At 30.0% G+C, this 121,896-nt stretch overlaps 1 protein-coding gene, 2 long non-coding RNA genes and 1 pseudogene across 5 annotated transcripts in view; 1 reads left to right on the forward strand and 3 right to left on the reverse strand.

Annotated features, from left to right (window-relative positions):
* Positions 1 to 913, forward strand: part of LOC121120804 (uncharacterized) — a 4,850-nt gene extending 3,937 nt beyond the window's left edge. Inside the window, exon 3 of the long non-coding RNA XR_005865219.2 lies at positions 1 to 913. This exon is cut by the window's left edge and continues 2,348 nt beyond it. This is a non-coding gene — a long non-coding RNA (uncharacterized lncRNA).
* A 36,650-nt stretch (positions 914 to 37,563) lies between these two features.
* Positions 37,564 to 118,797, reverse strand: LOC121132310 (uncharacterized). 3 transcript variants are annotated; one of them, XM_040727697.2, is made up of 4 exons: positions 118,652 to 118,797; positions 87,372 to 87,813; positions 43,233 to 43,484; positions 37,564 to 38,721 (listed from the first exon to the last, which is right to left on the reverse strand). In XM_040727697.2, exons 2-4 carry the CDS (start codon positions 87,406 to 87,408, stop codon positions 38,522 to 38,524), a joined length of 489 nt encoding a protein of 162 aa, XP_040583631.1. In that variant the 5' UTR covers positions 87,409 to 87,813; positions 118,652 to 118,797; the 3' UTR covers positions 37,564 to 38,521. The 3 variants fall into 3 exon arrangements, with proteins under 3 accessions (XP_040583631.1, XP_040583639.1, XP_040583622.1); XM_040727705.1 differs by lacking the exon at positions 118,652 to 118,797 and adding an exon at positions 91,494 to 91,695; XM_040727688.2 differs by lacking the exons at positions 87,372 to 87,813; positions 118,652 to 118,797 and adding an exon at positions 43,589 to 43,873.
* On the reverse strand, positions 56,072 to 58,574 carry LOC139904814 (uncharacterized). The gene is made up of 2 exons (XR_011779038.1): positions 56,567 to 58,574; positions 56,072 to 56,499 (listed from the first exon to the last, which is right to left on the reverse strand). It is a non-coding gene; the product is annotated as an uncharacterized lncRNA (long non-coding RNA).
* LOC121123391 (uncharacterized) lies at positions 103,594 to 104,802 on the reverse strand (annotated as a pseudogene).
* Positions 118,798 to 121,896: the final 3,099 nt, after the last annotated feature.

The following is a 121,896-nucleotide window of genomic DNA, read 5'->3' on the forward strand; positions in this document are numbered from 1 at the left end:
TAGAATTTTCGATTTGATATATAGTACCGACTACTGGGGAAGAAAAACAGATTTTTAACAAACACGCAACCACTCATTTACTATGACATCAATATTAAAAGCGTGGTGGAAGTTAAACATCAGTTGTACACGAGTTATGGTATAACCTTGTATTTCTATTAACCTTTATTTTTTTTTATTTTGTAGTATTAGACAAATAAATAAAAAAACTCCACCAAAAATCATAATCAATATATTGTTCCATTGTTTTGCTCTGAGTTTATTTATGTAGAGAGTGTTGTAGAATTAGAGTTTCCTTCACTTCAACTTCATAAAATTAAAATTTCGTATCCCAAGTCAAAAATATTGCAACAGGAGGATATAAACTCCAACTTATATTGCAAATAAAATATGAAAATGATTTAAAGACAATTTTGAGCAAATAAAATATATCTTTTGTCTCAGTTTTTACCTGAGTGAATCGAGTGGAAGGACACTGGAGTTTCCAAATAGACTCTCTGATGTCACCCACGCAGCCAAAAATTATTTGTGCGTACTTACTACAAGCCAGTGACGAGGCATTCCCTCATATTTGTTCAGAACAAAGGTAAGCACATTGAATGAAAATATTGGTCCATTGTAGGACCACATTTAAACTACTAAAAAAGTATCATTACATATTCTAATACAAATCCTAATTTCTTCTTTTGATTTAACTACTTAAAAAACATACAAACTTGCAAATTTTTGTATATATATGTCTAATAATTTAACTGGGATACGACAACGAAAAAGCAGATAGACGAAAAACTTGTATTTAATAACTTTTTTCTAAAAGTGAATATAAAAATCTCATACAAATTTACCAAATATGTTTTATAGCCATTTTGTTGAATGAAATTTGTAATTTGAAATAAAGAGCTGTAAACCAAAACACAAATTTGTCTAAAAAAAAATATTTTTTTTTTAAATATACGTTAGGTATACGTGAATATATATGTTAGGTTACGTGTATATGTTTTACAATTCATAGATCCAAATTTAAAAATGGTATCTATAGAACAAAATAAACATTTTGAGATCCTACATTCCTAAAATTTATAAGATAAGCTCTACGTATATGCTTTACTATCGGTATTAAAGTATGTTTGTATACTTTTTGAAATAAAGATATTATACAAAAATGTGGTTAAGTGCAATTCAAATGCACTTACAGTGGCCTCCACTGGTCCACGGACGTCTGAATGGTGCTGCAAGTATTGGTTCCAAAACTACGCTATGTATTATAGTACCCATGAAATGCGTCAGTAGCCCGGTTCCAACTAACACTAGTTTTTCGTCAAGCTTTAAAACAAAATAGCAAAACACGCATGTTAGCTTGAATAGATCCCTAGTCGTATTGATATTTTTCCCCATCACAAGATGGCGCTTTTTATGATACTAGAAATGATGCAATCATGTCATTTTTTATTATTGCCTCTTCTGCCCTATGCAACTTTTTCTTCCCATTTCAGAATTTACTTGATTGGTTCAGTTAAAAACAGTGATGTGCCACGAGCAAAATTCGTAAATTGGTACGCGAGTTTTACCTTGTAAATAAAAAAAGACACACAAAACTTGCCCATTATAGCATGCAAATTTTCCGAGGCTTACTTCTTTTCTTTGCAAAATTAAGAATTTGTGGTTTCACACACGCATAAGTGTGTTGACGTTTCTGCAATGTGTACTAATCATACCAATTATTTTTAAAAAATCATCTTTGTTTGATATTTTTAAGACTAGCGGGGCATGTCTTGGAATTACTTCCCCGTCTATTTTTACATATATTATCATTAATATACATTCATATTAATAAGCATCAGTGCCACTAAAGAAATATTTGTTACAAGTTATAACCAGACGATAGTAAAATATTGATTAATTGACTTACAGTTATAACAACGATTCGTATAATTTAAAATAATTTTTAGATTAGTCAGCACCTTATATTAAAAGTTCAGGTATACTAGAATGATTGTTATTATAAGATCCTTCTATATATACAATATATTCTCCTCTAGAGAACTACACAAATTTTTAAATGACAAGTTTCAATCATTCATTAAAAAAATTGATTTTTTAACTGACGAGTTTTTTAGGGCCCAAAGAGTGAGTATCAAGTGCTCAGGATAGTAACGAGTATTCAGGCGAGTAACAAGCAAAACTCGTAGTTACTTGAGTACTTTTTTTTTAAAACTCGAGAATACTCATGTTGTAAGATTCAGCTCGCTGCACATCACTAGTTGAGAAGGTGAATCCATGTAGACTACGTCGTAAGCAATGGTGTAATATTTGACACTTGAAGAGTTAAAAAAATAAAGTTTTGATATGACCATGGCCTTATACAAGTATTGATTACGTGGGCTTCGTTTGGTCACTTGTTTTAAACTTTTAGTTTTACGTATTGTAACAATTTTGTTTTTTCCATCTTTCTTCGTACAAATTCTTAGCTATTTACGTTTATTGCAAGTTACATTGTTGTTAGATTCAACGAAAACTGAGTTTCTGAAAGGAAGGGAAGTATTTACCTATGCTGGTACATAGTATACAATTATTATGTTTTTAGAACTTTTATTGTGATTCTCCATTAATCAACTTCTTCATTTTCCCTTATATTATTGCGTTTCTTATTTTTCTCTACATACATCTTCAGCCTTCATTTCTTTGAGTTATGATCATTATTATTTTTATAAATATAAGTCTTTGAAATAAGTATATACAATATGTATTCATATTTGTAGTTACTTAGGTAATAATACCTACTAGGGATTCTCCTCCGGGATCAGTTGTTGTTTTTTTTTCTCGATCTTCTTTTAATTTGTCAGATGGTGTATTGCTTTGATTAAGTTTAAGTTAGCATTTTAGTATCAAATACTCCATCTAACTTATGAATTGTATTTGAAGTCCGCGTAAAGAATATATACAGTGTCATTATCAAAATAATGTAATAATATGAAAAAATATCTTATTTACGCAGTTGGGGATCATTAGATAATTAAAGGGGGGGGGGGGAGGGGTACACCTAAGCAGTTACAAGTCGCGAAAGAAAAGTAAAGTGCTGCTGAGACTTTACTTCATAACCGATTAAATTAAATTTTTCTCTAAAATCAACATTATAGCATAAATTTGACATTAAATCAATAAAATCGTCCACTGGAGACCAAATGTTCACAACGTCTCCAAAAAGTCCCACCACCTTTTTGACCGTCCCACGATGAAAAGTTTGGAACGCCCTTCTTATCCCATGGTGCTGTAGGGAGGGAACTTCATTGGAAACTTGTTCAACATTTCCCCAGACAATAGACTAAAGTGTTCGATTCCGGCAAGTTAAGAGGCCAAAAACTCGGCGGGACGTCTCGCTGCCAGATCCAAGGTCAGGCTTTTTATCATGCTGCAGATCCAGGGAAATACTTTTGTGCACATACCATTGATGTAGACGTTGGTGTTGATCAATTTTACCTCATTCACAAAAATCTTGATTTTTGTACTAAAAACGAAGTGTAAACATTTTTCCACCGCACCCGGTATAAGTAATAATGATACTAATGAAGAAAATGAGAATTGATAATATGTGATAGGTGGAATTAAATTAAAATTCGTTAACTTTACTTAAAATACAAAAGAAAATGCTAAAACTCGAGATTATTTTTTTTTATATAAAAAATTTGGAATTTTTTCCCTCTAGATCCCACTTAAAGACAATTTCTCTGGAAATGAGACGCCCTAATAGATATGTACTTAAAATATGTAGTGGCAATATATAAAAATCAACTTCCATGAAGGCAAAAACGAGTAGACTGTTTACATGTAACATATACTGCATATAAAATTATGAATATAGGAGTAAATTACTTATTCAATATTAGTATAGAATATTAAATTTACCCTTCAAAGGAAGGTCATATTTTTTTAATGCATTTGAGTTTTATTGAAGTGATTTCATTAATTCTATATTTTGTAATAAATATTTATACTATATGTGGAACAATACAAGGAATACTCGATATATGGAACTAGATACCTACATCCCTTGGACGACTACCTTGTCGAAAAGGAAGAAAATTAATATTTATAAAATATATGGCTCGTAGAATGAATTGGATTGGAGGTTTTCCAGATTTCCATGAAATAATAATGACGTTGATATAAATTGGAGTAAAAAGTGATAACATATTTCCTTGAGACATACGACGGCACAGGTAATCTAAAAATACTCAATTATAACTGAAAAATTTCCCACTTACATTAAAATTAGTCATATCTTGACAAAGTATTGTCTAAGTCTGGCTGAAAAACTGCAGATACGTTCATATAATATTCTTAGCTGATAAACAGAACACTTTAATGTATAAATTTTGATACTTTTCCCTCTTATCTAAGGTATTTTCTTGCTGGAAATGGGTTGAATATATTATTTTATTGTGTTTATTTAAGTTTTTTAAAAGCCTTTTTCAAGTATAAATGGTTTATTCTGTTTAAACTTGACGCCATTTTTTTCATACTGTTGTTTTTTAATTCTTTATTAGAAATAACTTTACGAATTCAAAAAAATATACATAAAAAAATCACAAAAATAGTACAAATCATTGATACTTTTTAGGGATTTATTGGTACCGAAATTTTGACTTCAAGTACGGTTTCATCATATATATCATATTAAGGATACGTTGAATTGGTCTCAATAGCAGTCGATTAAAAATAATCTTTGCCGAAGAACGTCGTCATTTTAATTTTTTGTGAATAGCTGAAATACAAGAACACAACAATTGCTGAATTCAAGGTAAAGATGCAAAGATGAAAAGGCTACTCTGGCTGTTCTTGGCTTTGTACCCATCCACAAACCAATCGTCACAGCATCGTATGAATTTGCTACCTCATCGTAAAGTACTGCAAAACACACACCATTGGTGGAACACTTGTAAAACCAGCTGTTGTGTTGAAGATTTAATATCATAATTGGAAAATTATTTGAACATAAATTATCACAAATTTATCTTTTAAATGACACTATCAGCAGCAGAATAGACAATATGAGCAATGATATTTGGCTCAAGTAGTTGTTGATCTGATTTCAAGCCCTCCAAAATTACGATTCCAACTCGAAGACACATTTCCAATCAAAGCCAGCTTGTTGTATTTGTGTGTTATATGACAGAAGACATGATAAGGGAGTTCTTTTTGCAAGCCTCTTACAACAAACAAGGCAGTCGATGTGAAAAAGCTCGTGGATGACTTATTCAGAGACAACAATCTTTCATAAAATATGGTTTCTTTAGTTTTTTAGGACGAAGGTCCAGCCATGCTGGCACGACTGTTTTTTTTTAACGTTGATCAAATCTAATGTAAAAAACAACATTGTTACGTACTTTGTTCTGCACAGTTGTGTTTGGAACGAAAATCTTGCCTCCAAAACTGGCACTAGTATTAAAAACTGTTATTGGATGCATGAACTACGTGGGGCATATTGCCATGTATCACCGCATCTTCTAAGAGCTGTGTAAGGAAAGGGGCTCGGAATTCGAGGTTCTTCTGTACCATTCTAACGTTTGGTTGTTATCCAGAGGAAAGGTACTGAATCGTTTTTTTGTCATGCGTGTGGAATTAGACCTGTTTTTGCGAGAGTACAGAAGTTGTCTAGCAGATTACTTCGAAAATTCGGAGTTCATTCTTACTTTGGCGTACATAACAGATATTTTCGATGCTCTCAATCATCTCAATTAACAGATGCAGTGCGGTGGAATCAATATCATCGAAGCAGAAGAAAACCTTGGGGCATAAAAAAACAAACATTTATGGATATGATGAATGATAATTTTGCAAAATTTTACTTGCTACACGACTGTGCTAGTAAAATCAAAGCTGTGGCTGGAATTGGAGACATTTCTGTAACTGAAGAGGTGCATAATGCAATTGCCATGCATTTCGAAGAGCTTGCAAAGTCTCTCAAGAAATATTTCCCCAACACAGAGTCATATCCAGTATGGTTGAGACAGCCTTTCACGTAAATAATTAATATATAAATGAAATCATTGAACTTCAGCTGAGCCATCTTCATCAGCAACTAATTAGGACAACAACTCTGTCAACGTTTTGGTGTCAGCAAATCGTAGCAAATAAAGCCCAGGGAAAGCAACTTATCTTTGTAATAAATCCTTTTCAACGATGATCGACATAAAAACGAAAAAAACAACAACAACAGACTGTTACAAAAACGATATGAGAGGGGTACTTGCCAAGGTTTAGCACGCATTTCGGATCTTGAGTTTAAAAGGCAACAGCAAAAGGCACATTGATCTGTAAAAAATTTACATTCAGTTATATTTTTGTGTGAAATTCATATTTTGTTGGTTTTGTTCTATGAACACAGTGGTTTTTGGTAGCAACTGATGCATGGCTCATTTTATCCACTAATACAATTTATACCAATGTTCTCAATAAATCTTTTTTTTTATTTTTCCAATCATGAAGGGGTTCGATGAATGCACAGATGAAGCTTGCAGGGAACAATACCTCCAATAAGTTTAAAAGGCACTGCTCTAGACAAGGTACAATTTAGACTCCCCAAAATGTAATTCATCGCAGCTTCAGCAGGGGTGGGCTGGAGGGCTGTAGCCGGCCTCCCCCCCCCCAAATTAAAGAAATTTTGGCTTTTTACTACACAATTTAATATTTATATTGTTTTTTTCAAAAAATTAAATTTTTCTAACTGTTTTCCTACAAAAATTTACTTTATGTGAAAACTGTGGAATTTCGAAATTTTGAACCCACAAATTTAATATTTGAAATTAAATTTTTTAAACTTTAATTTTTAAAATATAATTTTTTGTGAATACCTGTAGATTTTTGAATTTCTTGTAAATAGCAATGGACTTTTGAACTTTTTCTCCAAAAATTTAATGTTTGAAATTTTCTTCCAAAAAACTTAATTTTTATCTGTGCAGCTGTGGGTTTTGAAATTTTTTCCAGAAAGTTTTATATTTTAAATTTAGTTTTTGAATTTTTTTCCCCAAAAACCAAATTTTTGGTCAACTACTGTGCATAGTTGAAATTTTTCTCCCAAAAATTTAATATTTGAATTTTTTTTTATTTTTAAATATAATTCTTTGTGAATAGCTGTAGATTTTTGAATTTGTTGTAAATAGTAATAAATAGATTTTTGAAATTTTGTTCCAAAAAATTAATTTATGTTTGTGCAGCTGTGAGTTTTTTCAATTTTTATTTCTAAAATTTTATCATTTGTAATTGAGCTTTTAAATTTAAAATAAAAAAATAATTTTTGGATTTAAACAAGAAATTCAAAATATAATTTTGCGGACGCCCGGGTTATGAGCCTTGTTTGTCGTTCTATGTCCAAACACGAATAATTAATTATGTACCTACTCTTTCAAAAATAAAAAAAAGTTACCTAAATTAAAAGTTGGTGTTTTAAATCAAACACCGTGTAGCCTCTTATAAATATACTATAAATGTGTGTATTATACATACCCATAGTTGGTATATTCATGAGGGGGTGAATGATGCAATATTTGATCGTTTTTCTTTATTTAAAAAAAGAAGAAAATAAATGAACATAGCGTAGATATTCTATGACTATCCAAACTTCATTAACAAAATTATTTTCATCATACATATTATCTATAAATAGATGAAAAGGCATATTTAAATACTATGTATACATATACCATTTACCATCTACATAAAAAAACTAATTCCTCATTTTTACGTAGACTCAGTTTATTACAGTAGAGGCATTTATAAAAATGGTTATAATTAGTACTGAGACTCGGTTCGACATCATTTTTGAATGGATTTGGTCTTAACAATATAATGACCGTCATTTTTTTATACTTAAATTACCAAGGCTTCAAAAATGACACAAAGCTAACAAAATTCGATATTTTTTTTTAAAAATAAGAAGTGATATAATTTCTGAGATATTAATTTAGAAAAACCACCATTCATAATCTTAATTAATGTCTTGATCCAATTCCACGTAAGGAATTTGAGTGGAAATTGACTTTTTTTTTTATTAAAGATAAATTTCGGTCTACGATTTTCATACTTTCATCACTTAACCCCAAGACTTTGAAGTTAGGAGACCAAAACCATCAAGCATTGGCTTAAGACAGCATCAGTAATAATCAACAGCCTAAAAGTCCAATTAAACTAAATTATAACTAGAACGGGCACTCAGTAGAGCTCAAGTCTACGCCTAGAGTCATTTTTGATAAATGAAATATCATTTCTTCTTCTCTTCGTAAAAGTCAAAAAATTTCGATGTGGAACATCTTCAACTTAAATAAAATTTAATATCTATTCCATTCACACTTTAATATGTGTTATATTTGAAAATGTACCGTGTGACACTGAGAGATGATTTCATCTCTGTATCTCAATTGGTTAAAAAATATTCGATTATTCGTTTTTGACTTTTTGTTTGACCTTTATCATGACCTTGTATTTTTGCTATATGAAACTAATTTGAGCATTGTATCTCAATAAGTTTTTGCTAACTTCACCTTCGACCTTGACCTCTCAAAATTTTATACCCCTACTGTGACCCTATATAAACTTTGTACTCAGTTATATCTAAATTAATTAGTACTTTTGACTTAATCAAGGTTATTATCAGACATCGTTAGCGGAGGTAATACTCCATGACTTATGACAAAGTGTACCGGACGTCAACACTGTTGTCACTACAGAGTGGCAATGATTCGTACTCTGTAATGATATTTTTTTTTTGTTTTTATAAAGGGTTCGTTATTTTAAAGTTAAAAGCTTATATATATATATATAGAATTCATGAAGTAATTATTAAAAAAGAATCAAAATATATAATTATAAAACTAGCCATGATCCTACTTGAACCAAAATGAAGAAGATTAACTCGTAAATCCTTTATTTTCTTCATTTATCTAATTCCCTTTTTTAATTCGTATTTAATATACACTCTCCCTTTTTCCGTTCGTACAATAATGAGTTTTTTTGGATTTTTAATTTTTTTTGGTGCATTTTCTAATTGACGACCCATACTTTCAAAAAAAAAAAAAATTAAGAGAACGGGGAATCAATTTTATTTATGAAAAAAAATTAACTTATTAGCGAAAAACCAAACTTGCCCTCCAGAGCCCAGAAATCTGGTCTGATCAGAATGAAACATAGCTCTACGAACGTTATTCAGGATTATAAATAAGTTTTATTTTAAGTTTAGACCGTTCTAGGATTTTTAGAACGAGCACAACACTAATGATACATCTGTATCATGTATACATGTACAACTGCATTCAGCTTATTGAAATTACAGCATAATGCGTTAAATAATTAATTAATTATCACTTTCTAATTATCTAGATTATTATTTGGATAATAAAGTATTTTTTATAAGATAGAAAGATCTGTAAAATTTAGTTCTATTAGATTTCTAGGATGTTCTTTATTACTGATGCAATTTCAAACAAATATTTGATGTTTTTGATTTCAAACCTTTCTAAGTCCTGGTCTCGAATCTCTGAAAATCATGGTCAAGGTCATGTTCAAATCAGCTAGATTCATTTTTCTCCTTTTTATCTGGATAAAACAAGGTTGTTTTTTTCTAATGGCCTAGATACCCATAAGTCTTGGGGTTAGGTAGTATTGGCCACAGCCATTTCTGCGTAGAAAAGAAATAATGTAATATTGTATTAGTGTACACATATAAAATAACTAATTTGGGGTTCTGGACAACCTCATACTTTTGGGGAGCCAAGACCAAACTTGTAGGACGATAAAAATGAGATTTAATGACCATGAGAATATGAGTCTTGTTGCAAGACAAGTTGAAACCCCCTGGTCTCACCCATCAATATAGTCTATCCCGGTAATATTGCAAGTATTGATCTTAAATTGATGAAATATACTTTTTAAGTACCTATTTCAATGTCAATCAAGTCCATACCTGTAGAATATTAGGTGAGTATCTTTTTATAAATAGTCTTCATTAGTGTTGAGTTTCGGCATGGAAATCCTAGACCGGTCAGAGACTATTATATTTATTATTAGACAGAATCAGTTTGGTCCAACAAAAAGATCGGTCTGGACTGGTCTCATAGAAAATTTGATCTAGGTTGGTCCAAAGGAATAAATCGATCCCAACTGATTTGACAGATAAATTGAATATAACATGACATCATACGTATCTTCAAGTACAATGAAGTCATACGATGTGTAAGTAGAGATAGTTCAAATCAATTTGATCCTGTCGCCTCTGGTGTAATACGGAATTTAGAATTTGAACATCTCTTGAGATGGATGAGGAAGTTGGAATTATATTTCTTACATTCCAACTATCTTTCTTTGGTACTAAGTCTTGAAGAATATAAAAGTCCACTTCTTCCGGTCTTGATGAATTAAGAATGATCGTAGGCCATAGTAATTACATATACATATTATGTGCTTTTGAGATTTCTTTGACAACATCAATGACAGTTGATCTTGAAAAAAAGAAATTTTGTCTCTCATAGAAAAAAATTGGTCCATAAACTGGAACCAAATTTTCTTCATAAAAATAATAAGACGGCTAATATATATAAATAAAAGTAGGACGAGGAATTAACAAGTAAGTGTAGTTCTGTCCCTGTGGAAACGTAGCATCAGTTTAATTTAACTTATTACTTCGTTTATTTATCAAAAAAAAAAAAAACTATCCTTTAGCACTGGGCCCCCCCCTAAAAAAAAATAAAGGAGGAATTTTTGATTCATACTAGAAAATTTAATATAAGTTTAAAATTATATTTAATTTTTTTCCAAAAATGTAATTTTCTGTAAATAACTATGGATTTTTTGAAATTTTTCTTAAACAAATTTTGTATTTAAATTTAATTTTAGAATTTTTTTCCAAACAAATTGCAGTTGTTACTCAACAACTTTGGACTTTTGAAATAAAAAAAAAAAAAATTAAAAAATTGAAGTTTTTACTGAAAAATTAGAGATTTTTGAAATTTTTTTCCAAAAAATTTAATATTATGTATATTTTGAGAATAGCTATGGAACTTTGAAATTTTTTCTTCGAAAAATTGAATATTTGAAATTTAATTTTCGATATTTTTCCAAAATATTTTATTTTTTTTATAAAGCAATGGATTTTTCCAAAAAATTTAATATTTGTAATTATTTGAGAATAGCTGTGGATTGTTGAAATTATTTGTCCAAAAAATTAAATTTTTCAATGTTTTTTCAATTGTAATTTTTCAATTAAAAATTTTTATGATTTTTTTCATCAAAAAAATTTAAAAACCAAACCCCCACCCCAAAAAAAAGATATATATTTATAATTCTGCGGATGCACCTAGTATTTTTGTATTAGCGAGGCAACGCCTTGTGAGACCTACAAACTGTAACTTCTACTTTAACATAAATCCCAACTCGTACATAACATATATATACAATACATACAAAAAGCTCATGTTATTTAAATGGAAACATAAATTTTACAAAAAAAAGCACAGTAAATTCATTAGCTATATACATACTACACACAAGCCATCCATGAATTTATATCTACTTAGCTTAGTTATTTATATCAAAGGACAAAGTAAATAAAATGGAAACCCCAGATGAATTTTAACCTCCAGATCTCTCATTTATGTAAGTAAGTACATTACTTTTCTTAGCTAACAAAATGGTTTTTCCCCCTAATATTCGTTTCACCTCACTCCATTTTATATTTATTGAATCTCAAGGATGAACTTTTTTTACTCTTCTTATCTCGACGGGAGGTGTCTTTCCAAAATATGTTCTATAAAAGTTATAAAGAAGATCATCAACGTGCTACACTTATTTCTGTATATCTAATATCTATACGTTAGACTGCCCCGTTTTTGCCTGAATATTTTTTTCACACCAGTACAAAAAAATTTCTACCAGAGACAATCAAAAACCTAACTTTGACAATATTTGAGGTCTTTAAAGCTACTTTAAGTATGGTGCAAGCTATTTGAATTAGAAGATTGGACTTTTGAGGTTTTATGGCTCAAAACTCAATAAGTGACACGGTACAAAAGGCTTTAAAAGGCCCTTTTGTACCATCTCAAATATTACAGTCAAAAAATGTACTTTAAGGATATATTTCTAATCAATTTGTTGTCACCTGTTGATTTTCTTGCTTATTTTCCAATTACCAGTGTTCTAAACGTTGGTCAGTGGAATTGAAATAAGTTATTTTGAAACAGTGAACAATTACCAAGAGATTATGATTAAATAATACTTTCAAAGTCGTGAACAATTGGCTAACTATCAACTTTTTTTTTTGGCCACATTTTTCTGTTTCTTATTGAAGAAGTGTTTCATGATGAATAAAAATACCTTGTTTTTTATCATTTAAAAGATCTAAGGTGTGCTGATTGATTAGAAACTTCTATGTTTGTGTCAAAGATGCAGTGTATAAAATAATAACCCAAAAACGATACAGTCTAGTTTACACACACATATAGGTTGAATATAAAAACGGGTTGAACTCAATTTTTTGATTTGAAGTAATGATAATTTTTATCTAACTCTACATAATCTGCAGAGTAATTAATAATAGTCTGACTCCTCATGCCTTTAAAAGTAAGGTCATGATGATATTACTTTTTTTTACAAGACGTTTCTATTTCATATAAAATGTATTGCCGATATATGTATATATAAAAACAATGTAACAATGAGCAAAGGATGAGAAAGAGTGTCAATTGTACGTAGATTTTCATAAGCAAAGCGTTATTTTTATTTATCAATAGTGTATAGACCTTGACACAAGATTAAATTTAGGGGAGAGGGTTATTTGCCGGCTCTTTATTTGATTATACATAGTAATAAGGTATTACAAAGAGTAAATTTTTCATATATTGGTAAATTTTTTCTAAAAATTTGTAGAACAAAGCATAAAAAAGGTATTCCTCTCCTTTTTCGAAATTAAGTTCAAATTTAAAAAAGTAAAGATAAGGGACCTTCCCTTATATCTTAGCCTTAGGGGTCATAGAATAAACATAAATGTACACACAGTAAAACTCGCCCTACTTTTGAGACCATTAAGTCGAAATTTCTATTAGCGGGGGGAGCTTTTTGACAAATCTTTAACAATTTTGACAGAATGTTTTTTTCTATAAATGCCAAAAGTGACAAAAAGTATAATTTCTCAAAAAACTTTACTTTGTGAAAAGACAATATAATTTTAAAATTTTTTAGAGTTATAATGTTTTTTAGAAAAGACAAAAAAAAAAAGATTGTTTCAAAAATTGGGGGAAAAAATACATTTTTTAAGAATGACACAATTTTGCATACAATAAATTTTGACTACAACAGTATATTATTAACAAAAATAAATACTTTTCTTAAATTTTTCAACAAGTTTTTAGTCCAGATGTTTTTTGCAGGACCCCTTCCCCCCATCCTCGTAGTCAAAAGCCTGCCAAAGTCAATTAGTAGTTGCTACTTTCTTAATTCTTCCAAAATGTACGTTAGTTCTTCAGTTGAAGTAGAAAAATATCTCATAGATTACATCAGTTAATTTGAGTTTCAATAACCTTCATTTTGATAGAGAAAGAAAAGTAGAAAAATCGACAGTTGAAAAAAAATAATAAAGTGTTGATTAGTATGTTTGGTGGCTAATTTTATGAAGGAAAAAAAAACAACTCAAATATTAACGTGGTCACCCTGATAATCATAGCTGTCATGATGTTTCTTTAAATTAGCTGCAAGTGGCTATGAGATAACAAATAAACAGGGATCTCTATCCTTATCGAGCAATTATATAGACAGGAATTACAACGATTTCGATCATCAATTCTACTCTAAGTCCAACAAGTACTTACACTTATAAATGTACAACAAATCCTTATTGCTACTTTCGGTCTTTCACACACCACAGATAACTTTTTACTTATAATTTATATGTTCTCTCTTCAATAATATATGAGTAGTAACTGCAGTTTCAGAAAATAAAAAGCATGTAATAACTACAAATAGCCAGACCGGCTATTTTGTATCTTCCAATATAGTATAATTGTTTTCTATGTTAATGACGTCATTTATTACTGTTTTTGTATCCTTAGGACCAACACGTTGGACCAAATTGGACTCAGGTTATAAATTCAAACTACAAACAAGTCCCAATATTAGCCAAGAGGAGCTAATTCGAATTCAAATATTTAATCAACGCGTAGAACTCTGATAAGGGGCCAAAAAATTATCTGGGTGTTTGGGTAATTCTTTGTTAAATCGTCCCTTATGACACCCAACCCTCCCAGAGTTGGATTATTTTGGGAAAACAACCTCAAATTCATTAGTGGATTAAGTGTGCCACAAATTTCAGGAGATAATTCTGAGTCGTTCATGAGATACTCGTCTCGGGGTATAATTTTTAAACATGGTTTTAATGTTTTATTAGTGGACGCGACTTTTTTTTTGGTCGATTTGAAATGGAATGACCCGTTATTTACTTATATTACAAAGGAATTTTTTTTCGTACTATGTATAGTCATTTTTAGTGTATCTTAAAAATGAGTTAAGGACTCATTTATAACGACTAGCGTGTGTAACTAGAGCTCGACCAGGTATATATACTGCAAGTATATAAGGCTTATCACAGGATATAAATTACTTTTTTTTGTAGGCTATTATTTTATTCTTTCATTTTTGAGGAAATAACATCCAAGTATTGAGAAGCTACGTGTTAGTGTACTTATAAAAAACGGGAGATCAACACTCAGGATTTTTTAGGGGTTATCTTTTAGTTTATTAAAGCAACATTTGTCTGTTAGTCAATGCTTAATTACTCCGGGCATATCGAGCACTACTACAGTTATTAAGATTTGACTAAGATTTCGGGGAGTTGATTAAATCAGCTGATTTTAGGGAATTGATCATTATTCCCTAATCAGGTGAAGTTGTCTACTATTATCGATATTTTCTTGTAAACAAAATTGAATTTTTCTGATAAATAAACGAAGTCAACAATTTTTTTTTTTGATCAATGACACGCTTGTCATTGAAATCAATCCAAGTCTTTTTCCCCTGTTTTTTTTTTTTTTACCCTGGAGTAATATATCCTTATTCTTATATAAACTTTCAGTTCTTAGTGCATAATTTGTATTTTGATAGATTTTTGTGTTGGTAGTTATTTTGAAATAAACCCATTGAACGATAAATGATGAGATTTTTTTGAAATAATTTATGTACTAAATAATAGTTCAGATTAAAATTTGTAAGAAAAAATGTGAGGAAGATCGGTTGTAGCTTCAATTTGAATATTGCCATTTTAGAAATGTTGACACAGTATTCAAACATTATTTTAATCTTATTTAATAGCTAAAAATAAAATAAAAACTCATAGGGGGAAAAAATATTCCGTTGTTATTTCTGATATATAGAGTTTCATGGTCGAACGATTTTCTTATATTTTGTAAGCTAAAGAAACTCAATTTAGATAATTGTATTTAAAAAGTTTATAAAAAAAGGACAATACTATAAATTTAAAAAGACTGAAGGAAAAACTTTAAATCAGTTTGGTAAGTAAGCTAGTAATTTTTGATTGTAAATCATTACCCAATAATATGAAACCTAATCAAACTATATCTGTTATGTATTTAATATGTCCTTTCTGGTTTTTATCTTCTTATATAAGTACTGTGTTTTACGTGTTATAAATAGTATCGTCTTATGTAAATATATCAGAGTATAATTAGAATACACATGAACATATGAACTGTGTACATTATTCCTCCACGTGAATTCTTCTCCTCATTTCTCTCGGTCATCCTGGATCTCTCCACCTTATAAATAAGTTTGTGTCTCTCCCTCGTCAAGACGCAACAATATCAAACTGTAGCTCAATTTAAAATAACTTAAAAAACTGTCATTTAAACTTAAAGAAAATAAATAATATTCAAATCAGAAGATTATGAAAAAATAGTTTGTACATGAACCATTAAAAAAAAGAAAAAAAATACACATTTTTATTCTTGAATAGGGCTCGACTGATATTGATTTTTTAGAAGATAATTGATGAGTATTTACTTTTAAATTAACTCTTGAAATCTGAAATCCAATAAAAAAAATAACACAAATTGTAAGCATGGTCAATGAGCATGCCTTGGATGTTATATAAGTTTTTAATCTCTGGACATTAAATGATCAAATAATATTGTATTTTTTTAAATCAAAAAAGATTAGTTAAATAATATATGTAGTACTTCAAAATTAAATTAATCATGAACAAAAGCAAGAAAAGGAAAAAATCCCAATGTACACTGGCAAAAAAAAAGTTTGGAAAAAATACTTTTTCGTCATTTTCATCCATCAATATTTTTTACTCTCACCCGATGACAATTATTATATAAAAAAAAAATAGATCTAGAAAATATTTTTTAATTATTTGTCTGTAAAAATGCAGCTGTTTTGCCCAACCTTAATTTCATATGTAATGTTTCTCATTGGCCAGTATGAGAGATTGGTAGTTATTTCCTTTAGAAGGGTTATCATTCTATCCTGAAGACGCGAGCCATTCCTTCTGGATAGAAATTAATTGTAGGGAAGTTTGTTTTTCAATTAGACAATGACCCAAAACATACATCCAAGCTTTGCAACAACTTCTTGTGAAAGAAAGAAGCCTCTCACATTTGATCAATTATGCAATGGCCAGATCAATCTCGTGATTTGATCCCAATAGAGCTATTGTGGAACACATAGACAGAAAAGTTCGGGGAAAGTGCCCTACAAGTAAGTGAAACATTTTGAAGAATGCTTCTCATCTGCCTATCTTGAAAAATTAACATCAAGAATGCCAAAAGTATGTAAAGCAGTTATAGTGGCAAAGGAAGGATTTCTTGATGAAGCTAAAATTTAACCGGAAATATTTTGATTTTTTACAAATAAATGCTTTTACCCATGTTGAACCTCAATTTTTCTTCATTTTAATAGCCTAATTTATATGCTACCTGATGAAAAAGTCATAGGGTATTAAAAAAATAAGTGAAATTTCCTTTTATTCCAAACTATTTCTTGCCCATGTAAATACTTTATATAGGGTTTGTATTCAAATGGATGGGATGAGTTAAGATACCCAATTTGTTTAGCTATAGTTAAGAGCCTACATATATTTGATTTAAGAGACTTATATTTGCTCCGATAGATATGATCATTCAAATAAAAACAGTCAATTTCTCATTATTTTATTGTGACAATCATTTTTGGCTACTTTAAATGGAATTAATAGTGCTGACAAATGATTACAAAGAATAATTTCTTGATATAAATTGTCGTTTATTGGTTGAAGAATACAAATATAATTTTGATTCAATTTTGAGAAAAATCAGTCTAGGTTGCTTTTGTGTTGACTTACTACATATGTGATTTTAGATTAGAGCAGGGAGTGAACACTTTGACAGAAGTTTTGATCATTTTTTCCAATTTTGAAAAAAGGGTATCTGGTAATAAAATAGTTTGTGTCAAATTTTAGCTGGAAGGTTTATATTTAAGAGGATCAATTCAATTGCAAACGTTTTAAAATACTTTGATTATGAGAGACTGTGAATAAAAAAGAAAAGAAAATTGGCTATTCTGGTAGTTTGGGGGGGTTAAAGAATAAATGACAAGGCACATAATTGAAAACTAGACATTTTGAATTTTAACAAGTTTAATTTTCGAACTGTTGGTGTATGTTTCGCGCAAAGTAACGCAGAAATCTCGATTTTCTTGTCTTTTGTAATGCCATTTTTCGATTAATTATGCTAATTATTTAGCATAAATATTCACAGTTTGTCAGCTGATTGTAGAAACTATCAATTCTTCTCATGTGTTTTTCTTTTTCGACTCTTTTATAAGTGTCTAGATTTCAACTACGCAATCGCTATTTAAATACTTTTGATATCGACTTTCACAAAATTAAAAAATCCATTACTTTGTCTTTTATAAGAATGATTTAATCTTTTCATTTATTTTGATTATTATCAACCTATCTACAACTAGTAGATTATTATATTAGTCGAGTCCTTCACTTGACAGCATTTTAGACTTGCAAATTGTAAGTACTTACGGTATGTAAAAAAGGTCAAGAAAAATGACATGTATCCCTAACAATTAATTTTTTTTTTTTTGAACAAGAGTAACTAAGCTGCCGTCACGTTTAATTTCAGCTATCAGAGAGGGAGGAAAGAAATGCACAAAATTCCACTTTATATACAGTATGGACATAGAATGTAGAAAGGAATGATTCGGATATCGATAATCAATTTTACTCTAAGTCCAACAAGGACTTACGCTAATAATTCTCCATCAAATTCTCAGTTATACTTTCCCAATTTCAGGCCCACGATCATGTAGTTACTTTATACATTCTCTTTTTCAGAATTAATGAATATTGAGACCATTTTTGAAAAGTTGATAAAACAATTCTCAGATTGTCAACAACAAAAAATATCACTCCCAATAAAACGCTTGTAATTTACAACTCTGAATATATTTGTCATGTTCCTTATTCCTCAATTTTAAAATTCCAAATATTATATGATTTTTCATACTATATATTAGTCTCACATTTTATTGACTACTCTTAGAATCAGACTTTATCATACAAACGAAAGAAAAATATTTGATACGGGTAACAATTTTCTTTTCCAGAAAAGAGAATTCAACTTTTAATTATTTACGTGACTCGAATGATAAATCGTTCAAAGTAAATACTCCTCAGAGAGTAAAACTTTAAAAATAAAATAATAGGTTTGGAAATAAATAATTTCGTATTCTTCGCTATATTTGAATGATTTATAAGAAATGTTGCAATCATCCGATTTAAGCCAAGTATACACTGTTCGGTTTGATAACTTGTTACCAATGGTAATCCAACTTCATAATGCTCTTCTTGTAGAAGCCCTAGTGCCTATTGAAAAAAAAATACTCCGACAACCAATTTTCACAGGCCTCTATTGAAAGCAAATTTGAACTCCCAAACGAGTTGGTAATTGACAACATCAGGTAATGGTCACTTGATACCAGCTCCGGACTGTAGAGTGGATGCATAAAAACTTCCCATCCTACCTGTCAAGCGCAATAATGTCTAAAAAGTGTTTGTAGTATATACTCATACCTTTCCAACACTTTATTATAAGATCCGATGTAACCAATAATGAAGAAGATATACTTTTTTTTTTAAAGGGCGGGAAAATACGAAAGTACTTTTTCCACAAGTTAATATTATAATGATAGATTTACTAAAATTATATTGTGTTCAGGGATTAAAAGTATCGGGAGTAAGACGTATTTATATGGTACTATACTAAATTAGAATCAGACTTAATTATACAATCGAAAGAAAAACATCTCAAACGGGTAAGAATTTAACGATAGCTGGTCAATATAACCCTACTACGTCATAAAATCATTTACCTACCGATAACGTAAATGGCGACAGTTCCTCAACATTTTATGAGTTTGTTTTACATTTAATTTATGAATAGTAATTTAAGACAAATATATTGATTACATTATATATTTACATGTAAATATACTTGAATTCCAATGCATATTCTACTAATGTAGAAACATTCGAATACTAAGAGAGTGAAACAAATAAGTGAATAGTTTATTAATCTTGTATTACAAACGAACTTCAATCAGTTGGGAGACTGACGAAATTTACTTACTACTAGTGTTTGATCGGTCTAAAATAACTAAAAAAGACTAACGTCCTATCAAACCAGTTTTGATTAATTTTGTCAGTCCAAGGACGGATCTTTGTCAGTCTTTTTGATAACTACAACAGCTGAAATGACATGGTTAATAACTACGTCATTTTAGGTGTTGAAGTTTTATGATAACCTCTTTCAAAAGAAAAAATATTGTAGGTTTATAAAACGTATACCGGGTCGTCGGAAAAAATATACCCATAACTTTGTGGCCTTATATCTTGGGTTCTACAATAAGTAAATAGGTTTGGGGAATTTCCATAGAAAAATATGAGAATTCTGAATATTTCTTTTTTATCTCTATTACGTCAGTACGAGTCGTCTTCACGATGGAGTCCCGACGAGAAAATATCCCCGCTCTCCTCGACGCAACCATCTCCACCAAGGAGATCCCCGAACTGCTCAAGTGCGACTGCAAGACCGTCTATAACGTAAAAAGCGTATGGAAATTTTGCACGACCCGGTATAATTCAGGTGTACATTTATTAATAATATACAAAACTTGAGTAGAACACGAAACAATATCATTATTTCTACTGATTCTGAAGATATGATAATTTTGTTATAGACAATTAACTAAGCATAAATTATTTTAATCCCTGGAGTGCTCAATATTATTATTATTCAATTAGATCTAGTTGAGTAATATATTAAAAATACTTTATTGTGTCTTTAATTTGTTCAATCTTAAATAAGTTATATTATATACCCACCTAAACAGATAAAATATAATATATGTTGCCAAACATATAATTAATCCAAATAAGATGCATTCCATAAAATGATATTTCTACCTATTAGTCTATTTATAATAACAGTTATTTTAGTATGCTTGATCTTAAATAAGTATAGCTGTGTCGACAAGTGAACAAAACTTACTCTTGTGGAGGTGAAAAATATATATATATATTGCAAATCCTAATCAAACTTCGAAATGGCTTTAATTCCCGCAGAAAATGTCATTTATTTAATCTATGACCCATTTAGTCATAGTACATATTTGTGATGTCACGTATGGCATGGTCTGAACTCGTACAAAAAATGTCCTTCAAATGTTTAAAAAAGTAAAAAACTTGAAGGGCGCAATATTGTTTAAATGGGATTTACAGAATGGAGGCACACTGCACAAGTAACAAAAAAGAGGAGTTCAGCTGAGAAACTCTCTCTAAGCAAAATTTAAAATTTACAAACCAAAAATGAGATAAAAATAACAAATTACTTAATTGGAGAAGATTTATAGCCGCCCATGCGACCACCTAACTCGCCTGTATCTTTCTTCTCGTCCCTGTTATTACATAAGTAGAGTTGTCATTTTTGTAAGAAAAAAAAGGAGCTTGAGAAGAAGGCGGCTGGAAAAGAGTCCTTCTGAATAAAGACCCTGGTTAATATATGATGTTTTTTTAGGATTTTGCGCAGAAAAAATGAATTACTTTGACAAAAAAGAAAACATTTAAAATAGGACTGGTGCGGGGAAAATATAAATATTTATGTTTAAATTGATATTTATAAATTTCATTATGGATTTTAAAATTTTTTTTAACCAAAAATAGACGAAAATTCTAATTTCAGAGGGAGAATTTAAGATCACAATTAAAAAAAAGGAAGACGTAGCATATGCAACAACTGGTTTTCCTTTTCTAATTTCTAAACTTAGTTTTTTCCATACAAAAATTCCAACTCTATACGTAGGTACATTTTTTTTTTTGAAAAAAATAGAGTAAAAAAAGAATTGAACCGTTATTCCTAATCGAAAAATTGGATCAGAATAGCATCAGAATCGTTAAAACTTAGATTAGGATTGGTCAAGAACTGTTTGAGCAAAGAGCGGCATAGAACCTGGAACCGAATTCAAGGATTTGTCACATCACTAGTACATAACTGTATGTATATATATGAAGGAAGCATTACAAAACATTTATGGGATAATAATTTCTCCTATCCCTCATAATCCCTTCATCTGCATTTTTAATTGAAGCTATTAAAATCACTTATCCTTTAATAAAAACCAATTTGTGCTTAAAGTAATAACTTTTTATTCATTAGATTACCTAATATATATTCATATATTAAATGGAGCATCAAGGAATATTAAGTAGTATGATAAATACATACAAATTAAGTACAAACAATTGAAATAGTTCTTACTCATTGTAAAATATTACTCTAGATTGATTCATTGATATTACATACCTATTTCTCCGATGTTCACCTATATTTTAATGCTCCGTCCCATCAAAATTGGAAGAAAGGGTATTCTACTAAATAATGTACTCTGAGTGATGCCTAAACGGCATTTGTGGCATGTTAAAAAAACAGACAATCAATATGGTAACCCTTACCAAATGAAGAATGACTCTTATGACGTTTTATTGGATCAGCTACAGCAGCTGTAACACGGGGGAAAGAGAATAAGGAGATACACAAGGGCTCGGCAAGAATGAGTCTGATGTGAATCCTAAATTATACTCTGAGTCCAACATGGACCACCAATTACCTATAACTCCACAACAAATCTTCCAGGTTACTACACGTCTTTTGTGACCATAGTCAAATGTTCAATCCGGCTATGTATACAATTGTATGTGCTGCAAAGGAAGTTCACTTCCTAGGAATTAAGTAATAATTACAGCTGCTTATACAAAGAAAATTAACTCCTCAGTCAACTAACTACAAAAAAAAAAAAAAAAAAAAAAGGGCTAGCTAGATAACCCACCCGATTTGCATCGCTAGATGTCACCATAGTGGTGTAAACATTTATGGATCTCAATCAAAGCTATCTAAGAAGTGGGTAAACGAACACCACGTTATCACCATTTCTCCAAATATAGTTGGGTACGTTATAACTTTTTTGTCCGCTAGGCGTCGAGTATACTTAATATAACTGACTATGCAATCTCAATAAATTAATCAATTTAAAAGAATTAATAAGGTGGATTCTGCAAAGGTGAAAAAAAAGGGATATCTTACCTGTGAAAGAGATATTAGTCTACTCAAGTTGTCAAAAACGTTTTGCCATTTTGTTTTATATCGTTGACCTGGACTATACTCGAAGTATAAATTAATAAATGCTTCAGACTACGATCGTTACAAAAGAAAAGGAAATAATGGATCAAAGTTTACGGAGGCTAAGCTAAGTTTAGGAATACCAAAGTACCTTTGGGTAAGTGGATATATATTCACACCCTTCTGAATTTATAAATATGTAGAATCAGCTGATTTAAATAAGAAAGAGTGAACTGAAGATAACAGATAAAGATAAAATATACTGTAATTATGTTCATCCCAAAGAAAAGAGTGGTATTTTTTAAGCCTGAATTAAGAATAGTGGCAAACTATTTTCAAGTATGAAATATACTAAAAGTTATACATAGCCAATTTAATTGGTAGAGAAAAATACTTTATTAAATGATATTAGTGAAATGGTTGCCTTATAGAGGGCACTTTGAAATATGGGATTTCATTTAAGGACTTATAACATTGACGCAATCGATGTTATGTCCCATATTAAGAACTGACTCTTTCCTATATATATATTATTGTTTTTTAAAAGAATACAATGCATTTATGATGAATTAATGTGATTTTGCCAAATAACCCCCTTCCCTCCCAATAAATTTACCATCAAATCAATATACTTACTCAAATAAATCTTATATGCCCATAAACTTACGGAAATTATTCAAGGTCTCTAGAATTCTATGACTTCAGTCATAATACCATTTACTGGTTGACATCCCATGATAAGATGGGTTGTTATTTATTCCTTTTACGCATAAAAACATTTAATTTACATTGGGGCAACTTTCATATAAAAGACCGAATATAGCGAATTTATTGCTGAATACTGCTAGACATATAGGTATTTGCCTCTCTGCCCTCACGTCTCCTACACCTATCATATAAAGCTGGTTGACCATGGAATTCCAGTGACCTTGAATAATCATAATGAGTGATTATTCCAATTGTCCATAATTCTATGGATGGACTGACTCGTTCAAAGTAAAAATAACCTACAATAGGGGTATTATCATTGCTTACTTATATTAGTTTCTACACCAAACGACAGAAAGTGGCGCCGCCTTACGACAAAATAAAACAACTACCTGGTGGATATTATTATTCAATAAAAAATCTAGATGTATTTTGACAACTAGCTGTTTTATGAACTCTCACTAAGGAAAGGAAATTTTTGAAAAAAAAGAAAATATATGGTAGCTAGTCTTAGTTAATTTTTTTGTTTGTTAAGTAACTGTAAATTATTAATGTGGTACTTTTTAATTATTCCATACCTTGAATTGATAATGTTATCAAAATAAATATCAATGACAGAGTATGAAATGACAGGAATTTTAAACAAAGTCCTTTGATTGATAAAAGTGAAATACAAATCCAATGTAATATCTTTTTCATAGTACGTAGAGTCAGCTGTTTTAAATCGTGCAAGAGTCAACTATTGAAAATGAATTAAAACAACGAATGGAAAATGCAATACCTCTTTGATAATTTAAAAAAGCGGGCCGTGCTTACTGACATAGAGGATGTTGTATAAATTGTTTAAGAAATATCAAGTTGCGGACTCTCACACCAAATTGGGATAATACATACTTTTTAGTTTACTCATACCCTATTAAAATTAAATTCGCAATTCAAATGGACTGATTTATGCTACAATACAAGAACATATTATAATTTAATTAATTTACTCTGAAAACGAATCTCTTTGAGTCACCCACTACTTTATTATTTTTAAAGCAAATTAATTTTCTATTGCATACATATATATATAAATACATATTTAGTAAATGGTATTAAATTATAATAATGAGCCTTTTAAGTGACATAAATGATTAAATTCTGATAATGATTAATAATTTTAAATCAAATTTTTAAAGTATTAAATTATTGTTTAATAATAATATTTCTGAATGATGAATGCAGGAAAAATATTCATCCTAAATCATTTTTTTTAAATAAAACTTAGTTTCTTTTAAAAATGAAACTTCAAACATATATACAAGTAAATATTTTTGTTACAATAAATACATAATTTTTGCACTTTTTTTTAGTGTTAGACCAGTGACATTCAAATTTTAGTGTTGTGAATGGACCTCATACACGTTTCTTTGCAATTTCATAGAATTATGTTAATATTTGGTTTAAACACAAAGCAATTGGTATTTGTTAAAAAGTTATAAAATAAAAAGTTATTAAAAAAAACCAAATGATATTTTTTTTTTAAATTATTAATCATAATCTATTGAGTAATTTCTGTCCCTGGCTTGCATCCGGCACAGAGGCACACAATAACGCCTACACAGTTTTTGTATTGAGAGAATATCTTAAAGGTTTTGTATTTTTTCTTATACACTTTTGTCATTTAAATCTAACGAGCATACTTTCATAATCATAGAGCTAAGGGTTGCCAAGATATTGAGGTCTAACCTTGTTACGGATTCAATAACCCCAGCCTGTATATTATATAATATTCAATAATATATAATTATATTATGATATATATATTATCAACTATAATATAATATTATAGTTGATGTATGTATGCATGTCCATCAGATAAAAATAACCAAAAAGGGTGTTTTATTTCAAAACAAAGACAGATACAGATATATACAGATATAAGATATAAAATAAAAGTTTTTCAAAATTCTGTGTTACGTACCTAAAGCTATATTCCATACTGGTCTGATCAAATTTCAGGGATCTGGAGAGCAAGTTTGTTTTCTATTTATCAGTTTTTTTTATTATGCAAAATCGATTCCCCGTGTCTTAAGGTTTTTTTCAAGGTATGGTTTGTAGATTCGAAAATACACCGAAATAATTAAAAATCCAAAAAGCGAACGGAAATAATTGAGAACTTAACCATTGAATAAGAGTTAAAAAAACTGAATTAGGAAGAGGATTAGCGAGTTTGTCTTGGTATGTATTAATAAAATAATTCCAAATAAAATCTATTATACGAGTACATTCTAGTATTTTATAACATGATATATAAATACGATATTTTATTAGCACAAATGCTGTTTTAAATGTGGAAAGTTTTCCATTCTATAGCAGTAATTCATGTTCTTCCCAAAATCATATAATAGGCGGCTGGTGTTGGAAAGAGTCTTAAAACAGTAATATTATAAGTCTCGCTCCTGCCTTCTCCTTGCACTCACCAAAATGCCCATCCTTACAAAAATTTCTACCGGAATATTTTACCCCCCATTGCCTCTGCAGCTACCATTAGGGACTCTTTGCTGAGCCTGTAAATTGCATTGCAAAGTAAATAGGATTCATATCAAGAGAAGAGGAAGACCAAAAGTGTATTTGGGACAAATGTGTCACTTGGGCGGAATTGTTGAAAGTTCTGGCTTAGGTAAGGAACTCTTGATCTAATCATTTTAAAGTTATCGGGACTCCAACTTTGGACCAGACTGTACACCTATCAAATTATAAATATATATAAAAATAATCTATTATTAAAAGTTTTGAGAGAACTCCTATAAATGAAGAAAGGGAATAGACAATGATGAACGATACTTACTCAGAGTACGGCTCACATCAATAATGATGAATCAAGGAGGGATGCTCTAATAAGAATGGACATATCTTGTTTTTTTTTCTTTTTGGAAAAAAGGTATAAATCAACCTCACACAAAAAAGTAGTTATAAAAAAAAGTCCATGTAAAAGTTTCCATTCATCATCCAAACGTCAAAATGGATTTCAAAACCAAAAAAAGAGGTTTATGTATATGTATATATCTACCCATTAACGCTCAATTAACCTTAAGGATTTTGTATTCTCATCCCTTCCTCCCTCATCTCTCTTTTTATGAGGCTTATTAAATCCTCCCTTGCTCAATAACAATGTCTACATAGATACAATCAAATCACATCAATCTTCATCCATATTTTTCTGACTAGCTATTAATCGAATTCTGTGGCTAAGGAAATTAGATCGTATGTATATTACCACTGATTAGATATTCGAATGTCTGTTTATTATTTATAGGTTATTTAAATTGAAAACATTTTTTTAAATATATCCAACATATTTTTTCATATTAAAAATGAACTTTTAAACCATGGTTTTGAAAACAGAAACACTGGTGTTTATATATTCTGGTTACTAACAAGGGCTAAACCTTTTAACCCATGTTGTCCGTTAACATATGCAAAAGCGATTACTTTTTCTCAAAATTGGGTCCGGATTTGATTGGTCTTCTTGGATAATTTTTATTAACAAATTATTCTACTTAATCCTTGAGAGACTCCGTAAATTTCACTTTCATAAAGTAAGAAATATTCATTGTCATAATAAAAGTGTTTGAGAGTTATAAAAAATAACGTTTTTCGTTTTTTTTTAAACTTACCTTTTAGGTAAATGTGGTTTTGTATTTACTTCCCCAACGAGATTGCCCATTCCATTCCTCATTTATGGAAGGTGGAGTGTGTTTAGGAGATCTCGCTATTCAGACGAAACTAAATTAAGTTTATGATTTTTAATTTTTTTTTTCTTCAAATTATTACCAATATTGGTCAAAAGTTTCATTCCTGAGCATAAGCTTAACTTATTATATTTAAATACAATAATCAAATAGTTTAAGTCGAGTTTTTATTGCAAAAAAAATCATAGGTCCCACAAACCAAATTTTACATTTTCTGTTAAATATTGTGTTATTTTCATCTTAATGCATCAATACCTAAACAATAATATTTCATTTTTTTCTAATCAATTAATTACAACAGAGTGATTGTGTTATAATTATCATCCTCACAAAATAAATCCATTGTAAGATAAAAAAAATTTTTTTTATGTATTGAGGAATCTCTGAAATCAACTACCTCGAGCTCATATTTTACAGAAATTATTTTTATAGATATACATTTCGAAAAAGTACAATAAAAAAATGTACAATTTACATTAAATTATTTGATATAAATCTGTTAGAATTTTTAATTTTTAAAGTTTATAACTTAAATGCAAAGTTTTAATGAGAATTAGTTATGTAAGAAAAATATATATATTGTAGAGTAACATGATAATAAATGTTTTGAAAGTATGTATATATTTATTGGTAGATGAATAAATCAATAATTATGTCTAATGACTCACATAAAATGGGAAGAATTATATTCTTTCTAGTGAAGACCGTCTTATCCGAGATGATGAGAAAAAATAAATCATGTTTTTGTATTTTATAAATATAAAAAAAAAAATTAATATAATTGTGTTGGGTTTGTTCATGAGGATTTTTACCTTTGGGATTTAAATCATATTAAAGAAAGTTCAATAGAAATCCCTTAATTTATGTAAATATGGGTAAACATAACCATCAAACGTCCAAAAAAAGGTTCTTCATGGACTAGTTTTGATTTGAATATCTGTAAAATGTCGACAAAAATATAATTTGATTCTGTTCCTTTAAAATTATCGATTTGAAACCACTTACAGGATTTTTATTTAATTCAGTATTATAGATGAATTATATATTTGACAACAATATTTCTCTAACTTGCCTAATATGCTGTCAATAAATAAATATTATATTTTGGTACTGCGTGTAACATACATTTTTTTTAGATGTAATTTTTACAAAATCTCGTTTTTTGATACAAAGTGTATATCCTTATTATCAAATATACTTTTGTCGTTCATTTATGCCAAATAAGACAACCTTTTTTACCAATTTATAATTTTGGACTGCAAAAACGGTCAATTAAACTCTTAAAAATAGGACCTTTTATTTATTATTTCTTAATTTTTGTTTTTTTGATAACCTGTTCAGAAGAAACTATGAATTAATAATTGCATCAACTAATTATTTTCGTTTCATTAGTAGGTAAAATCAAAAGCAATTTAAATTTTGCTTGGGTTGTCCACAAACTTGATATCAAGCGTTGGTTACTTCTTTAATTACAGGTTCACAATTTTGTGAGTGACATGGTATTTTGAAAAGTCGAAGCGGTGAAGAAAAATACTATGAAGCTCTAAGCAAGAAGATATCCCATTCAGTATATCAAAAATATGAGATAACATTGATTTGAGGGATATTAGTGTACACCCGTGTTATTCACTTAACCTCAATTGGGATGCAACTTCATTTACTTATATCCAGGATTGCAACAACGCGGCTGATATTAAAAAGGTCTAACTAAGCCTCTTCCTTGAAGTGGAAATAAACCCATAGCAAAATACCTTTCCCGTGATGGTGTTTACGAACCCAATGTTGTTAATTTTACCTCCTGAGGGTAAAAAAAGATCATAGGTGTCTTACTTGACCGACTGATGGCTCTCTATATTATCACTAACTCTTTTTTTGCTTACAGTAGATCCTACAGGGCGAATCATATCCTTTTTTTTTTTTTTTTTTTTGCCCATAACTCGACCATTTTGTAAGTTGAGTTTGGTCTAGGTATGTAGAAAAAACTTTATCCTCACTGAAACAATATTGTCAGGAGTTTCAACAAATAATTTTTTGCTTCTTTTGACGTATCTTTTCATTCGTATATGATGGATCATCAAAAAATGTTCCAATCAGACTTTAAATTGAAGGTAAAAAAAGTTGAGAACCTATAGGTGCATTCGTCATCCATGGCATTGTTACTTGGAATGTCAATGGTCATGAATTCGATCCGGTTTGTGAACCGCGTAAAACCACATTTTAAGTGAGGACTCAGATTTTTAAATTTATATAGAGTCATGCTGACGTTGACACAGTTTTATTAGTTGGTCATTTGGTTATTGTTGCACTAAACCAGCTGTTTTTCGCCAAACAAACAAACAGATCTTGATTATCCTATTTGTTATGTTTTTTTCTGAAGATATATTTATATATAAGGTTCCAACCACGAACCATATTTTAAAAGATGACCCTTATAGAACCTATCAAAACATTTTGACCTTCGAACTGCCAAGCAAAGATAAGGTCAGTTCACGAATAGGTATAATTTGTATTGTCAACCTTACAACAATCATTCCAATTATGTTTTTTAAACCTAATCTTGCGACCTTTTATTTTTTTTTGTGTGTTGATTCACCCTCCCTCCTTAAATAATATTTACAAATAAAGATCTTGATAAATTGAAGACGAAGGTGAATGGATGCTCAAAGAACAGGCACGTTGATATAAAGCCCATTGCTAACGTTTTGTTGTCAAAATTGTTCAAAAAACAACGTGTTCTGCAAAAAGATAAAGATATGCTGTGTTCATTTGGATTGTTTTTGTCAATTTTTCATTTAGATTTATATTTAAGAAGATGGTATTTTTAAAAGTATTTTCTAAAAGATCATTCCAAACATATGGCTTAAATGCTTACAGTTTAGTCAGTGCCCTTCCCCCAGAAAATCCTAGTAACGGGCATGTGTCCATGACGACATACCTAATTAAAATCCAAAACCTTTTAATATTAAGCTTTTGTGCTTCCGAATAACCCCAAGATATTAGATTGGCATACAATTGCTTCATTATTTTCTCTTATTTTTTATTCCCTGATAGTGTAGCATGATCGCAGGGAACTGAAAGTCAGAAGCTGCCAAGACAGAATGACACGCTTCATGTTTTCTTTTTCATTTAATGAATATTACTGTTGGCATCTCATGTATATTCTTTGTTTTTTTGGGGGGCGGTACGTTGTTTTCAAGTTGATTAGGAAAGGTTCATTTTGTAACATTTGACTCAAGGGTACAAAATGAAAATAAATATTATTTTCATCCGAAATTATTTGAGAATACATTTGATAAAAAAAAGTTTTAATTATTACTCATGTTATCCACAAACTCATATGTGATTAATTAATTAAAGTTAATGAATAACGAATGAATGGATTTGTTTAATCAATAAGAAAAATATTTATTCGTAGTTTCAAATATATTATGAGTTGTAGTTCTTACTTATTTAAAAAATATCTTTCTGATCCCGAAATTTCCCACCGGAAATGCATGAACTACACTAAAATGGACGCACGGTAGAGTCCAATCCTCCGCCTAAAATCTTTTTAACTAAATATTAACATTCCTTTAGGTTTTGTATCTCAATTTATTCAAAAGTTATACGGGTTGACCTTTTTTGTGACCTTGACCGTTGATTTTGACCTCTCACTTTATATAACATATAAAATATTCGTACATAATTTTTCCTAAGTTGGTCAGTAACTATTCCCGTAATTTTGATTATAATCAGACAAACTGTAGCGAAAAGATAATCAAAGACAAATTGCCTCCTTGCTGAGTCAAAACAACTCCCAGTCTTAGTTCATTGACGGATATTTGAGGATGTAAATTTTAGGGATTATTTTTGACAGAAGAGAAATTCCTACACATAGTTGTACACTGGGTCTTTCAATAGCTAGTCTATCTTTTAACATTTGTTTCACAAAGAAGTATACTCATAGCAAACAAGCAGTCCCTAACTATTGTTTTAAGAAGTTGAAATACATAAAGACCATTTACAAGCAGTTTTTTGACCTTTTTTCGTCGCAAAATTTCAAAGGTCTGCTACTAATGTCTTTGAGAAGGTTGTGTCCGGTTCAGGTTCACCGGCTCTATTGGTCCCGGTCTCGATTCTTTCATTTCAACGGTTTTGATATTGGTCTCGGTTCAGCTTTATCGGTCTCGGTTCCAGTCTTCGTTCTTGTTTTTTTTTTTGTTTGTTTGTTTGGTAATAGGCACTTAGAACAAGGGGAGTCGGTACAAAATTTGGGCCCAGGAAATTATATTAGATACAAACAGGGTTACAATCTACCTCATACGCAGAGTGCGTAGGCCCCAATTTCCAGCAAGGACCCAGAAAACTAAGTTTGCTTAAAAAATTGGTTTTCTAAGTGGGGCCGTGAGGAAAGGCTAGGGGAAGGTTCTAGGAAAATGGAGAATTGATTATTGCTTTCAGTCTACACATACTACATAGTTAACATGTTTCGTAAAGAGGGGCCCAACTAAAAATCTATTAGTATAGGGGTCCTAATAAAGTTTGGGAAACCATTTCTTAAAAAATATCATCGTTATTATTATTATAGGGATATGAAAAACTTAGAAGCGGACCGGAACCATAATCTACCCCACTCCTTCCCTCTTTTATTTAACAACGTCGGGTGCATAAAACCAATTTTTCAGATCCTTAAGAAGCCCTTAGGTATTTGGAACTCACATACAACTGTATCACCCTGGAGACAAAAAAAAATTTATTGGAAAACGCTGCAATTGCAGACAAAAAAAAACAACCTCTGAAATTGACTTATTGATTAAAGCTAATTTATTTTTTATAATATATATTGTATTTTTTTTTACATAATCTATTTAGGTACAAAACTACAAGAACCGAGAACGATAACTTTGTCGCTTCCTGTTCTAGCAGTTCAAGAACTGGAACCACTTAAACTGCTAGATTGATAAGGGCACAACCTTGGTTTTTGAAATTATAAAACAAAAGATAATTACTTTTACTTCATAATAAACTTGGAACGGAGGAAGGCTTCAATAAAGTGTCCATAACCAGTGGGAGAATGGCAAGGCTTATACAAGAGAGAGCATATGTAAATTCAAAGTCTAGTTCGTGTTTTAGGTAAAAAATTTAGGTATAGAAGCGTACACCGTCATTTCATGTCAACCCAACTAAAAGACGTCACCCGAAATCATAAAAATGTGATTATTTTTGGCTAATAATATTTCCTCCATTTGAAAAGGACGTATACCAAAATTATATCGTCGATATTATTTAGTAAATATTTCATTAGTTGATCAATATAGACTATATTTAATAAAAAAAATATGGTCATTTTTATTTAATTGATGTATTTATCATCCCTTCCAATCCTTGGTGACAGAATGTTAAATTAAACAAAAAAAATAAAAGAAAAAAAATCGAATATTGTAAATTTTGAAATTTATATTATTGATTTTATGTTTTTAAAAGGAATATATACTTTAAACAATATTAACGGAAAATATTACTCAAATTTTATTCTTAAATAATTCAATACATTAAATTATAAAGTTTCAGAAGCTATAAAGATTTTTCTTATCAGGAGACTTCCAAAAAATCACTTTTTCTAAGATGGGGTCAAACTTCAGTAATATGAAATTACCGGGTGGTCCATTGAAATCTAAACACATACTAATTCAATAATTAATGAAGGTTGAGTGATTGAAATTAATTCATATTTCGTTATTTTAAAGAAGAAACAATAATTTAGAAAACAAAATAAACCTGAGATATCTACATCTGCAGCGGGTGCCAGGCCTTCTGTTGCCTCCTGGAAGCCATCGTTGCCGCTAAGAGCGGCTACATCAATGATTAAGAGAGGGCAGAACACATCTATTTATAGTGTTCATTTTGTAGAAATTCCATTGTTAATTAATAAATTATATCTTGGGCATGTTTAAAATGAAGAGTGTTCTGATTTTAATGGACCACTTGGTAATATATGTCTATGTCAACAATATGCTAAAAAAATTGTTTTCAAATTTTAGGTGTGTTACAAAATGCCTATTTACGGTGGGAACAAAAACTTACAGGAGGCGTGTGCGAAGTCTATATGGGTTTAGAGGACTCCCATAGAAGTGCTGGATTTTTAGTACTTCAATGGAGGAAATCAATTTGACGTCTTTTATATTTATTGTAGATAAATTCTTAATTTTTACCCAGTTTCATTTTTCTCAATATGGTGCTTGGCTTAATCGCACCATTTGCTGGAAAATACAATACTTCAAGATAGCTTCAAAACCATCAATTTAGTATAATGGATCAAATAAAATGTGTAATGGACGTTAATATACTTATTAATCTTGTATGTGGTTAAGTGTTTAAGTAATCAATCGATGGGACGTGTATAATTTTAACCCGACAACAGCACATTACATCGTTATTACTTCGTAACAAGTGCGTAGTCTTATTTTTTTATTGCAATAAAATTACCATCTTTTGCACAATTATCTGTAATTCCTGAAAATTCCATTAAATTCTCCTGATGTTTAGGAAGGTTGTGTTGTTTTATTGAAATATCATTTTAGAACACAGATTTTGGTGTAGGTTAAAACATAAACAGAAGGAAAAAAAGGTGTGAAATTAGATGATAAATAGGACATAACATCCTTAATATTAAAGTTAGAGACATGGTTTTGGTATCAGAATACCTTTCTTACCATTATCTGTTAGGTAAAACAGTTTTAAAAGGAAAATATTAAATTTGAATTTTTAGTAACATACCTACAATCTCCTTTCTCTGCTTATTATATACAACATACGAAGACAAGTATCTTATATACACATCCTTGTTTCTTCGGATTAAGATCTTGCTTTTTCCTCAATATAAAATAAAACACAGAATTTTTTTATATTATATAATTGACATTGTTTCCTTTTTTAAAATGTACTTTAAAATGGTAAGCTTAAACATAATTAACTTTATTGTCAAAATGTAGGTATGAATCTTTGAATTAAAATAAGTTATAAAAAAGCTTGAAAGGGTATGCACGAAAAAGTCTTATACATCCATGTGTGGTCAAAAGACTTATTTTCTATGATTGAAATATTCTAGATTATTCATTAAATAAATATTAATCCTGCCAATGTGAAATTGATAGCTGAGCCATGTAATAGTAATATTTAAAAAGTTCCTCCAAAGACAAGCATCCGAAAACCAATATATAATTGATTATTAACTATACAACAAATCCACATCGATTAGTACGTTGTTGTACACAAGAACAATTTCTTGAATATTTTCATATTTTCAGCTCATCGGACAATAAAATATAGGTACTTTACAAGGCCTACTTTATAAACAGTGAAAAATTCAAAAGACTTTAGACTACAACTCTAGTTTAGAGTGAGTCTTTGATAGTTTGATCAAGTCGAAGCGCAAATCTTCAAAATATAGACTCGGGTTCAAGCCTAATCGAAGTCCCGAGTCCCCACCTCTTCTTCGAACCTTCTTTGCTCACGAACAACTTAAAAGATATTCAACTCAACATTGTAAATTATTTTAGGGCCTAAGAACACGTTTATTTTACTTTCCATACGAACGTTTACACTTATCTTCTCTTTATCAAAAAAGTACGGTTACAAACATTTGTAGCCCTTATCTTAATTTTTGTCTTAAGAAATTATAATCTTTACATATTATCATAAAAATTCTATTAAAAGGACCACCACATGAGTATGTAGGTACTTTTTTGGGTAGAAAACAAATAAATCCATGTACCTAAATAATATATTGTATTATTTTTTAAAAGAATAATTTGAATGTATTGTAAAATAGCTTTGAAACAATGTAGAAACAAAAAAAAAAAAAAAAATTCTATAAAAAGCCATGTCAAAAATAATAATAACAAACGAAAAATATCTAATGAATAGAATAATATAATACACAATAGATCCTTTTTACATTGCTGAAGTTACATCATAAAAAGAAATCCATTATGCTTATGGTAGTATTCTCTAATATATTAAGGAGTCCTTGATATGTCACTTATTTAATCAATTTTACCTCATTAAAACAATCAGTTCAAGAAATGAATAAGCTAAATTTATTTAACAAGAGTTTGATATATAAATGCATAATATATAGTCATGATTGGAATGATTAAAATAGATCATCATCATGCTTTTAGTATTTTCTGAAAGTTATTTTTTGACAACATTTATGTATAGATAAGATACCTATAAAATATTAACAAATGCTTGCATATTCAAGGTATAAACTATAAAGATATAGTATTTTATTTAAAAAAATGTTTATTGAACGCAACACTTATACCATTTGTATCACAAAACCTATATCGAAGCAGTAATTCATAATCTAACGCAGTGGTTTCCAATTTTTTTTGGGAGTTTGTCCCTTAAAATATATGGCTAGACAATATGCGAACCCTATTCCTTTCATTGAGAGATGATTATAAAATTTGGATTGAATTTTTAAAAATAGATGACTGAAAGGCTATATCAAAACCTCTAAAGTTCAACCCAGAGGCAAATAATGTAAGTTATTTGACTATATTGATCAAAAATAAAGATTTTAATTCGACTTATACAATATATATGTACATACATGTATATATAAGAAAAAAATAAGACGGAAGAAATAATCGAATATACTGTAAACATAAAATCAGCGATAAATGTACTCATGGAATTATTTCTATACATTAAATTCTCTTTTTTGCGGTAAATGAAGTCAAAATTGAGACTTACAAACAAATAACATTACAGACTGTGGATGTGCAAATAGTTTATAAAAGAATCAAGGTCTTAATCTAACGGATGTTCGCTCTCTATTGGGCATAGCATGCCCATTCTATGTTTAAGTTTGGACACAGCAAATCTTCGTGTAGCTGCGATCTGTATTTATATTTGGCAACCCCTCTGTTGTGTATCACAATCCCCACAGGAGTCGCGACACCCACTTTGGGAACCACTGATCTAAGGTAATGTTTATAGATGACAAAAATATGATAACGGAAGAAGGAGAAGTTTTTTGTATTTGCTACTGAAAGATGTGATTTTTATTTTCCAAAGCTGTTATCGTTATTTTTTTATTCTTAAAGAGATAACATAAGTGTATAGATTAATCACTAGAGCGTGAATGACAAAAAGTAACACTGAGGATTTGTTGGGAGTTATAAGTATAATTGTTCTTCTGGGACTCGGAGTGTAAATGAGGATCGTTATAGCTATGACAAAAAACATATGTTCTTCTTAGTTTTTAAGGATTAATTCATTATTAACATTGTAGCACTGAGATCCATATTCACTCATGGCCATTAAGTGAGAATCCCTTTTAAAACTTTATGATTATCCAAGCAAATGATTGTTTGACTTTTCACAACGGCAAATTCCCCACTTGGCGAGTTATCTCACGCCAAATTTTCCAACGACGAAATTTACTGACGCTTCAATCTAATAATAGCATTTGATATTAGGAAAAGTGTCATTTTAAGTAGTGAATGTCAGATTCAATATTTTTTTTAAAATTGAGGTTGTGAGAGTCCTTCATTAGTTCCGAAGATTAAAATTAATGATGCACAACATTGTGATCACTTTTCCGCATAGGGGCATCTCATTAGCCATTGATTGCAGTCCCCCTCAGATTTTCTGTAATCCCAATTCGTTCCTTACAGGTTGTGATACATTGACGAAGAAATACTTTTTATGGATACATAATATAATTTTTTATCCTTGAAATAATTAACGGAACATACAAATTAGCCTATATCACTATAATTTCTTCAAACCTATATTAATCGAATAACTTTTGAACGATTGTTTTTCTGTTTTGAATAAGACCTTTGAGGCTATATTTACATAGATGGCCCGTCAACACAAAAACAATAGCTAGAATGATTATTCTCTAAATATAGTGTTGATTACAATTGTATTCTTATACGAATAATCGTCAATTTCTATCAACAAATTATTCTGAATAACTCTTAACCACCGCAAATTGCACTTCAATTAGCCAAATTGGATAATTGTAATAGAAGAATAAAAAGCGACAGATTTTATTTGCAAGATCATATTGGGGACAATATAGGTCTCACTAATCAAATAAAAATTTTAAACTATACTTACAATTCTTGGATATCTTAACACATTCAACAAATTTGAACACAAAGTCTATAATTGACACAAATATGTCTGAAATATCGGACTGTATGTAGATATAAATTAGAAAAAATATCTTGGACTCCTTTTCTATAGATTAGTTCAAGACACACAACTTATCTCATCTTCTTTAGTGGCATACACTCCCGAAAAATATTTCGTGAGTGTAAAATATCTTTAAAACCTTCCTATTTATAACTTTCATGTTCCTTAGGACTTGAAATATCGTCAACTTAAAAATATAGTTTTTGTGTGGTAGTATATATTTCCAAGAATTATAAAAATTATTTACACTAACAATTTCTGTAGATTTCTTCTTGTAAAGATAAAAATATAATACAGAATTTGTGAGTTACGATAAATACATAATTTATATTTATTGAAATAAGTCAACATGAACACAATATAAAAACAAATATAATTAATTAATCATATGTAGTTGTATATAAAAAAATGAATTGAAATTGATTTTTTTATTTGGCTTAGAAGGAATTAAATGCAAGGGGTTGAATGAAGGTAGAAGCATGAAACACGTCATTCCAAAAAGTTATATGTAAATATATATAATAATTGTTGATTTTTTTTTTTTTTTTTTTTTTTAGATAAGCAGTATAATTGCTATCATATTTTGTAAGCTTGCTGGACAAAACAATATAAGTCATCAACGAAACAAATGAATAATTATTTCAAATATTCGAGATTATCTTCACATTATTATAACAAAAAATATATAATAAGATCTCCAAAAAAACATTATAAAATACGACCCTGCTGATAGAGGTAGTCACTGCTCTGAGTAATTACTTTAAGGAATCAGATCGGCTCTTTTCATTTCAATTATAATAATTATTGGCAGATTAAGTGATTATAACAACAACTCGATGGAGGAGTCAACACAGAGATTTTGATGTGAATTCCAGGAATAGATAACCTCTTATTCATTAAATTATAATAAACGGCTTTTGATATAGGATTATAGGCGTTGGAAACGGGAGATAGGTCTTGGCAAATTACTTTTTTGATTTTTTTTAAAGACAGTTATAAAAAAAAGTATTAATATTTTCGTAAAAAAGTCATTGTAATAATTATAATAGAACATTCTTTTCTAAAAAAAAAATATACAAGTCACAAACATTGATTGCTTCCTATCACCTATGTATAGAATGTGAAGTGTATGTATGTGTGAAAGTGATGTATCATATATTAGTCGATAATGTCTCCAAGACCAGTATTTGAAAAGCATTTACATTCCCATTTGTTAATCCCTTCGCATCGTCCATGAGGTTTTTTCTCCTTATACTGACAGTAAACGGAGCAAACTTCATTACTAATGCAGTTAATATGATCGAATTCCAATGTCTCGGACGTACAAATGCATTCGTTTAAAACACTATTGCAGTTTCCTAGAAATGATAAATAAATAAATTAGTGATTAAAATAATTGTACAATATAGAAAAACGTAATTAAAAGTTACTGTGTATTGTCATTTTCTTTTTAAAAGAAGCGTGGGTTACTTAACTAATTATCACGTTTTATCTGCAGTAGGTTTCTTTTTAATTAATTAGTTCTCTTCTAAATAGAAAAATACTCTTTTGATGTAAATAATATAATTAAAAACGTTATATAACAATACTTTTGGTGAAAGGAGGCTTTTTAATGTTCATTAAAACCTCATATGTGGTCTGTCAATACAAAAAAAAGCTAGAATAATTTTTGGATTGAGTATTTATTCTTCAACAAATTATCGTTAAGTTCCACCGTTAAATTATTCTGTTTAACCCTTTGAATACACTTTTAATCCAACTAAAAGTAACAAAAATACATTGTCACAATAGAAAAAATGATAGGTTTTGTTTGAAGGACCATATAGGAACTAAGTGAAGTCTCAAGAATGAAATGAAGGTTTTAAACTATAGTAAACATTCTTGGGGTATCATAACTAGTCGCATAAATTATTATGCAAAGGCATAACGGATCAAAATATGACTATGCAATATTGGGCTGTCAGTATGTATATTTTTATGATGTTCAGAAATATATTTAGCTTTTTCCTTGATTTTTTGTTCTAGAATATTTTATGTTAAGTGACTACATATACATATGTTATACAATGAAGTCAAGTCATAAAAAAGATCCGAATTTATTTCTCAAATTGAGAAAAAAAAAAAATCTTTAGATTACATGTTCAAGTCTAGTAGTATTCGACGAACTGATCACGAATGTATGTATAAGTAGTTTTTTCGTATCAAATCTTATTTTTGGGGAATGTTAATTTGAAATTATGGAGTATTTTTATCCTTTATATAGATTTCATTTAACTTTTAAAAATAATAAAACAATAATCAATATAAAAATTGATTTATTTTTTTCAAAATTTTATACAGATGTAAAATTCTTACTGATATTTGTTATGCGATCATTCAATCATAAGAAAATACAATTTATAGGGTTAAAAAAACCATACCGGGTGTAAAAAAAGTACTGAGATATCCCTCTAAGTAGTCATTAAAATACTCATAATTGATCAGGATGATGTTGTGTATAGAAAATTTTACTTTATAATATTTATTACTATAACAATGCATATTAATTATGAATCTGGCCACCATCATTCTCAATGACATCCTCCAACCGCCCCCGGAATCCCTTGCACACATTGGCAACGTAGTCTTTTTTCATGATCCTCCACTGCTCGTTAACGGAGGTCTTCAAGGTATAAATATTCGGGTGATGGACTTTGCAGGCCTTCTTCTCAATTTACCACCAAATTGAGTAATCCAGTGGATTCAGATCTGGGCTCTGAGGGAGCCAAAGGTTCTTGAACCAGAAGTTCAAGTTGCTACCAATCCACTCGTGTACAATATTAGCAGTATAGGATGGAGTTCCGTCCTGCTGAAATACGTACATGGCCTTGTTTGACTTCTTCATGATCTTGGTGATCTATGGGCCCACATTTTCCTTCAACACCATGAAGTAGTTAGCCCCAGGTAACTGGTATCCGACAGGGAACCAAATTAGAGACAATTTTTCTCCAGTTGATGCCACAACCCCTAACATCATCACAGAGGTCAGATGTTTGTTTAGTTGACTTTCCTGATGCTGTTGTCAGCCTTGCCAAAGAATACCACCCGATCATTTTGTTTGTTGTAGACAGGGTAAACAGTAAAGGTTTTTTCATCAAATAAAAAAGTAAGACGGTTGCTGTTGTTCTTCAGATAATTCAAGAGTTGTTGGCATGGCTAAAGACAGAGTTATTTTTGACGTTGGGATATGAGTGGCCTCTCTATTCAACTAAACGATATGCGTCCAGCCTTTCAGATGCCCTTTCCCACAGTAGACCGATATTCCTTTTTGTTCTTGGCGTATTCTGACATCTTCATCGTTGGGTTGACCTTAAAGGCATCCATGACGTTTTCAGGCTTCACTTTGGTGGGTCTTCCACTCTTGGGTTTGCCCTGTAGGATGTACCCATCACACAACGATTCTGACCCGACAGACTGTGGCCTTGATGACGTTTAAGGCCTTCATGATGTCCGAGGTGGTCTCCCAACACGGATTAAATGGGCTATGATGGCTCTTCTTGCCTCCATAGAGACATATACATAATTTTTGTTTACAACATGTACATCAATCAAAGGCTTGGAATCTAACTTATTCCAAAATTATCTCCACTTTAAGATTCAATCAACAACACTTGTTCAAAATTGTATTTTTAGAAGGTCTCGTTACGTTTTCTATACCTGGTATTTTAAGGGTTTTATTCCAAAAAGAATAAAGTCTCTGTTTTTTATTTATTTTTTTTGCCCAAAGCAACCTATTTGAAGAATAAATCATAAAATTTTAATTTACACAAGAGTATTCGGCTCTAACAGGTATAGTTTAGACCCCCTATTGATTTGAAATTATTTTTCTTGAGGAAAGAATCAATAAGAGCCATACCATAAAAGTCTGAAGCAGAACTTTTTGATGAAATCTTTACACCAAGACAATTAATATCTCTATTTGAAGGAATTTAATGAGACGGCTGGAAAGATCGAAGTGACAGATGATATTGTCTTCATATCATTAAAATCATCAAACCAAGTTTTAACAATACATTAATTTGTATTAATAAACACATTACAACTTCAAAATGTAAATATATCTTTTTCTTAATCAATCCTCAACGCTTAACAATAACAAAGTTGGTTGCAATTTCCCCCAAACTGTTTATCTTTAAATAATTGAACCCGGTTTTACCTTACAAATACAAAAATCAACCTTTATCATCTGTCAATGTGTCGCCTTCTTTTCCTTTAATTAATGCTCTAAACGTTGATTAGTTACACTCTAATTAGTATTTGTTAAATTGTGATCAATAATCGATGTTCTAATAACAAGTCATTACCTTCATTTTATCACTCAGCCTTCCCACGGGAAAACAAACCAAAAACACTTCAAAATCAGTTAGTAACAGTTATTCAATTCCTTTAACTATGGAACTATAATTCAATAATTGTTTGGAATAGTTCACAGCTTACAAACAAATAGATCATTCAATCAATCAACGTTTAGCAACGGGGCAAAAACTTTTGTCTTAATTAAAATAGGACTGTGTTAAATGAAAAAAGGTCCATAGTTTGGGGAATTTTTTTTAACTATGCCCTTTTAGAAAGAAGAGTTGCGAGATACAAAAACTATTCTTATGTGTTTCTAAGTGCGTATTTAAATATTGAAAATTCCCCAGAATTGCATTTATAAGGCTTTTAGGCGGGTAAAAATACAGTTGGATGTGCTGTAGTTTTCCCATCCACTTTTTGCACCCTCCTCTTGCCTCTAGGTACCTGTTTTGTTATTTATAATAAGAGGCATAGTATCGTATCGTACAACTATTTCTGAGTAGACTGTACAGTACATACGATATATCTATTGTTTATGTAGAAGACGATTCAAGAATTCAACTACAAGAAGAGTGAACTACTATGCGCTATTTAGATACAAATAAGCTAACTGCTATAAATAAATGTTGATGTAACATGATTTTAAAAAAAAGTTACACAAAATGATTGACAGTCTTACATATATTCAGCGGATACAGTTATTTTATCCTAGTTTTTTTGTTTTTTTAGATAGACGTCATTTGTTAAATCTACAGAAATCTTATTATCTTTTATGGCCCAATTGTGAATACGCATATAAACAAAAAAATAAGTTCTTTGTTTTATTCTTGTGTGATATAATCGAATTTAAATTACATTTGTTGCTTTTAGTTTAAGTATATATATACTAGTGTTGTTACGTACTCCGGTACTCTAGGATTGCCGGAGTACTGACTCATTTACAACAATACAATACTACATTGATATTGGAACGGCAGGCAGCAAGAATGGGGAATGAGCTTGGTGTATTTATTAGTAGTTTTGTTTAAATAGACTAGGATAATGGCGCCAACTTGCGTTTATTTGTAGTGCATTTACCTTTTTTTTTATTACGAAAACTTAATAAATCTGCGCCATCTTGCGGATATTGATATTTCCTCATTATTGATATATATTGAAAATATTGATATATTGACAACAGAGATAGGGATTTATGAATAAACTTGGTTTGCCTCATTGTTCAAGAGAAATATGATAAGTGTTCTTAGGTACCCCGGTACATTAGTAATACTGGGGTGCTGACACATTTAAAACGGTACTCTACTTAATTGATATTATAACTGAAGCATGGGGCAACACTTTTTTATAAAAATAATTGACCCACCGATAACGTAATCTCCCCTAAACTGCACTTAACAACTTTAATATTAGTAATTTGTAGTAAAAAAGTATGGAAAAGTACCAAAATATGGATATATATTTTGGTACCTGAACTAGTACCAAAATATTGATATCGTGACAACACGTAACAATTCATGCCTTTTCTTCTTCTTACCCGATTGTTTTCCTTTAGCCTGACAAAATCCAGCACAAGTATAGCCAGCAATATCTGGATCTACATCTCCACCACATAAGTACTTATCTAAATCCTCATCTGAACAAATGCAGTCACTTCCACCATCGGGTCCTGGTGAGCAAAAGCCACTCGAGTGACCTCCAATTCGACATGTCCATTTGCATATGGACTCGGATATTCCACATCGTACTACGTCACTTCTTCGAACTCTTGATAGAGAGTCCGAGAGGACTGCGAATTGAACAAAGAAAAGAAAATATTAGTATATTTTAGTCAGGATTCTAAGAGTTATTATTGAAAGAAATGAAAAGTTTCTAAGCCTATTGTCCTCCTACCTTGAACAATTTGTAGGGATAAAAATGAAATAAGAATTGCACTTTTCATCTTTTCTAGTTAAGACGTTTCTATCTATTTTATAAAGTTTTTTAAATGGTGAAAGTATTTAATAAAAATGAGGATGTTCACTCTATATTGATTTGGCGGACACTATTCACGTTAATAAACAAACGCAGAAAAGTGGATTTCTCAAAACAAGATTTACATTGTACATATACAATAGAGTAGTAGTGTTGTATCCTCTCTTTGCCTTGTCGTGTATGTAAATACTGAATACATACAGTGTCCGTTAGATCCATAATTAGAAATCTTTCGTTTTCTTAATACCTGTATTACTATATTTGATTCACGAAAATTCATGGGTATTCCCTTCTTTCCGCTCAAAAAATCCTCATAACTCAAACATGAGTCAAAAAAATTATATCTACTATAAGAAATTGTAGGATTTCCCGAAAAAGAATAAACATTCATCATAAGGATATTATTATCCCACAAACATAATAATTGATCATGTATTTTTCAGTGGTCGATCTCTCAATTTCACTGTGGTTTAAACGTTGATTGGTTGACCCCAGGCTTAAATATTGAGAGGAACATCAGTGCTTTACATCTTTTTGGCTCAGTTTTGAGCGTCTGAACGTGAAAGATGTTTAACCATTAAGGGTCAAAATCTGCAAACGCCGTTAATTTCTTCGTTCTTATTTTATTGTTCACCCAAGACTTTTTTTTAACCCCGTGACTAACACTAAAACCAAGTGGTACATCGAGGAACTTATGATAAACTTAGTCTAAATTTAATTGCCTACGAGATTACTTTTTGTCCGCTAGGGGAGCTATTATATAACTATCTACGCAGTATCCATGGATATACAACGGTAACTATGACAAAAAAGTTTGCATACATCTCATAGAAAGATGATGAAGCGACGTCATCTTTGGTACCTTAAATTGGATATAAAACTTTTATCTGAGCCAAGTAGATTTGGCCAAAAAATGATTACGTGGGCTAAAAAAAAATGAGTGAATGAAGAGAAATATATAAGTAAAACATTTTCAAAAATGACAGGAAGAACGAATGAACGGAAAAAGATTGAATAAATATAAGTCTATTTGAACTCGAATTAGTCTCTGATAAGCTGAGAAAAATTATCTACTATTAATTAAATGAAGGATAATCCGCCAGAGTTAGGAAATCTTTACTCACTACCAAGTGGAACATTTCCCCCTTTTTTTATTAGAAGGAAGTTTCTTATAATTTCGATGAAGTGAGTTTATTCAGTCATGAAAAAAAAAAATCCCAGATAACGTAAAGAAAGCCTTTCAATAGAAAAATGTTTCATTGGTGTGTGTAATGTGTATGTGAATCCAATTACGTTTCATATTTGTTATATACCATATCTACGTCTATGTATTTAGAGAATAAGTGACGTAAATCTGTTCCCATTTTATAAAACCTTGAAGACAAAAAAGAAATGAATTCCCTCTTGGAAGATATATTTATTGAACAATAACTTTATTTCTTTCAAAAATATATATCTGAATCATTTTGATTTCCATGTTTGAACCTCTTGGCTATGTATATAATTTTTATTATCACTTTTGTTGTTTTTGATATTTGCTTTCTTTCAATTTAAGTAGTCGTAAATTACCAATATTTATTGTTGACTTCCTCCAGGAATCTTCTATGACGTAGGAATATATACATGTTGTATATATATATAACAATTTGTAGAAAGTTGTATTAGTTGAATCTTGAGTAAACAATCAATTAGAAATTTACTTTATACACATTGCTATAGAGCAATTGTCCTCAAACTGTAGTAAGCGTACCCCTGTTGATACATCAGCTCCCTCTAGTGGTACGTGAAGGACATAGGAGGAGTTAGAAATTGGTATGCATGTACACTCTACACACAATTTATTTCTAAGAAATTTTGCATAAACCTCAACAATTCTATCTATTAAATCAAAAGGTTCTGTTATTTAATACGTTTATTGTTTGAGGGATAGAAAATGCCACGTCAGTAATTTTTTTAGTATCCAAAATCTAAATCGTCATTGCATTTTCATTCCTAGAAACAAGACACATTTTAAATCACAAATATCATCATAGTCAACATGGTAACCCTGATAATTTGAGGAATGTTTTGTGGGAGTGTAGCTTAGCTGTCATGACGTTCCATTTGATCTTCTACATGCAGCTGTTACGAGGGGAGAAGGAAATCAACAAGGCATAGTTAAGAATAGCTACGATTTTGACCCTCAGTTCTATATGGATTATAACAAGGACTTACAAATACAACTCCTCAGGATTACTCTTCGTCTTTTATGAGCACCCATATTTATATCATAGGAAGTTAACTCTTTAGGAATTAAATAATAATGATAGCAACTAAGGATAAAAAAATCACTCTTCAGGCTTGCAACACAAAAAATACGGGGAACCTACAAAGTGCAACCGAATAGCATCACTGCATCACACATCTGTAACAATGATGCGAGATGAACAAAGCAAAGTTAACAATTTAAAACCAATCATAATTCAATTTGATATTTTTTATACTTGTTTTCTCCTTTCTTGAATTTTTGTTCGACTGAAATATGTAATTAGGTCCTATAAATAAGTTCCATTGGGATCAGTCACATGCAAAAATTTGGTTTGCATCCATCTGACGGGGAAAAAACCCGTTTTGATTGATCTCATTCAAAATTGTGTCTATACCGATTTAATTAATAAAAGACGTTATGTGTACTTCCAAATTTTTAACGTTAGTACAATGACGTCTTACCAAGTTAAAAGTATACAATATGTTTTTAATTCCTATAACTGTGTAGGAGACCAAATTGGCTCACAGAGTGAGACCGAAAAAATCAAAAACGATTAGATTTCGGTCCTCAATCTAAAATTAGTATACCCACCTAAATATCTATCCAACTCCATTTAGAATTAATCACTTAAGATTGTACCAAAAAAACTCGGGCATGGTCTTTGTTTTATATACTAATATCCTTGACTTTTTGCATACCGACAATTGCATATAAAGAGTTGTTAGGGACGAATAGTGTTTTAAGACATGTTTTTGAGGGCAAACTACTTTATCTTCATTTCCACTCATTTAAATGTCAAGCAAAGGTGGTTAGTAGTAATGGACAGTCATAGAGTTACCCATAAAGGATCTCGTTTTCGTAATTAATTAATTATATTAAAGCTATTTATTTTGATTTTCGAAAATTTAAATAAGACATCATTAATGTACAAGAGGAACGTTAAAATGTTATCTTCATGGAATCTCCTATTTAAAAAAAAAAGAAAAAGAAATAAATTGATGGTTTTTTCGATCATAATATTAGGGAGATCAAATTTGGATTTACAAAAAAGAGATCAATGTCGATTTAAAAAAAAGGAAAGGAGGGTTTTGGTTAGGATGGTATCGGTTCTTAATACGGGACTTAAAATCGCTCCGATCCCATGTCACGTCATTTACTTATTACACTATGGAACAAAATGAAAGTTTTGGAGCGCCCACAGGCAGAACCCCATATTTATTATAGTGATTTAAGCCGTATAACACAAATATGACCATTAAAACTTTCAACGGACATCTATTAAGATATTTACAAATTACATGTTGGTTAGGTTGCGTGAATATAGCTTACAATAATATTCCGAAGAAAACAATTAATTCGTTTATTATGATTTTTACTAGAATAATTAATAATAATTTAGATAATGAGATTAAAACAAGTTTATAGATGCTTCATATTCAAAATAATTGATTAATTGAACTCATTAGCGATTAATTTGTTTCTGGAATCTTATTCTAATCTATATCCACGCAGCCTAACTTGTTTACTATATATTTTAATTTCTAAATAAATATTAAAAACTAAATTGACCAAAAATCAGTCAAAATCAACTTTTTTAGAATCATTTTTTTAAATGGTCATATTCGTGTTCTATGGCTTAAATAGCAATAATAAATGTGGTTTTCAGCCTGTGGCCAAAATGCTGTTGCATGGTGTTCTCAGTTCTTGTTCCAACATGTTCCAAACTTCAAAGCGCTCTCTACAAGACATTATTTTCATTAAACTTAGTGCAAAGTGTCTTCGTTTACCAATTGAACTAGTTAATTAAAACTTTAAGTGCATTTAAAAGAGGTGAATATTGGTAATTAGGGTTAATTTAAGCATAATAAAAGTTATAGAAGATAGATTTATGATGACATCTATGAGAGGTGATTTATCAAAAGTGTTTTATGGGACGGCTCTTGTGTCCAATTTGGGCGCATCCTTAGAATTTAGGACGGCACAACACAATTTTGTGATCGATACATCCCTAGTTGGTACTGATTTGTGAAAATTTTAAAATGCATTTTATAATATGCGCTCTCTGTTACTTTCCTGGGGTCTTTGGAAGTCCCAGTTTAAAAAATCACTCAATGAAAGACATGTAATAATTGTATATGAAAATAACTCATTGCATACAAATGCTGTGGTTTTTTTAAAAGTATATTTGATAAAATTACTCTGAATGTTTAAAATATGTATGGACTCCTTATGACAAGAATTGCACAATGATTTACAAAAATAACTAATTAAATGTTATTGCATTTTATTCTGTGGAGAGGATATTAATCAATTGTTGAATTTACTTTGAGATTGTCGACTCATTTTTATATTAAATAATATTATTTTCTTCTTTCGCAATAAAATCTCATATTTTTAAACTTTTTTAAATATTAATAGAGCAACAATTTCATTCTTTAGTGGGTAATTAGGATTAATCCTATTAAAGTAAATGCATTAAACTAATTATGGGCTATTTACATACTTTGTAGCATGGGAAAAAAATGCGTAAATAATAAGCATGAATTTACAAAAAGAAATATTTTCTTTGATTAACGCTTGAACGAAGAAGATACTAAGAGAAACACACTAATGTAGTCGGCAATGTGTAGGGCTTATTAGGGATGTAGCAGTTCTAAATAAAGTACTCCTTGTCCCAAATTTTAAGGAAGTGTCTAAATCGGACGCCAAAGGCATCCCAGAGAACAATCCTTCTCCTAAATGACACCGTCATTTAGATATAAGAGCTTATGATGTCATCATTAATCAATATAGACGACAAAGATGCAATTTTTATACAAATAAGAATACTTAGATTAGTCAAGGTTAATAAAAATACAAGGTTCATCGACCTATTTTAGTAAATTAAGGGCATGTATTCAAATTTATTGGGTGTATAATATGATCTTTCAAATCTATAGAATTTATCTATTTCCAATTATATTTATTGAAACGATGAATTTTTGTTACTTTTAAATTGACGATAATTTGTCAAAGAAATCAAAGTATTTACTCCATACACAATTTTGAGAAAGACCATGTTAACTTGTTTTTCTGCTGATAGGCTGTATATTTAATTTCAAAAGAGAAAAAATAAAAATATTATATTTTTAGTACTGTATAGTCCGAATGTAGAATCGGAGTCCAGTAAGAAAAATAAGATCTTTGGATTCGTTACAAATCCATGAATTTAACTTTGTTGTGGGATTTGGCAAGGTTGAAATATGCCTCTCCAAAGTTTTTTAAACATTACATTCTGTTTTAAATTATCAAATTAAAAAAAAAAAAAATTGTTCATAGAGATCTTGATATTTTCCCAGGTTGTAGAGTATGTAAAAACTTTGAAAGACACTGATATAAACTTAAAAGTTTAACATAGAATATGTTCAAAGGCATAAAATTTCAATATGAATGTTCAAGAAGATTATTTGGGATGAACATGCCATTTGATTGATAGACTTCCCAAAAAGATTGTCGAAATAGTTTTCTTAATCATTGGCCCAAAGTTGGAGGAAAGTCCTTACACTTCAAGTCCAAATCAAGTCTCAAGTCTTTGCTCACAAGTCTAACTACTTAAAAAAATTCCATCCACTCCAGTTCAAGTCCTCAGAAAATAAAATATACTTTAAGGAGTATTTTATTTCTACTTTTTAGTCAGTCGAGTAGGGAGTTTATCAATCGACTTCAATTCATGTTTCGAGTCTTTGATTGTGAGATCCATTCAAGTTATAAGTCTTAAAAATACCAACTGGAGTCCAAGTCAATTTGCAAGTCTGGAGTAAAAATCCTCATCTCTGATCAAAACTCAATTTAAAAAGGAACACAATTTATAATGTCGTTTTGTGTTTCATTTGATCCATAAAGGATCTTTGTTCATAGATATATAAAAAAACCAGTTGCCGTTGATCTGTATTTTGTGTTTGAGTTCCAAAGGATTTTGTATGGGGTTTTTTTTTCCTTCAGAATGGATAAACAAATAAATTTATGTATCTATATAACCCTTGTATCTACTATGTATATATGTTTGGTATATAAAAGCTTTAAATGTGTTCGTAAATGGAGCGTGATAAGGATTATTATTCTTATATATAAGGAAAAAAAGAAAAGCTCTTTGTATTATCACATTGCTCAAATACTCAAATAATGAAAGGGCCTTTCTTCCTCTTGACATATTAGGAGCTTAATTTTTTATACATATATACGTTACGTATTGAACGCATTACAAGGTTTTTATACAGGCAATGTGCATTGAGTTTGATGAGGAGCTTAAAATGTACTTATAAGTCGAAGCAAATATATGTACATTAAACCCCCGGAAACTTTAAAACAAAGTGTCGAAACGCAACTGTTACCTTGAGTAGACTCGTAGTCGTACTGTTATTATTTGCCCACGTAAGATGTCGCTTTTATTATTCCACGGATGGCGTGACTTTATTATTCTCGGTCATTTTCCCTAATCACGTTTTCGACTTCTTCTTCTCTTCACCGAATTCTCGTAGTTCAATTAAAAGGCTGAATTCATCGATGCTACGTAGTTACTTATAGTTTTTTGTTAGATGTACAAGCATAGACATTAAAGCGCCCCCTATCCAATCACAGCCTTACATGATCTCAAATTTTAAACAGTAAGAAGAATTCCAATTTTTATCGAAAAATTTAAATTACACCTTTCACTTATTTTCTTGTAATATAGGCTTTTATTTTTTCAAGTTTCATAATCTTTTCAGTCATATTTACCAAGTAACAAATAACTGATTAATTATTTCCCAACCATTAAGTTCATAGACAAATGCTGTCTTCTTAATACAAAAATACCGTTTGGCCCGTTTTCCTCTTTTACTTTTTCTGCAATGCCTTTTTTGGGACCTATATTTTTAGTCTTTAACATTATATACAACTTTAAAAAGCGAAAATACAGTTAAAACCGGGAACACAATCTAGTTTGAAAATACGCTAAACAACGTTGCAACTATCTGCATGTGACCAAAGCACGAACTGCATGAAAAATGAGTCAGGACAGATTCAAAAAGTTTGCTTGGATTCAGAAGCCAAGTTTTGACGCTATTATACGTCAAATAATGCATATGTTGTGTTGAGAACTCAGCTGGTCGAGTTCTCGGATTTTGACTGTATATATTTATATATATTATATGAATAGGTACAATGAATTTACTCATTTTTAACGCTTATGGCGTTGATTTATATTCATCTAAAGACTCTTCCTTCCTGTTTTGAATTTATGCCCAACAAAATTACAACATTTTTAGTCGGATACAAGATATTATATATAAATATCATTGAAATCTATTCATTTTTTCGAGTATAACACATTGAGTTTGGATCAGGCATATTAAGATTTTTTGTTCACTAAAAAAGGATGAACCTCGACTGACTTAGTGTTCGACATATGGGGAACCACATGGTTCAAATGTCACGTTTTTTTAAAGAAAAAATTATATAATTTTTTTGTACCATGCTTCTTATGACATTAAATTGGTACAAAAGTAAACTAAATAAGCTTAACTTCAAGTTTATTTGCCAAAAATATCAATAAATATTATTCTTCAAGAAATTAAAATTTTGTTAATGTGTCTTACTTTTTAAATAGTTGTCCTTATTTCTATAAATGATGTACATATATAACAGACATTGATGGGTATCAAAGTAATATATACAAAATTTAATACCTCTAGGCAGAGCCGGTGCTGGAATTTTTCGTTCTTTCCTATTCTTAATATGAGAGTTTTTGTAATAATAAAAATATGGGCATCTTCGTTTATCCCAAAAATATCCGAGTGACATCCCCTGTTTTTAGACTCTAATACTCCATATACTCCCTGCCTTTTTATTGTCGTATGTATATTCTTATATAGATTTCATGATCCCTTTAACTCAAAACATTACTTTAAAATATGAAAAAATTGCTATTAATCATTTAATTATGAATCAACAGGACCTGTAAGAGCAAGTCGCACACATATTTGACTAATAAACATCCCAGCTAATTATTTGAACTGTTCGAATAGTGTTAAAAACTAGAAGGACATTATTTTGAGAACTTTAGTCAACAAATGTGTGCCTTTAGATTGAGATGTTGGGTGTTTGATTGCTTTTACTTCAAGAAATATAAAGACAACCTTTAAAAACCAAAATTTATGAATTTTTTGCTGATAAAGAAGAATATTTTATTTATCATCAATGAGCCTTGATAGTTTAATGAATATACAAAAATATATTGTCAAGCAACAAATCTTATATAACTTTAAAAATATTACTTTTTTTGAAGGTTTTCTTTTTTTATTATGAAGTTGTATGTCTTCACAAAACGACAAAATACTTTTGTCGTTGTGATCATAAATGAAGAATGTTTTAGACCTTCAAAAAAATAAGGATCCATTTTTGTACTTCAGAGATATTTTCTACAACTCAGAAAAAGATAAAGAAATAGTTGATGTATTTTTGGTATCCGAAAATATCTACCTACTAACTGTATTCCGAGATTGTTGTTTTTGCAAAAGTGACGTAATTGACCATTTTCTACATCTGAGATATTTTCATTAACAGTTTTTTTAATGTATGAGTATATTGAATCAGTTTTGACGTGTTTTTTTCATGATACGCAACATTAGCCAATGAATAATGTACTTTACATAAAAAGTCAAAATACAAATGATTTCTGTAGAAAAGTCCTCCAGAACAACAAATACCATTACACTGATTTTGGACCAACTTTTCTATCTTCTGTGTGGTGCCCTGTAGCTATTGTAAAATTGACACAAATTTCACGTACGTCAATTTTGCATTGTAGTTTTTTGAGACTATGACAGTTACATCACTTTTCACTGATAGAATAAGTCTGAACACTTAGCAGTCATAATATTGTATCTTATTAAATCATTTATGCTATAAAGTAAGAAAATATGGGTTCGTCAATTACGTCACTTTTGAACTAAGCCCACGATTTGATGTTTTTCTCTGTTACTTTTAAGTCGAAAAATAACAAACAATTATGAAAATTTGGTGAAAAAATATTTTTCAAAAAATCACTCAGTTGGCCATAAAACCAGACACTGTATGTTAAAAAAGGTCCTTTTCATGTTTTAGAACCCATATTCCCCATTCGAAGGCAAAAAAATAATTTTTTTTTCTAGCGTAATACATTTTTGACGAATTATACGATTTAAAAAAAAAATTAAATAAGTCTTTTGAAGTATTCAAAATTGTTCCATTCTTTCATTCCTACTCAAAGGTAGCGTTCATACTTTTCTTTTAATAGGATCATGCATGATTCAAGGCACATATAAAGCACGTACATGGATTTACATATAATTTAAATATTTGTACATACAATCGGGTTTTCTTTACTCAGGAAGATTTTATTCTGTGAATACAAATTACATTTTTTTCTTCTTTTTTTTTATACTCCTTTCTCTTATGACCCTTTCATGAAAATGTAATTTCAACAATGTCATTGCGTATTCAAACTTTTCTTTTTGTGGAAAAAAAAAAAAATTATCCATACTTTCACCTAAAAAGTTTTCTATTTTTTTACTTTTTGTATGAAAAGTTTTGCAAACGATTTCTAAAGTTTTATTGTATACTCTCATAATATGTAGCAACCTAGAACAGTTTTTTTTTTTTCAATTTCTGTCTTTAAATCTATTTTTTTAATAAAATGGGATTTTATTAATCACAAATAAACGTTATAGTTTAAAATTAACCCTCTAGATCAGGGTTTCGCAACCTATGGTACGCGTGCCACTGGTGGTACGTGGAAGAATATTTACTGGTACATACAAATTAGAACATATTCTCGTAGTTTGTGTGTTTTTTTACCATTATTGTTGATAATGGCACACTCATTGATTAGAAATGTTAAAGTCGGCACTCCATGTCTCAAAGGTTGCCTATCCCTGCTCTGAATCAAAGCCCAACCCTTCAATATTAGCAGCTTATGTTTTTTACAGACTATGTAAAAATATACTAATGTCTACTACTACAAAACATGAGTACATAAAATATGAAAATGATAGAATTAAAACAGACAAACAAACAACAAAAGTGTCTTCCATGTTTTTGTCCTCATCATCAAGTATCTTCTTACTAAACGTTAAAGGATTGAGTAGAACGTACAAGGCCATTATGGGAAAAGTCGAACAATGTCACAACAATGTATTTCTGTTCTCTATCCCGCTAAGAGGGATCCTTACGGAAAAGCCTACGGATCTTGCAACAGATGCAATAAAAAATTTCCTCAGAGTGTAATCTAAAAGAAGTCTAGCTATTTATGCTTTAGTGCTAACTAGAGCCAATCAAACAGCCCTTGTTTCTGCCCCTTTGGACATTCCAAAAAGTATGTAGGAAAATGAGAACTGGCCAAGGTAGTCACTCAAATTAAAAAGATCAATATTCAAATCAATATGCAAATGCATGAATGACTAAGTTAAAATTCTTTCCGCAGTCCTTACAGAGAGAGTATCTTCAAATCATTCTAATTAACACTTTGAAAGCGCCGTAAATTGAAATTAAAGTAGCCAAAGCTGATATTCACAATAAAAGAATAATAAATTAATGGATTTTTTTGTCTAAAAAGGGACATACCGAGGCCAATATAAGTATCTTAAATTAAATAAAGGCTTTAAACTATAGCTAAAATTCCTGGGTGTCTTAACTCATTCCACATATTTGAATACAAAGCCTATAACTGAGTTAAAAATGTCTAGGAAATATTGGACTGTACAAATATGAAGTAAAAAAGTAAATCGTGATTTTCATTTACTACTTTTTTTGTAAAGGATTGGTATTTATGTTGACTCATCATATATATACTAATAGGTATAAATAGTGTTGTGTCAGTCATTATTTAGGACTCCTGTCCTGTCCAGTTCAGTACTGCATAGCAGTCCTAACAGGTTATAAAATTATGTTCTTGATGACGTCACTCAACTTTATTTATATTTTTGTTTTATCAGTTCTTGTACTGACAGTCTGAAGGACCGGCCCCAGTTCTGAGACTGGACTGGACTGAATAAATAAGGACTAACACAACACACGGTACACATATGTACAATAATACCATTGAAATATAATTTTGAGATCTAGTCTAGAATAAATAATAGTAAAATAGATGATTTAAATGACAAAGTATGTGAAGTCCTCATTTCGATCCTCTATTAAATATTATAATAAAGTATGTGGTCCCTCAACACAAAAGTAACATAGAATGATTTAATTCAGAATTGAATCGGAATTATATTTGGACTCTTGGACAAGTTATCGTCAATTTCTATAAGAAAATTAGTTTGCACCGCAAATTGAAAATTGCATTGTCACAGTGAAATAATCAGGTATTAATTAATTTTATTTGAAAAAAACATATCGGGACAAATTACGTAATATAAATCAAATAAAGATTTTGAACTTTAGTTATACATATGTAATTATTCAGTATCTTAAGTTATCCAAGACATTTGAATATAAAGTATATTATTAATGAAAATATATCGATGAAATATTGGGCTATATCGTGGGGTTACTTTTATTGTTTTTCAGAAAATCTACTCCAAAAAGAAACTACAAGAGGGGCTAAAATCAGTTGTTAGTTAGCCAACAACATATATATGTAATTATTATTCAATAATTAAGGGGCATTGCTCATATCTTAACGAGAGGAAAATTCTAATTCAACCAATTAACAAACAGAATTACTGTTTACGAGAAAATTTCGAAAAGTATTGACCGCTTAAAATAAAATACCGTGTACATTTTTGTGCTCCTGAGATGAAAAAATGTTGGACATTTCTCATTTTCTTTGTTTTGTTCAAGCTTGTATATTTAACTCACCACAATTAGTAACATCTGCAGCAAACGAATTAAAAAAAGTTAATACGTGTACAAGGAATGTTCCAAATGACGCCAAATCGACATTTAACTAGACTTAATAAAATATCTAAAGTATTATGAATCCAAGTCTAAACTAAATCATAAAAGTGATATGAATGCCAAAATAAGTTGCGTGATATGTTAGTAGTCAAATATTCCGCACTTTATTATTTTATGATTCCACATGATATTATAAAAATATTTCATAACATGCTTTATGATTATGATATTTTAAGACAAATACTTCCTACTCATTTTTGTCAGTTGAATATTTATTACTGTTTGCCATACATACATAAAATTATAATTGTACAAATATAAAGCAACAAACACGACCACACAACAGGGTATTTGTGCTAATACTCTAGATTCTAAAACCTAGTTTATATTAAAATTTTGTTCAATAATATTTTTTATTTTTTTACGTTTAATAAATTTTAAAATACTTCGTTTCCTCATTCATGTGTTGATATCTCTCGTACGATAGGGCGGGGCATCTATTGATGAGATTGGCTGCACTTTGCAATTCTTCCATAAAAAATCTTTGAACAGTGTTCATTGTTCCTTTTTTAGTATAATCATACTAACTTGCTTAGGTGGGTTAGATAAGGGGCATGTCCAGTGTAGTCTTGTAAATGAGTCTCAATTTTTCTCTTCCGACCTTGATACACTTTTACTTCGGCTAATTAAGTATAGTAGGTTTCATACTTCTATCTTTTTATATCGATCACAGCAATGTCATGAATTACCTTCTTTATGTAGCTTAGAGGCATCCCAATAGCTAACTGGTTTTGGCTCTCAGTATCCCTCTTCACTAGATGTTCTTCAAATTCATTTCCTGTAATGTCAGAATGTATTTTGCACCATTCTAGATGTACATTTTGTTTCCTCATTCCTTTGATGATGGTTTCCTTAGATTTTAATGCTTCTTTACTAGTAGTAAGTGGATTAAAGATTGCAACAATTGCTGATTGATAATTTGATCTCCTACTCATAAACATCATTCAAACATAACTGCCAAATTATGTAATTTTGATTGGTCTATAGCTCAAACTTGAATATTGAATAGAAAATGAGTGCTGTTCATGCTTTTCATTCATTTTTGAGCGGGTTACCGTTCAAATTGAATAATTATCGGGGAAAATCTTTGAACAGTGTTCACTGTTCCTTTTTTAGTATAATCATACTAAGATATCTTATACACAAGGAACAAAAATAAACCGAAGGTGCAAAATGACAACCACATGATCCAATTTTGACCAAATTTAATTGGCTGAAAGAATACTTCTTTGTTCACTAGGGGCTCTAAGTGTAACATGAGCAAAGAAGGGATCTGTGTAAAGAAAAAAAACAACCAAGTTTATCGAAAAAAAAGGAAAAATCGTTGATGTGTGTTTTTTTGTTCAATATTTAAAAAGTCGCGGGTGTGTGAACATCTCCCTCTAAAAGAAGAATTATCGCCTATCTTTGGTGTCAATTGATTTAAAAATGAATTTATACAATTTTTATCCTTGAATTTAAATATACTTATAATAGTTTCACTACACTTTTTATAGCAGTAATTCAGTTTCTCCCCCGAAAATCATATAAGAGGCAGCTGATGTTATCAATGGTCTTAATTCAGTAGTAGTATATGCCTTGCTTCTCGTGCTCTTACAAAAATCCCATCCCTAATCGTGAGTTACTCTATAACTAGGGTTGCATATTTCCTTATTTATTCGGTCCAGTCTTGTCTTAGAACAAGTCCTATAAGTTCTTAAGGCCGGTCCTGAAGAATGTCAATCCTTGAGACTGTCAGAACTAGAACTAATTTAAAAAAAAGTATTTACGTAGCCAACTAAATATGGATAAAAATTAATTAATTGGGCTTCGTTTAGCTTAAACAAATTCAAGGAATAATCAGGAAAGATGATAAAGGGATGAAAACTATCACAAATATAGAACGAAATAAGTGTGAGTCTGTATATATATATATCAAAAGTATTATTTAAGTGTACCTTATAGGATAATTGTCTTCTTCAAATGATGATTTGAGAAGGGGATGCTACAATGCAAAATGATGAAGATCCCCGTCAAGAATTTTATTACGTGTACTTACATAACATTATAGAACTCTTTATATCGGAAGCTTATTTTTTTATAGCGTACTATACTACTGGAAACGATTCAATGAGAAATGTCTAGATACTGGGTGCGGAGAATAAATATTTACACTTCGTTTTTACTACATAAATCAAGGTTTTTGTGAATGCGGTAAAATTGTTCTGGTAAAATACTAAAAAAACAACAACTAGATGTTCCTATGTGTCTTAGAAGCTGAGAAAATGCCATCTGAACGTGACCAACGAATTTCAGTCCGCGCACTTTTGGACGCTGCAAGAAACCTACGGAGATTGCATTGTTACCATGGGTCCAAGCCAACTACCCAGACATGAACGTGGTGTTTCAGTAGGATTGTGCCCCTACACACGTCCAAAAAGGAAAAAGAAAATGTGCCCCCCTCCCTACTCACGAGATGCCAAACCATTGGACTTCACTTTTCGGGTACATGTTGAGTCCAAGGCCTAAACTCAAGTAAACCGTCAACCAGCACTGGAATACCATGTCGGAGGACTACATCCATAATGGGTGCAAGGCCTTACGTGGCCGTTTGGAAGCCATCATTGCTGCCAAGGGGGGCTACATCGAGGATTCAGGTAGCCAAGACATCATATTAGTTATTTTTATTTGATTGACATACCATATTACAACTGGTTCCTGAAATACACCTCAATAAAGTTCTAGATGGAAAGTGTAAATATTTTGTTGGTGCACTCGGTAAACGAATATATTGTATGTGTATAATAAATAAGTATTGATCGGGGAAAAAATCGACGAAGGAAGTCGTGGCATTAAAAAAGATATTTCACTTTTTATTGGTTATTGAGAAAGTTCATGTAATTTTTTATATGTATTTGCTAGATTATATAACACATATTATAGATGATTTTAAAGAGCATTAGGATATTGCTTTTCCCTCACTTTTTTAAATGAGGTAAGCTTAGTATTCTACTTGATTTCAGGGATATCTTAAAAAATGCACAAATAATCCCTAAGCTACAAATAGAAAAAGTGCCCTAATCACGATTTTGTTATGAGGGGGTCTGGCTGGAGTGACTATATAGACTCGCCATTCATAGAGGGATAGTTACTGCTATAGTAAAAACCTCTGGCCCCCAGTGAGCACATCCCTATACAAGATTAGATCCTTTCACACATTTACTATTATGTCTGAAAACATTTTCGTTCATATATTTTAGACAAAACCGTAGACCACGGGATTCATTTTTTTCTGAATTAAATTTCTCCACGATTTTTTGATATCAAGATATGTATCTTTTGAAGTGTCATGGTATCATTTTCTCTCGCGATGTATGCAATACGAGTATTTTTATACGACGAAAGTTCACCAAGAATTTGTATTCATGTCCTTTTGAAAACAAAGCATAAGTTTAATTTAGCTTATCACTTTATTTATTTATCCAAAAAGAATACATGGCGTATTAAGTGAGACGAGGGAATAGGGAACTGACAACAAAAGCCATAGTGTAATTTTGTTTAAGTGTTTAAGAGATTGCCGGGGGGGGGAGGGGGGGGGAGAAAGAAAGGGACATAGAGGACACAACAAATTGTTGACAGAAACTGAGTTGGTTTTATCTTGAGTTATCAATTACTTTCGCATATAGTTAAAGGACTTAAGGACAATTAAGATCAATTACCAATGTACAATAATAATGGTCATATTATTTTGACGATTTTTTAGGAGAAATACGTTAGAATATGACTCCTCCTTCCCCAGTATATATTGTACGTTCTTATTTTGCAAAAACCTTGACTGAGCAATAACAATCAAAATGATCATCAATTATTCTACATCCTTCCTTCCCCAGTCAAACACACATATGTATTTATGTAGGAGAGAAAGAAAGCTTTACTATTATTGTTATCCACATCACCAAAATGACTCGACTCTCTTCGTAAGGGAGTATTTTCCTTTATGATGCCGACGATAATAATTATTGATTCATACACAAACAACGTGTGTTTACAATTTTTTACTACATAGATATGTACATAGGTTAGGGGTGTTTCTTTTTCAACTTTTTTTCAAATTTCGATTACGAATAGTGCGGAAAAGATATTTCTAAAAAAAGTATTTATTTCCTTAAATGTAAAAGAACAGGACGACCAAGAATCAAAATTCACAAAAGCACTGGTTTTATTTGGGCTTTCAAAACGAAAGGGATACGTGGTAAAGACGATGGCGTTGTTGAATTGCAAAGCTCTTACTGACAGCAAAATTACCAATTATGAGCCTTGAGCTGATGACGAGATAAGAGCTGCTATCGTCTCAGTATGCTGCCTTCTCTTTGATGGTTCCGAACACCTCTGGATCTGGATGGAATTATGTAGGGGATGTTATTACGTAGTGCCTCTCGATGTCTGCAAAATATTTAGACTCTTTAAAGTGGATTGTAAGATCTTAGAAAGCTTTTAAAAAGAAATAGTCTTACTGTGGAACCTGTTTGTACTTTTCATGGTGGATTGCTTCTTATAATATTCTTATTTTCTTCTTTTTTGTAATATGATTGTGTTCTAATTTCTTTATGTTGCAGGATTATTTTTAATTAGTTGTTTTTGAAGAAGGAGAATTATAAACTATAATTGTTATCTTTTTACGTGATCCTTCTTCCTTCATTTATTTCTTACGTAATTTGTGCATATAAAATAAGGTCCTGGATAATAAAGGTGTTAAAGGTAAACAATCATTTGTGAATATATTTTCAAATTTCTGTAGATGGGGGATATGCAGCAATATCTTAATATTAGGTATAGTTTTATAATAAAAAAACAATCATTATATCGAAGAAATCAATTATATATTAAAAATAAGTGAATATTATTTTTTCTTAACATGAAACGCTCATGTGAAAAAGATCAACATATGTACAACTACATCTTAATTTGTTATTTATATTGATATAAAGTTTATTTTGCTAACAGAACTGAAGATGATGCATTGAATAAGCCTCGGTTTCCTTGAGATTTTTACTTTTCTCTCCAGAAAGAGATATATATTATAATAAAAATATCAGGAAATCAAATTTCCATAAAATATTTCCCACTTTCATATTGCTTGCAATGAATGGTTTGTAATATACACCAATAATAGTTCTACAACTAACAATTAATAGGAACGACTTTGAAATTTCTACTCACTTGCTAACAGTCACAATAACAAAAAAATAGCATTTGCATGTTTAAAGTAAACCCGAATTAATCAATATGAAAAAATAAATAAAAAATAACGGGGAACTCATAAATAGGGAATGTTAGTTTTGAAGAATATCATTGATACTTTATTATTTTTCCAATCAATACTAAAACAATCGTATTATTATATTGTTACATTTTAACGATTGTTTTCAGTAGAGGAACTTATAATTATCTAGTGTGGAAAACATTTAATAATGTATTTATTCGTGTTGAGATCCTGGACTCTTGCAAGAGTAATATTATAATATGGTGACAAGCAATTTGGCTGTTTAGGGAAGGATCCCCGACTCAATAAGTTTAGGAATTTCATTGGCATTCAGATATTTTAACACAAGTCTACAAAAGTTAAGAGGTTTGTTATATAATATGTAAAACACATAATCACTTAACAGCTCCGAATAACTATTTGTATCGAATAGCATAATAGAATATGCTTTGCAGACTAAAATATCGAGAAAAGAGACGCACATTTTGTTTACCGGTATATTAACTAGATCAGAAGTCACCTTGATATGAAGAGGTACCTGCACAACTTCCATTAAAGGAGATGAGATCCACCGAGTGAAACACTTGTTCATTGGATCTCACCTTAAGAGTCGAGATCTCTTGACTAGACCATTACATTGAAGAGAGCTATATCATCCACACCCTTGATAAATTCTCAATTCACGTTGTTATATTTATGTTGTTGGTTGAATTTTTGAGTGAATACAACATATGTGACGTCACTCAGCTCAGCCAATCAGAATGCAGACGCTAAGTGACAACCCCATATATATACCTTGGTATAAATGAAAACCTAAAAAAATATTGCTATATGGATCCAAGAAAATAACTTAATCACAATTTCATGGACCATCTTTAAATTACAAATCTCGGTCAAATTTTCAAAAAAATCCATTAGAATGTATTTATTTAGTCTAGAAAGATTAAAACTTTTATAGTGTAACAGCGCAAACCTCCCCCTAAAATCATTTTCATCATGTATCTTAATTTGATTAAATTCTATGCTCTATGGATATACGTTTTTAACATTTTGTAGGACGTTGACCATTAAAATTTAATTGCCTTTTAATTTTGATATATGTTATCTTCTTACAAAGTTGTACTGAAAATCATCAGCCTGTAACTTTTTTTCTTAATCCTGGTTTCTAACATACATATAAATAAGCTTGACCTTTGACCCTCACCTCTCAAAATTTTTACTGATCCCATATACAATATTCTTAGAAAGTCTTACTAGAATAGGTCTGCAACTTTTTCCTTAATCCTAATTTCAAACAAACAAACAAATGGCCAATGAAACTAGCTAAGTTTAAACTATTTTCTTGAGCTCAATTAGTGTATGTTCGAAAATCAGTTGTTTCTAGGAATATTTTAAAGAAATACGTTGACCTCTCAAAATATAATGACCCTTAATTATTATCATGTATAATCTTCCTACAAAGTTTATCAAAATCGGTCTGTAACTTTTTTTGTGAACCTGTTTACATACATATAAACAATCACATTTACCTCTCAAAATTTAATGACCTTATACTGTTAACATATATGATTTTCCTTAAAAGTTTATCAAAATCCGACCATGACTTTTTCCTTAATCATTCTTACAAACAAACGACATTATCTCTCAAAATTTTGTGGCTCCTTACTGTTATTATAAATAACCTTCCTACAAAGTATTACCAAAACCAGACGTAAAATTTTGAGTAATCCTGCTTACAAATGGACAAGCAAATGACCTTAACCTATAAACTCTCAAATTTTAATGGTATCGTACAGCTAATATATATAATCTTCCTGCAAAGTTTTACCAAAGTCTGTCAATAAATTTTTCGTAATCCTGCTTACAAACAAATAAACCTAGGTAAAACATTACATCTATTCAACTTGGTTGTCAGGGGGTAATAAATCACTTTTCGTTATTTTTCATTGAACATTTTTGATAAACCTTTCTCAACCCTAATAAAAGATATTAATGAAGTTATTTAGTAAAGCCATCGGACCGATCAAAAGGAGAAAATAATTTATGGGAATTTTGATGATCCAGGTAGGGTGTGCATCTTCTTTTTTTTTTTTTTTTTTTGCATATTTATATAGGATGGAAACTGAAGTACTGTTGCCTACATAACCAAAACTATAATAGCACCACTAACTTCAAGAATATTCTTACATTAAGTCGAAGCAAATTTCCCATCGTAATAAGAATCCCTAAGTGGTAAAATTAGAAAAACTCAAGCGTAGCTCACTTCCACATTCTTATATGTATATGTACATTAATTATTATTTTTTTAGTTCGATAAAAAGCTGAAAAACAAACCTCCCTATTCTAGTTATTTGGAAATTGTTTTCCTTTCCATGTAAGTCGTATTCAAGTAATCATAAAGTAGGAATAAAGAAGTTAAGGAATGCAAAAAATATAAATTATTAATATTATCCACGAAAATGTGATGAAAAAAGTAGTGGGAGCTCATGCGAAAATTACCTCAATTATATTATATAGAAAGACATATTCGGGTACTCATATAAAATGACTGAATGTATATTCAATTTTGAGGGCCATTATTTTTTTTAGATACTATTAAAAAGGTAGAAAATGTATAGTTATTATGCACGTACTTTAATTATTTTTCTAGGAATTTCGTCATTAAAGTTTAATCACATAATTTTTACCCATGAAACCTTGTTATTTATAGCCTTGGTATACGTATTTCTAACAAATAATTTATTTAAACGATAATTATACTATATAGGTCACTCATTACACTTGACAAAAAATTGAAATTTGAATAGGCAAAACGTTAGACATTGAGTAATTTCTATTGTGCTAATCTATTATTTTTGATATGTGCTTAGAAATGTGCCGGTTTTATAGGGGAGTCATGTAAGCACTGGAAATAATAGGGCCTGCAGATTTATCTTTGCCATCGACCACACTTAAGGTAAAATAGGGTCTAGTTATGATAGTGTAAATGGTAACTTTTAGTTTTAAGCTCAAATCAATACATATTTCTATTTGTGTATAAATTATTAAATATAAATGTTCTAGCGGGAGTATCCGACATCACTCGGGGATATTAGACGTCTCCCAAAAGACAGATGAGGTCACACGAGGTTGGAAATTGGCGCAGGTTGCAACAATATAATCGGTAGAAATGTTGGTATATTGCTTCTTGATACTGGCCTTGAGCTCCTGTGATATCTTCCCCCCTTGCTCTCTAAGACACTCCACACACTGAAGTCGAGGGGATTGAGACGAGGACTGGAAGGTCTTGTTCCAGAAATCTTCAAAGTGCTCCTAGCAGAAGTTCTGTGTCTTCAAGGCTGTATGGCTGGGGCCACCGTCTTGGGTCCATCTGACTCTTTACCCATTCTCCTTGTCCGCCCTGACGTTCTGGACTGTCCTCACGGTCACGCGGACAATGTCTGAAATTCTTTTTGGATAAACTACCAATTCGAGAAGATCCGAAACCCTTTGCCATTTTGATTACTGTTCATTCATTTTTTGTCCGACTTTGATCAAATCAAAAGAAGACATACGAAAAACAACAGATGTGTCGGAACATTGCTCGAGATGTCACCTGAAGCCTTAATGAGCGCAAAAACAAAAACAACAAATTAATGACACGGAAAATTTCCCTGCAGCACACTGTAGATTATATGAATTCGAATTTTTCTTTTCTTTTTATATGAGGTGCTGAAGTTAAGCTATTCACTTTCATTGCTACATTGTTATTTCATTGATTTAGTAGTTACGCAGCTCTAAGTTATGGAGTGCATCGGCAGACAGACAAACTTTTCTCAATTGATATAGATAGAACATGAAGATGAACGATGGATTAGATACTGAATTTTCACATATTTTGAGCCTGGAGTACTTTCTGTACCCCCACGACCTTAAATACGTGTAGAAAGAAGGCCCCTTCTCTCTTTTTACGCATACAGAGTGAGTCAACGCCAATCCAGAAATTCCATTATAAAGTACCATATTTATGTAATAGAATATGTTTCTTTAGGAATACATATGTTTTAGACTGAGTATTTTTTTGACAATTGCTGGATATACCAATATACAGGATAAATAATTGCAAAATAAATATCTACTCTGATTGATATTTAGATATGATAAAGGTACATATTAAATGACATAAACAAAATTAAATCAAAAACATGTTTAAACTATAACAAATAATAGGTTAATGACTCATTAAAGCTCACAATCAGCTAGAGTGATTTTTCAATAGACAAGCATCTACCTTTTTGTATATAAAATATAAAAAACAACATTTTTTCAAAAATCAGATTAAACATTAAAGATTATATTGCGATGACACAATGGTACATATCTTCAGGGATGCACAAAACATGTACGACGTTCCATTTCGTTTTTTTTACTTTTTACATACCGTAAAAAGTAAAAAAAACGAAATGGAACGTCGTAATCATAACAATTTAAAGGCTGTTTGGGAGGAGATTAGCTTATCTGTCACAATAGAAGCTCTAAGACGAAGGAAATAAATACAAATCAAACTCTGTATTTAGAAAGGATATATTTGTAGTACTTAATCCGATGTCGATACTCAATTTTACTCTGATTCCAACATGGGCTTACATTTAAAAATCCCGAGCAAACCCTCAATATTACTCTCTCTTCGTCTTTCATGAGCAAAATCCCAAATTATTACTTGTTAAATTTTTTTCATTGCTCTTTATTCATTTCATACATTAAGATAAATACATAAAACATCAAATAATTACAAGGAAATCGCTAGGAGGAGTACCGTGACTACAGCTTTGAAAAATAAAAAAAGCTTGTGCAGATTACCATCTACAAAAAGCCGCTCCCGGGTTCTAGTGCATATTTTAAACACCTTTGCGTATCTTCTAAACATCCACAACTCTTTAATATTTCTAGTCCTTTATCAGTGTTTTGAACAATGATTGATTGCATAATAGTTAGCTGATGTCATGCTGTGAACGATTCTCAACTACAAATCTTTCGTTAACGAAAACGTTTTTGGACTTTCAGTTACTATTAAATGGGGTTATTATTGATCTAATTATATATTTTTTTTAACATATTGATATGATTCATATATTGAGACTGAGTTAATAATAATTAATTATTTATAAACTTCTTGTTCATAAAAAAATTAACATGATAATAATAAGTTTCTATGATGTCCCAAAACCGCGTTTAGCAAACACATAAACACCTTCACAAGAAGATAGGGAGTGTTAACTTTCATTAATAACTTTGTAAATAGTGAGTGAATTAATTTGAAATTTCCTATAAAAAATGTCTAATTATATGTCAATAAAAATCCCTTAATTTTCAACCACCTTCTGGCTCTAAAGTTATCATTTTTATCATTACCTGAGTTTATCAATAATATAAGTGTATTAAAGAATTAATTATCTATTTTGGATAAGAATAATTAGCCATTATTCTTAAAGTGTAAGCCTAACTAAAGTTCCGTTACAAAAGTGAGTATTGGCGTTTTGATTCTTTTTGATGTTCTTTGGGCAATTCACATACACTGACAGGGGTATCCCCAGGTTTATTATTTGGGGTAGCTTAGACATTTGAAGACGTCATGAAGGACAATATATATTTTTTTCTTTTTAATGTTCCTTTAATTGGTTAGATGGAGTTGCACTAATTAAGTGTACGTTAACATTATAGTTATAATTACTCCCTCAGAATCTTCTTTGAAGTCCATATATGTAATGTATGTTTCCATCTCTAGGAACGACCAAGATGCGAATCTACACACATTCAACAAAAATAATATCTCCCGAGCACGTTGTTCATTGAGCTACGTGGCTCCATAATAATTTTTTTTCTCGCTTTATTTTTATAAAGAACAGTTTTCGAAATCAGAGCCTTGAGGGTACGTCATTTGGTAACAATTTGTTCATGGTCTTATTGGAATGACGCTACAAGAATTGTTTCCAATATCAATTTTGTATAGTACCGCTTTAAAAGAGTCCATACCAGTGATGTTCCACGAGCCAATTGGTAATCGATTTTTTTGAAGTAAACAAAAAAACTCAGCTTGTCTACATAAAATGCGAGTATTATCTCGATACTCGTCTCAGCATATGATTCCCCCTTTACATCATAACATGTCCATCTTCAAAACGTTTTGTTTTTATTCATATTCAAAAAGTTTCAAATCCGCACAAAAAATAAATCTGCTTAATCCAAGCAGGCTAAGAATTGCGTGTGCTCTTTTTTTTCATTATTTAATAGGTCGTCCTGGTGTTAACTTCTCCCTCTGAACAAAGCATTCTCGCCTATTGTTGATGTAAATTGTCTTTAAAATGTATGAAAAATATATATAAATGAATTGTTATAATTACAATATTTTCCCTATTTTACATGCAGAAGTTTCTCATTTTCTTAAAGTTATTCATTTCCTCCCCCTGAATCATATAACAAGCAGCTGATATTAACTAGTGTCTTAATTCAGCCTTTTCCTCGTGTTCTTTTTTTCTTTGCAAACGTGTCAACTCTAGTCAATACCCCAGTACCACTACAGTACCGGTATTCTCGAACAATACAAACTTTTGGGACGACTACAGCACTATAAATTATACACTATGATGTATATTTTCGACTTCGTTTTAATGAACGAACGGTTAAAGGAAAAGTAATCCTATAGTTGTTGAGAATTGGCTAACTACTACTGCCAGATAACTTTAAGTCTTTTTTCTTTCTCTTTTATATGGAGGAAAGGCTGAATTGCGATGAAATAGTAATCAAAGTGATTTATACAGCTCTTTGTATCCTTTGCAATCTTATGTAATGAGGTCGCATTGCTTATTTATTCAGCCTACATTGGAATGTTTAGCTTTACACAAAAGTAGACAGTAAGATTACTGATCATGTTGTATACATTTGAATTTATTTATTCTATGAACATAATAATAATATCTATGTCTATATAATTTAGAATAATGATCCCATAAAATGATCTTAATATCTACTAAATTTATTTATATGTGAATATATAGGATATGAATCTCCTTTTTTATGCTATATGTAATGCGTGGAGTGCTCAACAGATAAAAATATTATTAACAATTCTCGTAAAAAAAATATTATTTATTGAATTTGAGTTATTAGATGAGACTTAGCAATCAATTTAGTCTAAATGTAACATCTACTATTTATGTTGTAATAAGCATAATAACCCAATTTATTTTATGTACTTTATATATGCAGGGATGTGAGCCCTAGTTTTATGAGTGTTTGTACTTTTTTTGGCTGCCTCTAGTAAAAAATTAGGACAGGAAAAATAATTAATTTTTCAAACAGAAAATAGGAATTACTTAATCACAAATTTCTTATTGATAATTAGTAAGGTAGTCAATTGTTGCATTTCCGCAAAGTAATTTAAGGTTGATAGTAAGGAGAACACCTTAGCTGTCAAGACGTTTATTTAAAAAAGCTGCTATCACCTGTGAAATCAAGGAAATAAACACAAGTCACACTATCTATGAAGCAAGACCATATGCAGGAATTACACCGTTGTTGATCCTTGATTCTGCTACGAGTTCAACAAGGACTTCCACCTAAAACTCACCAACAAATCATCTTTACTTACGTTATTTATTAGCATATACACTATATAATCTTTTCAAAAATGAAATATTAGGTCAATTTTTGGTGCAGCAATGGGCAAAGTAGAGACATGCATCATTGCCCAAAGGACTCTTTTCTATTCCCCAAGTTGTTTTCCTTTGAGTATTTGGGTATATTTTTGTTGGAGTATTGGACAAATAACGATGCGGAAATATGAAATCATACTCCACAATATACCCAAAAAAAGATACGGGTAATAGAAAAGTGTTCATAGGTCAATTAGGCATAGTTCTACTTAGGTTTGTTACTCTACCAAAAATCAATAGATATAATAGTAACAACTTTATAAAATAAAAAATACATGTACAAGTAACCAACAGGGGGAAAAAACTACACGCAATATAAGGCTTAGGATTTACATCCTAATTATTATTAAAGTTGTATATAATATTATATTCCACTATGTAAAAATAAAATAAAATAAAAAACGGACATAGACATTATGACAGTTTGGATATTGTTTGGAGTATGAACAGCTAAGCCTGCATAATATTTTATTAGGTTGGCTTCAAGCAGCTTTCAGAGGAAATGGATAAACATAAAATTCACTTAGAGTTGGATCGGTGCTGGAAATGTGTTTCTAATCAGTCTTCCTCCCTCTTTTGATCAATTATTCTCATTGATTCAATCTGTTTCTCCAATTCTATAATGTGATTATGTCCTTGAGCTATGAATAATGATCTGGATAACAGCTATAAATGTAGCTTAATCACGTGGAATGACGTAGTAATAAAATTAAAAGACCAATAAAGATTTGTTCTAGGACTCATACAATTAATCAGGACTAAACTGTGAAGACTGTAGTCTTTTATGTTTTTTAGACCGATCCAACACTAATCCCACTCCGTATCTACCAAGGATACTATAGGCAGAAATTACTCCGGATTCGAACCTCAATTCTAGTATGAGTCCGACAAGAACTCAATAATCTCAATAACACAAAAGTTCTAGCGATATCATTCAAATAAAGTCTCGAGCTATATGTAAGTCCACCCATATCTAATGTTTTTATGAAAAGATCAATCACTTTTGATATTAGACAGTGTTTTTTGACTACAAATCCTTGTCAAGCCTGAAGTCTTTTGACTAGTGTTTTATCATTCCTTATTTATTCGGTCCAATCAAGTCTTCAGTCTTTGGGACCGTCCTTAAGACTGCCAGTACAAAATAAATTAAACATCATTATCGAATGTTAATAGACAATTAATAGTGCTTTTTGAAGGGATGGGACACATCAATCAATTTGTAGTATGAAACTTATGCAAGGGATTTCCTTCTATCAAATCCCCTACTAGACAATACTGAATACTTAATTTAAAGATACGTTGACACTAAGGCATGTTAAATCAATATACAATATTTTGTCTCTTACAGATTTTAGCATAAATAGTATGGAATTGGTCTTAAAAAATACGGAGGTTGCTTTGTACTAGGGTCAAAAACTGAAAATGCTCAATAGAATTCCTTTTTTTTCCCCGCACCTCTACCAATTATTAAGGACATGAACAAGGTAAACTAACCTATGGCACATTATAATTTCATTACATATAATTATACGACCTATATAGTGTACTATAAAGTTGTGGCATTCAGTGCAAAAAGTGTTCCTCTCTCAGAACCAGAATAAACAAGCAAGTATTATACAGAGTATGGAAAATTGTTTTAATAATTGATAATTCTTCCCAAGTTTATAATTATTTTTCCATTGTTGAAGGGAATTATTCACGGCTTAAAATGAGCTCGTTCAAATTCAGTCAATCAACGTTCAGAACACTGATTAGGAGAAAAGAAGAACAATCATCGACAGCTGACAACAAAATACAATTTATATTTTTGTGTGAGTGAGGTAACGCTGTATAGAAAAGATAATTTATTTAACATTCATGTTATTAATACACCCTTCATTAGTCAAAGGTCTGGGAAGCACATTTAAAAATAAAAATTTCGAATGTTGTCACAATTCTACAGTTTTAGTAGAATAAAATGTAAATTATTCTTTTATTTCAGTTTCGAGGGCACACTCATCTTTCAGAAGGAGATACGGCCCTTCAGTTCTCCCCCACACTTACGGGACTGCCTTTAAAACCTTATCATCAATCAAAAGTTTTCTTAAATGACTAGAATTGGCCTTTCAACTTGAAATACTTAAAATTTGATTGAGATTTTAGGTTGACACAGTGAACTTTGACCCAGACGTGGAATCAAAGGCAATGAGACTACATCCAGGTATTTGACTACAGAAAAGTATGGATTTTTTTTCGTCACAGTTTGATTATTTTTTTAATTTTGGCTTTAAAAGAACTGTATAAATACCCCTCCCCCCGATGGCCCTAGAATCATCTCTGCCTCAAATCTGTACAAAAATGTAGAGTGGAAAGGCCTTTAAATTAACAATGAATAGTATTCGCCAATTGTTAAGGTTCTTTGTTCATTATATGTAACAGCAGACTTTAAAATCCATTCAAAGCAACACATTATTAAAATACAAAAAGTATTTTATTTCTTTAGATATCTTTTATTGCAAGCAGTATATATAATCATTTATTAACTCTAGTAATCGTATGTACGTACATTATTCCTAACTGTACTCTCTAATAGGCTCTGAAAAGATATTGTAAAAATATATTAATGTATATTATGTAGTTTTGTAGATACAATTCCAACAATCGTTTATTCCCCCCTCTCCCCCTCTTGTTTTTGCTCTTTCTCTCTAATCTACTTTGTTTATTCCCCCCTTCTCATAATGACTTTTTGTATCTCTTTTGTGTATATATAAGTATTTGTGCTCTTAGTGGGAGTACATGTTAAATATAGTAATTTCTTCCTTTATGGGCACAACTCAGCCTACATGGAGATGGAGTAAATAAGGATTTGATCCCTTGTCAATCTTGTTAATTTTTTCACCTGATAAAGGTTTTCTATAGGATTAAGGTTCGGAGACCGGCTAGGCTGACTACTGACTCTAATGAACATCTTGTTGAGCCAGTCCTTTGTTGCTATGTCCTTATGCAGTGTTGTGTTGGTCCTTATTAAGGACTACGGTCCAGTCCCCCTTGTCGATCCTTACAGAATGGTAAATCGATCCCTCCTGACGTCAATAAGGGAGTTTTTCCTTTTTTTTTTAATTATTCCCTTATATACAGGGTGCAGCGAAAAAATCTTTACTCTTTCAATCTAGAACTTTCTTAAGATGTATTTCAGCAACCAGTTGTCATAGGGTATGTTAATAAATTAAAAATAACTAATATGATGTCTTGCCACCCTCGGCAGCAAATTTTGGCTTCCGGGTGGCCAAGGAAGGCCTTGCACCCATTGTAGATGTAGTCCTCAGACATGGCATCCCAGTGCTGTTTGATTGAGTCCTTGATGTTGTTTATATTTGGGTGAGGGAGGGTGCACGCCTTGGTCTCAACATGCGCCCAAAAATTTAAGTTGAATGGGTTTGCATCTGGTGAGTAGAGGGTCCTTAGCTTTGGCTAGAAAGGCAAGTTGTCCTCCAAACCACTTCTTGAACGTGTGTACAGGCGTACCATCCTACATTCATGGCCGGGTAGTTTGTCTGGACCCATGGTAACAACTTCTCCTCCGTTGGTTACTTGCCAGAGTCCAAACGTACGCTGACCAAAATTATTTGGTCACGTTCAGATGGCATTTTCTCGACTTCAAAGACACTTAGGAAGATCTAGGTTTTTTTTGGTTTTTTAGTATATGACCGAAAAAATTTACCGCATTCACAAAAACCTTGATTTATGTAGCAAAAACAAAGTATAAAGATTTCATCGCTGCACCCGGTAATATAATAAATTATATAACTAATTAACAATATAATATTTTTGTATTATATTCAAAAAAAAAATTTTTTTTTTTTGAAAGATATGTGTAATAATCTGAATACATATTTCAAATATATCATTTGTCATATTAAACAATCTATATTTTATACAAAATTCCAAGGACCAACGGTCCCAAGGACTGATAGGAACAGTCCTAAGACTTCTCTAGTTTAGACCAAGTAAATAAAGACAGATACACCACTAGCCATATGTTTAGGGGTATTGCCGTGCTGGAAGACTCATCTACGACCCTTTTCAGTACCTTGCCCTCAGAAAAGGAGGTTGTCGCCCAAGATTTCCTTGTACATGAAGCCATCCATCCTCCCTTCAATGTGGTGAAGTCGTCCTTTTCCCCTTAGTAGATAAACACTCCCAAACATCATGATTATACCCCTATGCCTGAGGGTTGTGATATTGTTATTTTTTTTGTTGACATGTCTCTCACTATTAAGATAAATCTACAATCACAATTATAGATCAACTAAGCATTTTTTTTCACAATCACGGAAAAAGAATGTGTTCTTTTTACTTTTTTCTCCGGACGAGACAATTTTAAGGTTGCAAACTTCTCTCACCTGGACATGGCTTTTGTCCAGAGAGTCAGGGAGGAATTAGAAGAGTTCGGAAGAGATTATAAATCAACAGCAAACCGTGCTGATAACAAGATAGAGTCATAATTTCTTTTTAGTTTGTTTGACCCAGTGTTGGGCCTCCAAGCTCATCGTACCTCAACCCCCTGGACTTCTTTGTGTGAGGAGCAGTTGAGTGATATCCCAATAGATCCTCATTCAACATAAAATCTGAGCTGATGTCCAGGATGTCGGAGGAATTTCAGAATCTGTCAAATGCTCCCGTTTCTTAGTGTTCAATGGCGATGATATTGAATACTTATTTTTTTTAATCCAGTTTTCATTCGGCATTAGTTTTATTTAAAATCGTAGGATTAGTTGACGAGAAAATCCATTTTAAAAAAGAATCATTTTGGTTCTCCAATAGAGGTCACCGCCCATTATCCTTATTTTCCCACTTGTATACTATTAACGTATGTTAGTCCGTTTCCAACTTTTTAGGAGAAATGTTGAGCTCCTATAGGCCTAAAAATGCACCTTCATAAAAAATATGACTGACAAATTTTGAATAATTTAAAAAAAAGTTTTAGAGGTATCCCAAAGACTTTGAAATTATCAAAATATACATTTTTTTCTTCAACAATCTTCCAGACGCAGCCAGATATTTTTTTTTTTACTATTTTATTACACTAAATCATCTTTAAAAACTACTACTGTTAGTAGTAAGGGGGACAATTAGTCTCCTCCTTTAAGTTGACATTTTTGTAATGAAAAAAAACAACTACATTTAAAAAAAAGAAAAAAGAAGGGTATTAATTCAGTAGTACCATATGTCTTGCTCTCGACTTCTCCTAGTGTACTTTTTTTCATAACAAACATGTCTTCCACCCCAGTCCCTTTTTTTACAAATATAAATTTCATTTTATATTTAAGAATCTTATATTTATTCATAGATTATATAAAACAAACCACATAACCACAATTTAAAAAAAAAAAAATAATGTAAATAAAAAATTTCGATGTTAACAGTCCTTCTGATAAATAAGTTCCATTAAATATAACCTCCTTGTCAAAGTCTAAACATAATATTTGTTTTTTCCATTTCATAGCCGAGATTATTACTTCTATTATTACATGAAAATCCATACGGATTTGTACCGGAAAAAAAACTGATTGAATTCAGTGTCTTCTCCCCTCTTCCTCTCATTCATCCCACCTATGTCGGAATGTTCCCTACAGTCTATCTTTAAGAATGTTGAGAATTTGCAGCAATGTAAATGAACGAAAAAATACTTTCAAGAACTTAAAGATACACCGATATCACGTGACTATAACCGTGTAGCTATATATGAATCGATTGAGAAAGCGAGACCATTTGGAAGGAATGAAGCACTCAAGAAAATAGAGTCCAAATCTAATGATCGCCAAGTGTTTGACATAACTTATTATCCGCAGCTTAGGCAAATTTCAACCGTACTTCACCATCATTGGAGAGCTGGATCCAAGAATGGAAAGAATGTTTCCAAAGCCAGCTATGATTGCTTATAAGCAAAAAGAAAATCTCAAGGATCTACTTTGTCGTGTTAAAGATTTTCCAGAGACTCCAAGTAGGTCATCAAGGAATGTCAATGAAGTGGGTTTGAAAAAGTACTTAGAAAACGGATGTAGAACCTGTTCATATGTTCAAACAGGTTCGATTATCAAATCATCGATAGTGGAAGTTACTCAGGAACAGTATCATGTGATTACATGCGATTCTACACATTTGGTTTATGTGATCGGTTGTATGAAATTCTCTAAGCAAGATGCCGGACAAACCAAAAGAAGATGAAAAGATTGGATAAGTGATCGCATGAGATATGTTTATAAATGTTTGGAAACCACAGGAGAACACTTCAATTCCAGAGGACATAAAAAATCTAATATGGAAGAACAAGTGCTGGAACAAGTCCGGCCTATAAGATCCAAGGCTGATATGATACAGTTGCTTTTGGTTCGAGAAAAATAGTGGATCAATCAATTTCAAGCAAAAACACCCACTGGAATGAATAGACATTGAATTGGACGTTCATTAAGTTGAAGTTTCGTTGTTGTTTTTAAATGACTGTTTTTAAAGTATAATATTTAATTTATGTAAGGTTACGATCCTGTAAACAGAAAATATTAATCTATTTTATTATTAATAACCTTATTACTATTATGGATATATTACTTTATATATTCCTCGTTTTAAATTTTAATGCTTTTATTTTTTTGTAAAAAACTTAGGAATTCAAAATATTATTGTTTTATTATATTTTCTGAAGAGGTCTTCAATGAAGACGAAATCGATTAAATGTTACTGATCCTCAAAACATCTATGTTTTATTGTGTTGGTTGAGTCAAGTCCGTCTTCTTTAAAATTATTCTATCTATTTTGTTCCAGATAACAAAATTAAACGTTGATTATACTTAAACTATTTGCAAGTAACGTTTTCCCCCCCCCCTTTAAATTATTGATTAACGTATTTGAAAATTCCTTTGGCTTTATTTATTAGTTTGATAGATTTCATTGATCACTCTTTTTTAGTAGAAGTTTGACAACTTCTTTTGCTAAACCATGGATTTTGTTAATTATGTTCTTCACGCATAGACGTACGTTAACCTAGAAAAACTTATCGATATTCGGGCAAATTAACTTTCTATATTTGAATAATTAATATTACTTTATAATTGAAAAATTAATGAAACGGAATTTCGACCTTTTATTAAAAAAAGTGATTATATAAATGCCTTATATATATTAAAAAAAGTAATTAAATATCCCAATTATTAGGTCAATATTGAATCTACTCCATAGCTTCAATATTGAGTCCTTCACAAGTCTCCACACATTTTTTCATTGAAATAATAGATGCCTATTCGGTTCTCTTACTGATGATTTGGTATACGATTCAATAATAGGAACAAAGTAATTCAGTTTTGAGATTTTTCCACAAGGAGATACATATTGGGCTCATATTTTATTCATCATCGAAACATATTATGTGAATTGATTGTCTATAAAGTGCTATATTCTGTATGTCATACATAAGCTGTTCTTTCAAATAATAACCATGATTCACTGACATTGTATGAATAAAAAAAAATCATATAATAAGTGTATTGTGATGACCTTTAATAACCAAAGTGACCATATTTTGAATTTCTGAAAAAGCTACTCTTGGTTTTAGGAAGAGGGATAATATTTTGTGAAATTAACCCATGTAAGAGTCAAGTATTTAGGATTCCTATTTCATGAATTTATAGAAAAGTTCCCTGGCGACTCGGACCGGATATAAAGTGAGGACATGTTCAGGGAATCGAGGACGTTGGTCATTCCAGTATAAATTCCTAGCAACATTAGATTCTTTTTTGTAATGCTAGGTAATCAATCTATAATAGTAGACGTGGGGTGTGCTTGTTTTCATTCTTGAGGCATGATTTTAAAGTTTTCTTGGAAACAGTCAGTAGATATCATGTGTTGGAGCTGTGCATTTGCCGTCGAAAATAAATATTGTAAAAAATGGTTCGACAGAATAATTTATAAAATAAAACCAATTGAAGTTTAGCTCCTGATGTAAGATATATAAGAATCAGTTTGTTCTTTTAATTTCTAAACTATACAAAAATGATTTTTTCCATTTTTTTCATAATTTCTAAACTATACAAAAATGATTTTTTCAATTTTTTTCATAATTTGAAATTTGTAAAATTCTTTGAACACAAATAACTTCATAGATAATATTACTAAAATTGCTGACAATGGATTTGATGCCTTAAAAAAAATATTAAATTAGTGCAGTTTGTCCAAATTGGTTATTTGGAGCAGGATTTATTTTGGACAAATCCATTTTTAAGACATTTTCAATATAAGTTCAATTCTCCATAAATAATAGCATTAAAAATGTGGTTTATTAAATTTGGCTATTAAACTTCTCAATGAAGAATGAAACAAAAAAAAAATAATCACCGGGTATTGAAATACCGAAGCTCGGTGTATGAACAACGGGGGACGTCATCACTTATCTGAAATGGGTTTTGAAAATGTATAAAACAAAATATGAAAATTAAATAAATCTTAATACATGTTTTATGAAAAAATATGTGTTCGCTTCTGTATATGAAGGAATTCACATATAATCGAACTCGAAAATTGATAGATTGGCCTAACACGGACTCAACTCGACAAAAAACTCAAAACTCGAACTCAAAAATTTAGACTAGAGTCCATTACTATTCATTAGGCATTGCATCATGCTTCTTCCTTCCCAAACGAAAACACAAAACGGAAATGGTGTTGGCAGTTTATTTTGTTCTCTGGACTCAATGAATTTCCTCATTATATCCTAGTCTCATAGATGATGATAATAATAGATTATTATCGTTGTATCCAAGTAAATAAATAATGAATAAATGATGTATACAATTAATCATTTGCCCCCCTCCCCTCCCTCATCCTCTCTTCCAACCAAAGAAATGAGTATTCATATTTTAGAGATCAATTCTCATCTTCATCAAACATTGGATCTACTCAAAGACGACAAAAAAGAAAATTGGGTATAAATTATTGCAACATGGCTTGAAAGTCTAACGACGGGTTACCACATTTAATATCCGTGTATACGCAATTTATTTCTAAGATCTTTGCATATTAGAATCTTTAAACCACAACTTTCCCTATCAAAATAAAAAGGTTCTGTAATTTAAATTTTTTTCTTGTTGAGGGGAAACTTATTAATAATGTTCGTGCTTCAAAATTTTATTCACTCCACCAAACAAGACGAATTTTCAATAACAAAACCTTCAAATTTTACATGGGAACATTGCTGAGGTTTCAAAGATTATAAAGTGCAAAAGTTTTTAGAAATAAATTGTCCATACAAGTATACGGCCAAAGTGTAAACAAATGATAAATGTGGTAACCCGTCTTAAGATTACATTCAGCGTTGCAAATAAATTAAACAATAGAGTTTAAATTCAAAATCTTTTACATCACATACCATTTTGGTAATTGCTTCCAAATAAATATATTTTATAGATTTTTTTATGACAATTTTGGAGAAATTAAAAGAAGAAATTAAATTAAAAACTAAAGTTGGATTGATCTTAGGATCTTAGAATAACTTTTGATATCCTAGGAGGAAGTACTAAAGAGTTATTGTGACGTAACCGTTACATAGTTTGTGTGTTACTTAATCTATATTAAATACAATTTACCCTTATGTATATTTGAATTGTAATAATTTGCAGATGCACTCAATCATTCAATAAATTTGTTAACATAATTAGTATTAATTGACACGCAAAGATATGTGTCTTTGCCAGTGGGGCAGTTAGGATTTTAAAACAGGGGCAGACCAATCATTTATTACATAAAAGTTGTGAAATCTAAGGGAATATTTTGCTTGCTACATAAAAACTAAAAAGGCACAGCCCCTACCCTCTACCCTACCCATTGTACAGGGTCGTGCACTACAGCTGGAATAAACCTCATCCACATACCATAAGGAGTACATCACGGCAAAGTCCCCTAATCCCTTACACAAGAGGTTGTTCCACTAATAAAATTATATTTCGTTTCATTCATTGTGAGTGATACCATTTGATTTTTCATCATTCAAGAATTTCAAATTGGCTTGTGTAAATTTAGATTAGATAATTGAAAGCAACTCTAGCACAGTTTATAAAAAGTTAAAAGTCTTATATATGAAATAAAATGCTAACAATCGTTTTTACTTCATGAATTCATATAAATGTAAGTATTGACATGTAAGAGTTTAAATGGAATAAAATGACAGTAATACCAATGGTTTCAAATGGTACTACATGGCCTAATACAGTTTTTATATTCTGCATTTTTTTTATTAAGCGTCTATTCCTTGAAAAAAGTGTAACGCAGAAGAAACTGGAAAGCAAGGCAGGAAAAATACAAATCTTTTTTTATATATATTTAAAACTGATATATATACCATAATTTGACTGTAAAATCAATAGTACCAAGCCTAGAGGTCATATTTAAATTTAAAAAAATTTATGCTTGTACTATCTATGATATTAAATAAATCTAAAACAATGGTCACAATGCATTTGTTGAGGATATTGATGAGGTCCAAGTTTGCTCAATTGTAGTGCACGACCCTGTATAATACATACATACAATCATGGAATTCTAGAGACCTGGAACAATTATAAATAATATATATTCCCACATGAGAAGACTATAAAAAGAAGTGATTGGTTTAAAAGTGTGATACACTAATTTCAAAACTTGACTTTTCTTTTTTTCTATCCCAAGCGCCAAATGTCTAAAAATTCAGTTTGTCTCACATTTTTTGGCGTTTTTGTAAAAAGCTTTTTTTGGACAGAAACCTTGTCCAAATAAACACAATATATTTATAGAAACGCTGGTATGTTAAAGTGAATTTTGTTTGTTTTATTAGTGAGCGTTCTAACGACTAAAGTACTCATCAGTCATCCCAACATTTTTTTTTATCAAGCCCTTATTTAATTTTTTTTTAATTCTTGAGGACAGAACACATATGAATTGATAAAAGTAGTTACGAGTTCTCATGAAAGACAAAGTGTAATAAGTGTTTCTTTTAAAACATGCCCTTTGTACACGAGATTTTTATCACTACTTAACAATTTGATTAATGCTATTAACTATAAAATATTAATACATTATCTTAATTTGTATTTATCAAGGATGATCAGCTTGCCAAATGTTCAAATAGATGCAAACACATTAGCAGAGGCGTCTGCAGGGGAAGGCTAGAGGGGTTGTAGACCCCAACCCAATTTTTGAATCTTACTAAAAAAATTTCAAAAAATATAGTTGTCTGTGAATAACTATGGGTTTTGAAATCTTTCTACGAAAAAATTTATATTTCAAATTTTTTTCCAAAAGATTTCCCCAAAAATATAACTTTCTATAAATAGCTATCGGTTTTAGTATTTTTTATCCAAAAACTTTAACAATTGAAATTGCTTTCGAAAAAAATTTATATTTGAAATTTAATTTTAAAATTTTTTTCGAAAAAAATTATATTTTCTCTGAACAGCTCTGAATTTACAAAAAACATTCCCCAAAATTTAATTGTCTATGAATAGCTATCGATTTTAGAAATTTTTCTCCAAAAAACTTAAACAATTGAAATTTTTTCCACAAAAAATTTATATTTAAAATTTTTTTCCAAACATTTTCTTCCTTTGAGAATAGCTATTGATTTTAAATTATTAACCCCACAAATTTAATTGTGTGTAACTAGTTATAGATTTTTGAAAATTTTCTCCGAAAATATTAAAAATTGCATTTTTTTTTTCAAAAAAATGTTATATTTGAAGTTCAATTCTATAATTTTCCAAAAACTTTCAGATTTAAAATTAAATTTTGAGAATTTCGATTTTTTGAGAACAGCTCTGGATTTTTGAAATTTTTCTTCGAAAAATTTAACAATTGATTTCTTTCCCAAAAAATTTTTTATTTGGAATTTAATTTTAGAATTTTTGTATCTACAAAATTTCATATTTGAAATATATGGCTATTTCTACATTATGATCCGATATCCAACAAATCAAGAATGTAACACAAACTCATCATGTTTCAATGATCACAATTTTTGTGTAGTCAAGGAATACATTTTCATAATACTCTTTTTCATGATTAGATTTATTATATCTAACTAGTTTTGAGACATGATTTAGAACATTCACAAATACATATATTATTACAATGCACCAATACACAGCAAACAAAAAAATTGTAGGATGTTGAAAAAAAAAAAAAACCAACTATTGAATTATGAATATCAGAAAAGACACTCATAATTTATATTCTTTGTGTAACGTCTTTATTCAGTACATATGTCTAAACATAAATATATTTGTATGTCATGAAATAAGGGAGGGTATTAATCAAGGCTTAAAATAGTATAATTCAATGATTTATATCTTCATGTACACAAGACTGTCCCGTATTCGGATTAATATTTTCCCCCATTTTTGACAAAGCCTCTTATGGTATTTTTGATGTTATATTTGCTATTTTAATACAAAGAAATGAAATTTTGATTCGAAATCTATCATTTTTAATAGAGTTGTGTCCTTTTATTTGAATGAATACTGCAATCCCGTCCAGTTCAGTCCCACTCCGATCCAGTTTAGTCCTGCTAATCAAATCTAAAAATGATACAGTTCGATATCATGATGACATCCCTCAAATTTAATTTTTCTTTTTTTACTGATAGTCCATAGGAACCTCAGTCTTAAAGACCAGCCCCAAGGAATGATGGGATTGATCCTAACACTGGACTACACTAAATAAATATAGAATAACAAAACACTAATTTTTAGGCCTCTTTTACACTTCCAAATATGATGTTATGAGTTAAAAATTGTACATTTTACATATATTAGTCCATGTTTGGTCTAATAGTAAAAATATTTAATAATTTAAGGGACCTAAAATGTGCTCAATAATTTTTAGTTTCTTTGTTTTGACAAACATAAAGTAGCAAAATTTAATTCCATATTAATTGAAAGCACTATGCAACTGAATTTTTTGGCCACCATCTTAAAACAACATTTATTATTGTTATTTAAGCCATAGAATAAGAAAATGACGATTTAAATTTTTAACTGGAGTATTTTTGGTCATTAATGCCCTTTTTTTTAAATCCTGCTTTAAAGTATAATTTCGATCTAGAGCCATATTTTGAAATGCAATAACCATATAGACAAAAATTTAAGATAATTACTACATGTATAATATTTTAGAAGAAAATTAAAAGTTAAAATGTAAGAATATATCAAAATCGAGCTTCTTTTTTTTTACAGCAAATCTTTTAAAGTTATAAAATAAGGCTTATTATTTAGTTTTGAACTAAAATATTATTCAATATTAAACATATGCCAAAAATATTAGCTTCCGGATATGATCCTTCATTTTACTTTATCTTCGTGTGATTAGACTTATTTTGTAGGCATTGGATTCAAAATAACTTAACAAATCTTTAATCTTTCAAATACATGAAAGTTTTTTTTCAATTGTTATTTCCTTTATTTTTTAACTATTTAGTGATGACATTTCGAAATATGGCTCTGAATCGATACTATACTCTAAAAATGTGATTTAAAAAAATACTTTTCAGGCCAAATCTACTACAATTGACCATTATAAAGACTTAAATTACAATAATCAATGTATTTTTAGGTGTCCGGTGTTCTCAGCCCTTAGTTTTGTTGCAAAGTGTAAATTTTGAACAAAAAAAGGGAAAATAAAACAGGGAAACTTTTAAATTATTAAGCAGATATTTCAAATATTGTATAGCTTGTTTGAAAGCTATTTAAGGGATCTATGAGGTACTCAGTGATGAACAGCCTATCTGTATTATTAAAAATAAGGTAGTAAATTTAGTGAAAGTAGTTGAATCGATAGTTGGCGAAGAAAATTAAGGAACATTACGAGGGTTATTTGAAAAGTACGAGCTATCTCCGAGAGATGGCGCGTATCGAGGTTTGGTTATTAGCATCTCATTCTGTTTGACATTCGTTTGAATCGAGAAAGTGGAGTTATTTTCAAAAAATGGACCAAAAAGAATTTCTTGTCCTAATTAAACATTACTTTATCACAGACAAAACGATTCAGGAGACTAAAAAGAAGCTTGATCAACATTATAAGGACTCGGCACCTTCGATTAGAACAGTGTATAAGTGGTTTCAAAAAAGTTTAAAGTAACCATATGGGCACAAGGGATGCGGAACATTGTGGACGCCCTGTTGGGCTTATTACTCCAGGAATCATTGATAAAATCCATGATATGGTGATGAATGACGTAAGAGTGATGGTACGTGAGATTGCTATTGCTGTGGGCATCTCGAGTTGGAACCCTATTGCCATTAATTTTGCAACCACAACGGCTGAGGTCTGAGCTGGTGTAGTGTCGTGATGAAAATGACTTTTTTTGGGGGACCCACCGAGCAGCGTTTTTTTTTTCTACTCGATTTTCAAATGGTCCAATTACGATGAATAATATGCACTTGTAATAGTTTTACCCTTTTCCAGATAGTCGATAAGGATTATACCTTGTGAATCCAAAGGACAGTTGCCATAATCTTTCCGGCAGATTCCTCAATTCAAACGAATGCAAAACAGAAACACACGGACCCATCTGGCAAAAAGTCGGCGTGTGTTCTTCCAAGAGATACTACTAACTAAACATAACATCGATACACGCCAGTAGTATCATCTCTCGGACTTTGCAAAGACTTTTAAACGGCCCTCGTATCTTCGATTAAACAAGGAAACCGCAAATATTTAGGCAGATATTAAAAATATTCTACAGTTTGTTTTAAAGCTAAAATGTGCTCAATTATTTTGTGATTCTCTGTTTTGCCAAATGGAACTTGAAAATTATTTTAAGCCTAGTTGAAGTGATAGCTGTTGAACATTTGATTAAACAGGGTACCAAAAATCATAAGATACATTTTAGACTCTTTAAATAGCTAAAAAAAGGCCTACAATATTTTTAAATGATTAACCGAGTACCAAAAAAATCTATGAAAAAAGTATAATTATTAACTCATAACATATTTTAACACTACAAAAGATCTAAATGTTGGCAATTTTGACACAGAAATCAACTTTTTTCATATTAAAAGGCTTTGTACTACGTCCAAAATAGCAGAAAAGGTGTAGAAACAAAAATTATTTACCGAAAACGGAACAATCTAATGTAGATTGTTCATAGAACCAGGAATTTTTTTATTTTTTACTTAAGGAATAAAATAATTCATCATGCGCAGTTTTTGTAGCTCTATTTCTTTCTAAGCCACTGCATTCTTGGTTATATTTTTATTTTATATTTAAAAAAGCCATATATTGTGTGGGGGGGGGGGGAGGAAATGTCACTGTTATCAGTGGACCACACAAAAAAAATTAGCCTCTTGATTTATGTGTTCCCTTTAGCTTCCTTCTTAATAGATACTTTTCATTTCAACAACCAAAAGAGATGTACAAAAATATTGCGGTTATTTACGCATCCATAGATTTTTATCTAGGATTTATTGGAATGGCTTCTATGTATAGAAAGGGTTAAATATTTGTACGTGGCTTATGAACTCCATAGAAAATAAATCAATTACATATTATGTAGTGATAATGTATCAAGGGTATTACTATGTGTTTATACCAAGTACTTAAATGACCATAAAAAGTTTCCTTAACATATTAAAAAAGTATATTCTATATATGTACATTTCTTGCTTTTTTAGATAAAAATATTCCCAAGATACATTTCTTTATGAACCAAAATTTTACAAATTTTTGAAATTAAGAACATATATATTTAGAGCTTTGATTGGTGAGATGGAATTTCACTAATTAGGTGTCAATATAAATTGTATTATTAAAATTCATCTATCTGTCCATCTAGGAAGTCAAAATCAATATATATATTATTGAATATTGACTACATAGTGGGGTTCATTACGATAAACCACGGACTAATTTATTTTTCTTCAATGAAAGAATATATATTTTTGGATGACATGTTTTTTTTTAGAAAAATCAATAAAGTAGCCTGGGTTTTTAGTCGTTTTGTCCACTAGGATCTCAAAGATTAATTTGAAGAAAAGGCCAATTAATCGCTTATAAAAATTTCAACACCCCTAAATAATCTACATCAGTCAAAAAAATCAATATGGAGTGAGTTCTATAAGAAAAAAGATGTAAAAATCTTTGGGATTTGAAAGTGTTAAATAAAAACCAAAAAATTCCTGCTAATTAAACTATATGCTGTACGTCAATATAAAGACAATCTTGAACAAAAGTGAAGAACACTTCATACACCACATATTTTATAGATATATTTGAGCTAATTATATGCTCTATATTCAAATTTGTGGCATGATTTATGATATCTTTCAAGGTTAAATATAGTTTAAAACCTTTATTTGACTTAATAGGCTTATATTATTCCCGATATGACTCCTTTTAAATAAAATTTTCAATTTATCATTATTTTATTGTGAATATCAATTTTAGATACTTTAAGTACAACTTTCGGCACACTTAAAGAGATAATGAGAATAATTTGTACATAGAAATTGACGATTATGTGTCAAAGACTAGAAATTTAATTCAAATTCAATTTTGAGAAAAATCATTCTAGTTAACTTTTGTGTTGACAGGCTCTATTTGAAACATAGTTTTCCATTCACAATCTTTTTTAAATATTGACGTCAGAGAAGAGTTGTAAAGGGTGGAGTGGTTAGTTTAAGACAGGGATCCTCTACTTTTTTTTTTTAGAGATGTATCATAGATGTAAAATATTTACCTAACGCAAATACACGCTTACCAGCAGAAATTTTTTTTAGCTTCATTGACAAGGGACATCTGCAAGATTATATTTTGGAGGGGGCTTGATTAGTGGGTTTTTTTGTTTTTAAATAAAATAAATACAAGAATTATTATTATTTTTTTTTAATTTCAAAAATCTATAGTTATTCACCAAAAATTTAATTTTTTGGAAAAAAAATTTCAAAAATCCATGTCTATTCTCAAAAAGTTCAAATCTACAGCTGTTCACAAAAAATAATTTTTTTGGAAAAAAAATTCAATTATAAAATTTTTTGGGAAAAAATTTCAATAGTAAATTCTTAGAAAAAAAACTTTGAATATAAAATTTTTTGAGGAAAAATTTAAAAATCAATATTTATTCACAGAAAATTAAATTAATTTTTTTTATTTGAAATTAACATTAAATTTTCTAGTAAAAAAAACCAAAATTCTTTAATTCGACGGGTCTACAGCCCCTCTAGCCCACCTCTTGCGGACACCTCTTAGTTATACACTACTATAAAATAATTTTCAAACTATAAAGTACCCCCTAGAGTGCCTCCAAGTGCCCTAAGGGGTTTGCGTACCTTCATTAAGAACCACTGGTTTAAAGAAAGGTCTCTGAAAAACTATGTATGTATTTAGCCAAAGGATGGGGAAGTCAATATATTTTTTTCTTAGATTGCCATACGTTTCATATTTTATACTTTTATACGTTGGCAACCTGCAAGACGTAAGTGTTCTATTTAATTATTCCTTCGAATTTTGAAAACTCAAAAATATTTACAAGCTTATATAATAATCTCTGTAAGCTGTTACCAACATAGACCTTTTTTTTTTTTTTACGTCCACGAGGGGTTTGATAATCTTTACGTATCTAAAGGCATCTATGATGTGTGCTTATGTAATACGTGTAAATACTATATACTATGTATTTTTTTACACTTTCCATATTATAATTTTCAATTCTTGTTCATCTCTCCCTTTTTAAAATCAAGAGGTTTTGTGATTTCCCTGTGTATTGTTTGTAAGAGGGAAAATGCAGTAATAAACTCAATTTTAAAAGCATGAACCATTTTTTTTTTTTGTTAAACAAGAAGCATTTTAAATCACATAAGTTTTTAAACAAGAAGAGTTGTTGAGGTTTGAAGATTATAATATGCAAAGTTCTTTGAAATATCAATCATTGTGTGACCCACCTTAAGCATGATAAAACAAATTATTTAATCTAAAAAAAATAAAATTGACAACATGTATCTCTGGGCCCCTTGATGCTGTAAAAATAGAGTTAAACAAACACTGCCTATATCACTTCTTGTTCATTGAACACAAAAAAAGATATACCGGGGTGTGCAAAAGTTTTTTGAGACAATAAAACTCGACGTATACTGCAAATATTAGATTCTTTATCACTTTTACAGTGAGCTCATGGTCTCCATTTTTTGTTTACCTTCAATTCCTAATATTACTGTTTATTATCATGTCACAAGAACAACACCCAGCCTCCCTCACCCAAATGTTTAGACCCTAAAGGACTCTGTCAATGAGCAGTTGGATGCCATGTGAGATACCTACATCAAAATCACCAACAGCTCATTCTTCCACCGCCTACATAGAAGCCGAGAATTATATTTATACAATTGTTTTAGAAATTATATGGTCACAAAAGTATTGATCATTGTTTAATTCGTTCATTTTAGCCTCAAAACTTTTGGACGACCCGGTACATAAATAAAGATATATTGAAAAAGAAGCTGTGACGGAAAAAAAATTGTTTTGTTATGATGTTAGGTGCCAAGAAATGAACTATAAATTATATAAACGTACCTATATTTTCACGTCTCAAATCTTTTTGCTTTTCCATCCGTGATCCAAGATTTAAAATTGAAGATGATTTTGTTCATATATATATTTTTTTTTTTCGATTTCTATTTTTTCTGTTTAATGTTTAATAGATAGTTTATGAAGTACATATTAAAATTATATAATGGGCATCATTGATGACGACGAAAGGATTGGTGAGGGAGTGGCCAGGTTCCTCTTTTTGAACTCTTCATACTCTTCATCCGACATGAACAACTCCGGGTAATTTTCTCGATCAAAGAGTATGATTTTAACTACAGTGACAATGATGGCAAGGACTGTGATAAGAATAATAACAAGACAAACTCCTAAATCATCTCTATTACTTTGACTTAGTCCTGAGGCTTTATTATCTACTCGACCACTCACTGAAGATTCTCCTTTCTCGGCATCAGAGTCCGTCATGCTGAAAAGGAAAGATAATTTGTGTTGTTTTAAAAAATGAATTGAAGACATTTCAATATTTAATATCATGATATTAGTACATATGTAACATTTATGGCAATATGACGTCAAATCTTTTATTACCTGTGTAATATTAGTAACTTATAAATACCTCATGTCTTAAAATGTGCATTGTACATGTATGACAATCAAAAATATATATATCTAATAGAGATGGGACGCTATTGTATCGAACTGTATCATCTAACTCTTACCTCACTAATTCAAATATATACATTTTATTTCAGATATCGATTCATCCAATTCGGGTTGTGAACTGAATGGTTGAGTTTGAATTACCTCTTGTTACCCTCTGAATTACTACAAACCGATTTCGGATCTTTTTCTTTTTGGAGGAAGAACGGTTCTGAGATACTTATAAAAGGAACAACGTGCAGAGTGAAATAATATTTTTGACAACTAGTCCTATTGTGACAACAATAGTTGTCTATAAACAGAAAATGTATTTTTTTGCCGGAAAAATTTGAGACTTGTTTATTCCATGGCTATAAGTTATTAGTTCTTATATATTTTAAATTTCCTTTTTAGTAGGTAACGATACAGAATGATATATTACTAAGTGTTAAGAAAAGCAGATAGAGTTGGTTTGTGCGAGGGATATTGGAGTCCTTTGCCTCAGCCCGTCACTTGATTATAAAAAAATTTAAATATAATTTGAACTATATTTGCTAAAAAAAAAGAAGATGATTTGAAAAAAATAAACATAGAAAGAGCATAAAAAAAGAGGACTTGAAATAAAATTAACATTTTTGAAAATAAAATAAAAGGACGCCACACAAGTATTTCTGCCCTAGGCCCCACTCATGGTTAAACCAGCCAGGACAGCACATACCCCTTTGTCAAAAAAGAAATCTTTATTTTCTAATTCCTAATTAAATTATCATTCGATAATTTAATTTAATTTTTTATTCTGTTATTAGTTTGTTTTGACAGATAAAAAGACGGTTTATCCGTGTAAAAATAGTTATTTTTTTACAAAATACTAAATTTTGAAGAATGGAACATAATAATTGTTTTCTTATACCCACTCGTTTGTAAATAAAACTACAAAGAGTGGCGCTGTCTAGCGGGAAAATAGTACAACTCTCTGAATGATAACATTATTTTATATATAAAAATTATGTTACTTATATAGGGACTGCTAAATTAATATGTTGCGATTCCAGACTACGTTCTGTCAAGCTACCTTACGGATGATAGTTTTTTCCCCGTTTGGTCTTGCTCTATAAATTATGAAGTACACCAAAAAAACGTTAACTTTTGTATCGGTTATAAACAAACTAATAATAAAAACGTTGTAGAATTGTGTATTTACATATATAGCAAAACAATAAATTTTATAATCAAAGGATAATTGAATTCGAAATTACAAAATAAACGGGTTCTTATAAATTACACCTTTCACATTTTTCCTTTATTTTTAAGACTACCAATTAGAAAATCAAATATGAATATCTACCGTTAGTCCCAAACTGCGGCCCTTGACGTTACTCAGACGTTGCGGACCCTTTCAGTCCTATAAGGCTATAAAGTTGACGTCAAAGTATATTAACATCTACAGAACAAATCCTTTTATTCAATCAAATGTTCAATATATTATATTAATAAGAATTAATCAAGCACATAGTTGATATTTTGCCAATACCTTATATATATGTATAAAGTATATTCTACTTGTTACAAAACAGTTATTACAGTTCATAAAATATGTATATTATTCTTTATAAATGTATGTAACATTCATTTACACAACCTCTCCATAGCTCCATAAAATATTAAATATTCAAAAAACTAATGTCCACCTTTTGCCATTTATAATAGTAGTGAAGGTTATTTACAAACATTTTTTGACCTTGTATATTAATCATACAATTACATATTGTATGTATTCGAATAATAGCTATATAAATATTGATATGAGATTGAAAATTGTCATGAGACGTTGCTCTCCTGTTTCTCTTGAAGCTTTAAGGATATTATTATATTGATAAAGTTCTAAATAAATTTATAGGTATATATGATCTTAAAGTCCCCGTGTTGTTGATAAGTACATGTATAACATCAAAATAATAATTAGAGTTGGAGAAATTATGAGGTGCCAGTTTGGTTAAAAAATACAAAAAATAGCTTGGTAACTGACAATATGAATAATGTTTGGGCAGCTTAACTGTTTTATTAGATTAGCTGCTAGCAGCTATGAGACGAAGGAAAAACACAAAAATACCAATTTGTATCCTTCAAGGACTCCGATTTTGATCCTCAATTCTACTCCAAGTCCAACAAGGGATTACACTTATAACCCCACAACAAATCATCAGTCTTTCATGAACACAGCTAAAAAATGAAGGATAACAGCTGGGCAATTAAAAAAACTTTGTTCAAGTTGCAACTACAAAAAGTCTCGCCTAATATCATATTTTTTACAACTCTAATAATAATTTCAAAATTATTTAAGAGAATCAATACTCAATGGCTTTAATTCAATTCCCTTTTTCATTTTATAAGTATTATACTAATATAGAAAAATAACCTAAAAGTAGCCTTAAGTTGGTCAAAAAAAAGCAGAAGAAAAGAGAATAGGCGTTCCATGTATATTTCCATGTAATGGAAAATATTACTACAAACATATATAGTCACATATTTATAGTTAGCGTGTGCTATATCATTACATGCTAATTTAAAGCTTTTGGAATAAATCCATAGCTTTTTAATTGAACACTTAGATTGAAATATGAACATAGTTCATATTGAAAAAAAAAAAAAAAAAAAATCAAATATTGTCACAGTTCATGATGGGGGGTCAAATCTGTCTTTCAAACTCTCATGTCTAATATTTATATATATATATATGAACGGACATATTAAAAAATTAGGCAACATAGTAGTCATTAATTATGTTTAAAGATGATTCTATTTTAATATCGATTTCAACTAAAGTCATGAAAATAAAGTTTTTACTATTTTACATAGTAGTGTTAACTGTGCTGTTTTTGGGTTAATATATTCCCCCTCCCCCCCTACACATATAGCTCTTTTATTTGTTAAAAAAACTAAAAAAAATTACATCATTTTTGGGAAGATGCAAGATGCCTAAAAACGGGTAATTGTAACCAAAAGTTGTATTATTTTCAAATTGTTAATGAACAAATTTAGGAACCATAAATATTTGTAAAATGGCACCACTAGTGAAACAACGCTTTTACTCCATTGAAATAGCTTATAATATGCCATTTATGACCTGAGAGGTATTAAACTTATCAAAAATTATGTTTTGTAGTGTTTTCTAACAGAAAATGTACACGATTTCAATGGGTTTATTTTTTTTGTGTTTTTTAAATAAACAGTTTAAATTCAGAAGTGAATAATTATTAGCCATCTTTTTGAACCAAAAAGTAAAATGACTTAGAAGCTGTTATATAACTATCCTTCCACTAATGAGTCTAAAAAAACACTTAATATCTATACTAATTACATAATATATAAATTATGTTTTTAAACTAGATGTATTTGAGATTAATTTATATGATGATATTTATTTGTTTTAAAACTACTATAATGTATTTTGAAGGAAAAAAAATCTAAATAAATATGGTCAAAAAGTTTTACTTAGTGCATAAATACCTTTCAAATAAGATCAAAGGACGGTACTTTGATTCCCGTTCAATATCTTCCATTTTTGGGAGGATAATTTAGGATCAAGAACTGAGACAGATGAACATAGAACAACTGCTGCGCGATCGATTATTTTTGCAAAAGTGAACAAAAGTGTTATTTAAAAAAACAATTCTATAGGTAGGTACAAGTATCTCGCTATGAAAGCAATGATGCTTTTTCATTGATGTATGCTTTAAAAACGGCTTTTTACATACGTTGAACAACATAATATAACAAACATATTAACATACATAAAGTGTGTTCATAATCAGTGTTTTAAAAAAGTTTCTGAAGCCACCACAATTTTAATTATATATTCATATATTGTACACAAGTATTAATGCTGTAATTTTTGTCTATTGGATAAAAACTAGTAAAATATAAGTACTCTGTAACACATTATAAAGTTCAAACTGCTACCTTTATATTTTAAAAGATATGATCGATTAAGTCTCGTTCTACCGATTGGTCGATTAAAATCTGAACACTTTAAATTTCAACAATTTATTAATTATAGAATTTCAACAATTTATTAATTATAGAATTTCAACAATTTATTAATTATAGAATTTCAACAAAATTAATACTATAAATAGATGTGTGCCTTAGCTCTCTTTATCATTAATGTAGCCGTCCTTAGGGGCAATGATGGGTTCCAAATGTTGGCGGAAGTTTTGGCTATAGTGCTCTGCCATAGCATCCAATGTTGGCTGTGACTTTGAGGGTCTCAGTGATTGGATGACGGACACTGCAGGGCTTCTCCTCGAGATGAACCCAAAAAGAGTAGTCAAGGGTGTTGACACCAGGGCTGGAGGGAACCCGGAAGTTTCAAAAAAAGAGTTCAAAACAACTCAACAGAGTCTTGTAACGGAGAAACCCGGGTTTATTTTATTACTGGTGCCAAAAGTGGCATATCCACCCTCACAAAGCCCTTTCTATCCACTTTTTTCGATAGCTCTCTGGACAGTTTGGCGTGAAGCCCCAAGACCCCTTGCATGGGTTCTCATGGAGTTGAAGGGATTGACCTGTGCTCTTCTATTTAACTCCTCCGGGTACAGTTTGGCATTTTTTAATGAGCATTTCTTCCTTTCTAACGTTTTTCCTTGCTGACGGCGTAGACGGTTTTCCTGGAGATGCCCAACTGATTGGAGTGCATCAATGGAGATCCGTCGTTCCCACTCAAGTGTCATTTTCTTTACTTGTACGTAAGCTACAGAGCTCAGATTTTTTTTTTTTTTTTTGTAACTAATTGGTTATTCTTTAATATATCGAAATATGAATTAATTTCAATTACTTCATCTTCATTAATTATTGAATTAGTAAGAGTTCAAATTTCAATGGACCACCCGGTAATCGAATAATGTATTTTAAGACATGAAAATTGCCACTTTTACAATTTGTTTATATTAGTACATACATTACAACTGGTACACAATAAATACATATACAAAATAAATCTATTTTGTATAAGTAATTTTAGGATGGCGTTGACAACTAGAGGGGAAGAGCCTACCCACCCCAAATGATAAAAGCAAGCAACGCACCTGTTCATAATTATTATACAATATATTAATTTGATTACACTAATGTTAAATTCTTTTATTCTTACTAAATGTGTAGGGGGAGATTAACAAACCAAGTGACTACTTAGAGAGGAGGGAGACCCGGTCTAAAAATCCATCTAATCTTGTCAAAGAACTACAAGACCTCATGAATTACATTTGAATATGACTCGACAAATATTTCAATTTTCTCCGTATCCAAAAACGTTTTGCAACATTTATAAAAAAATCTATTTATGGTAGTGATACAAAATGATGATTGGTATAATAATTCTAAAGAGATTTACATTAAATTATAGTACATTTTTTTACAGGTATGATGTTCAATTATTGTAATTGTTCAATTGCTACTCTTCTGGCGTACAAAAATAATATATCTCAACACAAAATTTGCTATGAAATAAATATGGGCCGGTTAACTGGAGATTGAATAAAAATACGTTTTATTGAGAAAAGAAACTTTTCCCTAAGCCATACTACTAATATCTAAATCTGAAATCTAATTTTTTAAATTGTCCGAAACACTTTTGGGCACAATTCTTACCTGACATCATACCTTTGATTACAGCATATGGGTGTGTATTTGGAGCCAGGTCTTCTGCTAAAACTTACACCAAATTTGAGTGTCCTTAAGGAACGAATAACTAAGGAATGGACCAAACTGAAGCCACGCTATAAATTAATGTATTTTCGTTACTTCAGGATGGCTGCAGCGAATTAGTCAAAGGACGTCATTATGTGTTATCAAAATTAAACAAATGGAAATTTAGAAATGCATATGTTAATACGTTAATTTATGCCATGAAGGCTTTTTTTATATGGAAAGTTGACACTTTGAGCAAGCCAAATTCAATTAACACATTAAGTAAGAAAACTTAGAATAAAATTACCTTTTACACAATAAATTATATTATAATAATTATGAACACACTTTGTCATATTAGTTACAAATGGGATATAATAACTTGTATATGCAAAATATACAATTGAACCCTTTCTTGCATAAATTTGCACGGATTTTTCTATCAGTGGTGCATCGAATTAAAAAAATCTTTAAAAAGAAAATGAGAAAATCCGTTTTTTTTTCTTACTTCATTTATAGAGGTTGTAACTTTATTATCTTGACTTCATTCAAATCAATCCTTATTGCTAATTGCGCGGGATAATATGATTTTCTATGACGTCATTTCCATTTGACGTATATAAATAGCTCTCTGATCGATTTTGATGTTATTTTGAATCAAGATGTCAAGGCAAGAGGTTTAACAAAAAAGGTAAATTGATTTTTTGTAACGCAGAAATTTTAAAATGGGAAATTTATCGAATCGGTTACGTCAATAAAACTTTTTTTATGCCAATTATGGAAGAGATCACAGAAATGGGACTACAAATAAGTAATGATCAAGCATAAAGAACGTGCCAGGGTCCTTAAGGTCATTTCCAGCTATAGGAAAAAAAATGCCTCCCTATTTTCCCTGTAAATGGCCCGAACGTAAACACAGGTGGTTATATCTGGGTGTTCATGCCATACCAGTGGCCAAAGTCAAAACTTCTAGGACATATTGAACTAGTCCTCATACTCTCCCGAACTCAATCTCCTGTATCTTTATTTTTAGGGCAAAATGGAAAGGAAGATTAAGACATCCTTTCGTCCAAACGTCAATGCCCTTAATTCGCTATGTCGGAAAAATGGTACGAAATTCCCCCGGATCAAATCGCGATAGCATTTTGAAGCTTCCAACCCCGTATCAAAAAGTGCCTCATTATTTTGCTTGACTAATTATATATCAGGTATATTTATAAATACATTCAATATCCTAATTAATTAAGTAATTATCGCCATTGTTAAAATATTAAAGAAAAAGAAACGATAATGAAATTGCATCCTGCACTGTACATACAGCCCGATATTTTTTATCTCAAATTTGAGGGGTGAATCAAGATACCCACTAATTTTAACTATGGTTTAGAAACTTTATTTGATTTAATATAATGGCCTTTCAAATAAATTGTATCATTTTTTGATTATTTTATTCTGATCATCAATTATTGCTTTTTTAAGTGAAGTTTTTGAGTGCTCAACGTGCTAATAAGAATAAATTGACGAGAACTCGTCAAAAAATACAAAAGTAATCCATTATAAATTGCTTTTGTGCTGACGCTCACATATATGAATACGTCAATTTATATCTAGAAGGTCTAGAAGGGATATTAGATACAAATTTGAAGTTTTGAGTAAAACAAATTTAATTAATTCGTATATTAGAAATACAAAAAAAAATGACCTTTTCCCAATGAATTTATAAATTGATATGTATTAATTACAGACACACTTTATGCAGAGAATACACGTGGCTTAAAGCATATGTGATTCCTAAATCTATTCAATGGAGTACAATGTTAGGGGTGAAAATCTGAACACATGAGTTATGAGAGCGGTGACTAATAAACCGTCAATTTATGACGTGAAGGTTACTATTTATTAATAATAGGAAAGTGAAAAGTTAAACATTTTTAGGCATGCAAAATTGTACAAAAAGTAGCAAAAAAAAAGACCACGTGATCATTATTTGTACAATGTATTGGTCGTGGCGACGTTTTTTCTTGTGTCCACTAGGAGCGTTGAATGTTATTAGGAATATGAAAATAGTTTAATTTCGACATATCTATGAACAGATATGACACAATATAAACTATGCATATTGCTCCTTGCTTGCTAAAGGCTGGTTACCACATCTATCAAGATTTTTTTATTATACGTGTATAAGTAGAAACGGATCATTAGACTATATATTTTGAAGGACTTTCCATACTATAATCTTCAAACCTCAACAATTCATCTTATAAAAATCGAGAGGTTGGGTAATTTAAAGTGAAACTTGTTTGGAGGAGAGATAATGCCACAAAAAAATAAATTTTGAAAGCATATGAGTAACTAAAGTGCTTTAAAAAAAAAAATTTTTTTTGCCATTTTTTCTCCTCCAAACAAGGTTCATTTTAAATCATCAAACCTCTTGTTCTTAATAACATGAATTGTTGAGGTTTAAAGATTATTGTATGGAAATTCCTTCAAAATACATAGCCTATTGCATCCGTTCCAAACTTATACACGTATTTTTAAAACCCCCGATAGATGTGGTAACTCGCCTTAATACATTTTAATTTTCGAAACAGGGAGAAATAATTAATAAAAACACTCATATCTTGCAGATTAACAACCACAGATAAAAACAATATGATAATGGAAGAGTTTTTTTGTAGTTGTTACCTGAATAATATTTTTATATAATTTTCGATAGCTGTTATCATTTGTATTCGTGAAAAGAGAACATATAAGCATGAAATAACACCTAGTACCTTGAAGACGAGAAGTAAGACTGATAATTCGTTAAGGAGCGTTCAGTGTAAGCCCTCGTTGTACTCGGAGTAGAATTGAGGATCAACGTAGGAGGCCTATCTAAACTAATGAAACATCATGAACAACTAAGCTGCTCTTACCCAAAAAATATTTTTCAAACTGCCAATTTGACCACATTCATTTTTATTTCTTTTTTAGCATACTGGCAGATCATGTTATTTTCAACCATGTTGACAACATCTGTATACTTTTTAAAAAAGATACGCTCACTAAGATTTTGACCACTTTTGCATAGTTAGATGTTACTATATAACTATGTAGATACGAACTCTTTTAACTGAACTAAAAAGGTAAACTCTGTAAATGAAAGAAAAAGTTGTATACAGCATAAGGGGAAATGATGTAAGCTGTGCTATAGTAAAAAGCTTTAGTGCAAGGATATAATTATACAATTTGCTGGTACAGACTATAACTGTATATTCAATATATAATAATATAACAATTTGTACAAATGAATTGGACAATCTTTTCCTTGTACACCTAAAAATGGGCACATTTTCACATCTCTAGTTATCGGATACAAAACTGACATGTATAATTATAGTATTTACATGTGGCATAGGATAAAATGATGCATAATACATCCATTATTGTAATGAAGGGATTCTAGATGCAAAGTTGAAAGACATTATTTTAATATACATATTTATTTCAAAGAATAAAAAAGTTCAATTTCCTTGTCAAATCGGAATATTGTGCTTGAATATTTATTTGCTTAGAATAATGTTGTTTGGTATACTGGAGTACTGATGCATTTAAAATGGTACTCTACAAAATTGATACTATTACTCATCAAAAAAAAATTCTTGGATTGAAATTATGTCTTCCTATTTAATTTGACTCCTGCCTCGAGGAAAATGGAAATTACTTGAATGGTCCAAAAATTTAGTTTTTGTAGTATTGAGAGCTCAATATTTTACGATTATGTCCTATTAATAAATTTGAATAGCTGAATAAAAATATTTTTCATATAACAAATTTTAAATAGATTTTAATTGATTAATTTTTTTAAATTCTTTTTTTTTTTTTTTTCATTATGAAGTTGCAAATCTTCACTCTAGGATAAACTACAGTTTTTCTCATTGTGATAAAAAAAGTTATAAAGAATTTATTAGACCTTCAATAAAAGGGTCAGTTTTTATTTTCTCCGATTAAGAAAAAGATAGATACCTAATTCCTTTTCGTGAAATTTTGATCATACTAGGGAAACTGAAAATGTGATAGGTTTTTGGAAGTGACCTCATAAAACCTCATGTGGCTTTTAGACCCGATTTGACCGTATTCTTGATGTGTTTTTTTATTATTATTTTAGTGTAAAATAACAATAAATCATATTGATGTTGGAAAAAAATATTTTTCAAACTATTGGATTATATATAATATCATAATGTTTCTCAGGGTAAAGCGTACTTGAAGCACCATTTTGCAATTAAAGTTTTGTTCTTAAATGACATCAACTTCCATCCTCATCAAAGTTTTACTTTTTATAAAAAATAATACAAATTTCACCTAGTCTAATTTCCCACGATAAACAAAAGCACCAGTGGGAGCTATTGTTAGTACTTGTAAATTCCCCTGAAAGTCACTTATATTTTATATTTCTATGAGTTAAAAGAGTACAGAAAAAATATCGAAATACCCATTCCTATTTTAGTAATTAAACGTGTTGAAAAATATGGTATTAGTGTTGTAACAAGATTATTTTAATAATATGTACACAGAAATAATTCTTTATATATATTATTTTGAGAAATAAGGCAGAAAAATCCAAATGATTTCATTTCAACTATAATGTTTGTTTTGTTTTTTTGTCTAACTAAGCTATAACTTTCTTGGAGATGTGATGAGTAAACAATAATTCTCAAACAAATTAAGAAAAGGATGTCCATATATTTTTTTACATCGTATATACAAATACTTGTTATTTCTGTGATAACTTGATAAACTCATTAATGTTAAAATAGTTTAAAACTACACTTTTTAAACGATACTTTATTTTGCCCTAATATGGTTTTTTTTTAAATAAAATATATCAATTTCTAATCATTTCATTGTGACCATAAATTTTTAGTACTTTAAAAATAATTAGCGGCACCTTTCATGGGTAAATAAAATAATTTATTGATATAAAGACATTTATATCAAGGAACTATATTTATCATATAATTAAACATGTTTATTTTTACTCAGTTTACGAATCGTAATATGCAAAGAATGTTATTTAACGGAGGGATATGAAAAAAGAATAAATTTTACGCTAGCATTAAAAAAACACAAAAAACTATAATATAAAATAATGGCTTTTTTATTTGTAAGACTACAAGATAAGGTGTATATGATAAAAGTTGTACAAAATATGAGTTAAATGAAAGCAAGGCCTAGGGAAACCTTCTTAGAATCATTTTATAAGTTAGACAATGACAAACATTTTTGTTTAAGCATTTCTGAAAATGAAAAATGAGATTCTTTACATTATTGGCCCCATTTTATTATACTTTTGACTACCCATAGTTTGTGTTGCTTACTACTTCTTTGTGTATGTTTTTATTTTTTGTTTTCTTTATTTTTCATATTCCTCAATCATAAATAACGTTCGGCTAATATTTTATCCTTTTTTCTTATTTGTTAGATGATAGATGTTGGGGGTTTCTTATAATATATAAGATTTTTTAGAGATGAAAACAGTCGGCTTTGTTAAATATAAGTAGTAGCATTTATGATTTTCTTTCTTCTTTTTTTTTTTGGCTCGATCAGAATAAAATTGTATATATTAATAGACACCATAACCACATGATGAAACATTTCTCTTAAATAACATTGTATTTCTACCACTAAGAGCTACTTAAATTGTTGAAAAGTAGAGATGAAAATCCATTTGTAATTACACCAAAACAACAAGATAAAAGTTGTTTATCTCGAACTACAAATTAATTTAGAATCTTAATTTTAGATCCAGGTAGTTATCATTCGTATTTTTTTTTATAAATCAGTTATCAGTGCTTGAACTGAGTTCTATTCTGGTGTTCCTTTTTCAAATTGACTTGTGTTATTAATTAATAAATTAACTTGAACTAGACATGAGTTTGTAATGACTGATTCCTGGTAGTTTTGGCTCTTTTTGAAAAATTATTCGGATAATTTGCATCATTTTTCGGTATTCAGCTCCAGAATCGATACAAATCATATTCTTATCAATGTTCTGAGTTCAATTTCGAGGTTCCCTTTAAAGATTGACTAGGACTGAACTTGAGATTGTCTATTATGACTCATAACTCGTCTTAGAAGCATAGCACTGCCCCACAGCTCGATACGGTTCCTTTTTTTTAAATATAATTGTTACCCCTTTTTCGATTTCAGATCCAAATATATATCAGATATTTTGAGTCAAAAACTACGTTTTTGAACCGCTATTTTTGTCTTTTTACGGTTATTGTGGTTTACATAGAACCAGGACAAGTTTTCGGTCCTGCTATATACCCAAGATTCATAGCCATCTCGAACCTAGGAGTCTCTGGTATCTACTTACAATGTAGTAAAGGTGGGGAAAAGTCCATATACTACAAGTCCAAGTCGAGTCTCAAGTCATTACTCACAAGTTCAAGTCTCTGAAAATTTTCATCCAGTCCAGTTTAATAACTCAGATTCATTTTTTACTTATTTCATGTATATTATTAAAATATTATATTAATTTTTCTTGAGTAAGTTTAAAATAACTTTTGAATCACAAGTCTTAGTTTTATAATAATACGTTTCTTTTCTTTTATTTATTAAAATGAACCAAAATCGGGAGCTACTGCCGTTTTTGGAAGTCAAAATAAGTCTGACTGATAAAATAACTTAAATCTTCACTGTGAATCAAAAAAATATATATTAGCATTTAGCTTCACTGTATATCACAGCCTAATTATGTATTAAAATATGTTATTACATCGTCATAAATTATTTTTTACAAAGTGTAGGCACTTTTTTGCAAATTATCTCATATTTCTTCAAACTTGAAAGCCATTTGATGAAGTCTTGCCTTTGATTGCCTTCAATAATGATACAATTTATGATGTAAGTGAAAACGCTCTATCATATTCAATCCAGTAGTTACTTTGTGTACTTGGATTGTAGGCATAAAAGGATAAAAGGTCCTATAAATAAAATAATCTCAAAAATAATATCACTAATATTGACGATATGGTGATCCCTCCGCGATTTGGTTGTTGACTAATGATAAAAATCGTGTGTATTTTGGTCATGTTAATAAAACCAAATATTAATATTTTAAGCCTAAAAATTTGGAAAATGTTAATAGAGCAGCTTCAATATCATGACGTTTCATTAGACCAGCTATAATCAGCTGTGACAAGGGAGGAAGGGAAGAAGGAAATAAACAAGAACATTGACAAGAGTTATCCTGATATTAATTTTCAATTCGACTCTGAGTTCAATCTTTGTATTTTATGTGCACACGCGAATGTTCAATGAGGTTTTGAATAAAATTGAATGTATTTGAAAAGTCAGTTCACTATTTAGGGGTTACACAATTATGACAACAGCTGAGAAAAAGACAATCCATTCTTTATCTTACCAATTCCAAAAAAAAGGCCACTTAAAAAATACACACGATTTACATCACTAATTATTGATATTATTTTCTTTGACAACAGGTAATTCGTTACACTTTTTCTCATGGACCATTTCATAAACTCTTATATAATATCCACATTAAACTTGTCCATTTTTTTCTAGAGATGTTGACCTCACATAAGCCTAAAATATACATTCTCGTAATATTTAATCACTGACAATTTTTTAACGATTTAAAAAGAAAATTTAGAGGTACCACAACGGCTTTGAAGTTTTAAAAATTGAGGTTTTTTCAAAAATGGTGTCTTCTTCTTCAATTATCTTCAAAACACTGGTAGATATTAATTTTTTATTGTTTTTATAACTATTTTTAAATCAGTAAGTTATCTTTAAAAAAACCGAACAATTATTTTTTTCTTAAATTATTATCTTCGATTGAAAATGGGAATAGGAGTTACAGGAAACAAAATAGAGCTATTATTTTCAACACACTTTATCAATGTTTTGTTTATTTTTTTTTTTGTCAATGATCATTTTTTAACAAAATGTATATGAGAGCTCAAAATTTCTAATAAAAGTTAGAAACAGGCCAGTCTAATGTACATAATTTAATAATATAAAAACATATTGTTATGCAATTTGGGGGGTTCAAATTAGTCTTTATTACTTAATTGAAGTTCATCAATTTGCTATAAAAAATGTGCAAAAAAAAAAAGAGGGGGAAATCCCTTAATTCTACATAATACATACTGCAGAATTGGTTATTCATGCTTGAAATCTGTACAATATATATGAATAAACGTGTTTATATTCAAGATCTCTATAAACAAATTGTAGGCAGGGGGGGGGGCCCTAAATCAGTTCCAACACTTGTTGATTTTAGCTCAATTACCCCATACTGGTTAACACAAACTAAGCAATTTGTAACATGTAAGCATGTTTTCTATTATTTAAATCTTTGTAAAATTACATAAATATCATTGGATACGATGGCTCCGTTATCTTTATAATATTTAATCTATAAATTTTCTTATACAAGTTAGAACTTATTTCCTAATTAATAGAAAATATTATGTTTCTAGGAGGAGTCATAGATGCTCAGGGAAGTGTGTAATGTATTCGTGATTCCTTCCCCCTTGTTCTCTTCTCTTATTTTCTTGTATATATATGTATATGTGTGTGTGTAAAGTACAGTCTTTTACCTCGTTTTAAGTGTAAATAGCCGTGTATTTTATGTATGTATTAGAGTAGGTTTTTGTTTAACTAATAATATAGATGTTCCTATAAACAAACCTTTGAATTATTTCTCCACACCTTTCCTCACTTCTCTCGGTCGTCCTGTCTCTCCTCAACCTCGTCAAGACACAACAAAGTGGCTGATAATCTGTGAGCTCGGCGTCTGAACCATAATTAAACAACTACTTCCTCATCGCGTAAAAGAAGAGTGCCTATATAATGCCTATACATTAGTAAACTCAACATGAGAAAGAATTATAATTCTTACAATTTTACGGCATTTATATTCAGCAAAAGAGTTAGTTTTACTTCCTGAATGAGCTGAGCAACATCGAGCAAACCTAAACTAGCATTTAAATAAAAGAAATTGAAAATTAACAAGATAACCCTAACAATTTAAAGAAAGTTTGGGAAGTAAGGATCTTAGCTCTCATGATTGTTCTTTAAAGTAGTGAGTACAAGAAATAAATACTCTCTAGTAGCAATGATATACAAGGCAGGAGTTACAATCATCCTCAATTATACTCCGAGTACATCAAGGAATAATTCCACAACTAATCCAAGGAAGTTACTCTTTGCCTTTCAAACACGAGTGAATATTGTATACTTATTGTTCTCTCAAAAAGGAATAGTTTTGACAGCTTCCGTTAATAAATGAATCCTTTTAGACAATAACTAAAAAAAGTGGGCATTTTTCAAATTTCATATTTTTTTAACCACCCCCAATATCCATGTTTTTCGTTGGTCTCCCCTACACAACATAATATTTATAGTGGCCGTCTATGTAGATGTAGTGTTTCTTTAGAAAAACGCACACACTTAGACTGAAGACTCATTAAAACAAATTAAATTAAATTAATAGACTAATAGAAGAAACTACAGCTCGGTCTTTGTCATACAGAATACAACTCATATGTAGTCACTTGCTCTACTCATTTATGGTGAACATGTCATTATAGAGATTAGTATGTATACAAATTTGTGGGTCTTCTTCTTCTTTCCTTATATGTCTCACTAATTGAATTAATATAAAGAGGGGGGATTTTGTTGTTGTCGTGTCTTTCGACTAGAGTTGCTTTTATAGTTTTTTATATATACATATACTACATAAGAACATACATATAGTCAAAGTGGGTATCTCCCCCCCTCCTCCTCTTCCCAAGTTTCTAATGAACACTGAATGAATAATAAACACAAAACCACATAAATTTCTATAATGATGTAAAAAAAAACTTCATATTTTTCCATAAGAAGAAAATGATGAAGATTATCAGGCACTTTTTTTAATCTGAAAAAATGATCCTTCAGTAAGAAAACTTATTATTTCATGAAAATGATTTTAATACGAGGTCTACAATTAAGGGTTTCGCTTTACGTCAAGATGTCTTTTTAATGGACCTAAACAACCATTACTGCTGCAATTACCTGACAATTAAATTTTTTAATGTCAAATTGGTCAAAAATAAAAAGGTTTTTTTTTTGCCAAAAAATGAATGTATTTTGTCAAAATTTTGGTTTTTTGGTCACAAAATTTTGGTTTTTTGTGAGAAAGTGACTTGTTGTAAATATTTTTTAGTGCGTCAACATAAAAACAGGCCTGAATCAAAAATCAATAAAAAGAGAAAATATCAATTTATTTTCCTACTTTATATGTACACACCCCGCTTTTGCTTAAAAAATTAGAATATATTTACCATAAAAATTAAAATATCTAAACAATTATATTCACATATTCTTATAAAAAACAGTAGGTCTAGGTTAAAAATTGTTCTAAAAATGATTTACAAGAGTTGAAGTAAAATGTTACTTAGTCGACTTTTTGGATTTATTTTGTTTTCCATTAAATTCTTGAATTTTCTTCTTCATTTGGTCACTATTGTCACATCCCTTCTCACAATTGTCATCATTGCTACGGGCCTTAAGTTTCTTTCCATTTTTGGCAACACCTGGTTTTTTCTAGTTCCTTTTGGGCTTAGGCACCTTCGTCAACTCTTCGTCTGCTTCTTCCTCTTCTTCGACCTCACCTTCACTCCCTCCTTCCACACTAGCTCCTTCATCTTCTTGTTCCTCTCGTCCGTTTCCAAACTCAAGAAACTGACTTCCTACTAAACGAATTTTACAGATCTATTGAAACTTAGACCTACTGTGCATTGGGAGATTGAACTCGACTTCATCATAACAAGGGGGCATTTGATTTCCTCATATTCTAACCCGTCGTTTCTAACTCAATTGTATTGAATTCATACTCTTTTTTGGCCTTTGAGCTGAGAAATGCATTTTTGATGCGAAGTATATCCTTGAAAATACCCAAGAATTATATTTATAGTTGGGAGTCTTTATTGGGTTTAAAATACTTATATTGTCCCCGATATGGACATTTAATCAAAATCCATAGATTTTGATTATTTTACCTGCAATTTGCGACACCTCTAAAGAACAATTTGTTAATAGAATGTAAACTACATGGTATTTTTACAACAATCATTTCAACTAGCTTTTTTGTTAACAAATTTCAGTCAGGGGGCTGTTGAAGTTAACATTTTGGTTACTTAACCCCCAAAAGGCAGCCATCAACCATCCTGAGGTCACATAAAACTACTAACAAGAGCTCGTACCCCCCCCCCTTCCACCTCCACCATGTTCCAAATGAACACTGAAATAATAAACATACAAATTTGTCTATTGTAACAAAAATGTATTTTTTTCCATAAGCATTTTGCCAAATTTTTTAGTACTCCTCTACCCCTAATATCAATAGTTCTAGAAGGACTAAGCTTCAACGATGTATGTATAATCAGGGGTATCTGCAGGGGGAGGTCTGGAGGGCTTTAGCCCCCAAATTAAGGAGTTTTAATATAATTGTCTCTGAATAGCTATGGATTTTTGAAATTTTTCCTAGAAAAATGTAATACTTGAATTTTTTATTGCAAAAAAGTTAATATTAGAAAAAAAAATTCAAAAAAAATTCAGTTTTTTCTGAACAGCTCCATGTTTTTTTTCAAAAATTTCCACCAAATGTAACTTTTTGAAAATAAGTATAGATTTTTCTCAGAAAAATTTTTCAAAAAAGTTAATATTAGAAAAAAACAAAAAATGTAATACTTATGATTTCCACAAAATGTAACTTTTTAAAAATAAGTATAGATTTTAGAAATTTTTCAAAAAAATGATAATATTGCAAAAAAGTTAATATTAGAAAAAAAATTTCAAAAAAAATTAAGTTTTTTCTGAACAGCTCTATGTTTTTTTATTAATTTCCACAAAATGTAACTTTTTAAAAATAAGTATAAATTTTAGAAATTTTTCTCATGAAAATTTAATAATTAAAGTTTTTTCAAAAAATTTTATTTTTGAAATTTAATTTTAGAATTTTTTTCAAAAAATTTAATTTTTTGTAAACAGCTCTAGATTTTGAAATTTTTTTCTCAAAAAATTTAATTTCTGGAGAATAGGTATGTATTTTTGAATTTTTTTTTTCCAAAAAAATTTATCTTTCGTGAATAGCTATGGATTTAAAATTCATAAAATTTAAGAACTACAATTCATGTCCAAAAAAATGTAATTTTAGAAAAAAAAATTCTAAACATCAATCTTTATTAATGCCACTACTACTCTGAATTAAATACAAATAATACATTTATATAATCATATGTTAATATATATTATTATTGATAGTAATCAACTGTTGGTAATGTTTTAATAAATACTGCCTCTGTAAACTGTAGACTCGTGTGACATTGTTTATGTATTCCATCTTAAGGGTGTAGCAATCAAATTTTATAAGAACAAAAACACTTTATTTTTTATTAATATGGAGGAAAAATGTAAACTATTATTACGCAGTTGGATGCAAAATAAAAGGTTTTTAAACCTTTACAATCAATCTGAAAAAGAAGGATTTTGTGTTTTCATGAGAGAAAGAGTTAACTCTAATCATTCGAAGACTATTTTGAAGGAGAACAGTGGAGCTATCCTTACTTATTGAATTAGCTACAAGCAGTTAAGAGAGGGCGAAAATAAACGCAAATCCGAATACTTATCTAGGAGGCACTTAGGCAGCAATTAATCCGTTGTCACCGAATACTTATCTAGGAGACACTTAGGCAGCAATTAATCCGTTGTCAATACTCAATTCTACTCTGATTCTAAGTGAGACTTACACTTAGAACCTGTGATGCATAATATATGTCCGATCGTGTACGCAGAAAACTATCCTGGGGAAAATTGCCCGTGGAAGATTTCCTTGGAGGAAAATGTTTTATTATGGATACTCTAACTTTTCCATAAAGAAAAACTAAAAAGTAATTTAAAATTGAGTGTACCATTACAAATTAAAGAAAGAAATGAATTAGTAGTGGTTTTGAACAATCCCACACTACCGCCCGGGCCAATCCGAGGGCGTAAGATATTCAACTATATTTTAAGAGGCTCTAAGTTATTTATTCCCCCCCTCCCCTTTTCCTTACCAATTTCGTAGAAGATTGGATTGAATTTAAAAATTGCATGGAAAATGTACATATATCAATAATATTACCCAACAAATCATCAGCACTACTCTCTTAGATTAATGGGAATACCTACACTTTCTATTTAGACATTCTCTCCTCAGTTATTTAAAAATGATGAAAATAGCTTGAGAAATTAAAAAAAAACATCGTTAAGATTGAGAACATCACACAATTTTGCACGCTAGAAAATGTTTATAATTAATAAGTCTATGCTTATGTTGAATAATAAACTAATACATTTAACGCTAGATTTTTCTTCTTGTGAATGTTTAATAATGAAATTTCCATTAAAAGTAATTATTTGTTTATGCGATGCAAAAAAAAAAAAAGATGTCTTGAGAAAGATTAATATTTTTTTTAAACGCTCGTCAGTTGAATCTTTAAAATAAAATATACATATATATATATATTTTTTTTTTAAATTACTTGATTTTATTTTGACTCGTGTGATATTTTTTACTAAGGTATTAACAAGTTTTTTAAGTTGTGTGTTTATTTTACAAATTTATCAAAATAATGAGAATTATCAAGGAAGATTATCTAAATTTATTTTTCCTTCTTTTAATTTATGAAATATTTTATATATGACATAAAAGTGGGAAAAAAGAATCAAAGAACGCCTAGAGAATGTAACAACTCCTTAGATGATATTGAGTCAAAATATGTACATATATATGTTAATCATTTGATTTAACGAATGATGTGACATTTACAAAATGACAGACAGACGCTCTACACGTCAGAGCTTTCATTGAATTTAAAGTAATTAATTATTTAAATGTACTACATTTATTTAAAAATACATATATATTAAACATCAATTTTGCAATTTATTTTTGTAAAAACAAGTTATCATATCATCTTTATAAAAAAATGCAAACAATTTTTGCCTTCCCTCATAGTCTATGAAGGTATACAACTAAACACTACCTCTTCGATTATTCACAAATAAGATGCAACAGATCTTTCTCCAAGTAGAATATATTATTTAATACGTCTTTTTATTTAATTCAAGTCCAGAGTATGGCACAAAGTATCTTTATAAGTTTGCACGCGAGTTCCAGTAATTAATAAAATGATATGAAGATACTTTGAGCAAGTTTCAAATAATAGTCACATTGTTGTATAATTCCAAGCTGTTAGAAGCCATTTTTATCTATGAATAAGCGAAATTGATTTTTAAAAATAGTGGAGGGCATTCGCTCTATCACCATTTCTCCCGGTTTCTTCAGTCTATAATATTTTTAAAGATACGAAAAATGTAGAAATCCCGGCGAGTGTATTTAATTAAAAAAAAATGTTGTCAATTTGCAAAATATTCGTCTTTTTATTGATCACTCCTCCCAGTTTTGAAAAATAAAACGTAACATGAAGCAAAGAAGACTTTAGTGATATCTATCAGTATATATGTTGTTTCTTAAAATGACCACATTTTTGATTACATTATCTCGTGCAGAGTTTTTACAAACACCAAAATTACAACTTTTATGATATCTCTAGTAATTTTGTAGATTATTTGTAAAATATGCGTGACTATCGCTCCAAAATTAAATGAATTGTCATCCTTCCAGGAGCATCTGCAGGATTATATTTTGAGGTTGTATTTTTTTTTTAAATAAAATTAAAAAAATTTCTAAAATCCATATTGTTTTACAAAAATTTATAAAAAATGTTTTAAAATTAACTTTCAAATCTATAGCTATTCACAAAAAAATAATTTTTTTAGAACAAAAATTCAAACATCTAAAACTTTTCACAAAAAAAAATCAAATATTAAATTTCTTGGACAAAAATTTAAAAAATTAAATTTTTTTTAGCAAACATTTCACAAATTAATTTTTTGGACGAAAATTTCAAAAATCTACAGTTGTGCGCAAAACATTAAATTTTTGGGGGAAAAAATTGAGAAATTAAATTTCAAATATTAAATTTTTAGGATTTTTTTTTTTTTGTAAATTTGTATATTTTTTTAGGGGGCTACATCCCCCTCCGGCCCACCCATTGTGGACACCACTGCCTTATTTCTTATTAGAGTAGTAATTGACACATTGATTGAAAATATATGTAAATCTTTTTCTTTGCTTTGAAAAAGGGTACAAAATACATCTTTATAAGGAATGACTTCTCATATCATTTCCTTTATTGTATCATGCAACCTTTCCTCAGAAAATAACAAATATAAAATACCTAAAATCAGTTGATAAATGATAGCCAATTCTCCCAACTATGGAATGATTGTTGATAATTATTTATAGCTAAATAATAACGGATGCTAATTCAATCAATCAATGATCAAAATACTGATTAAGAGAATAGAAGCATAAAAATCGACAGTTGATAATGAAATACATTGTAAATATTTGTGTTAGCAAGGTAACCCTCTGTTCTCACTTTGTTTTCGTAGACATACGATCAATTGCATTAAATAAAAGGTTTTTTAAGTTGAAAAATTACTCTTTTTTCAAACCTCTAAACATACATTGTGTTGTGTCTTGAGATACGAATTTTGTCCGTATCCAGGATCAAGCTTGGATCTGAAATCTTTTTTTTTTAAAGGAAATTAATTATTTCAATGTAATTAAATCTTAAATTAAACATGTAATACAATCGTTTATCAACTTATGGCAAGGAAAGAGTACACCCTATAAATATTGCAATGATCAACGCTAGGATATAGCTTTGAAATATATGCCAAGCTTTTGAAAAAGGAGTTTATTAATATCTACCTTCTAGTGTAAGAACGCTGAGTAAAAAAACTTCTAATTATATCCTAGCAAAGGAATTTTGAACATAAAAAACTAAAACAATAAACAAATTATTTATTTAAAACAAATAAAATTCAACTAATGGCTTAAAATTGCAAGGTTATAGCTGTAAAAATGCCAACGACAGTTTAGCTGAACAAGAAGGATATTATACTACCTAGAACTCAAAATGCATTATTAAGTTATTTCTTTCAATTAAAATAATTTTCCCGAATAATTGTTTGGATAAAGATACGGTGGTGGTTTTTAGAGGGAAGGGGTGGAGACAAGCACTTTGCCTCAAGACTCTATACTAATTAATATTTGGACACTAAAATGGTAATATTTAAATGATTTGATTGATGATTTCGCTAAAAATAAATTTTAAAGATAATATATTTAACTATTTTGATGCTTATTCAATTTCTAAAAAAAATGTGTACATCAGGAATTAGGAATGCAAAAAAATAGATATAATGACTTAAATTACGCTATATATATGCATTAAGATAAGCATGATATATTTGTGTGTGTAAATAACATGTAGTATGTACAAAAATAAAATCATTTGAATAGGATTAGAAACATCATATTTGTTTAAATGCATAAGATTGAATACTTATTAGTTATTCAGTTGTTTTATTTGAGTAATAGATCCAACTTTTTTCATAAATTTTATGCACTCACGAGTACAATTTGTGTTTAGATACATTTTTCGTTCCTAATTCTTTGGAAATCAACACATTCAATGATATCCATGATAAGTAATGGATCGTTTTTTTTTTATTTAAAAAAATTAAATACTAAAATTTTTGCAAAAAATAATTCTTCAGATTAAAATTTGTAATAAAAATAATGAAAAAGACCAATCGTTTCTTAAATTTGCATATTGGGGTTTTAGAAATTTTAAAACACAATATACCCAGTCCCAATCTTACTTTTATATATTATTGTACACATAAAAGGAAAATTGACTCATATGGGAAAATGAAAAATACTGTCCTATTCCAGATATTTGGAGTTCCATAACTAAGTCATGGAATTCTAGATACCTGGAAAATCACGTAGTCTTTTTATTCCCACATAAGGGGAATATGAAAGGAGAGATCTGTTGAAAGAATGTTTTAACTTAATTTTTTATTCCATTCATTAAAACGGTGGAAAACTGAAAAAGAAACACAGGCTAAGCTGCATTTGTGATTAATTGTTGTGTGTAGAATTCCACGGCTGGAGTAAAGAATACATTGAACATGAAATCTCCCCCCCCCACCCCCATTAGTTGATTAATATAATGGCTATCTTTGAGAGTAGACTAGTTATAAAATGAAAGGCAGAATTGCATTAAAGCAATCGTGTAACAAGTGCGTATAGAATAAACAAATTATTTTTGTGGTAGATACATTTGATTTTATGTCATCAGAATGATCATTATTAATAATAAAAAAAAATATTTTAATTTCTAAAGAAATTCATTTGACGATTGATTTAATTCAATTGTTTATTGCATTTCACAACTATTCTATAAATGGGGGAAAATTGTCTTTAGTTGGTCTACATGTTCCATGTAAAGAGTATTACATTACTAAGGCGAGGCAAAACAAATTCTTCAATGATGGTGGATAATGCTAAATCTTTTTTGGTACTGTGCTTGAGCTTAATCAACTCATATGTGTAATTTCATTGATATTAGGGATGTATTGGTACTTAATTAGGCCTTAATATTGCAGTCCCGTCTAGTTCAGGGGAATTCCGGTCCAGTTTAGTCTCAGTCTGGTCCGGTTCAATCTTGCATATCAGTCCTAAAACTTATAAGGTTTAGTCGGTGATGAAGACACGCAAGAATATATCTTCTCCTTCCTCGTACTAGTATTGACAGTCTGAAGGACCGACGGTCTTACGGACTGTTCTAAAAGACTAATAGGACCAGGTCTAAAACTGGACTAGAAAGAATAACTAAAAAACTACCAAAAAATTAATTAGTATATGCTTATAAATATTTACTTTGAATATGAAGCTGATGAGATTTTAGAAAAAAGTGAACAAAAAACTATCAAAATCCAATATTTAGATTAAAATACCATAATTATAAAATATTAAATCCAATTTTCCGTAATTTATTATTAAATACCTAAAAATTGATTAGAGTTTCAAAAAGTGTCAATAAATATTCACATTTTTTGAAACTCATTATGTATACACTATTTAAGGGGTAGATCTAAAAATTTCAACCTAATAATTGGATATATTCCAAACCCAAATATGTGATTTTTAACATTTTGTAACATTCTCCAAAATTTCATTGGGTTTTTGCTTGCAGTAAATATATTTTAAAGAAATTGCATTTGTATCTCCATTATAATTATAAACAGTAACAAAAAAAGTGTAAGCTTATTCCAACAAAGTTGAGGGATCAGCTTTAGTCTAGTGTACACAATGTACAGGATTTTAGAAAATACACTGAATCTTGAGTGTTATAAATGTAGGCCCATCCGATACAGATACTTACTGAATTTATACACAATGTTACTTTTTTGAGGTACTATAAATTTGCATAATGTTGCATATGTAGATTTCTTTTTTGTTGTTACTATAGTAAGCAGAATAATAAAGTTATTGCAAAGATGAATCTAAACCATCAAAGTTTTGTCAAACTCGACGACCTAAACATATATTTTTCTCTAAATGGCTAAAATACAACGAGAATTTTTTATTTTACTTTACAGCAATAAAACATCTAATTCAATTGAATCTATAAGAATTGAAGGCTTTGGAATAAATAAAAAAAAATTATTTTTTAGGGACATTAAATAGTTTTTGGATTCGTAAGTTATGGTGCATAAATTTTTGATAGATTTATGCCTAATTTTGTAACAGCTTCTTTTAATGATATTTATTTAATGAACTGTAATAATGAATAGGATATGAGCAAACTGAAGAAATATATTATCCGCAAGGTGATTTGACAGTCTGTATCTTGTTGTTTAAAAAAATGGCAACTGTTGAGTACAATTTTCACTGCGCCTTCTATGTCACTCGCATATACCCCCCTGTTTTATACGAAATCATACTATCAGTAAGGGAATTGTATCATCTTCCCGCAAGATGTCGCCACACTCTCTCGCTTTCTTAACAAAATAATATAAGTAAAAAATGCTGAAGCCCCATTGATGATGTTGCTCACAAATTCTACTATCCATTAAAATCAACTTAGCTATTGTGTAAGCCTATGCGAAACAGATTGCTTCATGCAACACCCCATTAAGTGTAGGAATGAAGATAATAGTTAGTAAATGAGGCTCAAGGGCGTCCGCTGAAGGAGGGTTGGAGGGGCCGTAGCCCCTCCTAAATTAAATAGTTTGTTATTCTTACTAGAAAATATAATATTTGATATTTAATTAAAGTTTTCAAGTTTTTTACAAAAAATTTATTGTCCGTGAATAGATATAGACTTTGGAAATTTTTCTCCGAAAAATTTAATATTTTAAATAGTTTTTTTATAAATATAATTATTGAAAGTTAATTTTATTAATTTTTTGAGAATAGCTTGGATTTTCAATTAAAATTTAATTTTCAATTTTTTTATTTTCAGAAAAATTTAATTTTTCAAATTCTAATCCAAAAATTGTTATTTTTGGATTTTTTTCTCTAAAGAAACTCCAAAAAACAAGAACTTCCTCCAAAATATAATTCTGTGAACGTTCCTGAGGCAGGGTCCGTTATACCATGAATGGGGCTTGGATTAATTATAAATTTGAAAAGGGCTCAATTCTTTTTGAAATTTAGTTGTTGTTTTTTTGCAAATAAAGTTTGATTTTTTTTTTAATCATTCTTGGGAACCACTGCTACTGCCTATGGCTTGCCCTGAAAATCAATTGAAAAATTGTTGAATATTATAGTCAAAAGTTTACTTCATAGTTTGTAAATTACCTTCCGTACCAAGTTGAACGAAGATTCTGTTCTTGCTTCTATTTGTTTGTTTTACGGTAAAAGTTACAGATCTATTTTGATCAAACTTGGACGTAAATTATGTATGGACATAGTACGAATGCATTAAATATTTAAAGATCAAGATAACTCAAAACGTACAAAATGCATAATCAACAATAACATTGGAACTAATTCAGATACATAATTCAATTTGATTTTAATGGGAGGTTTTGCAAACTACCGAGTTGCCATTTTAAAGGATTTCTTGTATTGACTTATTTCATTGTACTTGTCAAGAAATACAGATGCAATAATTGAAAATGCAAAAATACTTGGAAAAAACTTTTATTCTACAAAGATATAAATTGAATTAGTCTCTTAGAAATACATATATTTGATTAAATACTAATACTCGTATGTTAATAAAAACTTTGATAATTCGCTAATATTTTTTATGAATATATTATTTAATCAATACAGTCATAAATATTTGTATTATATAATATATCTCTCATTAATCTAAGACATTTGTCATGTTGTCAGTGATGGAGGAGTATATAGGCTAAAAGAAAAACTGTCAATTTATACGAAAATTTTACAATAAATATATAGTCAAATTTCATACAATTTAAAAAAACAATTTTTTCAAAGAAGTAAAATATATAAGCCAGAAGATAATCTTTAAATCTTGACATGCAACACTTCAATTCATAATTATTTTTTACAAAATATACTTTGGATATTAGTAGAAAGGCCTCACTAATATTAAGTAGTGTAACTATATTTGGATTAATTGTAGGAAATTACAATATTAATTATTCACGAAATTCATTTGTTTTATACAACATTTTCCTTTGATGTGGACTTGATGGAGTATGTTATTGTAAAATATATTTAGTACAAATACAAAAACTATAACTGCGTATTGATCAAAACATGTAAAGTATATGAAAAAAAACACAATTTAATTTACTTTTCAAATTTTGCATAAGTTGGTAGCAAAATATTTTGAAAATAAAAATTTACTATCATTTTAAATCATCAAAATTCATCTGAAAAGTCATATTCGAATTTGAGTCGTACTTACGTTTATGTTTGTTTAATAACTAATTTCTTTAAATGGCTACTTTAGAGTTGAATTGGACTCGAATGGACAAAAGTTAGGACTCAAATTAATCATAGGTACAAATCGTTAGCTGGCGTTGACATATTTGTTCTGTATATTTCTTTTTAAATTCATTTCACATTTTTTTTTCAAACAACAAAAAAAAACACTTTCACTTAAAGATAAGCTAAAAATTCTCAAGGATATGTCCGGAATAGGATTTAATCAAATATTGTTTGCCTCAAAATGTGGAACTTTAAAATTAATTATGTATGTAAGTATGTAATGTACTCGAATGTAAAAAAAATCCGTATATAGTCACTTTTTCATCTCAAAAATATCAGTTTTCTTAATCCTCATTCGACTATAAGTATATATTTGGATTTCTCATTTTGTTTGGAAATATTCTTTAGAATATGTTCTTATAATACATTTTTAAGTTACGGAGTACTGAAATTATTGGGATCCTCTTAGTAAAAAATAAATACATTTAAATTCAATTAATGTTTTTATATTTAAAAAAAAAAAGTGTTATTCTACCCAAAATATATTCCCAATTCTCATGTTTTTATTTTCACTAATAGTAAGGGTTTGTTTTTTTAGACCTTTTTGGAATTCCCTGACCCGATCCGATCCGCAACAAAATATAACTAAATATTATATAAACTTGTATGTATATATTTTAACTTTATATTGTCACTCAAATAGTATCAATGTATTAACATTAAAAGTATTAAAAATAAATAAAATCAGATAAATTATTTACGAACAATAAAACGACTTAAAAACTATAACAGCCACTCGATAGATCAATAGATTGATTTATGTATCTAAACTTGTTCAAAAGTTATGGTAGATTATACATTTTTTATGTTACATATTATTTGACCTTGACCTTAACCTCTCAAGAATTAATAGGCTATTAATCTGACTATATAGAATCTTCGTACCAAGTTTGATCAATATGGATATGTAACATTTGCCATAATCCTGGTGACTAACAAATAGAGACAAAAACATACAACTTCCTTGCTGGAGGTAAACACCCCAAAACCCAAGTTAATTAAAATGTATTAATAATTGTAAACATATTTTTAAAATATATGCACCAATTTTCTCTTTCTTTCGATTGGTTGTATTCTACCACTTCAAGCTGGTTTTGTTAACTTGTTGAATTTTGATATGAAGACAAATAAATCCTCTCTATCTAATGGCTTTTCAATGTGTAGCCCTAATTCTGCTACCAGTGTATCATATATTGGCCGTAGTATTTTACATTCATATAACTGATATTATGTTAATAATTAAATGGGAACTTTTCCCGTGAGTGTAAAGCCCCCCCAAGTAATCCCGGGAGCCCGGGAGAGAACTCCTGGTATTTATATACTACTGTATGTCTATGACATTTATCTCTAAACTCAATCAAGTACTACTTACAACTGTCAATATTTATGAATGTATTTTCCGTTGTATTTATTTATGTGTACACATGTGTATAAATATATACCTATTGGCTTTCTAAATTGTTACTCCCTTTGTTAAAAAAAGGAAGGGAGGATACAGGACTTACATGTTGTGTTTATTAGTGTTAACACTCAGTCCAGGAATGAATTTTAATTTTTCAATTCGGTCTTCAGTTATTTTTTCCAAACTGATTTAAAAAGATATTTAGGCCCCTACCGTAGAGCAAAGTTTAATTAATCATTTTCAAATCGTGGACCGATTTTTTCTGTCTTAATATAATAAGTGTAATTAAAAAAATCCATTATTTTCTCACTAGATGGCTTTTGTAATCTGTTGTGTTATGAAAGTCCTTATTTATTCGGCCAAGTACATTCCAGTTTTAGGATCGGTCCTATCAATCCTTGGGACTGGTCCTTAAGACTGTCGTTCCTTTGAACTATCATTATTGTAACTCATTCAAAAAGATATGCAGTTGAATGACGTCATCAAGGATAGAACTATATTAGTTTTTCAAAAATATATGCAGGACTGAGTTGGACGAGGCTAAGAACTAAATAAGGACGGAAGAAAACACTAAATCTGAATTTGGCGTTGTATAAGTGCGATCAGTTTACGCGGGATGGCGTTTTAAGGATAAGATTTTGTAGGAAAAAAACAGTTTTGTGCTTGTTTTACGCAGTATTGTTTTCAGTGGTCGTCAAAAATGTAGATCAATACAGAGGAAATACGCCATTTTTTACAGTTTTTCTATGATAAAGGCGAAAACACAAGCCAGGCGGCTGAAAATGTGAATAGTGTTTATTTGCTTGATATTGCAATCATTTGCCATTTTGGGGTAATTTAGATGTAAAAGATGCACCCCGTTCTAGAAGGGAAATAGGCGAAAAAGTTGAGAAAACAATGGAAATTACCGACTCCAACAGTCGTGTAAGCACTGTTTTGATTGCCAAGGAGATTAATGGAAAAACAAATATTATTATTAAAAAACCATTAAAAATAATTATTTTCTTTTTACTATAACATAAATGAAGCATTTTTTTCGGGCTCTCTCTCAAAAATTAAGCTTTATATGACGGTACTATAGGTATATGTTCACGATTTCGTAATATGCAGAACGTTATCAACAATTCATGAATAGAATCAGACTTGATCAAATTTTAAATGAGACCGATCCAGACTGATTTGATTTTAAGGCCAATCCAAACCCGATTTTTCTTTTAGTTGAGAACAAACCAAACTTCTTTGAAGGAATGTGTTGAACCCACTAAAAATCCTGATGGTCTCAGAACAGTATATGATTATCAGACCAAACCCCAACAACACTAGTGTTTATATCATGGCATTATATGTCAACCATCATTTTTTATCATAAAGACAATGGATAGAAATTGCTTATTTTTATCTGTATGTGTATTAAAATTATTTTGCTTTCATTAAATAAATAACTTTTGACACATGCTACGTCCTTTTTCGTATTTTTTTTCGTAAAACAAAAGAAAATTTGGAATATCACAATATATTTGATTTAAAAAATAAAGTTGTTAAAATAGCTTAACTCTATTGTTTTTTCGTTTCTCTTGTTAAAATGTCAACTTTTAAAATAAATTCATCTATAATTTTTCGATTGTGAATTGTAACATTTAGATATTAACTTAAGTACAGTGGTCAAAATGATCATTTAGCAAATGTGATCATTAAGAATTATAATCTTTTTGCAATGAATATAATTTCATAATTGTTTTTTTTTTTTTTTTCTTTTTTTTTTCTAGTTATTTTTTTGAAAATGTGTATCCTTTGATTTGTTGAACCTATAATAATTTAATTTTCATATCTTTAAATCTAATTTTATTGGAAATGAAAATAAACTTTTTTTACGATTATTTTGTCCCAATGGAACAAGAAACATAGTTTTTGTACCAAATATTAAAAGAAATTACGCCTTATTTTTGGTTGTGTCTGAGCTTTCTATATATGTGACAATATAAAATTGTTTAAATATTATAAATGAAATAGCAGTCAATTTTGCTTAAAGAGATCCAATCAGCCATGACGCCATAATTTACAAAGTTACATATGAAATAAAACTTTAAAAAATACGTTAAATTAATAAAGTGGCTACAATAAGAAATTTATAATAGAAATTGTTAATTGAATTTTTGACATGAATTTATTAAGTACTGAGCACAAAAATCATACACGAAAATGGCGTTCGAAATTTGTCGAATATAGTGGGGTTTTTTTTAACCAATGTTGCAATGGATTAAAAATACAAAAGAATTGTATTTAAAATTCCATAGTTTTAAAGGTTTTTGTATTTTAAATTATAGGTTAAGGCTTCTCTTCATAATATTTCGTACTGATTGATGAGATGATGTACATACAGGATGTTATATATTCGTCAAAGTAAAAAAATATATACTTTTTTAATAAAATAAAAAAAACTAAAGTATTGGCTTGATAAGACAATAATTTTAAATGATTTTTGTATTCAAAATTATAAGTAACTATTTGTACAATTAAAATGTTTTTATAAAATAAATGCCATTCAAGGATCCATTACAAATTTTCAGTGAGACTTTATCCTACCTGTATCCACTCAGTGCGTTGAATCATTGACCAAATATGAAAGTTTCGGTATAAGTATGTAGAGATGAAGATATAAATATGAAAAAATTTCTCTCCGCTTTTGAAAGTTCCGCTCGAATATCTATTCACTATATGAAAGGGACTTTTTCTTTTTATTCTCCGTAAACTTTGACAAAGTTTTTTGTTTTTTTTTTCGTTTCGATCGGTTGTATCTACTATGTACATACAACTTTGTGAGCGCTCGTAAAACATCGCTTACTACATACTTACACAAGCAAGCTTGAAGTATATATATATATATGGTTGCATGTGTATACACGCCCTTATCTCATTATTCTTGCTTCTTTTTATTTTGATTATCTGTAACTGGGATAGAAAGTTCTTCTTCCAAAAGGCATAAATAAGTCTAGATCAAATCTAAATATGGTTGGAAATTCTGGAACTTTTTTTTCTAATAAATGTGTTCGGGATGTCACAATATCAATAGTTTCGTATCGGTTCCATTGCATACAATATCGTATTAATATTACTCCATCGGACTTAGGAATGGTCTTTGAAGTGTATATACATAATGTAAATTTGCTTTTCTAAGGGCGGTCAAACGAAAATATTAAGGTCAAAAGAATCTTTTCAACGAAGTCCATTGATCTATCTTGCTTCAAAATTCATATTGGCAAATGGATACTTCTTCGAATAATACATTAGAATACAAAAAAAAAATCATTACACTTCCATTTATACACACTTACAGGAGTGCCCATGTGGGATTTTTGTTGAGGTCAGGAGGTGTTATGGCTAATTTGATGACATTAGTCTTTATAAAAGTTAATTTTCATTCCTGTTATTGTTAATAAAGACTCATTTGCTTGTGGAGTGAATGCTTGGCAGTTTGGGGGTTTCCTTCATTTGTGGGCAACAATAATATAGCTAGTAAAATTTATAAAAGAAAAACTGGAAAATAAACGAAAAATCTTCATAATGTATCTTTATTTGGATATAAAAATTGTCAAATGGGGAAGCCTTTAAAAGGATTCCAAGAATAAACAAATTAATAGATCTATGATATATTATTGTTTAAAATATTTTGTCAATTCGTATTTGAATTCCTCATAAAAAAAGTCTGGTAAATGCTCACGCTACTTTATTAGCGCAACGAATGTACAAGTTTTAAATTTGATGGGTTTTTTTAGGAATATTTTTTTAAAGTATTAACAGCAGCAACAAATTGATATTCTACAGGTTGCCATTGAACAACAAAACACACACACGAAATGTACTCTCACCCTTCCCTTTGTTCGTGTGGTTATAGAGCTTTGTCTGTACATATAAAGAGTGGCTTTCTCCCAACTTTCCAAAAGCTATTTCTCTTTTCCCTGCGCCTTCTTTATATTTCAGCAGTGCCATGATAATAAAAGTAAGTGCTCTTCTCTCTGTGTACTCAAATAATTAATTATTCAATTTTGTTAAAACGGAAAAATAACATATTTGCGCTTCTAATTAATGACAAGGCTAATTAAATATGTATTGAAATATCTTTTACCTTTAGTATTCGTTTTTGGAGGCTTTCTTATATGTTATGTTACAATCTTTTCAATTATTTGGGGATTTGTTTCATACAAAGTACATATGTGGTAAGTTAGTACAAAAAAATTCTAAAAACAAAAATCAAGAAAATGTCAAATATATTTTTACCAACATAAAATCAATCAATTTTATTGTTTTTCCTACAATAACTTGCCGTGTTTCCAAACAATTAATCAGAATAATTTATCTGTAGAAATTGACGATAATTAATTGAGGAAATTCTTGTTTTTTCTTTAACTAGATCTTTATTTATTCACACATACACAAACACACTCAAAAATTAAAATATGTACACATTTGTAAAATGAACAGAAGAAAATTTGTGTTTAGAATAAAACATAAATAAACATCATATCTTAAAATTAATTTTCTCTATAGACCTCTAATATCTAACAGATATAACTATTATACAAAAAAACAACCTTAAAAACACCTCAAGAGAAATCAGAAAACATAGTATTATAAAATGATAGTTTAACGACGTCAATGTGAGACAAAAATAAAACCAATTTCTTAGCCTGCAATGTTCTTACTTTGTCTGTTGTTCATATTGATGATGGTTCTTAAAGTCTTTTTATATCTTATTGAAGAAGATGAGTAATATTTTATAAGATCTGAAGCTTTATTCCAAAAAATACCATCTAGATGGGGAATCTTTAAAGAAAAGTTGCACATCTAACAGCAGTATAAATTAAAATAGCTCCGACATCCATCCCATCAATCATTTTATCCTCCGTAATACTCTATGCTATAAAAGATTTAAAGTTTCCAAAAGCAGACCTGATGGTTTCTTCTTCTTCCGACCGACACGACTAGGAGTAGGAATACTTAGCAGAAAAAGATCCTTTGCCAAATTTGGTTCAAAATCTCTTATGAAGCTATGGTTAAGTAAAATAAAACCCCGGACTACAGTCAACCCAGGGCAGTCAAAAAAGGCGTGTATAACATTATTATATATTCGATCACAGTCTTTGCACGGTAGTAAGAATTTTATTATGCCAGCAGATATCTGAAACTAGGATGTAAACTTTTCCCCCCCATCATTAATACTCCTCAAAGAGCTCATAATTATTTTATCCCACAAACGAGTCCAAAGCTTTATTATATCTCCTGGAGGTTTGTTTCGCATCCAACGATTAAGTAATTCTAAAGTCAAATTTTAGACACTACGGCAACAAAGGAAGGTGCGAGCTCGAAAATCTACACAGGTGGAAGATAAATCTTCCAGTATTGAAGAAAGAGTTACTATGAAGGTAATGGAGTGTTAGAAAGCTATCCTGAATGGCAATATTTTCCAACAATATTACATCACCCAAATTCTTTTTTTAAAAAAGGTTTCTTAATAGAGTGTTGGTTAATAATGTCGAAAGTACTGTTAAAGTCAAAAGAAAGTATTTAGTCGACATTATTCTAGGAGCAGCTGCCTATTCACTAGAGAAATTAATAATTACATCATTTGATAGATCTGAACCGAATAATAACAATTTATAAACAGGAGACACATTCATACCATTCCTCTATTCTAAATTTCATTCAGCCACAATGTTCGTAAAAATAAATTGGGGAGACGCGATATCTCGTCTTAATAAGAAATATGATATAATAATGTAAAATATGGATTATTTCAGGAAGCTTAGACTGGGCTTAGAGTACTCAGAAAA

Source organism: Lepeophtheirus salmonis, chromosome 1, assembly GCF_016086655.4.
Source record: "Lepeophtheirus salmonis chromosome 1, UVic_Lsal_1.4, whole genome shotgun sequence".
NCBI lineage: Eukaryota > Metazoa > Arthropoda > Copepoda > Siphonostomatoida > Caligidae > Lepeophtheirus > Lepeophtheirus salmonis.

Bases quoted from the DNA above. Each gene is read 5' to 3' on its own strand.
- LOC121132310 (XM_040727688.2), bottom strand. From the start codon at position 43,637: ATGAAAAGTGCAATTCTTATTTCATTTTTATCCCTACAAATTGTTCAA. The intron at 43,485-43,588 runs GTAGGAGGACAA...TTCAATTCGCAG, and splicing joins ATCCCTACAAATTGTTCAAG to TCCTCTCGGACTCTCTATCA. The intron at 38,722-43,232 runs GTAAGAAGAAGA...TATCATTTCTAG, and splicing joins GGCTAAAGGAAAACAATCGG to GAAACTGCAATAGTGTTTTA.